The 117,350-nt window shown below is 38.3% G+C and overlaps 2 protein-coding genes and 1 pseudogene across 6 annotated transcripts; 2 read left to right on the top strand and 1 right to left on the bottom strand.

The window, feature by feature from the left end:
* Positions 1-4,361: 4,361 nt before the first annotated feature.
* Positions 4,362-79,017, top strand: LOC117426594 (insulin-like growth factor 2 mRNA-binding protein 2). 5 transcript variants are annotated; one of them, XM_034044328.3, is made up of 16 exons: positions 4,362-4,805; positions 6,012-6,072; positions 59,922-59,970; positions 62,471-62,522; positions 65,564-65,627; positions 66,362-66,652; positions 67,282-67,416; positions 68,529-68,651; positions 69,151-69,286; positions 69,851-69,985; positions 72,790-72,858; positions 74,364-74,480; positions 75,168-75,242; positions 75,952-76,083; positions 76,429-76,542; positions 76,972-79,017. In XM_034044328.3, the coding sequence occupies exons 1-16, from the start codon at positions 4,631-4,633 to the stop codon at positions 77,065-77,067; spliced, it is 1,824 nt and encodes a 607-aa protein (XP_033900219.3). In that variant the 5' UTR covers positions 4,362-4,630; the 3' UTR covers positions 77,068-79,017. The 5 variants fall into 5 exon arrangements, with proteins under 5 accessions (XP_033900219.3, XP_033900217.3, XP_033900221.3 ...); XM_034044326.3 differs by having other exon boundaries at positions 74,361-74,480; XM_034044330.3 differs by lacking the exon at positions 72,790-72,858 and having other exon boundaries at positions 4,364-4,805.
* An 8,345-nt stretch (positions 79,018-87,362) lies between these two features.
* LOC117426195 (transmembrane protein 41A-B-like) lies at positions 87,363-98,825 on the bottom strand. Its single transcript, XM_034043572.3, has 5 exons — positions 98,442-98,825; positions 90,578-90,731; positions 89,471-89,632; positions 88,934-89,072; positions 87,363-88,052 (listed from the first exon to the last, which is right to left on the bottom strand). Exons 1-5 carry the CDS (start codon positions 98,603-98,605, stop codon positions 87,832-87,834), a joined length of 840 nt encoding a protein of 279 aa, XP_033899463.3. The 5' UTR covers positions 98,606-98,825; the 3' UTR covers positions 87,363-87,831.
* A 7,752-nt stretch (positions 98,826-106,577) lies between these two features.
* LOC117426722 (peroxisomal bifunctional enzyme-like) overlaps positions 106,578-117,350 on the top strand; it is a 13,998-nt pseudogene continuing 3,225 nt past the window's right edge.

Raw genomic sequence — 117,350 nt, 5'->3', positions numbered from 1 at the left:
TTCTCTTCATTGTGAATATCCAGATGACTTTTTACACTTAACTTTAGTGTTTCAAAGCTGTTTTCAAAATGGCTGCTCTAGTGCACCAATACTGTAAGGATTATTGCCCCTATTGTCAAACTAACACTGCAATAACGATCCATGATGTGGTACGGAACAGAAAAGCACAGCACTTGGTATGGAACAGAAACGGTAATAGGACACTGGGACAGGAATATAAATGGTATTTATCTTTTTTCAATGAAATGGGCCCGATATATTCTAAACAAATGACATTATTGTAAGTACATGGAATTACAATAAATAAGATGAAGGGTTATTACAATGGTCTGTATTGTTACTGTAGCTGCTGAGAATTCAGATTGCCTGCCAGGTTCTGTATTCCCTAGAAAGTGAGTTGAGATTCTTCTGTGGGGATTAAGACAGTAAGTAGAGTACAATGTTTTGTACTAGCTGTCTTTATTCAGATTAGCTCAGAACATCCTAATAACATGCCATTAGAATTCTCTGTGCTGGCACTTAACCTTATTTGTATGTGCCCCTGAGAATTAATTATTGTAATTAAATAATTAAGTTACTTCTAGGCATGGTTTCTGCCTTCCAATGCATGTCAATTGGAATTACAATTTGTACAACTGTCAAATCAAATACTTGTTATGTACATACAGGGTTTGGACAAAAAAAGGAAAAATACATGTCACATGTAGCACACACTTATTACACTGTTCCTCACATACCTGCAGATATGTATTAGATGATAAATGGAATCTGCCAGTCACTGCAATTGTAATAAAATGATACGGTACAGTTCGGATAAACAAAATTCATAAAGGGTCCATTGACGGAACTGCAACGGCAGCATGTCGGTCAGCTCGAGTGACTAATTCTCAAACCCCAGAATCGGTCCAACTAATAGGTGAAGCAGCACTTTACTGACTTGTTTATTAAGAAACAGGACATTAAAACAAAAAAGACAATAGTAATTGTAATCCAATCAAGTACTAAGTACTTGTGCATCTTGAATTTCTCTTTGAAGGTATTTCCCTAATATTAAACAATTAACAATAAAGTGTTATGTGATTGGAAAAACCATTTGATCAGTTACTCATTCTTCTTGATTGCCAAAGCTTTCATATTTATTTGCAGATAACTTGTTTTTTTTTTTTCACTTTTAAACTGCAGCTTCCTGGTACAGAATCACTTCCTGTGCTATATCTGAGATGTTTTTAAACAATGAACTTTGACTACAGAAGTTTAATTTGTGAAAAGCATGATATTAACATTACATTAGTAAGAAAAACGTAAAACTTTTGAATGAATGCAGCTCATTTGATTTGCTCAACCTATACCCACTAGCAGATTAGTTTTTGCTGACTTAAATAAATGGGAGTTTGTTTAGTTGTTCTGCTTCAAAATGAAACTTGAAATAAGCAGCAATTAAGTTAAATAAAAAAGGAAAGAATAATACAATAAATAAAACCCTGACTTTAATTTTAAAACAACTGCAGACCATGGTTCCCAAGCACAAGAACAGATGAGAGACTGGTAAAAAAAAATAATAAATAAATAAAACACACACACACAGCTGCAGAATTTGGCAAGAACCTTGCGTAGAAGGACTGAAGATTTTCTCTCAAACGCTAAAGAAACTGGCTTCATGGAAATGTAAATGTTGCTTATTAAGCAATAATACTCCTTTCTGTCAGTAAAAAGCTGAAACTGAAGGTTGTCTGTAATATCTGGTTATTCAGATTATGTGGATGGGATTATTGTGATCATATCTCAATAAAGATGTGGAATGTGCATATTTTTGCTGGGGGTAAGTAGTTTCTTAAAAAGTTATCCTGACATTAACATAGGCAGCATTATTTACTTACATATTATGTATGTTATATGCTAATTTTGTTATATGCTATTTAAGTAGGTATTTATGTCCTGTCCAGGTTATAAGATGTTTTTCATGTCCTGCCCCATTTAGAATAATGTACAAACTCAGAATCTATGATTGTCACTGGTCTATAACCAAGCATTTCAACTAAATTAGATAACACTTGACCAAAGTTATCAAACAGGTTTATATGAATAATAATAATATATATTATTATTATTAGGCCTTGGGGGACATAAAGTGAACAAAGTAAAATATAAAACTGGTGCCATGGGGCTCAAATTCAAGCTCATATTGTGATACATCTTGACAATATTTGCAGTAATAATGAAACCAACAGTACCAATGGTGGATCACTGGAGGAAGAATAATGGCTGTGTCTTGCATTATGTGATGTGCTGCTGCTGTAGTCACATTGAGTACCTCTAGACATGCCATGACAGTGCCCCCTATGATGCCAGCTATTCAATCACCATGGTCTACTGTTGTTACCAAGCAAGTTTCATTGTTCAGTGATCCATTTTTTTTTTGGGGGGGGGAAGTTATTAATTCATACCAAGGTATGTTGAACTGGGTTTAACTGGGTTGAGCCCCATCATTCCCAGAAAATTGATACATTTTAGGGGATTCAGGAGTCAACAGCAACTTAGTTTATTCACCATGTTGTATTTGAAGGATTGATCTTAATTTTAACATGATTGTATTTTTAACTGAATGGACCACTGTGACTTCAGCAAAATGTGAATTTCTGTACGAAAAATATTACATGCCAACTGTTTCTGATGATTCATAAGTGTATTCAATACTGCATTTAATACTTTGTAGTCACCAAGGTCCAAAGATGCTGTAGCAAGATCAAACTGGGTATCCAGGATATACAGTATTAATATCTGGGAGTTTTCAGATTGAATGTAGAAATCGGCAAAATCAGCATAAACAGGCTGCTAGTTTGACTGCAGACAGAATAAATATTTAGAAGTGCTGCACCTTCATTCAATCAATGCACCGATCACATTTTTGGTATAACCTGGCAATTGAGAAGAATGGTTCTCTTAATGTGTGAGGTTCCACCTAACATGTGTGAGTGTTGTCAAACAGGGCTTGTTCACATATTTAATGCTAATTTGCACTTCCTTTTCTTCATGACAAACGTAAACTACTGCATTTTTTAACTATCAGCACTGCACGGGTGATAATATATGTCATGCTGTAAATATAGTGCAATAAAAGTAAACAGTACAGTAAAAAGAATTACGATGTTAACGAAATACATAAGCCTACTGCGCAATAATCCTGCCCAGATCCGAGAAAACAGTTCTAGTAACAATTTATCTAATCTGTGTCCCCTTTACAGAAGTTTGTCTTACGTGTGCGTGTCTTTGTTTTCATTCACTATCTACGTAGAAACGTGTCCCTTTGTTGTGTGCACAAAGCGTCCAGTAGCATTGCAACAGAGCTGTTGCTTTCCTGCAACCTGAGTCTGTCATTTAGCTACAGTACCATGTGAAGGGGGCGGAGTTTATTGCATGTTGGGTATAGTATTACCCCACCCCAACATTTTTTGGACATTACGATTGGCTAGATAAAGCCTCAATCATTTCTTAAACCCAACCCCCTCAACTTTCAATCAATGTGGAATCCGTATTCCAGGCGATTGATAGACAAGTGGGACAAGACATAACCAGCGAAAAAGAAATACACATTAGAACATAAGAGCATAAGAAAGTTTACAAATGAGAAGAGGCCATTCGGCCCATCTTGCTTGTTTGGTTGTTAGTAGCTGATTGATCCCAGAATCTCATCAAGCAGCTTCTTGAAGGATCCAGTGTGTCAGCTTCAACAGGTTTAGCAAGCAGCAACGCCTTACGTACCCCCCGTTTACCGTTTTGAAGACTTGATTATCTTGTTGTTATTAATGTGGATTGATACTTCTTACCTGTGACATTCACGGCAACGTTCTATGGGTTGTCTTCTGGGTTCTGGAGCGGCTTCTGACTGCAGAGCCCAGGCTTTTTTGGGGGGTGGGGGGAAATCTTAACGTTTTAGAACGCCAGTTATCTCCCTTTTTTATTGAGACGATTAAAAAAAAAAAAAAAAAAAAAAAAAAAAAGACTGCGTCCGTACGCAAAATAAATACTGATTGACGCAACGGTTGTTTTTCAATGGTGATTCCTTTAAACTAGTCAATTTCCTTTTCGTAATATATACTATCTGTAACGTTAATATCATCCCGCTGGTGTGCACGCATGTTTTTGTGTGTAGTAACTACGAAACAAAATCTAAAAGCCAATTTCCTCTGGCTGCACTGCAGTGGTACCGACAGTTCTATTTAAGGCTTGGATCAAGGATCTTGTTGCCACTTCCATCCCACCCCCCTGATTAATTTACCCCGGGTCACCGCCGGGATCTTGGTGCCACTTGGTATCTCGATGCCAGATCATTCGGAATACTGGTGCCGTAGTCCCCAAACACGTCCGGGTAGCAACATATTTTCCTGATATTTTTAAGGCAGATTTTATTTAGAGGCGGCGCTTACATACTCAGTACAGCGTCGCATCGACTCTTCTACCCCAGTCAGAGTGTTTTGCCAAGAACACAGTTGGAACTGGGGGGTCGAGTGGATTTGGGGGGTGATTGCTGCTTTTTTTGCTGTTTTTTTTCTCTTTTTATTCTTTTCCTTTTTATTATTTTTTTGTTGGATTATTCCAGTTTTGTTACCATTTCGGAATTTTCTTTTGGATCATGAACAAACTATACATCGGGAACCTGAGCCCTTCAGTGACTGCCGAGGACCTGAAGACACTCTTCGGAGAGAGGAAGCTCCCTCTAGCCGGTCAGGTCCTGCTCAAGTCCGGTTATGCTTTCGTGGATTTCCCCGACCAAAACTGGGCCATTAAAGCAATTGAATCTTTATCTGGTAAGTGCATCTTAACTTCAGAAACAACCGCGCCACTGATTATCCTATACCGTCCATTAAAATGAATCCATTCAATAAATACCCAGAAATAACGGAGAGCTAGGAGTTCAGGACAAGATATGTTCCTGTTCGGGACGGCTTTAGAATGTGCATCACCCCAGTACCCGAGGTCAGCCGGACTACTTTACGTTCTAAAACAAACAAAACGGACACATTTAATAACCATGCACATACCCAAAGACCTTCATACAAAAAACAAATAAATCCACACATACTCCAATTAACACGTTAAATCAAATAAAGTCCCGCTGCCTTCATACGAGCGCTACATAGCAATCACCCATAGAAATACATGGAATGGTGTAGATGCTCGGGTAGGCATAATTATTTTTCAGGTATTTTTTGTCTTGATTTTATTGAAAGGCCACAAGGAAGGTAGCCGGAAAGTAGGTGCCAAGTACATGTTCCTCAAGTGCCCGGGCATGTTTTTACGAGGTGTCCTATATGTAGGTGCTGGGGGTCCGGAGCAAAGTGCTAATAAACAGGTAGCTGGGTGGACGAGGTGAGACTTCATTTCAGAGCGGCGCCAGGCCACTTTTGCATTAACACAGCGAAAGGGAAAATAGATTTTAACCCGTGAACCGCGCCGAATGCACACACACAGCCTTATCTAGAGACAGGGGAAGAGACGAAGAGGCGGTAGAGGAGGGCCGAGGCTTGTTCGGATCGTTATCTTTTCCATCTCTCTTATATTTTTTCTTCTAAAAATCTATCCCTCTCACAAGCTAAGTGGGAGGTGGGAGCAGAAAGCATGGCTGCCCCGTCCTTCATTGTGAGTTTTAAAATATGAGCTCATCACACCCCTTTGGCGCCGCTTTTGTAATTTTGTAATATATATATATATATATATATATATATATATATATATATATATATATATATATTCAACTGGCTACCGATCCACATGGGCTTCAACTTCCCCAGGTATTTTGTCAGACTTAGAAAAAAAAACTTTTAGAAGTTGTATCGTTTTTCAGCTCGAGTTTTAACTTACTGTTTCGAGGTGCAGATATATGTGAAATGGAACAATTTTGCTGAAAAACAATCAGCTAAATTAATATACCCTCTTTCCTATTTTCCTACATTATTAGCCAACTCATTTTTTTTTTTTTTTTTAGTATTGTTCTTTCTCCCCCCCACACACAGGCAAAGTCGAATTACATGGAAAGGTGATTGAGGTAGACTACTCTGTCCCGAAGAAGCTAAGGTATGATGCTATTTAGTGTTGTTATTAAAAACAATAATAATAATAATAATAATAATAATAATAAAACTACACAACATACTTCAAATGGCTACTACGAATTATTGTTGCTACATAGAGAGGGGGCTGCAAATGCTTTTTGTTGGTCTGATGAATAATTATTTAATTATGTAACCCTGCCTTTGTTTACCTAGGTCGTATGCCCTTAAGGATTATTGTACGTTTTGAAGACGTTGTATTTCAATCGTTTTAGAACCCTCTGTTCGTGTAAGAGTTTGTATTGTTAAACGGTTGAGACTGAAAAAAGGAAATCATTCTTAAAACGAAAATAGCTCAATGAAATGCTTCCTGTTGTGTATAACGTGATTATGCTTCGTTGTTTGACGTTTATTAAAAGCAATTACAATGTATATTAACTTGTTTTAAAGAAAACAAAATGTTCTTATTTTTCAAATTAATGATTACATTTTAATTCTAGTACGTATCTATCAACTATAGGCTAATACAAGTGCTATTCTGCAAACTGTCTGAAAAACGTTAATTAACAAGTGGACTGCTTCCGCTGTGTACTTGTTATTGATTTGGATAAGGAGATTGATGTTAAATACAGTACGATATGTCTATGATAAGATCTGGTTTCAAATATTTACGTAAGGACTGATATATAGGCTAGTGTCATTTTGTAAAAAACATTTCTTCGATAAAAAAATAAAAATAAAATAATACATTAGTGTACATATTTCAGCATATTCAAATATAATGACTCGTATGCTGTTCAACAGAAAACATGTATTGCTTATAGTCATGGAAAACATACGTTTTCAGAAATTATTTTTAAATTCAGTTTGTCCTTGAGAGGGAATAAAACTGTAGGACCACTTAAATAAATAACAATAATTACACACAATTCTTATATATAAGTTATTAATCGTTATAGTAACTTTGGTATTGAAAATTAAGACGTTAAACATTTTAATGAGGACAATGCTAACAGGTGTGTTTAGGTCAATAGGACGTTTGAAATACGAGTATTTAACAGACGGCGATACTTCTCAAAGAACGGTGAAGTTGTATTGTGAGAGGCGTTACATGTAGAGGCTGAACAGTTCAAAGATTTCTAGAAAAATCTGTCCATCCATCTTTCAGTTAATAAAAAATCTGGTGAACAACTCTCATGTATGTGATGTTATAGAAGTGTGTTTTTATTGACAACACCCAGTAAACAGTAGTGTCTGAGGTACACATTGGTGTATTTATTGACAACACCCAGTAAACAGTAGTGTCTGAGGTACACATTGGTGTATTTATTGACAACACCCAGTAAACAGTAGTGTCTGAGGTACACATTGGTGTATTTATTGACAACACCCAGTAAACAGTAGTGTCTGAGGTACACATTGGTGTATTTATTTGTAATTTTTTAAGCAGCAGAAATATTCAGAGATGTTTAATAAAATAAAGTTAAAAGGCCTGGCATTTACAGGAAATGATAACATTTATTTAGATTAATTGAAATACAAGTTCTATCAGAAAGTTATATACAGTAATAGCTTTGTTTACAGTTGTATATACAGTGCATTTAATCTGTAGTAGGTATTGTTTAAAGTACATCTTATAGTTTTGTTTGTCAATTGTCAATGATATTGTAGCCTTACACTATTATTGCTTGAAAACAGATATTTCAGTAAATTGGAAAACCCATTGACCGTTGGAGATGTGTTAAAAGTTTGTATTTAATTAAAAAAATAAAAATACTCCTAATGTTAGTGGCAGTTTTGTGAAGTCTTGGTATGTGTGTGTGTGTGTTTTAAATAAAGCCAACTTTACAAAAAGATTAGCAACATTAACAAAGCTGTTTGTTATAATGGTTGTTATTGGTTAAATCAGTTCATGGCCCCATTGTAGGCATAGCTTTCTGTAAAAAGCCCTGCAGTAATACTACATATATGTGAGCTTACTGGTGTTCATTTTAAATTCTCTTCCAGGTGGAATGCACTATTTTTGACAAGTAACCACAGTCAGAACTCATAGGGTGTTTTTTCTTATTTAAGTGTGTTTTGTTCTGTAGGCTGAATACTCCCAGTATGTGGCAATGCTGTGTTTTAAACACACTGTGTTACAAATGATATAAAACTTAGATTTTCCATTTTCAAAACAAAAGTTGAAAAATCTTGTTAAGGGGACAGTGAAAGGATTGACAGCAAGGTTTGGGAGGTAATGGGGCAATACACTATCCTTTGAGTTCAAAATGTCTTAATTGTCTTCACCTCAGCAGCTCAGCCAGTTTAAATGGTTTGAGGGTACATTGAAGGGAGGTTGGTTATATACCTTGAGAAGGAAGCGTGGCAGCTGGAATGGCACAGACAGCACTGGCCTGGTCCAGGTGACGATGGAATTCCTCACAGTCTGAGTCTGAGCTCAGGTCATTGCTCATGCATGATCCATAGTCTTAGCAGCTCAGATCATTTTCTCTTCTAACCATTTGTTTCGGTGCTCTTAATTGATGAGTAGATATTTGTGATAATACAGCAGTTACCATTTTGTGTGATGTGTTCATGTTGAAAAAAATATACAGGTAGAACCAATATAAATATTTTAATTGGTCTGTTCCAGTAAATACAGTTCTGTTTTTTTGTTTTGTTTTGTTTTGTTTTGAAAATCAAGAGAATTACCTTTGATTTATGATTTTGTAATATATAAATATATCAAAAATATTGTATTTGGTATATTACATATTAACCTGCCGTGTGTCTGACTGTAAAACCTATAATTTGTGCCCCTTTGGAAAAGCTGTTTAATGTGATAATGTGTGTGTGTGCAATACAATTTATAAAATGTAATATTTACATTTTTTGAGGGGATAAAATTGGTTTCTTTAAAAAATATAATTATTATTATTATATTATATGTTATTGTTTACAAACTTATTTCTGTGTTGATTTTTCCAGCAAGTAGCATTTCAAAAATACACCCATCAACAGATAGTCTGAATGAACTGGGCTTAATGCACAAGGCTGCCAAACTATTAGTTGAGCAACACCAGTAGTTATTTCTTACTTTAACCACAGATTATCCCTACATTAATGTTGGACATATTGTGGCAATGCTGATATTGACTGCCTTAAATTGCTATTATTATTATTATTATTATTATTATTATTATTATTATTATTATTATTATTATTATTATTATTTTTATTTTTATTTTTATTTTTATTTATTTATTTATTTATTTATTTATTTATTTTTTTTACCATTTGAACACAGCATGTAATTTAAATAAAAACCATTAAGTACTATTGTACATTTACTAATCTCAGTAACTGCATTTTTGGGCAGAACCCGCCCCCCGCCCCCAATCAGTTTTAGCCTTTATCTTAGCTAATATTTTAGAAGCCTGTTCAACATTTCTGCAAATAACTTTCTCAAATAACTCATAGGAATTTAAAATGTGCTAATGATAATTGTAAAAAAAAATAGTAAGATAGGACATTTTAGGTACAGTAAATCTCAGCATTCCCACAGCATCCACCATTTTTAAATACGAGATACTTCCATCCTACACATTTGTGGCTAATATCTGGCTTTAATTAAGACTTAATTCACGGCCATATTATCAAAGCTTTTTTTACCCCAGTGAGCAACTTGTTGTATTTGTGTGAAAGGAAAATAAAGCTGGCAAAGCTACAACACTGGCGATAAACAACTCTGAAGGTTAATTAAAGGACTCCACCTAAGTTGTTTCTTAATTCTGTAACATTGCTGTTTTCCTTGTACCAACTACACACTTGTGTAAACATCTGGAATAAACAACCGCGCTGCTTTGTACATCTGGTGTAGTGCTAATATTTTGCAGCCTATTGTAGATCTGTGTGAACCACTTACCCACTCTGTTTCTGCTTTTCTGTTAATAACGTTGGCAATCCCATATACTAAAGGATGTTAAGCTTTATTTCCTCCTTGACACTCCTCACGTTTCTTTCTGTACATTTTTCCCAGATTAATGTCTCCCTTTATTGGTTACTCTAGTCCTTAGCTAAACTAATGAATGAGAAAGCATTCCTGGGTGACTGCTAGATGACTTTTTTCTGCCTGGAATGTGGCAGTAGTGCATTCAAAGAAGACCACCACCACACAAATATGCAGCAATGCCCGAAATACATTTCAGGGTGCATCTATATTCTATTAAGGTAAACCCTCTGTCTGGGTTAATTGAAATTGCAAGGCTTATATCTGTGTTAACTTTGACAGGAATTAGACTCTGTAAACCTCACTGTAAACTTCACAGGGACATTGACAAAGCTCTTAGCCGAGTGTTAAGTTTGCAGCATTTATGATGTAAACTCTGAATTTTGATTCATTAACCTGAAAGGAAGGAACTTAAAAGCCTTTTTTTTTCAGACAAAGTAGGTTTTTACAACATGCCCATGGAAGATTAAAAAAAAAAAAAAAATAATCTAGTTTAATTTCATTGTTACAAGAAAAACTTGTTTGTGCTGAAGTCAGTGGCTTAATTGATTTATTGGTCTGCAGAGGTTTAAGGAAAAGCAAGACTCTTTGTAAACCCACCCATTTTGTATGTTTATGGAACACTGTTTTTAAAAGGCATTCCTTTCTTTTTATTTTCTCATTGACTTCATGAGTCACCTTAATGCCTTAATATACTAACAGGACTCTTGTTTTTTTACACTATTTCTATGGTGTATATTTTTGTAATCGCTTTAGCATTCACGTGGTAGTCTTCACTGAATGAAATAATAAAGTGATGGAAATTCAGTTGTTAAAAAGAAAAGGACTGTCGCATACTGTATTCTTTTGAACAGCAGGGAATTCCTGATTTTTAAGCAAGGTGACTTAAGCATTTTGGAAATATAGAACAGTGCTTGTATCTTTAATTTTCAAATGTTCATTAAAATATTGAGATATTTGTTCATTAAGGGGTATAATAGAGAGCTTATCTCATGGGGGTAAAACAAACCCTGTACCTCACCCAGTTACCTTGCGGTACCTCCCACAGACTCTTGTGTACCATACAGTGTGTTCTATTTATTTCAGACCTCAGTGAACACATTGCAAATGGAATCTGGTGACTTTTCTTTGCTTCTGAAAATGCATTTCTAAATCAAACAATTGTCCCAGCACTAATATAAAACAATGATAAACTAGAAAAGAAAAACTCACACCATGTCATACATTCTTCCTGTTATTAAAGACTATACTGATTCCATAGCTCTTGTCTGTCAGCAACATATCGGCAGTACAGTCTACGGTTAAGCTATTTAAAAAATGTGTTGAAGCTTTAAGTGCACTTTTACACTCTGCAAGGTATGGTCAGACCCTGCTTAGTGCACCTGGTTCAAGCTGCTTAATCATTCATTCTTCCAATATCAAGTTAATGGAACTTGATTTGCCCTTGACCCCCCCCCCCATTTGTTTGCCAATGAGAAAAATGATGTTATGTTATAAACCTTGCAAAACAACAAGGGAGTTCAGGCAGGTGCAGCTACATTATATTCATGTTTTCTGTTGTTTTTGGTAGTTTTCTTTTTCTTACCCTTGCAGATAAAATTTTACGACTGTAAGTCGCCCTGGATAAGGGTGTCTGCTAAGAAATAATAATAATAATAATAATAATAATAATAATAATAATAATAATAATAATAATAAAATAGGGGTACATTTAATTATGGTACCCAATATTTTCTCAGTGATTGTGAAATCATTTGTCTTTCATTTATAAGGCCTCGGAGATTGACTGTTCCTTGTGTGACTTGCGGTCTGGTGATGAAGTTTGCATTGTGTAAAATATGTACAACATTTGAGGAGGAAGACCATGGTTGTCTGAAGGCATTTCAAACTGTAGCAGTCCTTGTACGATCATGTAAAAAAAAAATATATGTATATTAAAAAGCCACAAAAGAGACTGGAACTAGAAACAAAAAATAAATTAATAGAAATTGTAGTAATTTTACCTCAACTGGAGGTTCTGTTTTCATTAATTAATAGATTTAATTATATTACCAGGAGATCATTCTTTTAAAAGAAACATGATTTGACATGGATGCAATTCAAAATAGATAGACTGTAATTCATTTTTCTTTAATATTTACTACATGTAACTAGTACATAATTCTGCAACAGGAATGATAAGCAATCTCTAGAACTACATACCTCAACTTTATTATAGTTATTTTCTCTATAATCAAATGTAGTGCTACAGGTAAGTGTATTCAAGTACAGTGCAATCAATACGCCTGTATTTCAAAGTATGTGTGTGTATATATATATATATATATATATATATATATATATATATATATATATATATATATATATATATATATATATATATTCATTTAAATAAACTGTTTTACAGGAAGCTACAAAAATAGCAATTTTCTCCAAGACAGAAATTGTAAAACAAATTATGTACCAAATGAAAAAGGATAATATTACATGAAGCTGTTGATATTTTATGAACGGCAGTGCTGTTTTTATTTTTATTTTTTAACAACATTTAGTAATCTAATTTTGAAACAATAACTCTTCTAGAAATCTTCTGTGTCAGTACATGCATTACCTGCCTGCATTACATATAATGCTCATTGCTTCAATACTGGCAGATAAAGAACACATTTCCTTGATTCCCAGTTATGTCATTGTAGTAGTAAATTGTACTTTACTGTGTAAAGATCCTAAAAAACCTGGAACCAAACAATGAAATAATATAACTCAAAGTATATCAAGCACTCCGGTTGTTTGGTTTTCCCACATTAATATAAATATTAAATACAAATTAGGAGAGATATGTTACTTTCTTAAGTTTTATGAGTATGTTCTGCTCTTCAGATTCACGCATTGAAAAAGCTCAGGATTGTTGGATACCTCTTATTCCTTTGTACCAGAGCTGTGTTTAAGAAGGGGTCGATTCCAACTGAATTGTTTGCAAAGTTAAAAAAAAAATGAAAACTTACTAGCAAACATGAACCACGGTTAGTTATTTTACACTTCAGATAGGGGTGTATTCACACTTTCAAATCGTTTACTCCAGTCTTTAAAGAAACCTTTTTTTTTTGACAGGAGGGAATTCAATTACAAAATGAGAAATAAACAACTTGAGATGTATTATTGTTTGTTTGGTTCAACAATTGTAAAAAAAAAAAAAAAAAAATAACAGGTGTTTTTGTCCCTTTAAATTTGATTTAAAGCTTTATCGTGCTGAACAGTTAGGATGGGCTTTAGTTTAGCAAATCACTATCAAAATGTATGTTCTGAATTTTGATTTTAAAAGATTTTAAATGTGTTTGTGATAATTAATTAATTCCGTCAATATTTCTGGACCTTTTCGGTTAAGAAATAATCGAGCTTTATAAGTTGTTAAAAATAAATGCGGTTTTAGCTAAACTATTCTCTTTTAGTTATTTTGTGTTTAGATATCTGTCTGTTCACATGCGGCACAAACTCTACTTTTCAAAGCTGTTTCTATTAAAAAGTATGTACAATTTAGACAATAATAATGCATTGTTTAATGAACTCTGTAATTCTTTTTAATTGCAATTTAGTAATTTAGTTGAGTTACAATTTAGTAATCATTTTTAGTAATTTAAATGCATCAGTGAAAGCATACACACACACAAAAATAAATAAAAAAAACGAAATTCTACTGGTATTATTTTTATATTTAGGGGTAGAAATAATTGTCTACTGTGTGTTGAAATTTCATTCACAAATCTGTCAGTGTGTAACACATTCAGGTTTTCTCAAAAGAGCTAAATCAGAATATTAGTTTTCTTAAAACAGGTTTTTCAGTTTGGATTTCATTGCTTTCAGAAACTGGTTGTACATTGTGAATTTCAGTTCAACTATAGTTTTCGCAAAAAAAAAAAAAAAAGTGGTTGAACATTTTAACATGTTTTATGTGTTTTCTTAACAAATTGTTTAGGTGAAATAAAAGCTGCCCTACTATGAGACAAACAATTAATTCAGTATTGTATGTATTATACTAATAATTTAACAAAAAAAAATAGAAGATATGTGTAATACTTTCTGTCAGATGAAAATGTTATTGAATAATTGTATAATTGCATCCAAAGCAAACCTTTTTTTTAAAAAAAATTTTAAAAATTTTTTTTATAAAAAATGGACAAAAACACATTTATTTAATCATAAATAAATTGGATAGTTTAAGAAATAACAGTTTTATATAATGTTTAATATAACATAATTAATATCTTTATTAAAACAGCAATATAATCCATTTGTCATTCTGGAACAAAATTCAGTGGCACCAGATACATTCAGATAATGTATAACCCTACATTTCAATATCCATAGTTGTTAAATTCTAGTTCCTTATTGATTTTTAACTACCTAGTTAACAGGTAGACATTCTCTTGTCCAATGCAATTTAAAATAGCTCATATTATTCAATATTAATTAAATTAGTTAAATGTGTCAGAATTATATTGTCATTTTGGTTGTGTATTTTAAATGATTTATGTTGGTAATGTTGGTCAAGTGATTTATCAGGAATTGAAGTTAGGTACTATTTAATAAATCTAGATATTAACAGCTATATAAATCTATGGAAAAAGCAAGTCTTCAAGATGAATTTTTTTTCATGTAAAAGATTGGTTTCAATGAAATAAACTGTAAAGCTTTCTTTTTTTTTGTTTGCCACAGTTTTTAATGAAAAGGAAATATGAGTTCAGTGAAGCCTTACAATGGTTCTGGTTGTATTACAATATTCCAAAATAAGCCACCATTTTGGTTACATGTTGCTCTGTGAAGTATCTGCCTTATAATTTCCTAAAGGCGGTTGGCCATCGAACTTTGTACTCTTCAACTGCTTGTCATTGTGTCTGTTACTTTGTGATCTTGCACGCAACAACTGCCTTTTAAGTTCTCCCTCCATATTTCTTTAAACAAACTTTTTTTAAGAAGAGCCAACACTGAAAAACTGGAAAAAAGCCTTTTAAACTGATAACAAAAAATACATTATAGATTTCTTTGCTTACATTTGCTACCAATTAAACTTTGAAGCTGAGGTTTAATCTTTACAGGCTTTTTCTTTGACGTGCCAAACTTCTTATTCTTGAGTTACATTGGTGCTGTGTTTATTGATCTCACTGAACAACACTGCAGAAGGCAAACTGTTAAGTTTTACAGGACAGGTCAATGTAAAGATAAAGGGACATTCAGAATAGAAAATAGGATGCACTTTTTTACACAGAGAATTGTGAGGGCCTGGTACCAACTCCCCAGTAATGTTGTTGAAGCTGACACCCTGGGATCCTTCAAGAAGCTGCTTGATGAGATTCTGGGATCAATACGCTACTAACAACCAAACGAGCAAGATGGGCCGAATGGCCTCCTCTCGTTTGTAAACTTTCTTTTGTTTCTTATGTTTCTAAAGATGAGAAGATATGATTTTTGTGCCGAATTTGGAGCTATGAGTCATGGTAGTGTAAACAGATTTTTTGATGCTGTTTATTGTTTATTGCAGCAAAAAAGGTAAATTTTATTCTTGTAAAATCGAGGTTAGGAGCTGTTTAAGATGTTTGTAATGTATGTTTTGTGGTTCAAGAAGACAAGGGGATACAAAGTTAGCTAGACTGGTTGGAGACTGTATTTATAAGCGTGCAAGAGCCAGGATGTTGGTGCTCTGTAATCAGTGCAGATTCTGTAGTGTGATTTATTATTTGACAAAGTTGTGTGGTTTCACAATTTTGATTCCATGGGAAAAAAACAAAAAACAAAAAAAACATGATTATCGATTATTGTATATAAACTTTGAAAGAAAATGGTAATTATGGTACTGCCTCAGCTGCCAAAATTGTAATAAATACCAACATTTGTGAGCAGGATAAGAGACCTGGGGAAATAATTTAACAAATGTTGTTTTATAGACAAAGCAGTTTTTTTTCTTTTTTTTTAATAGAGGTAGTTAAGTTATAGCACAATTTATTGTTAGAAGCAAAAATTGAGCAAGTAGCTTAAAAGCACACACACTGAATTAATATTTGAGAACTTGTAATAACAAGTACAAACTTTTTAGGAGACACACATTTCCAAATGAAATACAGCACAGCCTGATCCTGTAATACATCTTTTAAATGAAGAATCATAATAAAGCAGGGAAATGTACCTATCCAGACAGCATGTTGTTTTTAAAGTGCTGACAACAAGTTTGAACAGTAATGTAAAAAATAGACACAAGCATGCACAGCAGACAGAAAACGTGTTGGCGTGCTATTCTCCCCCCCAATATTACAAAAAAGAATTCTCCACACCCATTATATATATATATATATATATATATATATATATATATATATATATATATATATATATATATATATTGTTTAGGAACATCTCTGGAGAAAGAGCTGATGTACAAAATTCATCTAAACAGTTTTTATATGGTTTTATACCTCTTGAGTTGCTTGATACTTATTAGCTAAAAATTTGTATCTAATAAAAGAGAACAGGAACCACTTACTAGCTCACCATGAGAATTAATATTATTTATTTTCCATTAACACTGAAAATAAAAATACCAATGAATGTAACCTTCGATTTGTAAAACAGATTCAATGAATTTGCATAAAACACTTGTGTTACTAATAGGATGATTACAGGCTATTAGGTTAATTATTGAACTCATTTGTTTTGTCATCACTGACCCTGATTGCGTGCATCTCAGGTCGTAGGTTATTTGTACTGACATCACTTATTAGATTATTATTATTATTATTATTATTATTATTATTATTATTATTATTATTATTATTTAGCAGACGCTTTTACCCAATATCCAAAAATGCATAGAAAATGCTGGGATCAAATGGTTAGAGAATCATTAAGTTTCTTTTAAATACAGTGTAATAAAATAGATGTGTGTAAATGAATTCAGTAATCATTATTGTCAAATGTTAATACAAGGCTCTGCAGTGTCCAAGGGAACTTAGTACACAATAGCTGCAATGCATGTATCACATTTTAATAGTTGGTAAGAACTGGAAAGCAATTCAATAAAATAGATTCAAATAATAAAACAAAAGGTAGCGATAAAGAAATATTGTTTCACAAATGATGCTTTTGAATATACTTGAATATAGCCATTGTCAACCAAGCTTGAAATATTATTGTTGCTACTGTAGGTAAGCATTTAAATACAACTAAAGAAACACATCTACAACTTTGTCATATTGAATATTTAAACTGCTTTATAAAGCTGCATAACTATTGATCATATTCTGGAGTGTTGAAATAAGTTACTGATAGTGACTAATATTTTTCAGCTATGTTTTTTATTAATTTTTTTAATTAATTTATAAAACTTGGCCTAATTGACGAGACTAGCTGGTCTGTATAAATTAATTTCTGTATAAATCAGTTCATCTCTGTATAAACTCTACATTTCAAGGGTTATAAAATAAAAAGGTATGATTGTTTAGTTGAAAGTGACACTTTCAATGTGGTCGAATAATTAATTGGACAGCAGTAACATTTTATTGTGTATTAAAATCAAATCACATATAGACACACTACAGAAACATCGAACACTTCTGTTCTTCTCTGCATTATTTTGCTCCAGTGTTGCATTGCATAGTTGATGAAAAACTGTTTCAAATGTTAAACTTTCATTTTGATAGTCTGATACAGTAGTCCCAGTCTTCTGACTGACTGCGCTCCAAAACTGAACTCAAAAGTTAATCTCCAATAAGTGCAGGGAGTGGAGTGTGGACCATATTTTTGTATACTGTAATTATTTTTATATGCAGCCATGCAAAATGTAATGCAAACTATCTCACGAGCTAAGTAAGTCATAGAGCTCAATTAAGATTAAATAACATAAACATCAAGCATATTTTAGGTGCTTCCAATACCAGATCAAATAGTCAGTCGAATAGCTAGTATCGTTTTTGGATAAGCCACAGGTTTTACAAAAAGCATTTGATAGCATTTACCTGGATTGCATCCACCACTTACTGAATATGTGGTTATCCCTCGATTACCCCTAACAATAAGCCAGTGATGCAGTTTATTTTTTGTTACATTTAAGCGTGTTACAATATAAAATGTTATCAGAATGTTTTGTAAAAAATGAGATCCTGTTTTTACATGTCTTCATGTTTGTGTTTTGCTCTGAAGCTGGCATTCATAAGCTGGTAGCTTACCTGTTCAGGTCACTTCACAGCGTGACAAAGTAGTGAAAAAGGACAATGTAAACACACTGGACCATCAACATTTTTTTAAAATCACTAAAAGTAAACTATAGAAGAAGGGAAAACCCATCAAGAAATCATATATTAAGATTAAATGGAACCTTCTTTATTAATGCTGCTGCTGCTAATCATAATAATGAGGCATCTGCTACTGATATCAGAAATTGGAATCATAATACCAGTGGAACCCTAGGAAAGGATGTACAGTTCATAGGTCCTGGTGTAAGGAACAGGATCCAGTAGCCACAAGTGCACTTGCTTGGAAGCAGGCTCTAACTGTGCTTAATGCTTGCATCCCAGGTTCTCAAACAAGCAAGGTATTTGCCTGCTTTTAAACTCATGAAAACTAAAAGTGGTTTTAGTTTCAGGTGATAAATTATTCTGGCAGTGTAGGTGCCAGGTATTTGGAAGAGCACCTGTGGATACTGAGTAAGTATTTTGGTTGCTCTGCAATAAGGCAGTGCTGAAGCTGCTCCAAGGACTACGGAGAGCTGTAGCATTGTGTGGGGAAGGTATTTGCAGGGCTGAAGTGATACACTGTTTGACATTCAAAGCTTTAATGCCCCATAGAGTTTTATACGTTTTAGAAGCCAGTGGTGAAAATATGAGTGCTGTAGGCAATTACATTTGTGTGTGTGTTATTATCAAATGTCTCTTTTGATAATAACTGTTTGGCTTCAAGGATGACAAAGTGGCAGCAAGGTTTTATAGGGCAAGAAAGCTTGTTTTGTCCTACAGCTGATACTGTATTCTGATAAAGTGGTGTGTATGTACAGAGGGCTAAGCTATAGTACAATGTATAATGTAGTTAGGCAGCAAACAGACGTATTGTAGTGAACTGTGAAAATGATTGACGGGCACTGTGCCTTAAAAGCCAGCAAGCAATAGATAAACTGGCTGATGAATATGATTTTTCTAGAGATGCAGTGGCAGTTTTTTTTATCCATCCTGTTTTTGTTTTTTTATATGTGTAACAGGGTTGCTCACATTACGTTAAATTGTAGTATATTCACTTTTTATTTAATGTTGTCTTTGATTTGATCACTTTGTTTAAAGCACGTTTATATTGGCACATTTCTTTTTTGTATATTTGCACTGGTTACACTAACACCTTTAATGCTCCCCTGTTCGTAGCTCCCATAAGTGTAAAGTGATTGATTTGAAGAAGCTGAGCACCTGGTATAAATGTTCCTGATTTCATCCATTTGACAGATTGATTTGTCCATTGTGAAGTGAACCCGGGTTTGTTTGGAGTGGAGGCTGAACGCGCAGCCAGCAGGAGTAAAGGAATTGGACCCTGATTCGGCTGGTGGTAGGAAGACAAATAGGAAAGAAAGAGCTGCCGAATTTAAAGGCGTATCTCCCTGCCTGCGCTTTTGGTCTCCATTCTGTCGTGTGTGTGTTTTTAAAGTAGTATTTTAAAAAGGGGTTTTAGAGGAGTGCTGGAAACGGGCTGTATTGGTTTTATTGTTGTTTTGTTGTGAGCCCTGTCTCTGTGCAGGTATTGAGCCACACTGCCCTTTAGTTTTAAATTGTAATTTTGTATTTAGTTATTGTTTTAATTAATGGGCAGTGCAAACCCTTGCCATGACTGTGTATTCTAGATCTGTCCTGTTTGTTAAGTATAGTTTACCACCTGTATTTAATAAAACGATGGTCTAGTTTCCTTCTGGTATTCTGCCTGGCTGATCCCACCCAATCAGAAAGAACCAGCTCCCCTCCCTGGTGCTACAGTTTGGCGTAGTCGGCAGGATCGGGTGTTGTGGATCAGCTGGGCAAAATATGCAGAGGGAAACGAGGCAATGAGGACATATTTAGAAACATTTCTGTCTCTGTGTTCTAGTGGCTCACCGGTGGGGCGTCTTGTGGTGGCTGGGGCATGCAGTATCCACCCCCCTGCACAGCAAGAAGCAGCCGGGACCCTGAGAAGAGGACGCCTTCAGGGCGACGGCTAGGCTGGCTTGGGGACTGGTCCTTAAATGGAAAAGAGAGGGGTGGCTTGCGTAGGCGAAGATGCCTCAAGGGGTAGCCGTTTCCCGGTACCTCACGTCGGCCTGAGACAGCCGGGTGGTCAGCTCAGTTGGTTAAGGAGGGCTTGCGGGTCTGGGAGGGCACTGGTGCAGAGGTCAAAGTGGGGTGGTGAAATCTTAAAGATCCCACCCCCACCAGTTGTCTTCCCAGTAGGAGCATGCTGCCCAAGGAGAGCTTGGCCACCAGACTGCAGTGGAGGGGTCCGGCTGCAGGACCAGGGAGGGGGTGGGAGCACTGTGCTCCCATTGCTGTGAGCGTTGTGCTATGTGGGCTGCTGGTTTATGCGGACAGAAAGCACAGTCATGGCAATGTCTTTCTTTTAGTTTAGGTTTTATTTTGTCTTGTCAGAGGAGTGTTTTATTGCAGCAGTAGTTCCAGGAACAGACGGATGCCGAGACAAGAGCGCCGGGGAAACTGGGAGAGACCCGGACGAGGCTGCGAGAGCTGGAGGCACCTGAGGACCCCTCCTGTGTTTTAGTTGTATTGTTGTTTTACTGAGCACCTCTGGCAGACTGTTTTAACGGTATGAGTGGGTTTGATTGTTTGTATTTATGGGTTGAATGAGGATGGAATTGGGGACTTTTTATAGTAAATTGGAAGGTGGGGTGGGCCTATCTCCCTGCCTGCGCTTTTGGTCTCCATTCTGTCGTGTGTGTGTTTTTAAAGTAGTATTTTAAAAAGGGGTTTTAGAGGAGTGCTGGAGACGGGCTGTATTGGTTTTATTGCAGTTTTTTGTGAGCCCCGGCTCCGTGCAGGTATTGAGCCGCATTGCCCTTTAGTTTTAAATTGTAATTGTGTATTTAGTTATTGTTTTAATTAACGGGCAGTGCAACCCCCTTGCTGTGACTGTGTATTCTAGATCTGCCCTGTTTGTTAAATATAGTCTACCACCTGTATTTAATAAAACGATGTTGCCCGACATAGTAGTGTGGTCTAGTTTATTTTCCTTCTAGTATTCTGCCTGGCTGATCCCACCCCGATCAGAAAGAACCAGTGCCCCTCCCGGGTGTTACATAGGTAAACACTGCTAGTGTTGAGAACTTCATAATCCCACAAAATGGGACAGAACCAAAGCAAAAGTCCCCTCTGAACAAGAACCTTTGAAACGTCTAAGAGGTCTGTATCCTAGAAATGAACCGGGAGAAAAAGACAAAAATCAACCCCCACTAGGCTGAAGTTTTTACAGTACAATGCCTTAAAAAACAGTGGTGCCAATAAATACTCAGACAGACATGCAAAGTCTAAATATCAGTTATCTTAACTACTGTCATCTTGCTTAGATTCAGTTTCTGTTTTAGTCGTCACATCCTGGTGACTTTTTAAAATTCGTTTCCTCTCTCAGTGCAGCTGATAAAGCATTAGTCAGCCCCCTGCTTCTGTTCACCCGGTGGATGGTAGAAATACCACATTGGTTCTATATTTTTCTTACTTCTGTATTTCATACATTTGGTAGAGGTAGTGTTGCAGGGGGACATGGTTAATGGTTACACTGCTGTACCTGTTGAACATTGACCGTATAAGGCCACATGGGATATAAACTTATTCAATCATTGCTGATGATCATTTCCAAATGATGTGGTTTCACTACTTGTCCAGCCGTGTTGTATTTAACTACATTGTAGTCCATTCCATGCCTCCCATCATGTTGGGCTGTCTATAGGGCATTCTCTGCTTCCAATTCTAGAGAGGAGGGATTGAGCACTGAGCTTCATCATCTTTGCAACCAGAGTTCATGCTGTGTGCTGGAGCTCTGTGATTAAATGCTGTAGTAACTCTATTCGGCACAGTCATACACACCAGGAATCAGTTGGATAAGTATTCTCCTCAAGTAATAACTGGGGTTAGAAACTGCTTCCTGGGGTAAGATTAGCTGCTTCATTACTGGGTTATATTGACTGCACATTTCCAAAATAATATAGCTTATTTTCCTTTAACCCCAGCTGGGCGAAGCATGTGCTATAGTGAATGTACAATGTGAAGCAAATGAGCAGTCGAAAACAAGATTCATAGAAAGAATTGTACCTCTCTGTTTCATGTGCTGTAGACTGTTAGGAAATACTACTTTTACTTTAAAGCAGTATTTGAAAGGTTTTGGAGGATAAATTTACACATCATTTATACATACTGTGTATGACATTATATACTTTCCGTAATTAGGGTTTAGTACTCAAAATAATTATTTGTATTTAAATCATAAATATTGATTACTCAAAATCTGAAGTGTATATACACATTAATACATCACTTAGCAGCAATTGATTCTATTAATTTGCAAAGTAATTGGCAGAATGGGCTGGCTACAACCTGGAAACACTGACAGAATGGCTGTTTCTTTGTTTATGACTTGTCCTTCATACATATGAATAGTTTGCCTATTGCAGTGTGTTCTTCATGCCAGCATATTTACAAAAGGAAACTCAGTAAGATACACGTTTTACTCTGCCTGTCACTCGACTAGCGCTTGCGTACTCAGAAGTTGTAGTGCTTGTGTATTTGAATATGTTTTTATTTGAAATTCACGCACCTAGTAAAAAGTGCAGCACTTAATCATAGACCTGCATGTGTGCATGTAACTGTATTTACAAAGGTATAATGCCATTAGAACAGTATAGTCTTTGTCTACAAGCTGTGTTCTGGTTCTTAAACCAAAGCATACCTGACACAACCTAGGAAGTCTTTGCCTTTTTCCTTTCATTCCACTTTTGTTATAATCTTTTCTCTCTCTATGACATCTGCTTATCCGGCAAAGAAACCGACAAACAACACGCTATCATCAGACAGTGAGGGCGGTTGAATGCTTTGTGGGTCAAGCCAGGGAGTTGCCATAGAAACCGATATATAGCTGAACCGAAGAGGGAAATATAAATAAAAACAGAAGATACTGTATGTTGGAAATATGAGCTAAAAACACACCTATGAGGGATTTAAAATGTTACACTACTAAATGTAAAACTCTTACCAATGTGTCAAGTTGGGAAACATAATGTAAATAAGTATAGTACAATAAAAGTACTAGTCTATATAGATTATAAGTTTGAAGTTTTAACTGAGGTAATGACACACTGATATGTCTGTTTATTGGACATACTGTTTCCCGTTATTGACAATTGGTTGCTTTGGTTGCTAGGAAACAGTGGAAATTGGATCTGTTGTCACTCTTCACTCTCCAGATTCAATGTGTTTTTTCTACAGCTCTGCATCACCCTATAGAATTAATTAATTTTGCTTCATAAAGTCGAATGAAACCTGCTGAATAATGTTACGGTAACATATTGAATTACATACCACATGTAGTTTTCCATATACTTAAAAAAAACTGACAAAAATTGAAAAAAGTGACATTACGAAATCTAGCATGAAATACTGTACTACTTTATGACTTTTATGATATCATTTTGTAGTTTCTTTGATTACATGATGTTAAATTAAATATCTAAATTATGTTATATATATATATATATATATATATATATTTTTTTTTTTTTAATTGATTGATTTTTTTTTTATCATGTCTCAATCCTAAAATTCTAGGTGATGCAAAACATTTGGCCATTGCTGTTGATTTCTTGTTGAGGTAACCAGTTATGATGTATTAGTGTCATTGGTGAAAGGTTGTACAAGATACCAGCAAGATGAAAACAGATTGCTGACAGAAATTCATTTTCACTACAGACTGTAAGCCAAGCCCTACATTTTTTTTCAATAATCATAATCTGGAAACTAGGACACGAGAGTATTGGGGCAATGTCTTTCAAAATACTTAATTTCGAAGCAAAATCAAACTGGGTATTACATTTGATACTCATATTGTGACTATTGCTAAATATACCCTCTTGTGAAATATCCAGACACTATAGATTAAAGTTCAGAAACACATCCTTCTATTATGAGCACCAAAAGGAGTACAATTTACAGAGGTCAAGGGTAACACTTAAAAAAAAATATCCTTTTGTGTTTATATTGAAGATTCCAACCTTTTCCTCAAACTTTACCTGCACAGTGACAATACCTCCGATATTGTAAAATGCTTATTCACGGATACATTTCTTTTGCATTTGTTTTAGCAAATAAGACAATTTTTCATACTGCTTTCAGTATCTGAACTATTAAAGCAGAAACCATTCTTGCAGTAGCTCCTCTGGCCTCAGGCACTACTGGTATTTATTTTACAGTTTAAATAACTAAAATCTATAGCAAGTGTATGTTCCTAGATGATACTCAAAGGTATTTATAGATCAGGAACACTGTCAGCTGCTGTTAATTATTACTTACTTAAATATTGGCAGATTACAGTTATAGGCTATATAATTCAAATATGATCCTTTGTGTACTTGTCATTGCACAGTGAACCAGAATCCTTTAAGTGTATTTCTGTCTTTAAAAATATGTAAAAAGCCAGGGAATTAAACAATTACTACCCACCAGCACTTAGATCAGTAATAGACCCCACTGCGTTGTTTGTTTTAATGTTTTAGAAGCATAAATGTAAGACCTATAGCTGGTTCTCCAGTTTAGTCCAGTAGTGCCCTGTGACTTATTAAAAATAGTTTTTACATGCATTTAAGAAGGGTGTTGTCTCACAGTAGGCTCTATGCTGAAAGAATTGTCTCTGTAGAAGTTTCTTGTCAAATATTATTATTATACCAAAATCATTTACATTTTTTGTATGCTTTCGTAAGCTAAATTCGAGGCTGCAGGTAGTATTAATAATTTGTGCCTTCGACTGGTCAAGGTGTTAAGCACTTTTTGTTTTCATACTTCAGTGTGATATGTTATTTTATATAACTGAAGTAGATTTGTTTATTAAATGAACAATCCTTTATCACACATTTGAAAATAAGAATGTGGGTATAGCTACTTGCATGAGCAGTCCTGTTCATACAAACAAATACTCTGTGGAGGAGCTGCTGTAAGTCCATAGCTTTCTGGTCAGATACACAGGAAATAACTATTTAAAATAAGAAAAACATTTAAAAAAAATAATATTAAGAAGATTTAAAAAGTTATTGCTCTGAATAGGTATGGTAATACTCTCAGAAGGATTTGACACATCAGTTCTCTGCCTACCATTTAATTTACAATGCAATGAAAACTCAAAATGACATTTAGTGGCACTGATGAATTTAACTGTGTAAATTGATGGGACAAATGTTATTAAAATGTACACAGTTATGTATAATATAGTACAGAGCAGGGGTAGATAGGTGAATGAAAAGGATAGAGGGTAATGGACGTGTACTCTAGACGCTTGTGCATGGGTCTCTAGTCTTAATGCTTGAGGCTTCAATGTGTTTCAGATAGCCGTCAGTGTGCTAATCCTGTGGATGTTCTTCCTGTGAATTGTTCATTGTGAGCTCAGAGTGACAATGCTGGACGTCTCCTCCGCGATTTCACACTGACACTATCTCTTTGTAACAAAGTACAGTAGCTGACTCTGCTTATTATTTTACCCCTACCCCAGCGTATGTATTTGTGTGTAAATAAAGAAATATCAATCCCTAAATAGTTAGATTTATTTACAATTTGTGACAAGGCTATACAAATTGGTAAAGAGTGGGTGATAAACAGAAATCATACTACTGCTGTAACCAAAATTATATTAGCCTCTAAAATTCAACTTACTAATATTTGTTTGAGCATTCTACAACCAAGGAGCAAAAATACATTTTAGTTAGCTGGAAAGTGACACAAGCATTAATATAAATGAAAATTCTATAACCTTTCTGTTAAAGAAAATATCTATCACAGATATGCTAAGAGTGCAAACTGTGCAAAATGTTGGGATGAGACTTCTTCTTGTGCGAACAAAACTAAATACATGTAATGAATCTCCACAGTGTGTTAAACAATCAAATGAGTGCCATGATAAGCTCTTATTAAACTGCAATTCTGTTTTTTGATGCTGGCCTTAATAAAATGAAAGACATGTTCAAGGGGGTTTTAGGCCCCTTAAGAAAATAAGCTGCTTTTTTTTTTTTTTTTTTAAAGAACTGTCATTTAGCATTTAATAACGATGGCAGGCACAACCATTACATTTGATCAGTGTGGATAATTATTTAAAAACAAATATGTCTGAAAAGCTATTTAGAGATAATTGGATTTGGAAAATAATTTCTGTTGTGTGTTACAGTGACCTGTTATGTTTTTGTAATTGTTGTCAACTAGTTGAAAGTAAGTTAATAATTTACTGTTTTTATTTTCTTTTATTTACAATTTCTCTCCTAGAATTATGTTTTATTTGACCAATTATACATTTTTGAACTATATTGTGTAATATTTGCGCAGGTAATAGTGACTTATATTTCTTACAATAACTGACACCTGATCCTGGAGTAGTGGTTAGGGCTCTGGACTCTTGACTGGAGGGTCGTGGGTTCAGTCCCAGGTGGGGGACGCTGCTGCTGTATCTTTGAGCAAAATACTTTACCTAGATTGCTCTAATAAAAACCCAGCTGTATAAATGGGTAATTGTATGTAAAAAATAATGTAATTGTATGTAAAAATAATGTTATATCTTGTAACAGTTGTAAGTCGTCCTGGATAAGGGCATCTGCTGAGAAAGAAATAAATAATATATTGAAGCTATTTTATACAGGCTGTTATTAGTAATATCATTAACTTAAATACCACTTTATCATTTGAAATCTAAATTTAACTTAAAAAACCTCAAGATAAACATATCAATTACTTATTTAAAAAAAAAAAAATACAAAAGTTGAATTTTTTACTGTGCTTTGGTAAAAAATAAAATAATGTAGCCTACCCTGTCTTTCAGTGCACTTTGTAATTTCTAAAGTCCATAGTGCAATGTGTATTTAGTAAAACAAAATACACAGAAATTGTGTGCCCCACATAAGTGCAGTATTCACAGAAGAGCAGTACAAATATATAACCTTTGGACATTGCAATAGGAATCAAGGTTTGTTTAAAAATTATATAAGTGAGTATGTCTGTTTTTTTTTTTTTGTGTTATTATTTAGCCCTCCTAATCTGCCATTTGCAGTACAGTACACTACTGTAAGTTATGTTTTTAAAGAAAATGGCTTTTATAAAACCTGTTTCATGATTCGAAAAGTCTTAGAAATAATTTCACGGTTGTAATTTGATAACCCGCACAATTTCATTATACAGAATACCCCCTGGGCCTAGTTAGTTTGAATAATAGACATTTTAATGTACTTGAAATGATTACTATGAATTACTATGAATTTGTGTTTAATTTTTTATATGCCCCACAATCATGAGTTTATAAGACACCCAAGTCATTTTCAAAGAAACAAAAATGTATTGACAATTTTCTATCAAAGGATAAAGCACACGACAAGCTGGTGAATTAGCCTGCGGTGCCACATTGCATTGATTTCAATTTGACATTAAGAGCGTCATTCCTTGATTTTTCTTTTCATTTCTTCTGTGGTGTGGGAGCGTTGTATCATCTAGCCAGCTAGATATTGCTGTGATGTAAAACTGTGTTCTCTGAGCAGCTCTGGCAGAGTGTGTTGTTCACACACCAGCAAAAGAAGATAAACTAACATGTGTGCTGCTAAATCATTCTTATTAAAGAAGGTAACTCATTTTTAAATGGAATCGTTTTCATAATTAAGAATTGTAGTACCCTTTTACTGTCCTGTAGTCAGGCAGTAGGTAATGTGCACAAACAGATAGAAAGAACTGACTTACTGTATCATGCTTACATTTTAACCTGTATAGTTATTTGTTAAAATACATTTTGAATACAGTCAGATCCTTCTATTAGAATTTTAAAATGGGTAACAATACGCAGAGTTGCCACTATTAGGAATGTGTCTCTATGTCTTTAAATATAGAATTAGTAATTCATAGTGTTGATTAATAAACGGATTGAAATTATAGAGCTTTTTTAAAACTGTTCAAAAGATGAATCTCAATGCCATTAATTCTGTTCACTACTCTGCAATGCAGCTGACAACTTTGATTGTAAAAACTATTGAAAAAGATTTAATAAAAGCTCCCTGCTGGATAGCATGGTAGAAGTAGAGCACAGGTAAGCCAGGTAGTGTTATCGAATTATCGATTATATTGGTTTAGTTTTGATTATTTATTGTAGTGAACATGTTTAATTGATAATCGTATTAACAGTGCTAATCTAAGCTAAAAAGGACAGAACAGTGCTACTGTGATATTGTGTTCCTTGCTGTGTGGTATGACTCCCTGTGGGAGAGAACAGTGGAATGACTTTATTTTGAAAAGTGGACGAGTCAAAAGCAGATCGATAACAAAAGAAATGAGTGTGTGAAAAAGAAATAACTACAAACCAAAGTTGCAATTAATGGCATTCAAACATGATTGAAGATAATTGTGATTATTGTGGATATTTTTAACAGGCAAAAAAAATCATTACAGTACAACCTGAAACCCAGACACAGTAAATCACAGATAATGGTAAACCGATAATCGGTAGCCTATCGGCATGGCACCGATAGAAGGAATTGTGCTATTTTAGACGATTACGTACGCCGATATTCATGCTTGAATTTCTTCCAGCGCAGAATTTAATGTTTGGTCATGCACGCTTACTAATGATGCAAAAACATTGAGACAGTCATTTTCTCAGTGCTGTGTAACATGCGATCATCCTGCAGTAAATACGTCTCAAAAGAGTGTTTGAATTTTTTTTAAATATCTGAAGACAACAGTAGGATAGCGAGTTGTGTGCAGCAGAACAGACTTGATGCTACATTAAATCCAACTGTGAGTAGAATATTATTCTGATGCTTTAAAAAAAAAATAGTCTGAATCGTAAATAACATTGATGATTTAAGTTATTATTATTATTAGACAATACTTCAAAATTACATTTTGTAATTGTTGTTTATCTGGCTTAATCTACACTGGTTTCGAATGTATTTGGCGGCATTTTGAAGCAGGAATTGATTATTGTGTCGTTTTTTGTTAAGTAACAAATTTAAGTTTGACTACATTTCTTTTCTACTACAATATAGGTCAAAGTTATAATACGCAATGTTTGACAGTAGGTGGCTTAAAAGTTAAATTATATATTTTTTCTGCAGAAATGTTTTTACTAGTACAAATGCAAAATGTTATTTCTGTGTGACTACATGTTGTAAAACAAATGTATACATTGCTGTCAAGCACACAATATAATACTATGTTATTCTTTGTATTCATTTTCTGAAGTCAATGCAACAAGTAAACAATACCTGTTCGTTTTTGTCATAAATACAACCAGTAAACAATACCTGTTAATTTAACATCTATAATTATAAAACAGTTTAAATATAGGCCCTGTGTCTTGTTCTAGTAGTTTAGAATAGCTTACCTGTCCTATCAATTATTATCGGTATCCGTATTGGTATCGGCCGATATAGGTAGATAACCATTGGCTATCATTATCGGCCAAGAAAATCTTTGTCGGTGCAGCCCTAGTAAACGCATAGTAAAATCATGGTAAAGTGATAGTAAACTGCAAAAATACTGTAATGAACATTTATTTGGCTAAATTGATAAAGCCCACAATGTCTGCGGCTTAACTGTAATAAAGTAACTTTTAAAACAACACGCTTCAGAATCCCACGATTAGTAGTAAACCATGTAAATATTTTTTGCAAATAGTATTTTGTATTAAAGAAAGTTACTGTATAACTCAGAACCAACAAGTAGCTTGTACAACAGTACTATTCTCTATACCTTTGGGAACCACTTGAACAATTTGAATGAAACTCCTGTGGCCATTTGTAACCCAATTGTGTTTCTTTTGCTGTAGGTGTTGCTGATCATTTTGAGTTGACGCAGGTGTTGTTTATATACTAGGTTAGGGATTAGTGGTTGTTTATTTTAACTTGCTGCCAGGTTACTAACACAGGATCACATAGGTTCATTGTTTGATACAAAGCAGACATATCTGTTACACAAACATCCTTCTTGGTACCTGGCCTAGCTGTGGTGCAACTGGCCTATTCTGTCAGACCTGTATCTGTATCAGGGGTGGAATTCTCAACAAAAAAAGTGCAGGTAATCATATGCATAGCTGGGTGTGAGTGCTAATGAATAAATACTTTAAAAAGGTATACATATTGGTACACAATACATTTATAAAGATAAAATAAGCCTTAAAAAATGATCAATTATAACCAATTCACTATAAACAAAGAAGCTGAAAATACTGAAATTTTTGTATCCCCAGCTTGTATCACTCAGCCATGTAATGTAATATAACACTTAAGTTAAACCTTAAATGACAAGCATTAGGAAATATTACACTATGCAGTAACTGCTGTAGAGGGAGTTTTGTTTCAAGATATCCTAAAAAAGGGATGCTGTTATAAACAATTGTATAAAAAAACAACTGTACTATGAAAAAATGATACAAAAAGGTTGAAGTCAAACAACACATAATAGGGGCTTAGAAAAGAGAGCATTGTACAAAGAAAAAACACCTCATCGTTTTGGTTTTCGTTTATTACAGTCCTGATAACAGAAAATACTAGGATCACAACAAAACAAAACGTTGATCACTATGCTTAACTTGTACCTTTCAAGTTGGGCCTGTGTTTGTAAAGCGTGAAGCACACCTCCATCTGTAACCCGATTCTGACTCGCTTACCAGATCTGAAGCTGCACTTTGATCCTGTTTTTTATGCTATTGTTAATCCCTACTGAATTTTAGAAAATTCTGTGCAAATTCTGGCAACGTGGTAAATCGGTGCAAGGCAAAACGCGTTATGATAATTATTTATAATATTTATCAACTATCATGAGGCTTCCATGCAAGTTTTTTTTTTAACTCGAGACATTTACACAAGAAAAATGTCTTGTGAAAAATGCTTTTTTGGGTTTCTGTTCCATTTTGGGTTTCCTTATTTCCCAGCTGACTTATTTCCTGTGACACTGGTACCCAGTACCAGCATCAAAATAAGTCCCGGTACTGAGTACCGGTGAATACCGGCAGAATTTCACCCCTGATCTGTATTATTACCAGTTTAGATTTTTCTTCCCTTTAATTCAAATCTCAACCCTTACTGCTTAGCCACACTTGAAGCCATTCAAAACAACACTGCGTTAAATAGCCCTTATGCCAAATTCCTACAGACATGTTGCAGGTAGAGTAGGCATTACAACTTCACTGTCTAAAGGGGATAACCAGTCTTTCAGGTCCTGTTCAGACAAGCTGTAGTGAGTTGGCAGGTAGGAGTTAGGGAGGACACAGCTCTTGTATTGTACAAGAGCCACTCTTCCGTTCTGGTTGCCTGCTATAGCACCAGTTTGTGTGCCACAGTGTACTGTAGATCTGTATATAAATATAAGTACAAGAACAAGAAAGACGGCACACTCAAAACGTGTGATAGCGCTGCTACAACAAATGTTCAATAAGGCCACCTTTCTTTTAACAAAAGGCTGAATGTACCCCAAGCGACTTAATACTAGCCTTATTTGTTTCATGAAAATGTGAACGGATTTTGATTGTAGTCCATGGCATGTATGTCTGCATCCTTAAATTTCCTTGAATAGTGAATACTTTCTACTCTAGCCATTCTAGTTTATTCTGCATTCTGCACAATTTCTACTGATAACACAAAACACGCTTAACAACCTATCGACTAATAGTTTTATTTTATATTCTATTTAGTACTACTATCTGCTGGTAAAATCACAAAAAATGAATTAGCTAAACTACATTCTGCAGGTATTTATTTGATATTAAAATATTATATTCGAATTCCACAATCAGTTTACATTTGAATTTGATTTGAGAATGTTGAAGTTGAATTTTATTTTTTTTGTCTGTAAGTTACAGACGTCTGGGGTTACTTGTTTTTTTTTTTTTTTTACTTCAGTAATAATCGTTGTCACCAGTCTGAGTTGAGTATCTGTGTCAAATGAAAGAAATTGTTGTGATTCCAACACAGGGTCTATAAAAAGGTTCTGTACTACAAAGGAGATATATCTTTTTAACAAGCATCTGTTTTAGGAATCAGACCCTCCTAAATAAGTTTGAGTTTCTGCCTTAACCCTGGGTGCGGCAGAGCGCTTTGGTCTCCAATTTCCCCTGAAAAGGAGGTTTGTAACATTACCATGTATAACTGTCATCATGAGAAGAGAAACACCAGCATGTGTCATAACAATACATAATATCATTGTCCAAGAATTCGTCAGGAAATGTTTTGAATTGACATCACTGTTTTATAGAATGACATGTAATCAAAGTGAATTCCCTAAAACCTTTTCAATTAGGAAAGTGACATCTATTCTGTTGGTTTTGAGCATTTTATCTGGGCTGTGAAGTGATAAAGTGAATTTAAAATGCCTTTTTAGTTAAGGTCTAAACCCTCACTCGACCCTGTCTCTTGTGAGCCCTGGTTGGAATCAAAAACACCAGTTGAACCAAAACTATGGTCTTAAACCTTACAGTAAGATTTAGATTTGCATATTAACTATAGTGAATCATCTTTAATAAATCTCCAGTCGAGAAGTTTCTCATTAAAATGAGTCATTTGTCTTGGATGCTGAAGCTGCCAACCAAGCACTTACTTTGAACACATCGTGACTGAAACAGACTTACAGCAAAACTAACACCAGCGATAAGAAGCCCACACTGGGCTAGCCCTCACATCCATTGGTTAGATAATGTATAAAAGCTGCATCTCCCTGTCACAAGTCTCAGTTACGATGGGCAGTACAAGACTGGATAATGGTTACGTTTTAATGGTGTCCTGGGATAACCCAATGCTAACAATAATCTTCACGTCTTAAGAGGCATTGAATTATACACCTTTTCCAGCAAAAACATTAGTAAGTGACAAAATATCAAGTAAGAATATAATTAAAAAGGTAACCCCATAGAGTATGCTACACAGGCACATGCACAACAACTGCACCCGCCAATCAGAAGTAGAGCCAATCAGGGACTGAATATCTTAGAACAATCAACAGTATCTAATAGCTCTAAAGCAACGCTTTTATTGATTGCCCAGATTCTAGCCTTCAGTTCTTCAGTGTAACTACAGTAGAAGGGACTGCTCTCACCAGCTTGTTTGTGGACCAGAACAGCATGCATATCTTTTTTCTTTAATTTGAAATTAATCCGTTGACGCTAAGCCTTTCTCGCAGTCGATCAAAATTGCACTGCAATAGTAAACAAGGCTTGTGTTGCTAGGATGCACCTGTCCTTTGATTGGCTCCCAGTGTATTCAAATTAGGACCGAGATTACTGGGGCGGAAGAGAGATGACGGCCGCCAAGATTCAAATCTGCTCGTCAACACTGCCCCTGAATGTAAGAATAACTGTATGAAGATTTTTGTAAAGATAAAGGATAGCGATTAAAAAAAAAAAAAAAAATATATATATATATATATATATATATATATATATATATATATACTGTATGTAATGTATTTCTTTTTTTACAGTTTATTTTATATAAAGAACATATTTTTGTTGTATTAGGTGCCTTACCAATATTCCTAAAATACTGCAGTGTCTCATGAGAATTTTTTTCTTTTGCCCTGTATGTAATGTGAAACGTAATATGTCTGAGCAATGAATAGTTTGTATTAATATTTTAAAAGCCCAAGCCAAACTTCACCTAAGAAACATGCAACAATCCATTTCAAAATAAAAATCTTCAAAATACTTGCAGTGGACAAAAAAAGTAGAAGGATATTAATCGTTTATTTCTTCATTTTAACTCAGTTGTATCAACTATTGGGCCATTTAATGCAGTATATTACAAGTTATAGAGGTACCTTATTCTTTCTCCTTTACTGTACATATTATATATTGTTAAGAATATAGATAAAATGTGCAAACTACTGAAGCTGTTTTAAACCTGCTAACTTTATGTGATTAGACAAACCTGAAGTATTCATTACAGGCTTTATTTTTAACAATGTAAGACAAGTGACACACTGGAAGACAATAACATCTCCCAAATCACTGGTACTAAATGACTGATAAATTTAAGGCAGAATAGATGACCCCATCTTTAGATGAAGATTCCCAGAAGCCTGTTGCATGGAGATAGCAGTGAAGTCGTCCTGTGTGTTTTTTTTTTCTGCGTGGGCACCACTGTGTTCTCTGTGAAAACCACAATCCCTGCCAGCTGCTGGTAATGCCAACACAGGCAGCTGTGCCAACTGTGCCTCAAATGTGCTGCTATGTTTTTCCCCCCGTCTGTAAAAACCAACTGTTGAAATTGCAAAGCTGGGTGGTTGCAGGGAGTGATGTGACGCGATTAACAACAGCTTTGCTGACTCTTTGACGGGGCCCTTCGCCATGGATAGGAACAATGTACAGTGTTCGCTGACTGACTGTTATAGCTAAATATATTGCGGAGAGTCGGTGCAGGACTGCAGTTTCAATGCAGTGAAACTGCAGTAAAGTACATTTTGTTGCTGTTTGTTCCTGTCAGACTGTTCCTCTGAAGCGTCAGCGTCACAGACACGCCTTCGAAGCTGCTGGTGTTTACAGCCTTTTCCCTCTAGCTATGAGTGTAAACAAAGTGTTTGTTCTTGTTTTGGAAAATGTACTTCCTTGATCTTTTTGTTTTGATGAGAGAGAGAGAGAGAGAGAGAGAGAGAGAGAGAGAGAGAGAGAGAGAGAGAGAGAGAGAGAGAGGATTCCAGAGGTTTTTGCCTGCAGGAGGATGGAGAGAGAGAGAGATTGTCAGTAAACGTCTGTTTTCTACCCTCACTGTCATGTTGTCTTGCAACACCTTTGCTTTAAGAAACGTTTGGCTTAAAACTCATGTGACTGTTTATTTCTGTTTTACACTGTTTTGAAGTCTGACTGCAGATATGCAATTAGGAAGAAGACAACTTCTGAATAATAGCTACAAAAAGTGTGATATTTTACAGTCAATCCCTTTTATCATCAAAGGGACTGAATAACAATGGTGACAATAAGCAGATCTGGTCTTTAACCATACTGTATATTTACAATGAACCACTAAAAATGAAAACAGAAGAAAACGGTATACAGATTGCAATGTTCCTTATACTATATTGTGCTACTTTTTATGTCAGAACATTTCAATACTGTGCAACTTACTTACCTGTAAACTTTCTAATCGTACGCTTTTATTTTCCAAAGTGATATTGACATTATTATTATTATTATTATTATTATTATTATTATTATTATTATTATTATTATTATTATTATTATTATTATTTATTTCTTAGCAGACGCCCTTATCCAGGGTGACTTACAATCGTAAGCAAATACATTTCAAGTATCACAGTACAAGTAATAATACAATTAAGAGCAAGATAAATACAATGACTTTGGTTCAAGCAAGTACAAGTGTGACAAAATACAATTCAATAATACAGCAGATAACAGTGTCAGTGATAGTTACATCAGGATATGATTAAATACAAAATACTACAGATTAAACACTTGGCAGATTACAGTACTCTGAAGTACAGGATTAAATGCAGTAAAATAGGGGGCAGATAAGAGCAAGTAAAGCGCATTTAAGGAAGGGTGATAAGTGTCCCAGGGGAAAAACACAGTTGTTCTACAGGTGCTGTCTGAAGAGGTGAGTCTTAAGGAGGCGCCGGAATGTGGTCAGGGACTGGGCAGTCCTGACATCTGTAGGAAGGTCATTCCACCACTGCGGAGCGAGGGTGGAGAAGGAGCGGGCTCTGGAGGCAGGGGAGCGTAGAGGAGGTAAAGCCAGTCTTCTAGTGCAGGCGGAGCGGAGAGGTCGAGTGGGGGTGTAGGGAGAGATGAGGGTCTGGAGGTAGCTGGGTGCAGTTGAGTGTGATAGTAGAGCGTGGCATTAACAGGTGATATTAAACAGCCATGCTACAAACAGAAAACAAAATAATAAAGTTTAATCCTCTGTTTGACCAAAAAGTTTTCTGAACTGCTGTCTATATTTAAAAACAAGCTTTAAAAAATACAGCCCTTAACAAAACACTCCTTAAAATGGGCAGCAGTGTGGAGTAGTGGTTAGGGCTCTAGACTCTTGACCGGAGGGTCGTGGGTTCAATCCCAGGTGGGTGACACTGCTGCTGTACCCTTGAGCAAGGTACTTTACCTAGATTGCTCCAGTAAAAACCCAACTGTATAAATGGGTAATTGTATGTAAAAAAGAATGTGGTATCTTGTAACAATTGTAAGTCGCCCTGGATAAGGGCGTTGGCTAAGAAATAAATAATAATAAAACAGTCCTTAAGATTTTGTGGATAATAATATATGACAGTGGAGAAATACACTGTTGCTGTTGTGTAGAAATGCACCTCTTTACCCCCATGCGTTACTTTGCAAAACAAACCAGAGAAACACAGTGTACAGTGGTGTATGCTTTATTAGTGTCAGATGTCTGTTAATACATGACTTATAAAACCTTGTGGTGGGGAGTTTTTGTTCACTAGGATTGAATGTAATGCCTTAGCAACAACACAACCAAATACAGTACATTGTCCTTACCAGGCTATTCTCTGAAGATATCTAACTATAGTTTCATTATACATTTTCCTTTTAATTTCCGCTTTCCTTTGAGGTGAAATTCCTGGCTGATCAAATCATTTTATTTTTCTCACAGCAGAACCAGCCCTCACAGTGCAGAAAGAAATGAAACTGAAAGTGGAGCACTCAAAATACCACCACACGTGATTCCCTCATTGAGTGCCTTTCTGTGTCCGCTACCTAAAATTATGGAGACAGGGTGGTGATAACCACCCCAGAAGTGGTATATATCATCGGAACCGCACGGCCCGAAGTGGTTTATACCGCTTATAACACGGCTACCTGTCATTTGTGGGAAGAAAAATAATTAAAACACAATTAAGACAAAACATCCATAGTGTAATATAGTTTTCATCCCTTTAGTTGTCGGACACCCTCGCGTCCAAATCACGCCAGATTAAGTTGACGATTGAACCAGACTTTACGCACTAATCCGACCGCGGTGTCAGGGGACAGTGCCTCAGTTACCCGCACACTTCAAATCCAGGCCAGTAATTCTGGGGGTGGTGTCTGGCCTTGTCTTTACCTGCTTTTCTAAGAATTTTTCTGACTGCAGTGTGGAGTAGTGGTTAGGGCTCTGGACTCTTGACCAGAAGTTCAGGGGTTCAATCCCAGGTGGGGGGCACTGCTGCTGTACCCTTGAGCAAGGTACTTTACCTAGACTGCTCCAGTAAAAACCCAACTGTATAACTGGGTAATTGTATGTAAAAAAATAATGTGATATCTTGTAACCATTGTAAGTAGCCCTGGATAAGGGCGTCTGCTAAGAAATAAATAACAATTACTGCTGGTTTTAAACTCGCTGTCAGCAGAGATGTTAAAACTTCTACTTTTAAAATATGTATTTAGTCCAGCTCAGTGTTATAAAACTGGAGACTGAATACTGGTCCCCAGTTGAACTTCTTGCACTGACATAACATTCCCTTAATGTTGTTGATATTTTTTGGACTATATTGTACTTAAAGATATTTTTTTTCTTTAAGTACATTAACCAGCCCATGCTGTAGTTTTTTTTGTACGTGTTTTTTTCAGTCTTTTTTTTCTTCTGTTTCATTTAGCTGTTAATCTACTGTTATGTGTCTGCTCTTGCTGGTGCACTTTTTTTTTTTTTCAGATGGACTGCTGTCTTCACTCAGAAAGCTGGTGTTGTACCAGTTATGTGGAGTTTCATCCCCAAATACATTAAAGGAAATAGGTCAAATGCCACTCATTTTTGGCTGTGGTTTCGTAACTAATAAAAAATAAAATGGCAGTTTGTCATGTAATTTAGAATGTAGTGGTGTGTAGTGATTTATTCAGTGTGAAGCGGCTCATTAGTATGATGCAGTTTAACCAATCATAAGCTGTTATTTTTCCAAGCCGTGTTATATATATATATATATATATATATATATATATATATATATATACAGTGCCTTGAAAAAGTCTTCACACCCTTGAACATTTTTTCACATGATCTACACAACATCATCTACACTTTCAACATGAAAGAACAATTATAGAAATATTCAAAAAGTAATTAAAAATAAAAAACAAAAAGTGCATAAGTGATTGCATGATTGCATAAGTATTCACACCCCTTGAGTCAATACTTGGTGCAAGCCCCTTTTGCAGCAATAACAGCCATGAGCCATTTTGGCTAAGTGTCTACCAACTTAGCACAGCGGGATGGTGCAGTTTTTGCCCATTCTTCTTGGCAGAATAACTCAAGCTCTTTCAAGTTGCCTGGGGATCGTCTGTGGACTGCAGTCTTCAAGTTTTGCCACAGATTTTCTGTAGGATTCAGGTCTGGGCTTTAACTAGGCCACTCGAGGACATTCACTTTCTTCTTGCTGAGCCACTCCATTGTTGCTTTTGCTTTGTGCTTAGGATCATTGTCCTGCTGAAAGGTGAATCTTCTCCCCAGTCCCAGGTCTCTGGCAGACTGGAACAGGTTTTCCTCCAGGATCTGCCTGTACTTTGCACCATCCATCTTTCCCTCGATCTTCACAAGCCTCCCTGTCCCCGCTGCTGCAAAGCATCCCCAAAACATAATGCTGCCACCACCATGCTTTACTGTAGGGATGGTGTTAGCAGGGTGATGTGCCGTGTTTGGTTTACGCCACACATATCGCTTAGCATTGAGACCAAAAAGTTCCACTTTGGTCTCATCAGACCACAAAACCTTCTCCCACATGCGTGCATTGTCCCCTAAGTGTTTCTTTGCAAAAGCTATGCGGCACATCATACAGCTTTTTTTCAGCAGTGGCTTCCTTCTTGCCACCCTCCCATACAGGCCATGTTTGTGGAGTACTCTTGAAATTGTTTAACAGTCAACATTTTCCCCAATCTCAGCCAGAGACCTCTGTAGTTCTTTTAAAGTAATCTTAGGCCTAACAGTGACCTCCCTGAGCAGTTTCCTTAAGCCACGGCTACTGACTTTGGAGGGACGGCCTGATCGAGACAGTGACTTGGTGGTGCCAAACTGTTTCCACTTTACAATGATGGACCTGACAGTGCCCCAAGGGATATTCAAAGACATTGAAAGTTTCTTACAGCCTTCCCCCAATCTGTACCTTTCAATAACTTTATCCCAGAGTTGTTTTGGCAGCTCTTTGTTCGGCATGTTTTGCCATTTGCTTCAAATTCACTTCATACAACAGAAACAGCTTGACTCTTCATTCAGGAGTATTCGAATCAGTTGAACTACTGTGATTGGACACATGTGGGCTCTATTTAACTTATTATGTGCCTTGTTAAGGCAATTTGTTGTACTCGTGCTAATTTGGGTTTGCTATGACAAAGGGTGTGAAGACTTATGCAATCAAGACTTTTTGGTATTACTTTTTGAATATTTCTATAATTGTTCTTTCACGTTGAAAGTGTAGATGATGTTGTGTAGATCAGTGAAACAAACTCCTACTTTAATGCATTTTGAATTGTATTTTTTAGGCAGCAGAATGTGAAAAATGTTCAAGGGTGTGAAGGCACTGTATATACTTAAGAGACCTGAGGATATATCGTATTCCTTCGAATTTAAGACTTTTTTAACCATTTTTTGCTTCTCAAAAATAACCTGCGTCTTAAATTCAAGTACAGTATAGCGATGCCTGTATTAAAATCGCCAACAAAAGACGTGACTACCCGAGTACACAAACAGCAACGTGACACTGCTGAGAAAAGACAACAGGCGTCTGCCCGAATACACAAGCAGCAACATGACTTCCTGCTGAGAAAAGATGAACCAAAACGTTACAGCCCGGTCTCAAATCATCCATGACATACATGCAGCCATTTTCAAAGAAGCGTCATTAGCTTCATGAGGAATTCAAAGAGAAGCTTTTACAATTTCAGCGTTTCTAACAAACACTAAAAATGCTGATCAGACCCCCATATTTTTCGACATGCCAAGCAAGACCACAGTTCACAAATTGGGAGAAAAACAGGTGTAAGTAACTGTGTTTCCATTCTACCAAATGCTTGTACCATTGAGCTACCTCAATGGTACAAGCAGCGGAAATAACAACAAAAAAATCTTTCCGGGTGACACACAAGCCTGACAGCCTCTGGCAAGTCTCTCTTAACTATCGTCTTAGAGCCGCCTGTGAGCTCCTCAATAAACGGTTCACCTGAGGATAGGGGCTTGGTGAAGATAATGCCTCTTCTGCACATAGGTCACATGATCGAATGGTAAGCTGGGGGTATGGGGGCGGAGTTAAAGAGTGCTAATGCCAATAATCTCTTATGGAAGATTGGCCTTCAGTACTTCTTCCCCTTTGTCCTACATTTAAAGCACTTTCTACAACTGGTTTTGTGATCTAAGGCGCTAAAGATTTGTAATGTGGCCTCAGGTAGTAAAGAAGCAGGTGGAGGCAACAAGAGTTGAAAGGGGATTTCTCTGAAGTCAGGAAGACAGTGAAAATCCTGGCCTGCTCTAAGCCAATGAGCCTCAACATCAGAGCAGCAGAACTTACTGGGAATTACAGACATCCTGAAGAGGGAAGAGTCACATTTAAAAAAAAACCCAAAACAATTGTGGACCTTGTTGGAATCAAAACCTGGGATGGATTGTCCCTCAAGGTTTGATGCTTAGGATGTCTTTAGCTTGATTAGCATGTTTTTTGTAAAGGAAGTGCTCTGTAAGGTAGTGTTCAGTGCATTAGTCTAGTTCAGAAGGTTGTGAGTTCATGTCTCACTGTTGCTAATCATTTTTTTATTTGTTGTTTTCATTATATATATATATATATATATATATATATATATATATATATATATATATATATATATAATAGGAGTGTAATTGCATTTGATATAAACATCAATTCTGTAACTGTGTGTTCTTAGGAAATCTCTGTGTTATTTCCATGAATTTCATGTAAATTTGTCTTTGCTAGGGTTTCAAAGATAAATATCGAGGCTGTAGAAAGAGAAATATTGATATTTTATTGGCCTTAAATTAGGAGAAAGGGAAGGGGTTAGTGTTATTTAATGTAAGATGTGGGAATTAATTTACTCATGCTCAGTCAAACATGTGCACAGCCTTTTTAAAACCCATATAATCAGTGTTAAGAGTAGAAGGCACTGTATGAGGTGGGGGCAGTCTAATGGTGCAGTTTTGCTCATTGGAATATCACTGATCACAGCTTCATATCCTAGGGTGACAGTGATGTTGTTTGTGGTTACTGTGGTACATTATATCACATATCCAGCCCTTTAGGCCCTGGAATGCAGGATTGTTTAATAATCTCAACTTTTTGATTTCCGAACTCTCAAATGGGGTGACTTCTGTAATTCCTTAATAACCACTTCAAAGTGGAACACTGCCACGTGCAATATATAACGGGCCACGGTGAAAATGTCTGTGCTTTACCGTCTTTGACAAATCTACGGTTTTCAATGGAATCCTACAATTTATCAAGTAGAAGATGTACAGTAATAATGAAGTCATGGACATTTACCTAGAAAGGAAAACTATATATTGTAATGTTATAATACTAGTAAAGCAGTTGTTTATTTAACAATAAAATAAAAGTTAACTTAGCATCAGAGTAGAAGCATAGAGAAATGGTGTCTGTCATGTTTGCAAAAGTAATACTTTCTCTGGCATCTACAAAGATATTCAGCCCCTTTAGTTTTCAGTGAATTCTCTTTCCTGGAAATGAATTGCAGCAAACCAATGCCTGACCCGAGGCACACATAGTTTGACAAAGTTATACAACCCTGAGGAAAAAAATACTTTACACTCAAATTGAACTGCTCTTTGTAAGTCTTAAAAAAAAATCTTAGGCGAGCATTGACAGTGCATTTCTATTGAACTGGTACAGTGACTCAGAGATAAATTAGGACACCCCTGCTGCTTGTGGTGGGACATTTACCAGTTTTACTCCGCTGTGACTGCTTTCTTTCTGACTGTTTCTTCAAAAATAGAGAGCATTTTTTTAATACGCAAGATATCCCACAAGTGCAGTGGCACCCCAGATGTTATCAATTTACTACCAATGATGGGATACTTTACTCATTTAAATCATATTTGAAGACTGGACGGTTATCTATTAATATTAATAAGCAAGTGATTCGAGTGCGATAAAAAAAGCACAACTCCAAATACTTTTTGAAGCCACTGTATATAAGCAATGTAAATGTGAATACATCATACTGCACAGTTTTTTTTTATCTTGTTGAGTCCATCATCACCATCAAGCAGTGAAGCACAAATGAGTACAGTCAAAGCAGCCATTTGCCACAGTCATGATCAATATTCTATTCAATAATGATTTCTGGGCGATTCGTAGGTAAAATGTAATGGGGAATAATAATGTTTTGTGCCTTTTGATTCCCTATTTCCCTGTTTGGAGCCTTCCTCCCACTCATTCTGTAACAAGTATCAACTGCAAGCTGCTGCAGCTCAAGAAACACCAGGACAAGTGATATTTTTAACATGCCACTGTATTAAATCATCTTAAATATGCCAAGAACTATTTTTATTTACAGTATGGGATACAACTAGGTTTGATAAACACTGTTTTGTTCCATCACCTAAGGATGCAAGCTAGATTTCCACCCAGATGATCTGTATAAATCACAGAGATGAGTGCCGTATCCTTAGTTACAGATCTAAAGCTGAATAATACAAATACGGAAACACACTGAGATACATCTTAGGTGTGCTTTCTGAAAGAAACATATAGCATAGCAAACATGCCTTTCCAGTTTAAAACATGCTATCTGGTACTGCAGAAGGTTAAAGAGATCTCTGTTTGCATACCTTACACTCGTATGGTCTTGGGTGCTCTTGGTCATTTCACCTGCAGAGGGAAAGGATTATTGGCATGATTAGCCGCTAGCCTGTCAATTAAAAACAGGATACTCTGTTTATCTGTGCAAGTGAATCAATCACCAGAATGCCAGACAGCTGACTCACAGAGAGAGGGTTATTCTATACAAGTTGCAGGGTTCTAGAAAACCATTAAACAGCTCTTATTATTGTGCTACTACTCATGCAAGCTTTTTTGTGTTAGAACAGAGTCAGTCAAGCCAAAAGATTCACACAATTTTATTGATGTCCATGAAACAAATGGTGATGATATTTCAACTTAAAGCAGCAGTGTCAAACAGTCTTGTGCAGTCTTTTACTTATACACCTCTTCACATTACTGACTGACCTACTCGTCAGTGTGTCACTCTGGGAGTCAAGCTTAGCTTTTGTGACCGAAAGTAGAAAATATTCACCAGACTATTTGCACAATGCTACTGTAGAGAAATAGATTTCTTGTGTGTTTGGTATTATTATTATTATTTATTTCTTAGCATTTGCCCTTATCCAGGGCGACTTACAATCGATCCCACTGCTCTTGTCAAAATTACCATGGTACCACACATGAACAGCCATTTTGTCTTCAGCCTGTCTGTCAATTCTGCACAACCTAGCATCAGGTTCTATATATGTTTTTATGTGTTAACACTATATGTTACATCCTGAACCACCATACGTCCCAAACCACCATTGATCCTAATGCTAAAATATGGAAGCAATGGACATTTAGCCATCTAATGCTGCCATTGGACAGCATGGTATACAAAGTCCAAAGAAAATGACCACTTTGGATATTGGTTGGCTAAGCAGACTTTTTCTCCAAACAGAATCAAATATTTAGCCATCCAGTGCTGATATTGGTCAAAGTTTAGCTCCATGTACAACATTGGGATTGCAGGCATCATCCAATTTGCTGGTACAAATTGGCTTCACTAACAAAATGCCCCCCTGGTTGACTGATTAATCATTATTACATTGCTTCACTGTTGATTAATTAATTAACATTAAATCAATACTGAACAGTACAATAAAAGTAACTGCCATCGTTTTTTCATTTGACTCAGTCCTAAAGACACAATACTGTTGTACTTTTTATTTTGAAGAATTTATCTCACTCCGTGCCACCTGTTTCAGATCATTGGATAAAATACATATTTTAAGATAATTACTAATTAGATCTCATCCACATTTATTCATGAATAATAGGAATATGAACACTGATCCTACTATGGCAGGGTCCAAGCCATACACTTTAGGAATTGTCTTTATGTTTGGTACCCAGCTGTATTATATGATTCTCTTTTACATGTGATACTGTGTCTAGTTATTTTGACTTACTTCCCTCTTCTAGAACTGGGAGTTTCAAATCCATTGGCTTAGTTTAAAACAAGCCAGATTGTGCTTTTGTAGGACAAAAACGTGCCGCTTATTAAGAAACTGTTACTGGATGTTGTGCATACCAGAACGAAGAAAGTAATGTTCCTCTTGTATTTTTTAATGTTCCATTTTCCTGCAGGCAAAAACCTCTGGAATCCTCTCTCTCTCTCTATCTCTCTCTCTCTCTCTCTCTCTCTCTCTCTCTCTCTCTCTCTCTCTCTCTCTCTCTCTCTCTCTCTCTCTCTCTCTCTCTCTCTCTCTCTCATGTTCTTGACTACTTCTCTACTTCCTCTCTTTCCTGTATAACGTTCTAATTGGTTGTGTCTGGTCTTTGCTGATTGGTTGGCTCAGTTCCGCTCTGATTGGCTGCTTGCAGGGCATGTTGTGGGTTGACTCAGTGCAGCTGCCAGTCCTGTATTGTTCTCCACTGAATACAGAGAGATCAGCCCAGTGCTACAGTTGCGCTGGTTAGCAGTATCCCGAGCAAGTCAGACACGAGGTTCTTTTGTCTGCCACCACCCCCCTCCCCTCCGTCGAGCTGGACCGCATTTAATTAGACAGAGGTAATTTGTTCATTAAGCAAACAGACTGGGCTGAGCCCTGTCAACTAAAGCCTGTATTCCAGTAAGTACAGGCTGCATACTGGAGTAAACACAGTGTTGTAGTGTACTCGCAATGCCAGTATAAAAGAAAGACTTTTTATTCTAGTTACAGGATACGACTCATACTTCTGACTGCATCATTTGTTTTTTAAGTGGAACTCCCAGTAAATCATACTAACAAAAAGTGATAGAACAATAAAAAAAGAATTGGGAATGAATTATTTTAACATCACGGAGACCTGTGTCCAGCACACAAACAGTTATTTAGTTCAATGTCCTTTTTCAACCTAGCCGTAATCAAACTTTATTTTACAGATTATGTTTGTAAAGAAAAGCCTAAGTAGGCTGTGCCAAAATGTATTGCTTTTTTTATAGCCCCATGTAGATAGATTCCTTCACACTGCTGTTTATCAATCCATTAAGCTGAGCTACAGTACAAGATCACTGGAGTTGTGTTTTCAGGTGGTGGTGGTTTGCAAACGTTGCCATTCCAGGAACAGCTAGAGAGTCTAAATGGACACATTGGTCAATGTAGCCACTCCTTTTAAGGACCAACTATCATGTTGCTTGTGATTCACTGCTTTCTCATGCTTGTAGCTGAATAGTTGCACTCTCACACAGCTTATATGGGTCAAGTTGTTCAACTCACATCTCACACGACCACATAAAATCACAAACGGGTCATTTGTACTGGACACCAGTAATGAAATCATTTTCTAATTGAGCTTACTGTACCCTCTCAAATGTTACGGCCTGTCAGTGCATTTACCTTTAACAAGGAAAGTAGCACTGTAGCCAGACAAATATAGAAGAGGTATGGAGACCCGTAAGAGACTTGTGAGGATGTCGTTTTACTAACCACAGGTAAGAAACTGTTGGTCACACTTTTACTTCATCTAGAGCGTACAGATCCAATTGTGATAAAAGTTATGGCATTCAGAATCTGGGAGTATACTGAAGAACCTGTTGACCTGTCTGTTCCATGTACAAAGGGTGGACTAGGTCATGGCAATTTACTGCTTTTTTTTTTTTTGGTTCTAATTTAGTATTTATTATGCAATAATGAAAATGTCTTATACTGATTCACAAGGTACATTGCACTGTATCAAACCATATTCCAGATTCATTTTATCAGTTTAACAGAACCTGCAGTGATGCCTTAATTGAAATTAGTGATATTATTCTTTGAAAAAAGAACAACTGGTGCTGTTTATGGTCAAAATTGATCCAGCCAGCTGTGGCTATAAGCTGCTTTCACCATGTGACATTGCTGTTGCTATGGTATTAGAGTGCAACGCCGAGGGCTCATTGACTGGAGGGGAATGTTTGTCCCTGTAGTTAGGATGAGGCATTAACCACTAACAATGCATTGAGTTTAACAAATAACATATCAATAAAACAATGTATCATCAGGAGGTAAAATTAAACTAACCTTTTTAGGTGGTGCCATTGTATTCATTAATTTCAGTAGTTTAGAAAATGATAGGTAAGATACTGTGGTTGAATTGAAGGTAATTACATCCTACAATAAAGGCCAAGTTAACCTCATTTTAATCTCAGAACATGGTATGGTATGAGGAGCAAAATCTGAAACACTTTTTCAGTAAATTTGGGAAACTGTAGTCAAAACATGAAACCCTACTTCTTCGTTTGAGCTTCCTGCTTCCTGTAAACAACTGCTATCATCGTAGTAACAGAAAATGAAACAAATCGAAGTATTATATTTTCTACCTGCTAGCATGCAGTCCCACATTGCCACCTATTGACTGAAATATACTGGCTGCTCTGCATTAATAATGAATTGGTATTACCCGCAATATTGGGCTTTTGCTCTCAAAATGTAGAGTTAGCACTCATTTATGCAACCCCTCCCATCACAGGTTCCCCTGACGATAAATGAGAGCGACGGTTTTATGAAACGTCCATTAGATTACAGTGCTGATACGAGCAGTACTATCAGCTACCACTTGCTTTTGCTTTATCAAATGCAATATCAGCAACGATACAGTACTGTAACTTTTAACTTTGCTCAATTAACAAAATACAAATACATCTTTTGAATGGCTTTTCAACTGGTAATATCTACATAATAAAGCAACAAACAAAAATATCTTTTAACCCAGGTGCACGTCTTGAGGCGGGTATATGAGAGTTAATAACAAACAATATGGTGCTAGCGTAATAAAAAAATACAGGCCGAATCTAAAACGCGTGTGACGATTATATGTAGTGTTTTATAATAGAATCAATCTGTTACAGTGCTGACTGACGGATTCACGAGAGGCAGGTAAACGGGGTGGTGACTGTATAGATAGTTACAGTACAACACTAGAGAAGGTCTTTTAGTCTAATATCTACGTAAATGAACAGTTTGTGGCTTTTTCAGTTAACCCAGTGGCTAACAATTCAGCTAAGGAGACATGTAAGACGTCAGCATTGTCAGGGCAGCAGTGTGAAACTGCTCAGTAACTCAAGAGGTTCCTTTGGTTTTATTTGAATTTGCTCTGGGACTCCAGGGTATTGGCCAATCCAATCTGTAAAAGAAACACAGATCAGCTCTTCACAGATCACTGCGTACCGTACAGAGCTAGACTGAATTAAGATTTGGTGGGTCAGATCTGAGAAAATCCTGTAATTCTCTTGTCATGAATGAGGGATTTTTACACTATCCCATTGATGGGATTATCCACACAGCTCTGTGATTGAAAAACAGGTTCTGTTTACAAGATAAAAGTTTCCAGGCTGCAACATGTATCCTAGTAGTAGTTTTCTATTGGGCTGAATCTTGTTGTTGTGAAAGAGGCTGCACTAGGTGGCTAACAGGAAGAGAGACACAAGTATTTTTATACAAAGCTGAAACTATTTCAAAATATCTGAACGTGGTACTGAAGAGGCCTGAAGAAATGGAAGAGCTAATTAAAACTGCAGGGTGTCTGTAATTTTAAAGGAATCCAATATTTAGATGCTGAATACCAGGAGAAAATGAATATCTGAAATGATAAGCCTGAGGAATAAACCTACAACCAACAGAGCATCTGAAGACAATGCTGTGCTTTAGTATGATGAACCAGCAAAGAAACAGATTCTCTGTTGCCCCAATTTATACACCGAAGTATGTGGTGACACCTTACATGAAGTGTCCCTAACCGTACTGTTATTACACTGTAATAACCGGCGTTGTGTGTGCGTGCAAAACAAGAGCTGTGGAACTCATTCCCCACATGTGGTAGAAATGCACATTTTGATGACATTTTGCTATTTTTTTCATGTGGTGGATACCCAATAGACAAATTACATTCTTGTCATTCAAAGCATGTTTTTAGCGCTTTACAACCAAAAAGAATGAATTGAGTAAGAGGTTGAGTAACCCCCATTGGTCCACTTGAGCTGGACAGACCAACACAGAGTTGTGCAATATAATTAGTACCTAAAAAGCCATGACAAAAGGAAGGAGCAAATGTAATAAATAATATACCTGCTGAAAACGCTGCACCTGCTGAATGCACTGGTATTACTGTGTGGGCAATGCTGTTCAATTGCTCATTACTGCATTGAGTCCACAATGAGATGCAGTGGCTGAAGCATGCAGGAATTCATTCTGCTGATTTCATTTAGCAGTTTTGATTAGACAGCAGAAGGCTCATCATTTTTTCTCTTTTCTGTTCTGTTTTGTAACAAACTTTGATGTACTTCATATCGACCAGCACGGCTTACCCACTTCTGTTTTATAAATATTTGTATACAAAGTATTGAGAATTACACCACAGCCACCACATCATTAACGTACCTCAATGATAAGGGCTCAATGATAAGGGCCTATTCCAGGGCTCAGTTTTATTGACCTTGGTTATTCTATCTATGTCTTGAAGTCTGGCCTGGCTGGCAATGGCAGACTTCAATAAGCAAGGTATTAGGGAACATTGGGCTAACAGGCTGTGGTCTCAGCTGAAGGTTACCTGTCAGCTTGCACGGTGCTCCGTATAAACGTTTTATCTGAAAGCTCGCCATTGCACGTGTTGCGTATTATCTTGGCTCCCCGTTCCTGGGAAAACCCCTTCATTGAAAATTTGAAACTTGGCAGGCGGACCTCTCTCTCTCTCTCTCTCTCTCTCTCTCTCCTCTCTCTCTCTCTCTCTCTCTCTCTCTCTCTCTCTCTCTCTCTCTCTCTCTCTCTCTCAATTCAATTCAATTCAATGGTTCTTTATTGGCATGACTTACAATAGCAGGTGTTGCCAAAGCAATTATACAATACATACATGTATATATACATACAATAGTATTGTTAATGATAAAATAAATACATAAATTATAATCAAAATAGTGGCAAGCAGCTACGTATTGGACAGCCAGTGGGGCTGTATGTCCCTCCCCTAGGAGTACAACCAGTCTTTCTGAGTCTGCCATGTTTGGAAAAAGTGGATGGTCATTTACTATTTTATTAAAGAATACTTCCCAAGAATATTTCTCACAGTGTAGGAGAAAGTGCATCTCTGTCTCGACCTGTCCTGTCTCACAGTGACCACAGAGCCTGTTCTCTCTCTCTCTCTCTCTCTCTCTCTCTCTCTCTCTCTCTCTCTCTCTCTCTCTCTCTCTCTCTCTCTCTCTCTCTCTCTCTCTCTCTCCCTCTCTCTCTCTCTGCCTCCGTCCAAGTCCTGTAAGAGTCTTGGCCACTCCGCAAGCTACCTCAGGGTTTCAAAAACGTTATTTAGTAACTGATTCCAGACGCTATGTTTGCTGGGAATATGGTCTGTTGTAAATGTGTCTGAGTCACACTGTTGTTGTGGTCGCCTCCCTTAAACCGCACAGTGTTTAGGGTCATTAAAGCTCTGCTGAACTGAAATGGTTTACTGTGGACATTTTCTTCTAATGTTGTCCTATCTGGAAACAGTTAATGCAGCCTCATTCTTAACCACTAGGGGTCACATTTACAAAGTGTGTCACATGACAGTACAATGTAGTGCACAAACTCTGCCCCCAAACATCAGTACTAGTCTTTGGCTTGTTAAGTTCCCTCTGGGAAAGTTATCAGATGATAAACTGAACCTGCAATTCCTATAGGTAATTCTTATTGCAATTAACCACATTTTGTTTGAAGTTTGTGTTAATGTGCTTTCACCTCAGTTCAGGAGCTGCCCTTCAATTCTAGTGTCTGCAATATATATGTAACATAGACTATAGATAATCAAAGTAAGAGCCAGCGCAATTTCCTTTTGTTTTGCTGGCAATACAGGGCTGTGCACTTAGGGTTGCCAGCTGTCCGGTTTTGGACCGGACATCCTGGTTTTAAGTGAATTTGTACCGTGTACGGTCAGATCCTTGTTTACTCACTGTTCATTGCCGTTTGGGTATTTCCACTGTCGCTGAGCCAGTCCACTGTGCAAACATATATATATATATATATATTTTCATTCTCGGTCCGCTAAGTTTGAGAACTACACTGAAATGTGTTCTGCGTTATGTTGCCATTCACTGCTGAGCGGGATCCGATTACTGAGCATATATTATTTAAAAAAAATCACACACAGCAACCTCCCCTCCCCCCGGATCACTTAGCTTGCATTTTTGTATTCTCAGGTTTTGTGATCAGCATGAGCCCCCCCCCCCCCCCCCCACCCCCACTTTGCTCGCATTGCTGGTTTTGTCCGGTTTTGGAAAAATGGAAAGTTGGCAGCCCTGTGTGCACCAGAGGGTGTTGGCGCTTACTAATCTAAGGACACTTGCCGGATCTGCCCTACATTACAGATGGCTGTGGTGGGCAACTTAGAATGATTGGAAAAATCATAAAAAACCTGGCTCTGTGTTGATGCCCTGCTGTACATGTTGCCAGTGCAGCCTCAGTCAGTGCCAGTCAGTGAGCTCAAGGACTGTTATTGGGAAGGACTCCTGTGTCTCGTTTAGATCATTTGAATGTTTGTTTTGGTTTCCCTCCTGTAATTACTCCCATTGTAATACAGCTTAATCTGGCCTTATGGTGCCACTAAAGTGCTGCTTTACAACAAGTCTCTAATTAAAGATACACAAGATACATATTTCAATCAGCCAGCAGCGGCACGTGTGTGTGCGTCCGTGCTATCGGGGGGGGGGGGGGTTGTGGGGGTGCGTCCGTGCTGTCAGGTGGGGGTGTGTGCATCCGTGCTGTCAGGGGGGTGTGCGTCCGTGCTGTCGTGGGTGTATGAGTCCGTGCTGTCAGGGGGGTGTATGAGTCCGTGCTGTCGGGGGTGTATGAGTCCGTGCTGTCAGGGGGGTGTATGAGTCCGTGCTGTCAGGGAGGTGTATGAGTCCGTGCTGTCGGGGGTGTATGAGTCCGTGCTGTCAGGGGGGTGTATGAGTCCGTTCAGTCAGGGGGGTGTATGAGTCCGTGCTGTCAGGGGGGTGTATGTGTCCGTGCTGTCGGGGGTGTATGTGTCCGTGTTGTCTCGGGGTGTGTGTGTCCGTGCTGTCGGGGGGGGGTGTATGAGTCCGTGCAGTCAGGGGGGTGTATGAGTCCGTGCAGTCAGGGGGGTGTATGAGTCCGTGTTGTCAGGGGGGTGTATGAGTCCGTGCTGTCAGGGGGGTGTATGAGTCCGTGTTGTCAGGGGGGTGTATGAGTCCGTGCAGTCAGGGGGGTGTATGAGTCCGTGCTGTCAGGGGGGTGTATGAGTCCGTGCTGTCAGGGGGGTGTATGAGTCTGTGCTGTCGGGGGTGTATGAGTCCGTGCTGTCAGGGGGGTGTATGAGTCCGTGCAGTCAGGGGGTGTATGAGTCCGTGCTGTCAGGGGGGTGTATGAGTCCATGCTGTCGGGGGTGTATGAGTCCGTGCTGTCAGGGGGGTGTATGTGTCCGTGCTGTCAGGTGGGTGTATGTGTCCGTGCTGTCAGGGGGGTGTATGTGTCCGTGCAGTCAGGGGCTGTATGAGTCCGTGCTGTCAGGGGGGTGTATGAGTCCGTGCTGTCAGGGGGGTATGTGTGTCCGTACTGTCGGGGGGGTGTATGAGTTCGTGCTGTCAGGGGGGTGTATGTGTCCGTGCTGTCGGGGGTGTATGTGTCCGTGTTGTCTCAGGGTGTATGAGTCCGTGCTGTCAGGGGGGTATGTGTGTCCGTGCTGTCGGGGGGGTGTATGAGTCCGTGCTGTCGGGGGGGTGTATGAGTTCGTGCTGTCAGGGGGGTGTATGTGTCCGTGCTGTCGGGGGTGTATGTGTCCGTGTTGTCTCAGGGTGTGTGTGTCTGTGCTGTCGGAGGGGTGTATGAGTCCGTGCTGTCAGGGGGGTATGTGTGTCCGTGCTGTCGGGGGGGTGTATGAGTTCGTGCTGTCAGGGGGGTGTATGTGTCCGTGCTGTCGGGGGTGTATGTGTCCGTGTTGTCTCAGGGTGTGTGTGTCCGTGCTGTCGGGGGTGTATGAGTCTGTGTTGTCAGGGGGTGTATGAGTCCGTGCTGTCAGGGGGGTGTATGAGTCCGTGCTGTCAGGGGGGTGTATGAGTCCGTGCTGTCAGGGGGGTATGTGTGTCCGTGCTGTCGGGGGGGTGTATGAGTTCTTGCTGTCAGGGGGGTGTATGTGTCCGTGCTGTCGGGGGTGTATGTGTCCGTGTTGTCTCAGGGTGTGTGTGTCTGTGCTGTCGGGGGGGTGTATTGAGTCTGTGCTGTCAGGGGGGTGTATGAGTCCGTGCAGTCGGGGGTGTATGTGTCCGTGCTGTCAGGGGGTGTATGAGTCCGTGCTGTCAGGGGGGTGTATGTGTCCGTGCTGTCGGGGGTGTATGTGTCCGTGTTGTCTCAGGGTGTGTGTGTCTGTGCTGTCGGGGGGGTGTATTGAGTCTGTGCTGTCTCGGGGGGTGTATGAGTCCGTGCTGTCGGGGGGGGGTGTATGAGTCCGTGCAGTCGGGGGTGTATGTGTCCGTGCTGTCAGGGGGTGTATGAGTCCGTGCTGTCAGGGGGGTGTATGAGTCCGTGCAGTCAGGGGGGTGTATGAGTCCGTGCAGTCAGGGGGGTGTATGAGTCCGTGCAGTCAGGGGGTGTATGAGTCCGTGCAGTCAGGGGGGTGTATGAGTCCGTGCTGTCGGGGGGGTGTATGAGTCCGTGCTGTCAGGGGGTTGTATGAGTCCGTGCTGTCAGGGGGGTGTATGAGTCCGTGCTGTCAGGGGGGTGTATGCGTCCGTGCTGTCAGGGGGGTGTATGTGTCCGTGTTGTCAGAGGGGTGTATGTGTCTGTGCTGTCAGGGGGGTGTATGTGTCCGTGCAGTCAGGGGGTGTATGAGTCCGTGCAGTCAGGGGGGTGTATGAGTCCGTGATGTCAGGGGGGTGTATGAGTCCGTGTTGTCAGGGGTTGTGTGCGCCCGTGCTGTCAGGGCGGGTGTGCCTCCGTGCTATCGGGGCGGGTGTGCCTCCGTGCTATCGGGATGTGTGTGTCCATGTTGTCAGGGGGTGTGTGCGTCCGTGTTGTCAGGGGGTGTGTGCGTCCGTGCTGTCAGGGGGGTGTATGTGTCCGTGCTGTCAGGGGGGGTGTGCGTCCGTGCTGTCAGGGGGTGTGTGTGTCCGTGCTGTCAGGGGGTGTGTGTGTCCGTGCTGTCGGGGGGGGGGAGTGGGGTGTGTGTGTGCGTCCGTGCTGTCGGGGGGGGTGTGCATCCGTGCTGTCTCGGGGTGTGTGCGTCTGTGCTGTCAGAGGTTGTGTGTGTTTCTGTGCTGTCCGGGGTGTGTGTGTGTCCGTGCTGTCAGGGGGGTGTGTTTGTCCATGCTGTCAGGTGGGGTACGTGCCTCCGTGCTATCGGGGCGGGTGTGCCTCCGTGCTATCGGGATGTGTGTGTCCATGTTGTCAGGGGGTGTGTGCGTCCGTGTTGTCAGGGGGTGTGTGCGTCCGTGCTGTCAGGGGGGTGTATGTGTCCGTGCTGTCAGGGGGGGTGTGCGTCCGTGCTGTCAGGGGGTGTGTGTGTCCGTGCTGTCAGGGGGTGTGTGTGTCCGTGCTGTCGGGGGGGGGGAGTGGGGTGTGTGTGTGCGTCCGTGCTGTCGGGGGGGGTGTGCATCCGTGCTGTCTCGGGGTGTGTGCGTCTGTGCTGTCAGAGGTTGTGTGTGTCTGTGCTGTCCGGGGTGTGTGTGTGTCCGTGCTGTCAGGGGGGTGTGTTTGTCCATGCTGTCAGGTGGGGTACGTGTGTCTGTGCTGTCAGGGGGGTGTGTGCGTCCGTGCTGTCAGGTGGGGTACGTGTGTCTGTGCTGTCAGGGGGGGTGTGCGTCCATGCTGTCAGGTGGGGTACGTGTGTCTGTGCTGTCGGGGGGTGTGCGTCCATGCTGTCAGGTGGGGTACGTGTGTCCGTGCTGTCGGGGAGGTGTGTGCGTCCATGCTGTCAGGTGGGGTACGTGTGTCTGTGCTGTCAGGGGGGGTGTGCGTCCGTGCTGTCGGGGCTGTGTGCGTCCGTGCTGTCGGGGGGGGTGTGCGTCCATGCTGTCAGGTGGGGTACGTGTGTCCGTGCTGTCGGGGGTGTGTGCGTCCGTGCTGTCGGGGCTGTGTGCGTCCGTGCTGTCAGGTGGGGTACGTGTGTCTGTGCTGTCAGGGGGGGTGTGCGTCCGTGCTGTCGGGGCTGTGTGCGTCCGTGCTGTCAGCCCGGGCATTACAGCATAACGAAGAGACTGGTGAACAACCTGGCTGGAAAACTAAAAGTTTCCTTGATTTTGAGCAAATAAAAGTTGTGCTTTGTATTGTTTATCAAAATGAAAACCTTACATGTTTTCTTCATGAATGAATGTTAATACCCTGAAGTCTGCATTTAGTTTAAAAGATGAATGGTTGCTTAATATATGCTTGGTTAGCATGTGCTAATTGAGGAACAACCATTTATCCCCCCAGATCAATTTGGCTATTGTCAATCTGTTTGTATTTTACAGTTGTATTTATTAAAAATATTACATTAATTCATTTCCACATTCAAGGTGTGTAGGTTAGAGCAGGGTTTCCCAAACTGTGGGCCATGATGACACAGTCCAGAGTGGGCAAGCGGGAGCAGCAACATTTTATCTATTTTTTATATAATAACGAAAAGCAGCAATAAAATACTAATGAAGAAAACAATACGATTCAAATAAAACAATTTAGATTAAATATATTTACTCTGTATGGCTTGTTTTAAAAAATAGCTTTTGAAGCTATCGTCTTAAATTGACGTTTGTATTCTGCAGTTAAATCTTGATATAGCAAATAAAAAATAATAAAAAGAAAACTGCACCAAATTGAGTTCTGTGGTTATTGCAGTAAGTAGTTGCCTTGGTTACCAGTGGCAGTGGAAATGCTGCCATGGCCTAGCCAACTCTGTTATGTTGCCGGAGGAGTTCTTTGAGTTTGAATCCGTAATCAATAAGTTCAGCAAATTTGAGGTAATGACTTTTTACAACTGACAGATGCAGTTGTCATTAAGATACATACAATATAATACTAGAAAGCAGCCCTTCAGAAAAAAAAAAACATTTTCTAGTGGGGTTTTGCTGTAACACAACTGGCAGCTGTTTTCTCTTCTCTGTTATGTAACAACTGAAGGGGAGCGACTTGTTCCAGCTGTTTCTAATTTTAGAATAGGACAAATAAGAGAAGCATATAAACATTTCAAATATTTAAGAGAGGATTTCTGGTGAGAATCAGAGTGTTTTCTATTGGAGAGATGCAATTTTTGTTTATATATTGTAGAAGTAAGTTTCTTTAGAAAAGGCTCCAGCTCCCTCAAACACTATACTATCTGTATAGTTTAGGACTGGTTATGGTTTTAGTATTTTTTCCTCTGCTCTCACTATGGCATTTACGTGGTATGGGTATGCAAAATGCATCAGAGTAAGGTTTTTATATGGGCAGTCAATGCAATCGGTGTAATGTTAAAAGATGTATGATTGTTCATCATGTGACGGAAGACATTTCAAGAATAAGTAAGATAGCTTCAAATGTCATTTTAATTGCTTTATTACTTTGCTCTTATTATTTTTTTCATGTTTGCAATCATCATGAATGGTTCTGTTTGTACAATATCCTAAGAGAGGTTTTGATTTTAAGCAGTGATAACCAAGGAGTTATTCTGGATTTTTCAAATGTACCCCAGGGTTAAAATGAACCTACAGCTTTGACAAAAGTATTTCAATTTAATAACCTGTATATCTCAAATGAAATGGTAAAAACAAGTTTCTGGTGTGTTCCCTGCGGGGATAACAGACATGACTCAAATATGCTGGCTATTCACTTGGCAAATTAATTTCTCAAAAAAATATTAATAATAATAACATGTTCTAACCTTTCAACTTATTCCAGCAGCCCCAAAACTAATAAGAATAAAATAAAGGGAAACATAAGTTCTTAAAGTCTCAGTAATATCTGTTTGGGACCAATATTGAAGCCTTTATAATACACTTCTGTGAGTGGTGTTCCATTACTGGATCACGTTGGGTGGGAACGTACAGGAATGCAAAGGGTCTGACTTTGATTAGATCTTGACGCAGAAGCAGTTTATCGCTAGGTTTTGAGCGAAGCTTTTGGACTGAGGACCCTCCCTTTCTGAAAAAGTTTTAAATTATGAATAACCATAGATTTGTAATTGGGGTTTGTACAGTAATTTTGCTTGCACACTGTATGCTTAACCACACTTTCCTCAGATTATTACCTGGGTAAACCTTTAAAAGGTTTTACTTTTTAAAAACACACACTCCTGAATAAGCATGTATGATTATGGAGTGTAGTCTCTCTGATCATTTAAGTGAACATTTGTTCCGCTTCTCAGAGAGTTTCAGATTTTTCTCTTTGGGCACTTGCATGTTTTGTATTTTTAAGATATGTTAAAACATGAATCATACCCTAAACTGCTCTGCATGATGCTCTATCCTTCAGAAAAAAATTGGCCACCCTGAGATTTTGAAAGGCAGAAATAGTTTGCATTTGGCAGAGTTTCACAAACCAGCAGCAGACTGTTTGGTTACATTCAAGAATCATTAGGTAACATTTAATTCACCCCTGATATTTAAACAGCTTTATTTCTTTATTTTTTACTTTAACTGTTGGATATTAATTATGTTTTAAAGGAAAATAAGAAAGGCATCCCCTCCAAAACCCCATAAATAATAGAAGGAAAAAAACAAACTGCTGTTATTGCTTTGAGGATCTAACATGTAAATCACAAATAATGCAGCAGTCACTTTGGCACGCGGACAATCCCAGGAAGTGGGCCAGTGACAGGCGATCCAAGCAGTCACCACAAGCACGAAGAAAATGAGAACTAAGTGGAATGGAGCATTCGGCACAGTTACATTTTCCGAGCGCTTGTGTTGTTGCTAGAACTTGGAGCGATAGTAACTGGATGGGAGGGGCTCCACTTGTTATAAATTTGGCAGACTCAATCTATTCCTATTATACTAAAACATTATTTTTAGGGATGCGCTGTTTGTGTCCATCCGTCCGTCTGTCTGTCACACTTATGGTGAACAGGATAACAGCTTTGATTTTTTCTTCACCAAACTTGCCATACACCTATAGATGTTTCAGATTGCATTTGGCTAAAATCCAATAAACTACATTTTATACAAATATTTGTAACCATTGTGCGATTATTATGTTATTATGAAAACCCTCTGTATGTGTATGCCCTGGTGGTAATTTTCTTACCCTCACCATGTATTTACACCTTGAAGGATGTGACCCGACACTGTAGATGGGTGAAATTCACATCTACAGTTTTATGGAGGTGCCACCAAATACTCTGTCTAATGTGAAAAAACTCCTCTGCAAAAACAGCTCCATTAAACTCCTTACTCTGATAAAGGGGATGAAATGTTTATCTTGAGTTTCTTGATAGTTTTACCTTTATGATTACTTATTTTGCTTAGTTTCAGAATTCTCCTCAAAATGTGCCAGTCATCTGCCACAAGGTAGTGTATTTATCTGAAATCAATTAAGGGACAGTAGGTAGCTATGGGGTTTTCCGGATGTCCAAGAGAAAACCTCGCTAACGATTTATAAAGAGCTTGTGGCCAGTTGCAAAAGCAAGTTAAGGATCCACCTAACATGTTTAAGTCAATACCTTAGGGAGATAAGGGAGAATGTATCTTTAATTGTTATCTTTAATTGTTTTGCTTAAACATATTACTTCAGGTGTTTTCTGCTACAATCCCCTGGTCAGTATGGGCCTATGCGTGGCCTTATAAATATGTTCAGCAGAGAGGTGGTTAAAAACAGTGAAATAGGAAGGGAAATGGCTGTAGGCTTAATTCCTCATGAGGCAGCAATTCACCAGAGAATGGGTGGAATGTAACAATCCCACTTCTGTGTGACTACGCCTTCTCAACAGTGTTTTTTACAATTAGAAAGGCTCATTCACATTCTGCTGCCATTCAGCATTTCACAGAAAATTCCGATTTGCAGTCTTCTACACATTCATAATGAAGAAACACACACGCGCACACGCACACGCGCACACACACGCGCACACGCACACACACACACACACCAGCACACACACAGATACACAGACACACACACACACACACACACACACACCAGCACACACACACACCAGCACACACACACACACACACACACACACACACACACACACACACCAGCACACACACACACACACACACACACACACACACACACACACAGATACACACACACCAGCGCACACACACACACACCAGCACACACACACACACACACACACCAGCACACACACACACACACACCCCAACACACAACGGAGTGAGGAAGTAAAGTTCATTGAGAGTCGCAGGGAGAGAAGTCTCTGCTCGGGACAGGTCTTGTAAAACCGATTCCTTATTCTGTGCAGTCTTCTCATTAACCTTTTAAGGTGTAATAACCAAAGAACACCCTTTCTGAAGTATTTGGCTTCCCAGTTCCATTCACTTCCTGCTTAACTCCTGATACTTATCTGTAGCACAACTTTAAATGAAAATATACCTACAAAACAAACATAGCTGCAGCAAAACAAAAAGTGAAATGTTGTGTATTTTACCTTTAAAAGGGTTAGGAATGTACAGCTGGCCAAAAGTTTTGCATCACCCTATAGAGTTAATGATTTTGCTTCATAAAGTCGAATTAAACCTGCCGAATAATGCTATTATGGCTTCCGGTAGCCTTTTGCGGTATCATTTTGTAGTTTCTTTGATTACATAATGTTAAATAAAGTATCTAAATTATATTGAAAAGTAGAGCCCGTACTTTTACAACACAACTGAAAACTTGAAGAGACAATCCCCAATACTGGCAAAGCACGCAGCGTTTTAGGCAGGTGATCTCGACTGCGACCCTTCTAATATAATCCTCCGCACTCCATTTCAGACGTTTCCAGCATGTCCACCTAGTGGTTCTATCTGTGTATTGAAAGAGATGGCAAACTGTCACACAGAATGCAGAACACACATACAGTCATTCTAGAAGTGCTTTTTTTAAACCTATGAAAAATAAATATATTCCGCATTTGGTTATATTTCAGAAATAGTTACAATGTATTTTTTGGCACCTGTATATAAGATACATTCACAAAATGGCCATATTATGTTTAGAATATTGAGAAAAAGACATCAGTCGTCCAAAAAAAATGAATACTTTTTTCAAAAATCTATTTTTGAAAATTATATGAAAATATGATTATAATATTTTTCATATGGGTCAAAATATTCTGGATATTTCATGCCCATGGCATGTATTTTGAAATTTGAATGTGAAAATAATTATTTTGGCATCCATTTTGAATCCTGTTGAACAAAAAATGCATTTTGAATCTTAAAAATGTTGATTTGAAACGGTATAGAATGGTGGTGAAGTTTTTCACCAGATAGATGCATTGCAAGTTGTTGATACTGTGTTGTAGCTCTCTTAACCGTCTTATTTCTTTTTGCAGGAGTCGAAAGATTCAAATCCGGAACATTCCCCCTCACCTGCAGTGGGAGGTAAGCTCACTTTCATACAGTGCTTAGCCCTGGCTGCTCTCTGGTCAGTGTACATGCAGAGGTGTAGAGTATAGTGTTAAGACGTATTTCCAGTTAGTATGCTGGCCACCACGGGTTTGCTCTATGCTAGTGATTCCTAAATTAGACATCTCGATGAGCTCAATTAGGAATTCCCTGCAGTACCGTGACACAGGCATTGTCTTGTGGAAGTATTATATTGTTGAGTCAGGGGGTTGTTGTCAACAGCTGTTTGTTATTAAAACGGAACACAGATTTAAGGGTGTGTAGCTTAAATATTGTGAAAGAATCCAACTTGTACTGTACTTTTAGCATTATTGCAGGCAAAAAAGTGAGAAAATACAAACCTAATATTTTATTTAAAAAAAAAATGTACAGGGAATTATCAGTGTTTATTAGGACAATAACAAGTGATTGCAAATGATTATGAGAAATATATTGGGGGTCTAATGAAAACCTGCTGAATAGTAGTATGTTAACATATTGAATTACATACCGCTTTGTAGTTTATTAAGTATACTTAATGAAAAATTCATATATATATTTTTTTTAATTATGTCTCGGTCCTAAAATTCTAGGTGATGCTAAACATTTGGCCATAGCTGTACAGTTAAAGTATACTGCAGGTTGTACTTGCTCCAATCTGTGCAGATTGGATCAGCTGGCACCTTGAATCTCGTGAAGGGGGCATGTTATCAGTACACAGAACAGGGTACTTCATTGAATACCTTTTAGGAATTCTTAGAGAGACAGCCAGCAAGCTCTGGAAATAAAGTCAAACATTCCCAGGTGGTATTTGCAGAAAACTGTGACCTAGTTTTTATGTTCTCATCCTTTTCCATTTGGTAGAACAAGTCACAGCGTTTCAGGCTGCTGTGTGGAATGCTGTGGCTTTATTGACTGTAATGGGAGTCACGCATAAAAACAGACCAGAAAACACAGCGTCTGACAGCTTTTTAGTGTGATTCATAAACCTGCTGTCAGTATAAATAGGGGGATGGTATTATATGACTGTCTGATTTTTGATAAACTCCATAAGATTATAAGACTAATGTATGAACTAGAGGAAGCCATTCCTAGTAGCGGATTAATCTGACTTGACTCTTATTATATCAGCAGAGATGACAGTAGAGATAACCCAGTCCCAGAATGGACTACAGATATCAACCCTGAAGCATAACCAGTCCCCTTTATAGATTCATGTTCATGTAACAGACATTGTGGATAATGCCAATGTTCCTATTTGAAGAAATACTATAGTTCAGCCAACATCCTGTAACCCTTTATATTGCCTTATATTTTTGTAAACTGTGGATATTTTCGATAGTTTGAAAATGTCATCCATAGATTATAGAGACCGACTACAGAATATTTTTTTGTTTGAAAATAACTGGAAACTGTTACATCCAGAATGGTATGTGTTACATATCCAAAGCCAAATGGTTTGTGGTGGCAGGATGACTCTTACAATTACATGCAACACAATGGCTACAGAGCTGGGGAGTTTTATTGTTTCCTGACCCTAATGAGTTATTAAAGATCTGCAAGGATTTCAGAAAAAATATCGTCTGTCGTCTTTGATCACTGAATACTTTTTTGTTTGTATAATAACTTAGATCACTATTCTCATGCACATTATTTGCTGTACGTTTCCTAACATGATGGATTTCTGCCCAAGAAGTCATGCAGCAAAAGAAATAAGAAAATAGCTTCAGTGCTGAACCATGATTGTGCAATAAAAGGACTCAAACTAAAAAGTAACAAACAAAACACTACCCTTATTAGAGCTCACACAAATCAAACCACAATAATAGAGAAAGCCACCTGAAAAGATCCTCTGGATCCGGTGTACCGACAGCACAGCAGCTCACTGCCAGCTCTGAGGACCATGTTTTTTGAATGCTGATAAAAGCCATTTACTATCATCACATTATATTATGAATTTGTTGAAGTGCATGCAAATGAGCAGATGGGATTTTGTCACTGTACTGTCACCATCACGATGCTGAAACCTAAATGCACTTCAGATTCACTATTGTTTTTATATATTATGTAGCTATATGGTCCAATATTTATGGGGAAAAAATCCACTGTCAGATAAAACTTTATTATTATTATTATTATTATTATTATTATTATTATTATTATTATTATTATTATTAAGGGCTGAAAGGTTTATTTATTTATTGTTGCTGATTTCAGACCTACACTTGTTTCTTAGATACCTGGTCAGGTGGATGTGTTTTAGTGCTTTTAAACACTGACTGAATCCACAATGTCAAATATCAAAATAATTTTAAAGACACAGACTTGACAATTAGAAGTACAACATTTCACATTTGATGTGTTTGGCGAAGCTTTCTAAAATTAAAGAAAAAACAATAATCATAGCTGTAATAAAAAATGTTCTTTTAAAGTCTGCCTTTAAGTAACCTGCAAAGAGAGTGTTGGCTAACTGGCTGTGTTTTCTTTGTTGTTGTAGGTTTTGGATGGCCTTTTAGCGGAGTACGGCACAGTGGAAAATGTGGAACAAGGTAAAGAAAGGGCTGAACCTTTCAGCAAAATCTCACTGATTCCACATAGTCAGACCTTTTCACTTTTATAAAGGCTGTCAAAAAAGGTATTGCTGTTTAAAAATGTATATATTGTTCCTAAAACTACATAATGAGGTGTGTGCTAAACAAAATAAATTGCTTTTTTTTCAGTTACTCTAAAGACTTGAGCACTAATATAATAAAAACTTTGCTTTCAAAATGTGGCATTACAGCTGGAATCCGATGAAATAAAGAAAAGAAAGTGTTTACATTGCAAAATGCTAAAATAAAATGACCACGGTAATTTATTTTTTATTTATTTATTTCTTAGCAGACGCCCTTATCCAGGGCGACTTAGTTATTACAAAATATCACATTACAAAATATCACAATACAAAATATCACATTACAGGTAATAGCAGTTATAAAATACAATCAATTCAAATAAGAGAAAATACAATACAGTAAATAATTACATTTGAGAATGATTACGATAATAGATGTAAGGAGCTGACATTTTTGAGAGATAAATGGCAAAGTAATACAGCTTTGGTGCTGCTTAGAAAGGGCTTCTGATCTTGGAGTTAAACCCAATTAAAGCCTGATTTCTACTCTGAATGAAATTTTAAAGTTAAAGTTAAATCTGATTTCCCTCGAAATTCTCTCCAGAAGTGTTCTGTAGTTATGACCCTGACAATCCTCTTCATTAATGTGGTGCATCTATTAATAATCAAGTGCATTCAATTGAAGACCAGTGAAAATGTAATGATATTTTGCTTAGAGCATGATAAAATAGAACCTGATTGAACCTCAGTATGTGTTCATTTCAACTCCCCTATCTTACTGGTACACTTCGTACATGTTCATCACACAACACAGAGGCAGAGGGGATTTCCAAGCACATTAGTCAGATTAAATTCTCAACTCACAGCAGATTAGTTACTTTAGGCTGTCTGCTCTTGTTGTTGGAGATAAACAAATGTGCCAGTTTCTTATTTCATTTCCCCTCCTCGCTCTGAGAGCACACCGTTGCCAAATAATGCTGTTCTATTTAGGGAAAGCATTCTTATTTTAAGACTGTTTTTCCTATAAGAAGAACAAATAAGAATAATTTCCTCAAATAATATTAAAACTAAAACGAAATAACTAATTTCTTACCTGGCTCCAAAGCCTAGGAAATTCTTTATTTTTTCATTTTTATATTAGGAAATGATTCTTACATTTTTCTAATTATTGGAAAAACCGTCAAGACAAATACATGTTTCTTAATATGAAGCAGGGAGTACCCTACTGACATGAATGGTGTGATACCCTCTTTGTAAGTCTAAAACCAGCCTGACTGTGCAGTCCAGCACCAGCTCCTGTAATAAGTCCTAAACCAGTATTCAACACCATTTTGATTTTTGCAGCTGTTGAACAGCAAATAAAATGTCTAAACTTCCACACAGCGAGTTATCTCTTGTTAGAAAATTGCGCTTATCAAAAAAGCTGAAAGTTTACCAAAACCCACGCAAAAAGATCAAAGTGAAAAATGCATAATTGCGAAGCAGACCGTTTCAGATATGCTCAAAAGAAATGATGCTTACTTAAGCAGCATGGAGAAAACCTGAATACCAGCAGAAAGCGTCTGAATCCGGCATGCTGGTACGAACAAGTGAACTCCTTTGTGTGGAAATGGTTTAAACAGGCTTGTGTCAGTAACAGGTAAAGATTGTGTTGAGACATGGATGTGTTTGAAGTTTTCTGATGCATTATTATGTTTATTATAGTGCATGTACAGTAATATTATTATTTATTATTATTTTTATTTTTTAGTGTTCAAATAGATTTAACCTTTTTTTAGGTGTCTGTTTATATGCGGAAACCAGGTCTCAAGGGGAGCAGAAGCTGGTATCCTTACAAACTACCTTGGGGAAACAAAGCGAGCCATCTGCTTATGATAAAGCAGCATACAGAAGGCTAAACTATGGGAGAATGTAGTAAATAGACTCCTATGAGTTAGAACACTGAAGTGGGATACTGCACCTTTAAAGAGCAGTCTTTTTTTTTTTCTTTTTTTTTAATAGTAAAACAGTGGAAATGTATTTTTTCAAGGAATTTGTTGTCTCTAGCAAGCTGGAAAATCCCCAACCTTCCCGAGTGATTCAGTCCCTAATTATTCACTGCATGGTGAACGTTTCAAACATGTTTACACACATTGTGCTTCACAAGCTAAAAAATGTTCAGTTATACTGAGATTAAGAAATGTTGCACTTTCTAAACGTACTGAATTAGACATCAAACGGAAGATATTTAATATACCCTTTTCCAACCCATACAGCCGCTCCTAGTTGCCTACTAAGAACACTGTGTCCATCACTATAAACTGATCTGCAACAACAAAGGATCTGGCTGTCCTATAAAGCAGGTCTAGGTACTGTGGCAGTCTGGGAATATCTAGACCCGGCAGTTTGTATATGCGAGTACAGTATGTAATGAACACACTTAATTCAAATTGAAGAGGCTCTTAAGAGGCAATGAGTGGGCCTTTCTGCTTGGAAACAAAGTTAGACTCTTCATCACAACTTTGAATAGAAATGGTAATATTTCTGTAGGATGCACACAAGGGCTATCGCACTAGGGTTCGTAGTCTGATTGGCAGAATATTTGGGCAGAGCAAATGCTTTCATAACATAACGGTGATGTCACACTGCAGCAGGACAGCATTATGGGATTTGAAGGTTCAGTTCACCAGTGAGCTCCACAATCTTATCACGAGTGTAAACCTATTGCTCATATGTGCTGAAAAGCACCTTTTTACAAGATTTGTTTGTTCTTGTTTTGATTCACATGTAGGAGCATGATCTTATATTTGTGCATAGGTGTATAGTAAAATTGGATTATGATTGGAAATTAGGGTTACAGTATAAAGACAAAGGGTTTTAATTTCTTACATTGCTATGTTTGTTCCACTGACCCCAAATAATGGGTAGTAGGTTAGCGATGTTATTAATGTTTCTTTATGATTATACCTGGGTTCTTGTCTTCTTGTTTTCTCACAGTAAACACAGACACTGAAACCGCAGTAGTGAATGTCACATATGCAAACAAGGAGCAAGCAAAAATGTAAGTTTTATGAGAAAAGAGTTCCTCGTTTCATTTTAAACTCAAATTCTATTGCAGTCGGATATTAAAATGCGAGTACATGCTTGATACAACTTTGCCAGTTAGGCTTTGTATAAATACACCAGATGAATACAAAGTCAATTGGCCACTAGGTTCAACACCCAAACACAAGGCAAAGCAATACTAATTTAAAGATATTTTCAAAAGTATTATTGAGAAGCATCATGAAACCTGCTAATTGTCCAACAAGTTTAAAGTCCACTTACTGTTACAGCTTTCAATTTAGTATTGGTAGTTGATCAACTGCATTAAAAGGGGCTGGATGCTGAGAGCACACACATTTCATGATAATCATATATATATCGGCACAATTCTCCAATTAGGATCTTTTGGGCTCGTGTTTAATAGCAAATCATAAAGATAAGATAAAATGAGACAGTTATACATGAGCCCTCCACTGTAGCTCCTTATTGGAGAACTGTGCTGGTCAGGCTGGTAACATGATGGATTGTTACCTCAGCATTGTTAACCTCTGCCCAGTGCAGCTGAACAAACAATACATTCAAAGTTATCCTATTCATTGGGAAAGCCTCAAACTTATTGCACTGTTAACAGGTTTCATGACATTTTATTAGCCATAAATATATTACAAAAAAAAAAAAACATTCCTCTAAAAGGCTTGAGTGCTCATGGCGGAGTGAACCTCTGTCTGTAACCTGCTCTTCCATCCACAGGGCGATCGAGAAGCTGACGGGGCACCAGCTTGAAGAGTACTCCTTCCGAGTCTCCTACATCCTGGATGTGGACGCTGCCCCACCATCCCCGGCTCCGCGCTCTCGCAGAGGTGGGCGGCAGTCACGTGACCAGGGCACCCCCCAGCCCAGCTTCTCTGGGAGCCCTGCTGCCTCACGGTACAAGCAGCACGACTTCCCGCTGCGCATGCTCGTCCCCACGCAGTTCGTGGGAGCCATCATTGGCAAAGAGGGACTCACCATCAAGAATGTCACCAAGCAGACCCAATCCAAGTAAGTGAGAGCGGCCCAGGGGACCCCTTTAGAAAGGTTTACCACGATAAATTTGCACTGTAATTTAGAAGCTTTCCCGTGCTTTTCCTATGGCTATACTATGCATTACAGTAGTTTACCATGGTTTTCCATTTGTTGTATATTATTATTATTTATTTCTTAGCAGACGCCCTTATCCAGGGCGACTTACAATTGTTACACGATACTTTACAATGCTTACCTATGCTTTATTACACTTTGCTGTGCTTTTAACTATGGTTAACGTTTAAATAATGGTCTAACTGGGAGACCAAATGGTAAGGAAGGGCAGAAAACTCAGGGTAAAAGGACTGGGACACGTTGGGTGAGCCACAGATGGATTTTATTGGAGTATTTTACAGCGCTGAAAAATCAGTTTGTACTGTTGAACAAGAAGTGGTCTGTAGTCAATACTAGTGCTTTCTGACTCTGCCCTTCAGTAAACAAAATGGCGGGCCAGCCACAGCATCACAGCTATCTCTGGAAGAATCATTTAAAATAAGACAGATGTTGACTACAGTTGTTGCCTCATAGTGGAATACCAGGGCAGATTTGGGGCTTGCTGCTCTAGTTCTCCTGGCATTGTTAGTTTGACTTGGTCTGTGTTCCAGAGTGGATATCCATCGGAAGGAGAACGCAGGAGCGGCAGAGAAACCCATCTCCATCCACTCCACTGCTGAGGGCTGCTCCTCCGCCTGCTGCATGATACTGGAGATCATGCAGAAGGAGGCCGATGAGACCAAGGTGTGAGTATCTCACAGGCACTGAAGCAACAGGCTGTGCTTCATTCATCGGTTTTAAATACACCACCACGAAAAACAAGATCATGTAATTCACATCTAACAACAGGCTGAATTCAAACGCACAGTGATTAAAGTAGCTTCAGATTGCATTTTCAGTGTCATTTTCTGCCCCCTTACCTTTTTTAAGATATTTGCAATCATTCTAAGTGGTTGCATTAAAATTGTTTTATTCCTGTCAGCAGAAAATGTGCATTTGACTATAATAATTGCTTTAACGGCTTGTTTTTTCAGCCAGTGAAACCGGGCACAGTCAAAGCACTTGACAAGCCTCGCGATGTGTTTTGACACTGTATATTTGTATATTTGCATCAGGTTGACACTATATTTAGTTCATTGTAGTCTGTGGTTTGTTGATTCTGAATTAAACAAATAATTCCTCAGGGAAGCAGACAGTTAGAAAGTGAAGCACAATACAGGGCTTTGACGGTGGGTATCTCCCTGGCACGAGATCGCAACAGAAACCTTGCATCCCTCACCCTTCCAAGGTTAAAATGCAAATGGGGTGTTGTTAGCTGTCTGCATCTGTCTTCTGCACCCCATTAACCTTTTCAGTGTCATTGACAAGAGGTCTCTTCATAAAAAGAGTGTTAAACATGTTAAACAAAATAGAAGCAGTTTGGAAATCTCATTTAATTAAAGTAGGTTTCATGGAGGCAGGTTTAAAGCACAGATGCACAGGGTAACTGCAGATGCTCATCTGAGAATTGTTTTAAAGAAAATACCTACATTTACTAGAACCTTTATAATGTATAAAACACATTGTAATTTGTTAAATGCATATGTGTAAGCGATCTGAATTTGATGACACAGTTTCTGAAACAAACAAAACACGCAGTTGCTACAGATTTCCGATTTCCCGACTGAGTCTGTATGTTATCATTGCGCTGGAGTGATGGTGAGTAAAACTCTTTAATGAAGATTTTTCTAGCCTTTTAATGCACAGAGATTTCAATGTGGTATCCTGACAAGGATTGAGCCTGTGTCCCCCAGGGCTTGTTCTGGTTGTAGCAGCTGTGTATATTAATTGAGTTTTGTGTTTTTATGCTCCCAATTAGAGCTGACGAGATTCCACTTAAAATCCTCGCTCACAACAGTTTAGTCGGGAGGTTGATTGGTAAGGAGGGCAGAAACCTCAAGAAAATTGAACAAGATACTGGGACCAAGATAACTATCTCTTCGTGAGTATTATCTCTAAACACAAAGCATCTATCCACAGACTTTTATTAGTAGTAGCAGGCCTTAAATAAATACAGTCACTTTCTATCACTCTGCTATATATAATCTATAAATCACACCAGCATTTCCTGCATAAGTGGACTTATTTGTGAACTCAGATTTTCAAACACACTTCTGATAAAAAATAAACTCTCTAAATATTCTTCTATTTTAAACCTATTTAAGTTCAATTCCAGGGCTTTATATACTTTTCAACTCGCATGACAGCAACTTAAAACAACACACAAATAAACTTTTAAATAATAGACACATATGTAGAATGCAATTTAGCAATGAATTAGAGATGGAAGACATATCTCTTACTGTAAATACGTTCTGAAGAGGTGGGGTCATCCAGGGTTCCAGCATTTAAAAGTGAGTCTCTCTCTCTCTCTCTCTCTCTCTCTCTCTCTCTCTCTCTCTCTCTCTCTCTCTCTCTCTCTCTCTCTCTCTCTCTCTCAGTTTACAAGACTTAACCATTTATAATCCTGAGAGGACCATTACTGTGAAAGGCAGTATTGAGGCCTGCTGCAAGGCTGAAGTTGAAATAATGAAGAAACTCAGAGAAGGCTATGAAAACGACATTGTTGCTATTAATGTAAGTGGAGCAAAAACACCTGTGTTCGGTAGCACACACTTTTGTGTAAAAGGGATAACTCTCTCGTGTCTGAGCTATGAAGCATTTACTGCGTCCCGTTTATAAGTCCCTCTTCATTGAAAGGGGAACACTTCACTCTGTGGAATAAAGCAATTCTTTCAAAACAGCGTGATTTTAACTGCAGTAAAATAAAACTTTAAAAAAATCACTGTAGAAAGAATGATCAGACTGTGTCTCAGCCAAACCAGTTCAGAGTGGTGTATAACAGTCAATTAGTTTATTATGCTGACAATATTTTATAGGAAATCCCAGCAGCTCATACTTACACCACTGACTATAAATAAAACAACCGTCTGAGCTGCAGTACAAACACTTAATACCATGAGCAACAGTGACACTAGCTGGTAGGAATAGGGTATTGCAGTCAGTCCCTGTTTCTTGTGTCTTCACCACTGTGTGTGTTCCCCTCTGTTGACATTGTTTTAATGACCTGCCTGCACCTGTTTGAATCAGTTTGTATGTCCTGTCTGCCCCTCACTGATTGCAGCTCTCATTCTCGTACAGCAACAAACCAACTTGATCCCAGGGTTGAACATGAATGCACTTGGCATCTTCTCGACAGGACTGTCGGTACTTCCGTCTGCGTCTGGACCCCGCGGAGCAGGCACGGCCACCGCTACTGGCTACAGCCCCTTCCTAGTGAGTGTCTGGCACCCCCTGCTGGGTGTGTGTGTGTATTACCCTCATCTCTTCAGACATCAGAGTGTTGAATAAAGGTCATAGGATATTGAAACTATATTGCTTTCAGGCAACATTCTGTTTTGATGTTTAGTTTTTATGAAGATGATTTCTGGCTGCTCTGGTAAGGGGTAGCTGTAAAAGTGTCAGAAACCAATGTCCAAGGTATGTATTTCTGTCCAAACAATACTTTAAAATGTAAAATAATAGTCTGTTGCCTGAAGACAAGAGTTTGTAAATATAGGGTGAAAGGAATGAAATATCGAGAAGAATGTCTGGTAAGAAGTTTTTCTATACAATTTAATAGAATCAGCTGAATGTAAGCTAGTATATTTTCGTTAGCTTTAGGTTATTGGGCATACATACCCATTTAATAACATGGTACAAACATTTACAAGTTTCTTTTGGGGGGGTAAAACACTACTAATTTTCAATCTAATTAATAGCTAAAAGTAATTTTAAGCACAGATTACATCAGGCTTTGTTTAGAAATCGAGGCCCTGTTGTCATGGGAACGTGACGTACTACTTTGTAGCATTTGTCTGTCAGCAGTACACAATCTAGTCTTGGAACTTTGAAGTACCTGAGATGATCCAAAGGCGACTGTCCTGGTTTCACTGTAAAATGTTTGGACTCACATGTAAGTCTAAAAAGTGAGCGTCTTAAATACCTGAGGTGACCTACAGACGAGAATATACAGGGCAAGAAATAAATAACTGGATTAAAATGTAAAGTACGATGATCAGTCATGAAGCTTTTATACACACATACAATTTACATAAATTATATGAACCAAACACACACACACACACACAATTATTATCAATTTAATTATATAAATATCCTTATATTAATATCCTTAAATTATAAAATATCCTTACCTTGAGTGTCTTTTGTTTCGAAAGAAGAGGATTAAAAAAAATAATAATAAATAAAAATACTCTTATCTGTCTACCTCTAGTGGTCAAAACATTCGGCAGAATTTTCTGTTTACATACAGAACCAATCAGAGGACATAAACTGGGCTGTTGTCTGGACTGTCATTGCTAAGGAGGCAGTGTGGTCCAGTGGTTAAAGTCCAGGTTCAAATCCCACCTGTACCACTGACTGACTCACTGTCTGACCCTGAGCAAATCACTTAACCTCCTTGTGCTCCAGATGTTAAATCAAAGTCCTATTGTAAGTGATTCTGCATATAATGCACAGTTCACAGCCTACCTCAGCAAAGCGCTTTGTGATGGTGGTCCACTATGAAAGGCGCTATATAAAAATAAAGATATTATTATACAGTAGTATTATGTTGATTAGAGAGAAGAAAAAAAACAACGAGGAAAGACAGGCCTCCTGCGCTTTACCTTGAGTGCACATCACATGCTAAATATTTGACACTTTTTTCAGATCTGCATTTTTTCTTTTTATCAACATAAGGTTAAATGACGAATGTGGTCAAAAATCTTGTTTTTGAGAGCGGGTTAACCATAACCATTCCTATATATATATATATATATATATATATATATATATATATATATATATATATATATTTTAAATAATATAAATAATACACCCCCCTCCAGTAAAATTATTTAAAAAAAAACTTACCTTGAAAAATGTCTGTTAATAATAAATCTATATACAAATACATGAATAATACCAAAATACTGTATCTATCTGTATCTGTCTTCTGTGTGTGTAATTGTCGCCAAACTTCTGCGACTTCGCTCGAGCACTTTTTACACTGGCGTCTTGTGCGCGTGGATCTTTTTTTTTAGGTTGAATACTTTGTAATTAATTACATTTACTATAGCCAGGGTTTATTTCATTATAGATAAAATATTATTGTATACTGTTATATAATAATAACAACAGCACATACATAATTCTCATATATAACAAAAATAAACATAATTTAAAATGAATTAATTTTTCCGATGCCGTTTGTACATAATTTCTATTTGCGACAGCAGTCTTTTAAAAACACCACCACACCAGACTTATCCATAAAATAATAACTACACCTTCTAGCAAAGTTGTGAAAAAGTTGCTGAAAAGTTATATCTGATATAAACAAACCACAACCTATCATCAACGTTGTCTAAATGTTGCTAACAAGTTGCGACTGACAAACCAAATACACCTTCCAACAACATTGTTACAACGTTGTTGCAAAGTTACGTTTAACACAATCAATTCACACCTTCCAGCAACGTTGCAAAGTTATATCTGACATAACCAAACCACAACGTATCAGCAACGTTGTGAGCTAGCTGGGTGGAAAAGTGACTGTCACGATACACTCCAGCATGTGATTTCTTTAGTGCAACAACATTAATTTGAAGAAAAAAAACAACATTCTATCACTATGGCAACCGTGGAGACTACTGCAGAAGAGAACAAAGTAAAAAGATATATTCAGGTATCCGAGAATAAAAAGAAAATGGTGTATCATAGCGAAGATTTGTTTAAGTGCAGTGAAATGTTTACTTAACAACAAATTATCGCGTAGGAGTAAGTACTGTCAAATCTTAGCATGATTTATCCAAATTTGAAAATGCATTTTTAAAAAGAAGAGACCCTCTTTCAAAATTGGAAACTATTTACTCTGTACCCATGCACATGTGCAACGCAAATACATCATCTCGAGTATACTTGGTTGACAGGTGAACCAATCAGAGCTGTGGGCGGGGTTGTTGTTGTTGTGCATGTTGAGCAGCATGTCCGTTCTGATAACGAATGTCCTGACTGTGGTTTCTCTGCTGCTGTAGACTCACTCATCGTATCTGAGTGGTTTGTACGGGATCCCTCCAGCCAACGCTGTTACCCACCAGCACGCAGTAAGTGCACACTGTGCTGCCTGTGCTCACCTGTGCTGCTCACTGCTTGTGCCTCTCAGCATTCCCTGCTCTGCTCTCTACATCGCACCTCCCATCCCTGCCAGGGATAAAAGAGCACTTCTGGGAATGATTTCTAATGCCTGACTGATGCAGCCAGTCATGCGCGAGCACACACACACACACACACACACACACACACACGCACGCACGCACACTGGAATACCTTAGCACATGTTTGGGGCTAAACTGAATACTTCGCCTTTAAAAGATTTTCTTACAACTTTTAGAATGAAAGAATAAAAACTTGAGTGCTTGAAACAAATGGACTGTGTTGGTAAACTGCTTGGAAACCACCTTTTAGAGTAAATATTACATGTTGGTTGTTTTTTTTTTATGTCATTGTTAACATGAGCAGATGCACAGTGCATCTTTAAAAACAAACACATGAAGAAACCCCCCCAGAAAGAAACAATCTGAAAATGAATGGACGACAAAAAAAGATATAATAATAGGAATTATTTTCTGGTATTTGTGACCATTTTTACTGCTTTGCCACTACATTGTACAAGCAAAAGAATCATTTTTTTAAACGTTATTAGGCAAAAAACTACTGATTTGTGGATTTTGCCAGTTCTTCCACTCGTTCAAATGCAATAAGCACACACTCTTATGCAAACAGTATAAAAACTGCAGTTTTAGTCACAGCAGGATAGGCAGCGTGTCTAATTTGATACAGGACTGTTAGCAGGTAGGTTAGTAGGCACTTGTTGTCAGTAGCTTAAGTATCCCAGGACTTCACAAATTACTGAGCTTTATAGGGAATAGTCACAAACGTGATGGCGAATGTTTGAAGGTTTTATTATTATTATTATTTATTTCTTAGCATACACCCTTATCCAGGGCGACTTACAATTGTTACAAGATATCACATTATTTTTACATACCCAGTTATACAATTGGGTTTTTACTGGAGCAATCTAGGTAAAGTACCTTGCTCAAGGGTACAGCAGCAGTGTCCCCCACCTGGGATTGAACCCACGACCCTCCAGTCAAGAGTCCAGAGCCCCTAACCACTACTCCACACTGCTGCCCTATTAGTCACTGAGGAGGTAACGGTAACCTCACTGCTCAAACTAGCCACACCTGCAACTACATCAGCACATACCTCAGCCTGCCATTGTAATGCTGCTGCTGCTTGCTTTTTCATTTCCTCAGTATTCATTTTCAGTTATATTGTAGCAATTGAATATGTGGTCTCCATTTTGGTAGACTTCAATTTGAAACTGTTTTGAATGGCTTCTAGCAGGACAGGCCCCAAGCCAACTCTGTACCATAGACAACAATCTTAGAATAACACAGGACTCAAGCCAAGGGCAGCTGAATTCATATATTAGCTTAATGTCCTTTAATGTGTGTGTGTGTGTGTGTGTGTGTGTGTGTGTGTGTGTGGGGGGGGGGGGGGGGGGGGTGTGTGAATATGAAGCTGTCATTGCTTCTCTTAGCAGGCTCCAGAACAGGAAGTGGTCTACCTGTTTATTCCAACCCAGGCAGTAGGAGCCCTCATTGGAAAGAAAGGACAGCACATCAAACAGCTGGCCAGGTTCGCTGGGGCCTCCATCAAGGTAAGGGCCCGTTAAGGGGAACACAGCGCTCTGTGGAGTCAGCACTCCCTCATACACAGACATTGCTGAACCGCTGAGCAATGTCTTGGTTTCAGTCTGGACTTTAAGAAATTTTGGTGATTGTAATAAATAAGGTTCCAAACCATTGGATTCTATATCCATAGCGATATATGCACTGAATATGAATCAGTTCCTGCATTGTCATTGTGAAACTGTTTCTAGAGGGAGCCGTGTTGCCACAAAATGAAGTTGATGCTATAACCAGAGTATACTGAAGTCTTTTTACCTTGGAAGAATAGGAAACCCTTTACTGGTTGTGTTACTGTATATAGAATCACTTTAATGTTCAAAATGCAACCAAGAAATGAAGTCCTGGAAGGCTCAAAGAAACTTGTGTAAATGTTTTGGGAAGACATTTTGAGGAAACACATTCCTCCTACAGGCCAGAAAATAGAGAAAAAGCTTTATTACATTATTTTGAGAGGCTGTGATAGTGTGCGAAATAGTTAATTATTAATAATTAAAAATACATTTTAATTATTAATAATTTTTAGCAGCTGTTCACAGCTTTCTGTCACTTCTTATAAAGTTGCTGAATTTAGGCCTCCAAGAGCGCAGTTCAAATGTGTTAATTCAACACGTGTTTATATGTAAACGAAGTAGAGATTTGGATGTTGTGTTTTTCAGATTGCCCCAGCGGAAGGGCCCGAAGCCAGCGAGAGAATGGTCATCATCACTGGGCCCCCTGAGGCACAGTTCAAGGTGGGTGAGGAGGTTGGGGGCGGGGGTGGTACTGTGTCCATTACAGGCTTGTTTCCAATTACTTATGTGATTTCATATCTTGTGATACACCATGAATACAAACTACAGTACCTTTAGTTTTTCTGTCACTCTTAAGACATTTTAACCACCAAATTAGTGCAGTCAATTATAACAAGTGTTAGAAGGATTGTTTAACAATAGTGAGAAGTACCCAATTTGCCTTGCTTTTTAAAATCAAGATTAAACAGTGTTCTAACACTGTTTCTAAAAAATAACAAAATAGTTTTGGCCTTGGTGGTCACTGCCTGGCACTGCGGCATGGTTGTGGCTTCCATTTTTCCCATAATGCCATTCCATTAGCACTTTCATTCTAGTTATAAGCGGAATACAAATAGCACTGTCTTGTAACTCTGGCTCCTTGCTTTAACGTTATAAAGGGGGACCACTGTATTATTCTGTACATCCAATGGACCTTTAGAAGTTGTAATTCTGCATAATGTAGTCTTCCACTTCTACCTTGGAAAGTCTGTGGGTGGATTTATTCGGGTGACCTTGTACTTTGTATTAATAGTGGAGACTGTTGTGCTTTATGTCTATATAATTATTTGTCAGGGAAAATTTGCAGGGCAAAAGAATAAAACTTACAGTAACAAGAATCCTTAAAGCAGCAAGTAATGTACATGCCTCTCTCCTCCCCCAACCCACACAGGCTCAAGGCCGAATATTTGGGAAGCTGAAGGAGGAGAATTTCTTCAGTCCGAAAGAGGAGGTGAAGCTGGAGGCCCACATCAAGGTGCCCTCGTCTGCAGCGGGGAGAGTGATCGGCAAGGGAGGAAAAACAGTACGTTCAGTGACTGGAGCACCCAGGGAAACAGGGGGGCACCGGCTGTATCGTGGCCACGAGATAAAATAGCTATCTTGTGCGCCTGACTTGGCCTACGAGATAGTAAGAAGTACGCACAAGATATATATTTTTTCTCTCATGTCCTGTCCCGGGCTCCGTACAAATTTCCCCCTCCACAGTAATTGTATTACATGGGGTGATCTGCACACAGTGGTCCAGTGTGGCCTACACAGTTATAATGCTTACTATTTAAATAGTAAATGCTACTATCCTTGTGAATGGCTTGGAGTTCTGTTTTTAAGCAGACCCATATTTTCTGTCTAACCGGTTGCCCTCCTGCAGGTGAATGAGCTGCAGAACCTCACCAGCGCTGAGGTGATTGTGCCGCGGGACCAAACTCCAGATGAAAACGATGAAGTCTTTGTAAAGATCATTGGGCATTTCTTTGCCAGTCAGGTAGGCTTCTTTCCACAGTTTTGGGTGAATGCTTCACCACTAGGAGGATAGCATTTCTGTCAAGCTGCAATCAAGTATGAAAATTAAAATTATTTTACTTGCCAGACCAGATCCATGCATTGTTAAAGGAATGCTAAACAAGACCTTACCTCTTATTAGCACTAGCAATGTGATCAGTGGTCCCTCTTTTCTTGGCTTTTCATTATTTGCTTGCTTTTCATAATTCAGATGCTGCTTTCTGCTACTTGATCACTTTTGAATTATTCAGGTCGTGTTATCCTAGCTGCAACCTCACTATCTGTAGCCTTGTTCATGACCAATACAGCAAGTCATACTTCTGGTATATTAAATGGAATCTAACATCCGTGAACCAGTTTTTCTCAGAACAGTTCAAACAGGTAATCTTCAGCCTGTGTTTTGTGTCTGCAGACTGCACAGCGGAAGATCAGGGAGATTGTACAGCAGGTCAGACAGCAAGAACAAAAACACCAGCAGGGAACTCCCACGCCGCACCACTCCAAGTGAACCACCAGGGCGGTGCCAGCGAGCAACAGCCAATGAATGTAGCCCTTCCAACAGAGGAGACAGACAGACAAGACCAGCAGAATGGGGAATAAAACCAAAGAACATGACTGGGGAAATGTTGTGTCAGCCAACAGGCTGGAGCTCTGCATGTACTGCCAGTGCAGAGGGGGAGAGGATTTTGTTAACAATAAAAAAAAAGAAGAAAGAAAAAAAATCTTGCTGAGAGGGCATCTGCAGTCTTACCAGTTTAAACAAAACAAAAGCAAGATTTCTGTCACTCTATTTAACGGTATCCCTTTAGTTGGACTAACATAGGCCTAACTTAAACAAACAGAAGCCGTATTAACAAATTTGTACATTTTACAATAAAAAAGGGGTTTGATGTTCAGATTGCAACATTTCTAAGTGTCGTTTAGCCCTAGCAGTATTAATATATATTTTAGAAATAATATATAAAAGAATAACAAAGGTTATTTTTTTTTTCCTAGACGAAACAGGCTTTCTAGAGATGAGAAAGATAGTAGCAATTGAGAGTTCAGTCCGCAGGTTGAACATATCTTTTTCTTGGAATTTGGAGTTCACGGTTTTAACAAAAATAAGGAGCAAGACTCTACTGTAGGAATCATAGCAGAATATTAGGATGACTCTTTGTTTCTTAGCCTGTGTGTGTGTGCCAACAGAAGGGGTGATGTCCCTTTCCTAGATCACTGTCTTTCATTTCTCTCTTTGCTACACTGTCCTGAACTGGCTTTTGCATACTGTCATTTTTTTTCTCCAGCTGAGCAGCAGCAAGCAGCGTCTTATTGTTTTGACTTCCGCTTCCAGACTGGGTCACAAAAGTAAAAACAATGGTACCTACCCTAACCTAAAACACTGTCTGGGGGAATAAGTTTGAAAGCAGTGTCTGAAATGGCTATTGAGGAGAGAGAAATATCAATAAGAAACTAATAGTAACTATTAGTAACATTGGGGCAGTTTTTAATCCGACCAATGCTGATTTACACTAAGTGGCTTTGAATTGCAGGGAGATTTCTATAAAGGCCTGGCGATCGTGACTGTAGAATATTCAGCCTTTTCCATCTCCAGTATTTTCTGAACAGATCCCGAGCAGTTCATAGCTTGGTCACGGTGACTGAATGGACCATGCTTTAGTATCAGCACTGTAACGTGTTGCCTTAAACCATTTCTCTCTCTCCAGAAGCTGTCAGTTTAGCTAGAGCTTCCAAACGTTTTAAGGTATACACAGTTATATATATATATATATATATATATATATATATATAATGCAGCATTTATATACTTTTTCCTATTTTATGGTGCGAAAAATAAAAAAAAATATTTTATCCTTTTTTGTTTTAAACATTTTGTCACACTGCCATGTGAAATTGAAGGGAAGTGCTTTATTTTTTTAAAAAACGATATCAACACTCTTTAATAATGAGAACAGTAAAGAATAAAAAGATTGTTGGCCCATTAGATGAACAGTACTCATTTAAGATATGATCTACCTCAGGCGTTAAGGTACCTCAGTGCGTTTCTTTCATTTTCCCTTTATACAGATTTTGTATGCCTTGTAAAACTGAGTGTTTTGAGCATTTAAAAAAAAATAATAATAATAATAAAAAAATTGAAAGAAAAATAATTAGTTGAAACTTTTACCAAGCTTCCTGCCTTGAGAATGAGTCTAGAGTATTTGAGCTAGATTGTTAAATTATTCTGCTCCTCATGGCTGCAAGACTACCACCTTTTTTTGATAAACTTTGAAACATATTTATATAAAAAAAAGAAAAAAGTTTTGAGGGGGTACATGCCTATAGTGTTTCTGAGTTGAAGGAAATAATGTGTACTGAATTCATGAAAACATGCCATTGTACCAACAGACTGCACTGCCACGTTCCTTTACTGCAAACAGTGTTCTGTGAAAAAAAGAAATACATCTAGCTAACAAAACTGATCGTGACCCAGTCTGTTTTTACCTGGTAGCACAGTATGGTTTTGCTGTGTGCACATCAAACCAGCAAATGGATAACCCTAACCCTCCACACTTTGACCACATTCCCGCTGATGCACTTTTTGAAACACACTATGACATACACATGTACTAATGGCTTCAATTTCATGTGTTTAAAAAATATATATATATCATAAAACCAATGTCCTATTAACCAGACTCCACTTTTGAAATGGTTGACTGCAGACACACAATACTATTTACGCACAACTAAAAGTATCTGCATTCTGCCTAGGTTTTGAAAAAAAGAAAATAGCTCATTGAAGTGGGAAGTCCACACAGGGACTGGAAACCACCCCTGCTGGTTTGTGGGGCATTAGTTGACCATTTAACCCAGACTGACCCAGCTCAGACTGCCTGCTTACCAAATACCTTTGTATCCCTGAAGAGATTTATCATCCAGTCTTCAAATATACATGCAAATATAGTGAGCATCTCCCAAAACAGTGGTACTCTTGAGGCATATTTCATCTGGGAATCAAAGAAAGATACCGAGTCACACTTTATTACAATTCAAGCTAATATAGTGTACAATATATAAATATATATTTTAATTACAGCATGAAACTAGTTCAAAATATTGCAAAAGAAAGCAGCTATATATTCAAGGAGAATCAGATTATGTAAAAAGCTTTCATGGATAGAATCACATAAAAAACTGGCTTCATAAAGGTACAAATGTATAAATAATACAGTACTATGTCAAGATCATTGTACAAGCAGCCTTAACAGGAGATCTGCAATATATCGTTTGGTTCACCTGGCCAAAAACATCAAGGAATCACGCTGATGACATTTGCTACTGGAGGAAATCCCTCACATGACTTTGCCATGATAGGACCTCAAAATGTTATCCATGTTCTAGAATAACTAATAACATATGGGGGGGGGGGGGGGGGGGGGGGTAAATAAGCAAAATATAGTAATCAAGATAGTAATACATATTCTCTCAACAGTGCACTGAGCAGCAGTATAGAGATTGACAGAAATGGATATGAAATGGGGTGATTTTATAGTGGCTTAACTAACCCCATATTGATTCCTGGTCTTTGAACGATGTTTCAAAGATATTCTGTATAATGAGTACTGTAATAGGTATTAAGAAAAAAATACTGGTTTTAAAATGTTTGCTTTATTGTCATTGAGCCTTGGCCCTTCCTTCAACAGTGCTGACCGATATCATCCACGGGTGAGAGGTTTGCGGGGTAGCGGTTTTCAGGAATAAATGTTTTATTTTTATTTTTGGCTGATATAAAGTGCACTTTTATTTCGACCAAACATCTCAACTGTAAAATAACCAGATTACAAAATGAAACCATGGCATAATCTTGGACCCACAGAGGCGGAAGTGTTTAAATCAACAGCAAGCCTGTCAATTGTGTTTCTGCTTCTGTGTGAATTAAGATTTAATTTTGGAACGAAGCACCGAAAACGTGCATGGTATCGGTACCGTCTACTTGTAGTAGACTCCTCTGATTTGTAAATAACGCTTGCTTCTTTAAGTTCCACTTTCAAAGTCTCTTCTTCAGGGGTATGTAGACATTTAGAAACACGTGTTACTGACTGAAAAAGGTTTATATGGATTACAGTGGGGCAATCTCCATGGAAAAATAAAAATAAGTCTCACCTTTTTTCTCACTCTATTTTGGTAGTGGTTTCGGGCTGTGTGTGTTTCCATGTAGTTTTCTTTTAGACTGAGCAATTCTCATTCCAAATGCAAATAAACTAATTCATATTAAAATACGCGAGGCTACGTTTGTGCATGAATTTCGCCTTGCGCGACTTATACGTACAGCTTTCTCAAACCTGGTTTCCATGAATTTTTTTAGGTTGTCTTAAAACACAGCCTGCCTCATTTGGTACCCAAAAAACAATAAATAAATAAATAAATAATAATACAAAAATATGTCGTTCCTGTGTCTGCAGCTCTGCAGATTCTGCTGACAAATAATAATAATAATAATAATAATAATAATAATAATAATAATAATAATAATAATAATAATAATTAATACATTACATAAGAAAGTGCTGTGTACTATCCTTGTATTATTTGCTAAACATTTTTTGACTGCATATATATTTACTACAAACCTATTATACACGTACATATTCGAAAGATAAGGACAACACAATTGCAGATAACCTGCTGCTATTACGACAATAGAGTCTGCAGTTTGCATTTCCCATTTTGTATTTGAAACTGCCAATATGCTCATTTTCTAAACTGGAGCTAATTCAGACATCGAATCAGGTAAAATATGGATCAGCTAATACTGAATAATTTAACATTAATGTAAATCGAGGGTGGTGGTAGTAAAACAGTAAGGGAAGCAAATGAATATGCAAAGAGAGGCCTCCATTAAACTTAATCCGGCCCTGGCTGGAAGTACTGTACTGGAAAAGAAATCGAGTTCGCTAATGATTGTAGCAATAATCATAACATTGTCCAAGGATTGTGGCAAATTTAGAAACCTTGTGAAAGCACAAAAAAATTGCATAATTATTATTATTATTTTGACTGGCGCTAGCACTTTACATACAACTATATACAAACAAACATCTGGACACTTAGTAAACACGGTCTGGTTTTATATTACGCCATTGATTTACTGTTAAGGATTAAGAGTGTATGCGCTGTAATGTAATGCTAAGATCTTAAGTACGGCGTGTTTATTTATTTATTTGATTTTTTTCTGTGTTTTGATCTATTTTCAAGTTTTGTGTATTTTTTTTTCTTTTCTTTTTCGTGGCTTTCGCTTTGTGTATACTGTATGCAATTAGTTCGGTTACATTCCAAACTGCTGGGCGTTTTTTCTGTCACATTACTCGACAGACAGTACTTGCACATTTAGTTGTACTGTACGTTCTTTCCTTTGCTGTCTTCCACAACAAAATCCTTATGGCCACGTGCACATTGTTATGGCGATTTAAGGCATTTTTTTACATTGCCGCAATTTATTCTGTTTTAAATTCTCACTAATGCAGCTTTAAATCCCGCGAACGAGCCTTTTACTTTAGTTGTAATCTCGCTTCAAATATTACAAACGGAGTCTCCAATATAAATGTAGAATTTGCTGCCAGTCAGTAGTTGGGTGGAGAATTTAGAACCAGTCAGTGATAAATAAAAGTCAGGAAGGCGGGACATTGACCAGTTGCACTGGGAAAAGTGTTTTTTTTTTTTTTTTTTAATATTAAAAGGGTGAAGTCTACGTGAATTGAGTAACCATTTCCAGTGCTTTTATTTTTGTATCGGTTAAAATCGACAACCAGAAGCCCAAATCTTAAGGTATGTCAGTATTTTTTTGTGATCATGCGACCCCCTTTTGCGTCGGGAGCCCCAGTTTGAGAAACGCTGCTGTAGAACAACACATTGTAGGATTACTGGAAGTAATGGAACCCCAGCTGCATTACCGAACCCGAGGCAGGTGTGCTGCTCAATACTGCAAGTGTAACTGAAGACAACCTTTGTCTTGGGTTTTCATAACCTCTGTAATTAGGCCCACATTGTTACTCCACCTATCCAAAGCCCCCAGGAGCCAGTAAGGACACTGGTGTCAACACAGCCAGGGCATAGAAGACTTCCTGCAAGACCTAGCAAGAGACACGATTAACAAGATTGGACCAGGCACCACGCGAACGGATATGGAAACAATGGAACAAAACTGTCTCCAGTCAGGAACGTGCTTACTGTTATGGCAGATGCTAGATACAGTAATTTGAAAATGGTCCCACGTGTATTCCCTTGTGAATCAGAGAAATACCAGCTGCATTTATCCTTTAGTTACAGTACAGAACATTTCATGTTTCTTGTTCACAATTTTTTAAAGCACTGATGACATACCTAGAATATTCTCTTAACTTTTGCCAAGTTTCATTACAATTGGGTAAGCGGTTCTCTATAAGCATATACAAATGTCACATACTTATGTATGGACTGACGGACACCTCTGTATACCTCCAGATTCCGATAATTCACAGAAGTGCTAAAAGTGGTTCACGAGTAAAAAAATGTTAGTGGGATTTAGGTTATGAACACCTACATAATATCCCTTATCATAAACTATTATACACAGGGCAGCCTCAGCCAGGCCCTCCTTTCCACAGCATGTCTCAACCCCTCCCTCTGTAGGAAGGGAGTTCAGCCTTGACAGATACACACACCATCCAAACTGCTTGCTGCTGACTTCTGGGCCCCTCCTAGAAGGACTGGATTCCGCAGCATTAAGACTTTGCCAACACAGCTGTTTGTTAATCTGTTTCAGTTTGCTAACTATAGCTGGGACTTCATTTTCACTCCCGTTTTAAACCTGCATTTGCCTGCCTGTCGTCTTCTATTGCCACTTGGGTATTAGAAATTTGCAATGACGATTAAATGAAACCCATGCTGTGCAAAGAGGCTGTCAATGTGTGGGATGGTTGTGAAGGCCAATCTCAATCGGGTAGGATTCAAGAAATGGTTAAAAGTGTTTTGAGCACAATGTGACAACTCGAATCCACAGAAATACACTGCAGACTTTATTGTATATCAGTAGTACACTGTTGAACAGCTGGGGGCTAGGGATGTAAACAGCCATTAAAATGTAATTTTACTCTTTAATAAAACAGAAGATTGGAAAGTTAAATATTGCTCCGGCAATCTGTGATGTTTAAACAAATACCGTAAAGCTTTGAGTCCCTGTCCCCTTGATATGATATTTGCAAACAGTGGTTCCTTTTCTGAAAATTCACATTTTCTTTGACTGGAGTTCTGTCTGCTGTTTTACTGGCCTGCCATATACACATAGGCTAGATTAGCTAAAGTGTAAAAATAAATATATATTGAGACATTGCACAACCTAAAATCTGAGCAACAATATTCAACCCAAAAAAGAAACAAAATAGATATCTCACACAGAATGTTTTAAATTACAATTTTATTGTTTAAAAAAGCAGGGCTATAATTGTAAACAAACTCAGTAAGACACTTACAATCCATTAGACCTACATTATTTTCTGAGGGAACAGAAGTATGGAACAAAATTTAAAAAAAAAAAAAAAAAAAAAGCTTCATAAAACAAACCCAACAACAGAGAAGATTTAAGAATTTCTAGTAAGATAATAAATAAACAACAATAACTAAAATCCCAGCAAAAAAGCCATTTCCAAACAACATGAACAATTTGAGGGATCAGCCAGCATACAGAATAAGAAAACAAGAGAAGGCAAACCAAATTGGCCTAGTGTTTTGCACAGATTTCTTTGGGCTGGTAAAACCTGGGTTATATTAACCTGAATACTTTAATTCCATGGATTTGTATAAAACTATCTATACTGGGGTGGGTTTAACGGGACTATAGCAATAATGGAGAATAGAGCAGTATGGTTTCCACAAGATGTGATCCACTATCGCCTACAGGGAAGGCTGTTTTCATTCATTTAGTTTTCAATCCCTATGCGATTACCATTTGCTGATTGCTTGTTCTCAGTGCAATAACGAGTTGTCTTATCCAGCACGACGGCTCTATTAACACATGCAATTTCTACACAAGTCCGCAGAGAAATCCTTCTTCTCCAGGTTTGCCTGGTTACATATCAAGAGGACCAATAGCTTACAAAATCGCTTCTGTAAGCTTGAGGTAGCACTATTACAAGCAGTGCAGGGCTTAAGGCACTTAAAGTTCAGCCCCTTGCTGTGACTCTGTTCGGTCTCTGACTCCCATCACTGAACTGTGGTTTACATTATATCGCTAGTCAGCTATTTATGTAGTGATGATTCAGTATAAAAAATTACTCTGCCAGTCAGAGCTGTCATCTCATCCATGGAAACAGTTTGATGGAAGAAACCATTTGACAAAAAATCTGGTACTAACCATTTTAAATGTATTTTAATTTGAGACGATTAATAAGCAGCTAATATATATACAGTTGACCATGTCTCTTGAGAAAGAAGTGCATATTCTTTTGCAATATCTCTTGTCTACCCAAAGTACACACATGAAGACACTCTTACTGGGGTCCACAGTAAAAGACCCCTAGTGTCAACTGTGCATGTGGCTTTACAAGATGTATATCAACTCGCAACTTCCAACAAAATGCCATTTACTTCTTTTATTTAATACCATTAAACATCACAAAGCAAGACAGGTGAAAAAACATTTTCCTCCAAAACATAAAAGAACACTCAACGTGTAACTTTTCTAGACAATTTCGAGATTCAGCAGCTAGAAATCTAGAGCAAACACCAAATTCAAAAGAATAAATACGCCCCCTTAACCAGGGATGGGAATAAAGCTCCCATCGCACACCAGTTTGAGACATTCCAGAGATTAGTGTCAGACACAACATAGAGTGTAGGTAACAAGCTGAGGCACACTCCCTGTAAAATGGAGGCAAATAACACACAATTTTCAGAATCAGTGTTTCACATAAAACCGCAGTGTTGGCAGCTCAGAAAAGCAATGAAAACCACAAACAAAGTCTGAAGGACAACAGAAACAGGTGGATAAAGACTGACCTATATTTACACTTTACTCCTTTAATAGCACCTATACATCCAAGTTTGGCAGAGTGGATCGTGCATCTACTGTTTAAAAATGAATAAGAGAGAGTAGGCCTCACCGAGACCTGCTGTTTATTTTCACAATACTTCGAGGCAATTTATATGAATATGAAGACTGTCCAATAGCAAAAGTACAAAAAATAGCAGAATGAGTCTTCTTTTTTTTTTTATAACAGTGCAAAACCAGCATGACATCCTCTGTGTCCCTATATTCCATTTTAGGTCACTTGGAAGGAAAGTGGTAAAACAGCAATTGGTTACCGAGGAGTCGAGTTGCTTCTTGGAGTTTGAGAAGAACTCAAACTCCCGGAAGCCTCAAGCTTAGGATCGATTTGTCTTTCCAATGACTCACATGTTCCTGTGTTCCTTACTTTGAATTAGAACATGGGAACAGAGCAGAAGTGCAGCGTTGAAACATCTGGAAGGAGCGATCTGTAAATTTAGTTTATTAACAGCTTTGAAAAAAACACCAATAAAAAAAAAAAATTACAACACTGTGTATGTCCTTCACATGGCACATGGCAGTACATTAGGTATAATTTACTGGAATTATTTTGTTAGCACGATGTACTTTAATGGCATTTTAAACTTTTACCCTGTCAAAAAGGATGATAAAACTGATTGGCTCTGCTTCTTATTGACTGTACAGAGAACTCTGAGATGGAGGAGGTTTAGAAGCACACATGTTTAACCTGTTGAGATTCAGTTGTTCACAGTAATGCCAGTTATTTTTCATAGGTCTGCTTGATCACAGTAAGTTTCCTAAATTTATTTAAAAAAAAATCGCTAATTTTGCATTTATTTAAACGCTAAATATACATGCCACAAAATTAGCAATTTGCATAATTACAACATTGAGTTTATATACTTTGTATAAGCAAACGTGTGCTGTTGTAAACATGTCCATTGTGGGACATCTGCAAAATGAAGCTGCTGCAGACATGTCCTGCTTCAGAGTAGAATTTGTTCTACTGATTTAGTAAATACAGTTATCAGGATTTGACAGCGTTGCTTCTGACACTGAAGACGAAACAGAAGGCGCTGTTTGATATCCTGTCAGAAATCGATCACTTTATCTGACTGTATCAAAGTGTTTTGTTTGAAATATCAATAACTTAAACAAACTAAACACAAAAAAGAAATATAACCCTATTATTTCTGTGCCACACCAAGAGCCATATTGTTAATTTACCATAAACAGCAAAAAGTTTATAGGCTGTACTGTAGCTACTACAACACGGTGCTCCAGTCTCACCCCTCCTATCCATCAGTGGAGTTTGAGGCACTCCCAAGGGGTGAAGCAGATCAGACCAGGAGCCTTTTCTTAAAACAGACACAACACAGCGCAGTGGTTCCACCTGTCATATCCCAAGCTGTAGCAGTGGACTGGAGAGAACACTGCACTGATGCTTCCATAATAAATACCAAGTCGAGCCAGAACCCTTTTCCTACCATTCTGCTATTTTACAGACTTTTTAAAAATAAACCCCCCCCCCCCCCAAAAAAAAACCAACACTCTTCTCATCAGCAGATATTGTTAAAAGCTTTAAATATGTAATCTCTTTTACCAAAAAAAAGTGTTATAAAAAATACATTCCTTTGTCCAAATTATTGCACGAGAAAGCTCTTACGAGATTCTAAACCTGAATAAATATGAGAACAATACCATATTGATTGAGTGAGCTGCACATTAAGTTCACACATATATATATATATATATATATATATATATATATATATATATATATATTTTATTTTATTTTTTTTAAACTTTGGCATGAATTAAGTGCTCAAACGTGATGGTCTGGCAGCAGGTAGCCACATAAATATATCCTCACATATGGACACACACACACACACACACACACACACACACACACATACACACACACACACACACACACACACACACACACACACACACACACACACACACACACCAGCACACACACACAATCCCCTCACCAATGTGTCCAAATTCTGAGTTTCCAAGGCTATTTAATCCTATTCTCAAGTCACACAGCAAACCCATGTGGCAATTGTGTCAGGAATTGAGTCTATCAAAAACTCCCCAAACATCTAGCAAATCAGTACTGAATCTACAGAGCCACACAATCCTAACCAGTTAAAAACCAACACATGCTTGCTATAAAATTCATTAAGAGAAAAATAAAACACTTAAGATCTTAAAGTTTGTTGGAGTGAACGGCGGTCAACTGAGCTTCTTGTCGAGTTGGTGCCCGTTCTTGTCGAGCTCGTCCAGCTTCAGCGCCCCCTTGCTGTAGTGCTTGATCAGAGCCCCCGGGACGAGAGCCACCAGGGCGATGGCCAGGAGCTGCAGCAGGGTGCTCCAGGAGAAGAGGTCATCCAGAGAGGAGATCTCAGAGAGAATGACGCCAGTGCGTACGCAGATGAAGTTGTATGGGATCAGACCTGCAGGAGGAAGCCAGGCGGCAATCAGACTAGAGGAGGGTCCACAATGTCTGGACACTTTACTAGGACCTGCAATGGACCTCATGTCAGGTTGGGCCACCGTATGTCCTGCTTACACCAGAAGTAGTGTCTCAAGGGTATTAATCCGTTCAGTCATTAGTATTTCAGATTCTACTGGCCTCTCTCATCTTTCTGTTCGTTTTGCCATTGTTGATAGACTCTGCTGATTGACGTCTAGGTCTAGGAGCAGCCTACCAACATAACTGTCCTTTCTACAGTGGCCCCTCAAAGAGTACCCACTATGACCCACTTCTGAAGATCTTTTTCAAGACAGTTTTCAATTGTGCTTCTCCCACTATTTTGTACATTTTCTTAATGAATATGTTTAAAACAAAAAAATCAAATACAACACTACCTGCTGAATCTTTTATACAGGTAAAATGCGAGACTACAAATAAACAGTAATTATATTCTGCAAATCATTCATCAGTGAATTTACAGCAACACCAAAATGTTTGTTTACTATAGTTTTGCCTAGTCTAAAAAAAAAAACTGCCCTATTTTGAAGCAGGTGCTGGGAATGGAAATAAGACTCCCACTGCATGGCAGTTTAACCCCTTCCAGGTTTTAATGCGAACTTGATTAGCCACAGTGTATAGGTAACAAGCTCAGGTATGTCATCTTAAACTCAAGGTGAAACCAGAAGTGGATCAAACTGCAATGTAATGGGAGTCTTACTTCCAACTCTGAGGTGCAAAAACAAATGTCTTTCTGAAAATGTTCCTTTGCGCTTGCATCAAAATAGTCATGATTCAATCAGTGCAATCACATTGCGATAAAGTATCCTCCAACAGACAGTGCTGTATTTCTGGAGGTCTTACCAATGAGAACGGAGAAGAAGAAAATGGAGATGGGGATATTGAGGATGGGAGCCGTGACATTCAGGAACCAGTTTGGAGTCATGGGGAAGAACCTCAGGAACAACAGGAAGAAAAATAAACTGTTCCGGTTCTCCTCCGTCTGCCGGCACAACAAAACAGACAAGCGGTTATGTACGTTGATATTTGTATAAAGAAAATAAAGAGTACAAGTGTGACAGACCAACAGACAGCCTCCCACTACCCCCAGATTATGATATAGTCAATACATTGAATAGAATGTCGGCAATCACAACAGGACAGGCGGTTCTCTCAATGTATCGTGCGTAAAAACATTTGGACGCCTCCACTATATCCCTTTTTTCCAGGGATAAGCCTCATCAACAGGGGATAGTAAAGACAGAAATGACTCCCTTCATTGTGAAGCAAGCGCACAATGTACGTCCCGACGCGGTCACACTGGCCTGAGAGCCCTGCTGTGTGGGGGGCTTTATTTGTAGTGCCCTGCCTGTGGACCAGCGCCCAGAAATCTGCACATACCTTCCTTTGCAGCAGGGAGACCTTGTCAGGGAACATCCTCACGATGTGCTGCTTGCCAAAGGTTCTGGAAAGCAAGTAGCAGTAGGTCGAGCCCACCGTGGTCAAGACACAGGCGAGGAAGAGGCCCTGCCAGGGTCCGAATAAGGCCCCTGCGAGCATGTTCTGAAAGAGAAGACAGACCACAATTAAAACAGAACTACGGGCTTCCGAGTGGCGCATCCAGTACAGGCGCTCCACGTGCAGTGCAGGATGCGCTCTATAGTCTGGACATCCCGAGTTTGAGTCCAGGCTATTCCACAGCCGACCGAGGACGGGAGCTCCCAGGGGCGGCGCACAATTGGCCGAGCGTCGCCCGGGGGGGAGGGAGGGTTAGGTCGGCCAGGGTGTCCTCGGCTCACCGCACACCAGCGACCCCTGAAGTATGGCCGGGTGCCTGCGGGCTTGCCTGTAAGCTGCCCGAGAGCTGCGTTGTCCTCCGACGCTGTAGCTCTTGGGTGGCTGCATGGTGAGTCCGCAGTGTGAAAAAAAGCGGTCGGCTGACGGCACACGCTTCGGAGGACAGCGTGTGTTCGTCTTCGCCCTCCAGAGTCAGCGCAGGGGTGGAAGCGGTGAGCTGAGCCTAAAAATAATTGGCCATTTCCAAATTGGAGAAAAAATAATAAAAAATAATTGGCAACGACTAAATTTATAAAAAAACAAAAACAAAAAAAAACAGAACAACTAGCTTACAGGATGTGCTCAGCATGCCTGCTTTGCCTTTAAGGAAGTCTGTTACCATTTCACTTCCTGGGTCATTTCATATCGGCAGTGTTTCAGGGTGAAAGCACGTCAGGCTGCAAAGCAGGTTACTCAATAGGAGATGAGCTGGTTTGTTAATGGCAGGAAAGAAAGCCTTGAAGGGTTGGGGATAATTTCACTTTCTAGGTGAAATGACCAAAGACGTGCAAGACTAGCTGACATGTTGCAAACAGAGATTTCATAACCTGGTGTAGTACCAGATATAATTTATGTAAATGAAAACCCATGCTTGCTGTAACATGCTTCTTTTAAAACTGCACTTCTGAGAAATGCATGACCGGTAGGATTACTTCTAGCTTCAATACTAACCAGAAAGGAAGAGCCAGGGATGGCAAAGGACTGCTTGTAGAGGTATGCGCTGCAGAAGAGCAGCAGCACGTAAGCAGTGTGCTCCGTCTTGTAGAACTTTAGCAACTCAGCCAGCTCCTGCAGCTCCTCCAGGTCAGAGGGGAACGTCAGAGTCCTGGGAAGGACAGAAGAGCACGGGCAAAACAATCACCAGGGAGCTCCTCAAAGATACCTGCTGCAAGGTGGTCATGAAGCACTGCTGGTGAAACAACCTCCCAGCAGACCAATGAAAGCTAGCAGGTGGAGAACCCACACTGTGGGCAACAAGTTTCTACCATCAGGGTTAGGGCCCATTCCTCTTTTTCAATTCCAGTTCCATTTCCAATTCCTTTATTTATTTACTTTTTTTTTTTTTTTTTTTAATTCTCTCAATTTAGGATATTCAATTATTATTTAAGCTTGGTTCACCACTACCCCGGAAGTGGCGAAGACGAACACACGCTGTCCTCCGAAGTGTGTGCTGTCAGCCGACCGCTTCTTTTCACACTGCAGACTCACCATGCAGCCACCTCAGAGGACAACGCAGCTACGGGCAGCTTACAGGCAAACCCGGGCAGCACTCGGCCAATTGTGCGCCGCCCCCAGGGATCTCCTGTCCACGGTCGGCAGTGGAATAGCCTGGACTCGAACTGGCGACATCCTGGCTATGCTACGCGGAGTGCCTTTACCGGATGCGCCACTCGGGAGCCCTTCTAATTCCTTTTTAAATTCAGTTTCAGAGACATACTGTAATTGTTCCGATTGTTCAACTGCTTTCATCTGAAGCCAATTTAATTGACTAACAGCGACCAGTTTAAATAATTTGTTGCCACTGTGAGAAGCTCATTTTAAATGAATACGGCTAATTGCAATTTTGATCAAGGATGTGTTGGAATTGATTAAAAGGGAATTGGAAATTGACAAACAGGAATTGACCCCAACCCTGTGTACCACAGCCACGACAGGGCCATTCCAGGTCAAGTGGCGGTTTTGATCTACCCTTACATCAATGACACAGAGCTGCATGAAACGACTACATAGATAACTAAAATGTGGATGATTGAGATCACCACAGCAAGCAAGCACTGACACCCATGTGAGGGCCAATGGTGTTAAGAAAAGTCAACAGCTTGCGGACAGCAGCAATCACCGCTGATTCAACTTAGAAATCAAATCGACACCGCCTACTTGCTGTGGAGAGCTTAATCCGAATAGTCAAACAATCAGCCCCCTTTAATTCATTACTTGTTGATATAAGCCCTTGGAACAAGCTTTAAAATAATGCAAATGTTATTTGTCCAGGTCATTCCCTACATGCTGAGAAATTAGGTTTTTCCCCTCACCATGTGGGGTGTGAGTTACATATTTAATTCTAGACAGATCTCTATCAAACACTTTCAATATGGAAGCATTTTTTTCCCCCCACAGTGCCAGTTGGCCCCATCTCTTGTTGCATCTGTAGTTGTGTGACACTGTATATCTAGGATGTGCTTGTATCCGCTCACAGAATGCTGCCACGTCAACGCTCAATGGTCGCTCCGCATGCCTCAGACCTGCTCTAACGAAGGACATCTGATCACCTCCCAAGTGGCGTGACTAAGCACAGCAGTCTTTAATTACAGGATGGCTACAAATATTTGCTTTCATGTTTATACATGTTACATTTACAGTAAACAGTTAGTCTGAATTTAGGTTGTGTAACTAGTGCAGGGGTATCCAATCATGGCCCTGGAGGGCCATTCCACTCTAGGTTTAACAGGTAAGTTGATATAAATAATTACTTCAGGGTCTAGACAGAGGTTTAATTGGTCAAATGAAACAATTTAGAACAGGGTTGGAACAAAGCGCAGGAGTGGAGGAGCCAACTTTGACCACACCTGGTCTAGTGTTACTTTTTCATTTTTTAGATGTGGGGTAAAGCCACTGGCTAAAGTGAGGCATGTTTCAGGCAGGCGTGACTGGATTCGGACCCAGGTCTTCACATGTGACAGCTATTAGAAAGGCTGCTCTTAAACAGATACACCCCCATCCAGGTTTTGTTTTCATCTATTAGAGCAAAAAATACAAGGGGTATTCAAAATGGTAACCATGTGGTCATTCCCAGTGAAATCACACCTAATTCATGATTAGCACAACCAGCATGAGTAAATCATGGAACCAAGGACTGTTTCATGGTCACTCATGTTTTAACATGATCAGTATGATCATGTTCTCAAAATGGAAATTGGTTGTGGTGCCATTTACCAAGTTTAGTCTGGTTAATGATGAGGAATGAAGGTTGACCATGCTGTTTTACTTGCCTTCTCACATTTCTCTTCCTGTTTTATGGTGTTTTGATAATTCTGAGGGGTTTGGGGTTCTGTTGCTCCCATATTAAGTTATTATCATATTTCTTTCATCCACTTTTAACTGGTTCTGAGCTGGTCTAGAGAATCAAATTATGTGACAATATGCCCTTTCAACTCTGCAAGCCCCACCTGTAATATCTGGTAATTGCCTCTGGGTATTTTTGCTTAAATACCCACTACGGTTGCTTATTATTGCTTACATTTTCTCTTGCAAGCTTTTAGGAAACATGGCAACGTTTCCTGTCATATTAAAGATGACACACATTTCAGGTCCCAGGTTCCTCTTCCTTCCCCCTGTGACTGAAACTCATTTGAAAAGCAACTCCATGATTCTGAGAAATCACATCAGACTCGTACTGTATTCATATTTGCATTTACCTTTTCTATATAAAGTATAATTTAATAGGACGATCCAATTAAACTAGGTTGGGGAAAACATGAATGGAACTTGAATTCAGCCATGCAGCAAATCCAGTGGATACAAAGAGTGTTCTTCTAATTTAGAGGTAGGACACTAAGGGGTTGATCTGATTAACCAACTGTATCCCCTGCATGGATAAGCCACTCCTAGATGTGAGGAGAGCAGTTTACAGCACTGGGGAGTTCCCCTGGATTTCACCAACCACCTATTTTTAGTGGTGATTTTATTGATGCTAGCCAGAGTGTGAAAAAAAATCAAATTGTGGCTTAATCAACAGGGTATAGGTAAGGCCCTGTGTAAATCGTGATTTCACGGGCTGCGTGGAAAACGTGAAATTAGCGCAAAACCAATATTCAACAATATTCTTAAATACAAATACATTTCATAACTATTTGTATTTCATACAAAAGAAATCACATTAACGAAACTGTACAGCTCTGCTGTGTGCCTGCGTGTACTATTCCCCATGCACATAGTAGTGCTGTGCAGTGATTGGCATGTGACTATATGCAATCTAGACGGGAAATTAAAATACTGCACATTGTAAACAAGAAAATGGATGTGTCTAAAAAGGCTAAAAATGCATCACTGTGGAACAATCCAGCAGGTGTTTTACACAGCAGTGGAGGTAAGCTCTTCTGTACGTCCTGCAACTTTACTGTAGATAACTACAGAGAATCGACTGTTGACAGACATTTAGACTGAAATACGATATTCACCGAAAGAGAAAGGCAGAAATCCAGAGCTGTACTGCGACTGCTTTACTTACAAAGAAACAAAAAACGGTGACTTCCATATTCCAAAAGTCAACTGAAAACCATGAAGCACGAAACACATTACATTTTGACCTGACAGAGGCATTTGTTTGTGCAAATATCCCTCTTGAAAAATTGGACAACCAAAAGTTACGTAAATTCTTCAGACTTAGTGTAGTAAATGGTGGAGTGATTCCTTCATCAGCCCAGCTGAGACACGAATATTTACCTGAAGTTGCCGAGTATCACAAGCAGGAGATTATGGAATTGGTAAAACAGTCTGGTTGCTTGTCTGTGGTCACTGACGAGTTGACTGATGCCCAAGATCAGTATGGGTTACACATTGTATTTGTTTCACAAGCTATTGTAAAGTGCTTGAATAACTCTGATGTTGATTTTGATGATGTCAATGCATTTAACTCTATATTTGATGTTTAAAAAATAGTAATCATCTGTACACAATTTATAAAATAGTTCCGTGCACATTCCGCGAAATATGACACTTTACCTGTGACGCAGCTGTGAATTTTAAAGAAAATTTACTGGGCCTTAGGTATAGGTCGATGTGATTGACCCTTTAGTCAATGGGCCAAATGTTTTTGCAGATGCTTTATCAGGGAATGGTTTTGTGGGTATTCAGGAAAGAGTATGTCGAGAGGATACATAAAATAATCTATGAGGTGGAGCTTGGCTATTGTGATGTCACACTGCTGTAAACTAGCCATTGAAATATGAACAATAAATACGCTTTGGAACACCCACATGTGTAGTATATATTCAAAAGAAAAATGTGTGTAGTCGTAAGAAAAAGGGGGATTTAAAATAAGAAAAATGGAAAGAGAAGGGAAGTAGCAATACTAAAAGCAACTTTATAAAAGGTTTGAAACATGTTCCTGCTAGATGTCTTTCTCAAGCTGACCTTGTCGAAACATTTAAGAATTGTAGAAAACAGAAAGTACTGATTAGTGGAGAAACCTCAAAATGGAGCGAGGTAACCAGTGGAGTACCACAGGGATCAGTATTAGGTCCTCTGCTATTCCTAATCTACATTAATGACTTAGATTCTGGTATAGTAAGCAAACTTGTTAAATATGCAGATGACACAAAAATAGGAGGAGTGGCAAACACTGTTGCAGCAGCAAAGGTCATTCAAAATGATCTAGACAGCATTCAGAACTGGGCAGACACATGGCAAATGACATTTAATAGAGAAAAGTGTAAGGTACTGTATGCAGGCAATAAAATGTGCATTATAAATATCTTATGGGAGATACTGAAATTGAAGAAGGAATCTATGAAAAAGACCTAGGAGTTCATGTTGAAAAAGACCTAGGAGTTCATGTTGACTCAGAAATGTCTTCATCTAGAAAACGTGGGGAAGCTATAAAAAAGGCCAACAAGATGCTCAGATATATAATGAAAAGTGTTGAATTTTAATCAAGGGAAGTAATGTTAAAACTGTACAATGCATTAGTAAGACCTCATTTAGAATATTGTGTCCAGTTCTGGTCACCTCGCTACAATAAGGATATTGCTGCTCTAGAAAGAGTACAAAGAAGAGCGACCAGAGTTATTCTGGGTTTAAAAGGCATGTCAATGCAGACAGGCTTAAAGAACTTGAACAAAGATGACTAAGCGGCGATCTGATTCAAGTATTCAAAATTCTAAAAGGTATTGACAATGTCGACCCAAGGGACTTTTTCGACCTGAAAAAAGAAACAAGGACCAGGGGTCACAAATGGAGAGTAGATAAAGGGGCATTCAGAACAGAAAATAGGAGGCACTTTTTAACACAGAGAATTGTGAGGGTCTGGAACAAACTATCCTGTAATGTTGTTGAAGCTGACACCCTGGGATCCTTCAAGAAGCTGCTTGATGAGATTCTGGGATCAATAAGCTACTAACAACCAAACGAGCAAGATGGGCCGAATGGCCTCCTCTCATTTGTAAACGTTCTTATGTTCTTGTGTATTAAGTTTCTTTGAGTATTACTGTATATTCTACTATTGAGTGTTTTGTGGTTACAGATGAGGTTGAAATAGTAAATTCTGAAAATGGGGGGTAAGGAGAAAGGACGGCTCCAAAAATGAAATCAAGCCAACCTTCCAGTGATAAAATAAAGCTGGCTAGGCCAGTGTGCAGTATGCTCTTACTGTATCCATTTCACTGCTAAGAATGCCTCACCCCCAAAGTCTCCTTATGGAACTGGGGATGTCAGCACATTCTATTCCACACCCATGGTGTATACTCATAGCTTCTCACAGCTTTTGGTTCACATATTAAAGATGACGTGGAGTAACTTATCAAGCGTGGCTCTCTCATCCCAACAGGTGTAAGACTTGTGGAAAAGCCCTGGAGTCTTACACAGTGTAGTTTAGCAGTCAAGTGTTGGGTCTAAGGTTTCTTTTGCGCTATTAATAGAAGCTGAATGCAAGGATTACTTTAAAATAAAAAATAAAAAAGTCCAGATGACATTACTTCTTACTCATTTAAACAATTGGGGTTGGCTTGTTTGTATGCAAACATAAAAAAAACATATAATGTATACCACATTTAAAAAAAACATAATTCAAACTGTTTATTAACATATTACTTCACAAAAAAACGAAAAATAAAACGATGAGCTTTTCCTCCTCCACTTACATTACTACACGCTCACATCACATAGAACATCCGGACACTGCTCTCACATTGTTTTCTATGGAGGTCAGTTGTTCTGTTATTGCTGAATAAAGCACGGCTGACAGAGGACACTAATTGATAACACCCATTCTGAAACCACTGATCAGTGATAAAAACGCTTTGTATGGACACTCGTCAAATAACGTTTGAATAAATTTCAATGATTGCTCCAAGGGCTTTTCAACACTAATAATGATAAATTGGCATTAATAAGGGGCAACTCCATTTTGGTCCACTTGAGTAGGACTGTCAGTCCTGAAATATTTATAATTAAAAATACCCATTCTAGGTGTTTATACAAGCTTGATTAGCCACAGTAGGTGTGTCCTTGCATCCAAAAGGAGTGGAAACTAGCCTGAAGAGTGTGCGACTCCCTTTCTAATAGAGTGACATTTTAAACTAATCTTGGACTACAAGATCAGAGAAAACCAAGCATACAAGCAATCATACCTCAGCTCAATACAGTCCTCTCCAAACTCACTCAAATTACCCAGAGCTCAAAGCACATTTTACACATGCTCAGAAACACTGCCTGACAACCACGCTTGGCTTCAAGTGGAAAGCGCAGATTAACAAATCCTATTATTTCGATACAATACACATCTCTGGTGTGTAATTTACGGCTGTATATCTTATATGCAAACAGTCATCATTTGCCATGCTGCACACATATTGTAGGAGGGAGTCTAATACTTGCTGCACAGGCAGTGAATCTGAAGTAAAATTTATTAGAAACCAAGTCAAGTACAGTAGGTGTTTCTGAATATATAGGCAGTAAAGAACCTGTTCGGGAGATATAGCCTGCATCATCGTAACCAATCGCAAGCCAGAATTCTACAAGTACTGTAGATCTTGTAACAAATACACATGCTAAGTATAATAAAGTTAAGTACACAAACATCTTGGTCAATGCCTTCTTGAATGCAGTGGACTAAAATAACTACACTGGAGGCGTCATTGGCCATAATGTTTGTACACTTTACATTTTTCTCAGAAACCTCTTCCCAAGACATAGCCTCAATCAGCCAAATCAATCACACAAATCAGAACTCATTAACACCAAGTTTCATTACAATTGGATCACCAATTTGCTATATCTAAAAATGTGAGTGTGCTAGGCATTAGAGAAGGATGGTATGTATGAAAGAATGCCTCCACTAATACTATTATATACCGACCATACTGTACTTCTTCACTATGAAATTATGTGGGTTTAATCCCATCACTGAAATACGCATCATGGCAGATTAAATGTATAGATCCTGCGGTTGGACGTGCTACCCAAGAGGGTTATAACACAGCATATGTTAGTTATTTCCCTAAACATATTTCAAAATAGCCTTTTTTTCGGTGGAACTTGAATTCACTCCAAAATTGCCCAACGTTTAGAAAATGCCAAGACGCTAGCTATTTGTTATTGTGCAACATAACTTTTATTTTGTGTTACAGAACAACAAATGACCCAATATTAGTATAAGTGATGATAACTAACGCACTATCATGTGTTTGGAATAAAAGGGAGTGAGAAAGCACAAATGTCTCCGTACGTGTGATTGCTGTGACCCGTCTCTCTGCATACTTGTCCCTACAGCCGCTACCCCGCTCAAAAAAGCCCCTATCCAGGCTGACTCACAGCCTACCTGCCTTCCTCCGATCCCGGGTCAGGGTACAAGTCTTCGTCTGACTTTTGGAGCTCATCCTCTGGGAGCTGTCGCTTCGGTCCAGGGGGAAGGTTTGTAGAGAGGAGGTAAAGGTAGAAAGTAGCCGCGGCAACCAGGAACACTAAACCTGAGATAGAGCGCATTGTCCAGGGCAATTCTATTTACTTTCTTTCTGCTGCTAGCTCCTGGCTGTATGGGTATGACAGAGACCAGCGTGTTGATCCCAGCGGCAGCGAGTGCGCTGCTCTGAGCAGGAGACGGACCTGCAATCTTGCAGCATTGGGTATCGAGGGAACAGGAGAAGCGTAGGACTGATTCAGATCACGTGCATCCTTCAAACAGCTGGTGCAGTTACAGATGCCAAAGCAAATACATTTAAGATGATGTGCGCTCAATAGGTGAAAGCTTTGTGTTTTTGCAACAGGCTTAAGCTACCATCTCGTATATAATCGTCGTATATAATATATTCATGATGAGCACAGGGTTGCAGTTAGCTGTTTCCATAAAAAAGACGAGTACATTTCTAGCGAACTTGCAAAATTTCGCACAAACTATGCGAATCTTACCGTACAATATACATACACCCTCCAAATTAAAAAGAATTACCATTGCGCAACACTTCATATTTTTTTTTGAAGCTGTACTGTTTCCCTCATGTGTGGTCACAGTGGCCAGAGATCATGCCAAGAAACGGTGTAAAAAGATGACGAAAATATTAAACATGTCTGCAGCAGAAAATATGTTTGAAAGAGAAGCGAAAGAAAGGGTCGGGTATAGTGACTTTACTAATGGGCGTCTCAATTGACCACCTTCATCTGCCATCAGTATGACTTTGTTAATGAATGCTGTAAATTCACCCATTCATTTGATTAACAGTACCTGCTGCTAATAACTGTTAATGGACTGTGGGGGGTAGATAAAAGGGGACTGACAATGGTTGAGGAGAGTTGCAGGACGGGTGCTGTATGTGCTATGTGTGTAGTGAAATAACTGATGTCTGAACTTTATGAAACCACGCAATATTGCGTTTGAAGTGGACTGTGAAGTTGTGAGATTGTAGTGCAAGGAAGTCTAGAAAGAGAATATGTGCTGGAGTTGAAATCGCGGAACGCGCCGACTGTGATTTGATGAACTCTAATGCTGCTTTATGTTATGTACACCGGATTAGTAACGTTGAACTTCCTTATCACTCTACCTTCAGTATCCTTGAACAACCGTTTTGCAATATCTTGTATACTACAGGATAACCCTACACTACGTGTTTCAGATGGAGGCTTTACTGTTTGATTGTTGATTTGCCACGTTTGATTTTTGCCTTTATTGATTTAATTGAATTATTTTTTTTGATGAGTTTTGTTCTCACATTTTTTTTCTTTTATGCACTAGTCTCTTTAATCACCCCAGTGAAAACGCCTACTCTAGGGAAGTCTGGCTGAGCTCGAGTGCCCCCCTACTGACTGTAATTGTGATAACATTTCTGATGGAATTTAGCCTGTGGTATTTTGCTTATTTACTGGGTTTTTAACTATTTATTGTAATTTTAATAAAAGCTTTGAACTATTACTTCTGCTCCCAGACTGCTGTTAATTTTAGCCACAGGACAATCTATCCAGCTATTGTTAATAGTTGCACGAGCGCACCTAAAACTGTTCCGGACCTTACCGGATAACAAAGGTGGTGGTGTCATGGCAAATTTGGCCCCCCTGCCAAATTTGTCCCCCCCTGAGTCATGTGACATATTAGCGTACGAGTCACGTGACGATTAGGTTTCGCGATGCGAAGAGAGGACATCTCGGCGTTTTACTTACTGAAAGTTACGTTTGCTTTTTTATTGGCATTTAGTCGTATTATATTTATTTTTTTATATTTATCAATGTTTTTTGTATCATAAATGGTTGTATTTAATTTGATTGCTTTTGTTTTACTTACTGAATTACGTTTGCGTGTTTTTTTACATTTATTCGTATTATATTTATTTTTAATATTTAACAATGTTTTTTGTATCATAAAAATGGTTGTATTTTATTTGATTGCTCTTCACGTGATTACATAAGAGCTTTTACAGTAAATATAAAATACATTAAATATTGTTTAATTACATATATGCTAATAAATAATAATAAAGTAGAACAGCTTAAATGATCACAACTGTAACGCAAATGTTATATTAAAATTGTAACTTTTCAAATAAACAAAATGTTTATAACAAACAATAAGTTAGAAGTATAGTCTGGTAATAATTTCTACACATATTTGTGGGTAGTCATGTTGATGTTTAGTCTTGCTATACTTATGGATCACAATCAGGGAGTTGTCATGATTACATACAGTTGCAGACAAAATTATTGACACCCGTAACTAAAGATCATTCAAGACGCTTTTTATTTTTTTATTTGAATTGTTGTGAAATGTGGTTACCATTAAGGTCGCGTATAAGCCTTTTGTGTTTAGATGACTGTATAGTTATTTCATACACTGCTATACCAGATGTTTCTTTAAATCCTTGGATTTTTGCGAGCTGCTCAAACAATTCTTTATGCTATAGTCGTAATTTTCCTGGGACGTCCATTTCTTTCCATCGTTTCAGTTGAATTAGTCTTCAAATACTTCTTGATTATTGTGGATTTTTGTATTACGATTTTTTTTTATCCACAACGCTCTTTATCGATTCCCCTTCTGCTGTAGTAGTTACTGTAACAAGTGCTTTTCTCACATCTAGATCCAACTCCTTTGTTTTGACCATGCTGTGCTAAGTGCACAAACTATTTTTCTTCAGTTTCTGTGCGTGTTTTACAGCTAATGTTTTTTTTTTTTTTTAATAATATTGCTAAATTGATATGTAGTGGTTTCTAATTGATTAATAGTGACTAACTCAATTAAGACTAACCTTAACTTACAGACTTTAATTGAAAATGTGCCAATAAGTTTGTGATCAACAAATATTGTTATTTACTCCAATAAGGCAGTATGATTAATATAGGTTATACAGTAGCTTCAGTGTATATTGTGAGAAATATTTAGGGAATGTCAAAAATTAAAGGAATTAACAGGTCAAAATGTTTAATATTTATCATTATTCATGCATGGTCTTGCACTAAATGTGCAAACAATTTCTCTTAGTTTAACCATATAACTTGTAATAAAAAAATGAAGTAATACACCCTCATTGTATGTGTTGCCACTTCCTACAGTGTTTGTCAAATCATTGGCATCATCCTGGAATGGAGCCTGTCATTTCTCAAAGCAGGTCTGCAGATTGGTTGTTGTTCCTTTGTTATCAGTAATACTGTATATGCATTTGTTAAATATGTATGAAGCCAAATTATATCATATGCTATAAAATAAGAATGTTTCTTCCATAACTTCCAACACTCAAAAGTACAAATTTGGAACTAGAAGCAATGTGATTGTTAACCACTACATATTGTCCCTGACTTTAGTGTGTATAATTCAGGCTCTTAACTAATGAAGCATAGAGGATGTCAGATTTGTGTAAATGCTAGAGTAGAAGTCAATCTAGATCCGAGTTGTCCAGTCTTAGTGCTGGTGAACCCTTAACAGAGCACTGCATGGCGAGCAGAAATCTGAACTCAATAAAATTTAGTGAGTTGTGTATCAGTTGTAGTAGTCAGAACCAGAAAGACATTCACAAAAAAGGCACAACATGTTGAAAAATGTAACAAACTTTATTTTCTGTATTCTTCACAATAAAACATGATCAGTACATGTTCAGGTTGCATATTTCCATTGTAAAAGTGCTATCCAGGACTTAATGCGTAAGCAGTGGTGAAAAAAAAAAAAAAAGCTATACTGTAGGTCAGCTTTGGTAAAAAGCCCACTCACCACGTTGAAATTGAAGCATTACATGTACATGTAAAATGTGAAGTTGTTTATTACTTCAGAATTACATTTACTGTACTTTTATATCATGTTACACCCACCTTATTTGGCACAATCTCACTTAAATACAGTGAATCAACCCCTCCCCCAGCTGGTTCACAATAACTACATTAAACAAGGTGGGTATAAGAACTGACATCCAGTTTACTTTGGATATCTCTGCCCCGGAAATACTCAAGTCAGGCAATAATTCAGTAGCTCAGGAACTAAGACTACCATACCAATTAAAAATGAAAGTGCAAAAGCATCTGCAATATTTCTCCAAATAAAAATGTCTCAATACAGAATCAAGGTCTCCTGAAAAAAAAAGAGTCTTCAAAATAAGTAGTTTGTGTGCTCATGAAAAATAAACACTGAAGACAATGAGCCTTATTAACAATGCCCTACTGTACATATGTAAATAGCTATAAATTATGGTAAAGTTGTTTGACAAGCATTACCAAATTTTAGTGTTAGTATAATATACTAAGCTGGAATGCTTAGTATAAAATGTTCAGAAAAACATATAGTAAAAAACAAAATAATAAATCTGTTTCACCTTTACTTACCATACTTACCCGTGTGTGTAACTCTGCAAATGGAGCACATATACTCCTCCATACTTATGAGGTCATCTGGCTGTAGATCTTCACACTGGCCAGGAACCATTCGCCACACCTCCCGCATTCCACCATCAGCTCGAGTCCAATCCTGTATGGTCTCCTGCATGTGCAGTAGACCTCCACATCACAGAAATGTACCTCTGGGAGGGGAGTTCAGCTCGGGAAAGGAGTAAGAGATCCAGCTACAAAACAAAAAAAAGATGATCACGCATTTGCTTTTGATCAAAACATAACTTACCTGGATCTCCACCCATGCAGAGTGTGAGGCTGTTTGCGATGGTAAACAGTCCACAGTCACTACATCCCTGCTGCTGCTGTACATGTGGCCACACGATCCGAACTGTCTTTCCACTGTACTGCAGCAGTGATACGACCTGGGAACGGAAATCATGTTTATTATTAATTCCCAAAGAGTCATACACATTTAAAGTACCTTCCTCACAGCCTATGTTACTTACCGTGACCCAGTGATTGCCAGACACATTAAGAATCTGTACAAATCCCTGAGCCGGTGAGCTGAAGGAAGTCAGCTGTGTCAGGCTGGTGACAGCATACAAACCTCCAACCTGTGGGTACTGTCTACGTAGCAGAGCCTGGCTGTGGTCCATCACCTCATCATCCAGCCACATGTTTTGTCCCAGCACAATGTTCTGGATGCTTCCAAGGTTCAAATGATGTTTTGTGAGCACGTGCTTACAATCTGTTTAACTGGCTATCAAGAAAGTTTGTTACCAGACTAAGCTCTTAGTTTTCTACATATTACAGACTACATTTAAATTACGTATGTTCTTCCATTCTTTGTGTGACCTCACTATAAAAGTTTAATGATGTAATACTCACCGATCATGTACCATGGAGAAACAACTTTGACAGTCTTCACCCTCTCAAATCTCTGGCATGCTTCACAATTCAGGATCTTAAGGGATACAGTAATGATGAAACAAGTAATACTTAAATCATGAATGGAAAAGCGACAAGAAGCAAAAAAATTAGGTTTTTAAAAAATAAAAAAGTACCCATTGCTCCACGTCCTTTACAATCCCTTTCCAGTAAAATCGTTGATTGATTTTCCCCATCATTCTCTTGATCCCAAAGTGTCCTGCGTGAACTTCATTGAGAATGGCAGTCTTCTCCTCTTCATCAGTCACAACCCTACGGAGACACTCTCCATTCTTCTCAGGGACATACAGGTACCTACCTGACAGATAAAACAAAAGTAAAGATAATACTACAGTAAATACTTCAATGAGTGGAGGTTTTTAAATGAATGTTTTTAAAAAGAATGAGCTAAAAGAATCAGAACCACTGACAATATTGACATGTGGAAAACTGTCTCTGCCCTTTATAATGGTCATTTCTTAGACTCTTAAGTTACATAATTTATATATATATATATATATATATATATATATATTTATATAGTCTTCTTTAATACAAATTCGGTTTTCTGGTACTCACATTTCTGCTATTAGTTAGAGAGATGTTTTAATCTTTTAAACCTTTTCTTTCATATTATATATATATATATATATATATATATATATATATATATATATACACACACACATATATATATATATATATATATATATATATATATATATATATATATATATATATATATATTACACACACACACACACACGTTTATCATTTATTTAAATGTCTATGTACATCTTCAAAAATACAGGACGGCTTCAATAACTTATAATGTATTAATATTAATTTTCGATATTTATTTTATTTTTTTTACCTTTCAAAACGAATGTACTGGCTTTCTTTCTGATACCCCTCTTCTCTTCTTTGGTGGCTTTTTCAGGATACTCACCTGTGCTGAGGTAGCGATATACCGCTCTCAAGTGATCCATATCGATTGATAAATGTAGTTTTCTGAGGGGGGAAAACACAGTATTACAAATTTGTATTGTAAAAAGAGAAATGATTTGATTACAACTGTATGACGGCGCCAACTGTCAGTGTCAAGATCTGTGGAGCAAAAGCAGTGACGCGCATAGCAACAGAACGCTGACATGTCACATGACTCAGGGGGGGACAAATTTGGCAGGGGGGCAAAATTTGCCATGACAGTGGCAGCGGTCACGCTACTCGGACCGCGACGTGGCATTCACACTGACTTAAATGGGTTTGTTACAGGTGTATGTCGGCATTTGTAAACTTGACCAAAAAGACACACAGAATGAGCTCTATCTTGAAACAGTTTGGCAAAAGCTATTCCAATTTACAACAGGTAACGTCTTTAAAGAAATGTCCGCAAAAATTGACTCCTTCCACAGACTTGCACTGTAGTGCATAAACTACTGCCAGAAACAATGAGAAATGTGGCTGTTGCCTTTTCAGCTAAACCCAGATGCCGCCATGTTCAGTTGTTTGGATAATTAACAAAGTGATCCAGTACAGAAAATTGTGTGGTTTAAATCATAGTGCGTCAGTAATCCCAGTATGAGGTATGTTTTTAACATTATAATTAAATGTACATAATAACGGACAAAACATATGATCATGTCCTACTCTGGTCAGTATTTTGTAAGGTGTCCGTCATGTAACATGACTGTGCCGACCCCTGCATAGGATGTCCACCTGGAAGGTTCCTTATTCGGGGTACAGTTGATAAAGCAGCGTGTTCTTTTTCTGTGTTTAACTCGCTTCCACATCTTGCTAAATGAATATAACAAATGGAACGATCACAGTACCAACCATGCAGTAATTGCAGGGCAGTATTGCCAGGTGTGAAATCTTTAACAATAAAACCCAAACGAAAATGCTTTTATTTGATTCAAAATAATTTCAAACTAGTTAATAGACTAGCAAGCACTGGCAAACAGCTCAGTTTTATACGTGCAAAATGTTTTGACATTTTGCTTCTGGACTTTGCGATACCTACACGATGCCTGCATTAATAGGCACTCTGCTGGCACGAGTCTCAGGGTTGAAACCACCACTCCGTTTTCAGTTTCCTTCGCAGTCACCGCACTTTGCCGCTTGAGTAAGAAGGGTAAAGTTTCAAGTCAGCTGGCGTCATCGTCGCCTGTTGCCCGAGCAAGCAACAGCTGAGCCGATGACGTGCGCCCCCAGGTGGCTATTAGTTGTTCTGTACACACAGCCTTTCCTATATATCCTGTGATAGGCTTCTTGTTTACTGGTTGTAGGATAATGTAGTGTAAGCTCTCAACACTAATCTGACCCTGGCTGTGGTATTTGTTTGTGCCCTCAGCTGCACAGTTCAAGAAGCTATCTATGAGACAGTGAAGAGGGCAACTGCTGACCAGGAAATGAAAGCAGGATAAACGTGCTACATAAAGGAAACCAAATAATTGTTAATGCAAAAAGTGGACTTGTAATAATATTGTTAGAGAGGTAAGACATTTTTTTTTTTTTTTAAATTCTTGTTTAATACACCAACAGGGAAATATGTCATAGATGGGTAACATTAATGTTGCACATTGGTATAGATTTAAAAATGAATGTCTGCACCAGGTGGAAATGAATACTTTTGCTCATAGTGAGAGTCTGGGCAGCATGTAAACGTAGCTGCTGTTCAGGGTTAATTTCTAAATGTTGGAATCTGGGGTTCCTGCCCGCAGGTGCTGATATATCCAGGCTTTCTCTGGAGATGTGAGGCCCACTTCTGGTTCCCATGATTGAAGAAAGCGAGAAGCCGGTAGTGGCTGTGATCGAGGGAGTGGCTTTCGGGGGAGGCCTGGGCTGCCATTACCGCGTCGCTCACTCCAGGGTAGGGCTATAAATACAAGGGGCACAGAGCTTCACCACCCAGCTTACATGAACACCTCAACCAGGCTTACCTGAAAAAATATATTCCTGCAGTATAGCGTGCTCTCCTTTTTGTTTTTCACAGTGTAGCCATTTCATTCAGTGTTCAGTTTTAAAAAACCTGGTTTATAATCAGGGTTTGATTTCACTTACACTTTACCACACAATTGATCATACTCTCAACAAATGAAATGTCAGAAGCTTTAGGTATTAATATACTGTACACTCCATTTAAAAAAGGAAATAACTTCGCTTGTTCTTACAAAGAGGTTCCGGATTGCTGTTTAAGTATCCTTGGGGCCCCAGAGTGGCTCACCCAGTGAATTCAAAGTGGACACCTGCAGGGCTGGCCTTTGTCCATCAGGAGCTGGTAGCTTTCCAGCATCCGCTGTCGAGCTCTTGGGCGTAGTCGTTTGTCCTGGCGGTGGGATTGAAAGATGCCCGGTGACCTTAAGTTCTCCTGAGTTTTGGTGGGAAGCTCCTGCATTGAGGGAATATAACTCTATAACTGGGCAGTCTAAATTAGAAAGAAATTGCCATTTGGGACTTGAGAGGGGACACTGTTCATTGTGCGCTAGTATAGTGTTGTCTGAATTCCAGTACTGGTCCATGTGATATTCCCTACCTCCTATTAAAGATGACAAGACAGTGGTGAACCCTGTGGTAGGCTGCTGTGCTGTAGTCAATGGCCAGCTATTCATTACCCTGTGTGTTGCTGCTCTGCGTCTGTTCCAGGTTCGGGTCGGGCTCACTGAAGTGACTCTGGCGCTGCTCCCGTCTGCGGGCAGCACGCAGAGACTGCCCCGGCTCATCGGAGTGCCCGCTGCGCTGGACATCACCACAGGTACCCTTTCGCCAAAGAAATACCGGATAGCAAAGACTTTCTATTGCACTCGTTACCCCTACCCTGCAATAATGAACTAACAATGATGGAGAAACATATCTAATAACCGTCCAATGAAAAGTCTGGTTTTCAAAATGAAAATGCCAAGACTGGTACATTCAGTGTGATTCCCATCTCACCATTGCAGATACCCATTGAAAACAAAACTTATTGAATGATTGCTTTGAGTCAATGTGCGGTACATGATGGCAGAACAGAGGACCGTCATTTCATCATAGTGAAGTACAGGTGAAAATGTAACCTTTTCAAAATGCGATTGAGTATGACTTGGTGAACTGAAGCAGGTATGGGACAGAAAGATCTACTTGGTAGTGAGGCAAAGCATCTATTCATTTTATTTTAAACTTTTGCTCTTCATAATATAACCCTTGAGATACCCCATGTGGTTTACATGGAGGTCCTGGGGGACCGCTGTGTCACACAGTGCAGTTTCCATACATGTTACAAATACATTCATAATCACAATATAAAAGCAGCAAATCAAATATCAACACATTACTATAGGTGCTCTATGCAAATGCTTGCTTCGCACATACCTTTGCCGATATTGTGTATGCAGATGTTGACTGAGGCCAGATAGTTTAATACCTGCTCTTTTTTATGATGATGCTACAAACTACATAGTTAATTTTACTATTAATATTTTATCAGTGTGTTGGTATCATTTTTTCCTTGTGAGAAATACTAGTCCTATTTAGATCTTCCACTGCACACTACTATACACAGCCAATAGATGGCACCAAAACCTTGGCAGTGAAACAGGCACACCAACAGACCCATTGCAGTAGGTGGTCCTTTTATAATTTGGTTATTTTAAAGGCTTTTTGAGTTAGAGCAACTGGACATTGGTACGAATCTGAAATATCAGAGTTAACTTAATAAATGTGTTATTTTGTTTTGATTTACTTTATAGATCAGAATTAATAGAGCTCTCAGACTCATGTCTGATCTCGGATCAAATCAAAGTATTTATGTAGCGCCTTTCATACGGGTGTATCTCAAAGCACTTTACAGGACAAAAATAGTAAAATTTAATAAAGAAAACAAACATGTTGGATGAAAAAAGTTTAAGAAATATAGAAGGGAAACACCAGTAACTCAGTTAAATATAGATATACATACAATGCAGATAAAATACAAAGATACAACAATAAAAACTAAAATGGATATATACATATTATAAAAATGCCAGCTCAAACAAATATGTTTTTAGTCTGCTTTTAAAAACAGATGGTCTCAGCTTCCCTTGCATGTGTTGGCAGCTCATTCCAAAGTTTGGGGGCTCTATAACAAAAAGCCCTTCCTCCCCATTTAACATACTTTATTTTAGGGATTACCAGCAATCCCATATTCACGGATCTAAGGTTACGACTGGGGATATATGGGGTAAGCAGTTCTCCTAAATAGGTTGGTGCCAAATTATTTAGGGCCTTATAAGTTTTAAAATCAAAATTTACAGGAAGCCAATGCAAATACGCCAACACTGGGGTGATATGTTCACTTCTGGTTTTAGTCAAGATTCTAGCAGCAGCATTTTCAACCAGTTGCAAATGAGACAAACATTTTGGGATGCCAGAAAATAATCCATTACAATCAATTATGACAGATACAAAGGCATGTACTAGTCTTTCAGCGTCGGATGTAGAGATTATAGATAACACCTGTTACTCGAGTGTAACCAACACCCCTTGTGGATTCATTAAATACATTGGTTCAGGACTCCCTGCTGTTCATTTTCAGCCTCGTTTCACTTGTTTTGAGATTCAGTGTCACTGGTTCGTTATTGCTTTGGTTTCTGTTTTAAAATGGAGAATGAAAGCCATGCCAGGACGTATTGGAATCACTGCTTAATAATGGACCATGGCGGCAGCGACGTGTCTACAGCCAAATGGCAAGACACTTAACAAATCAGGTCGATTGTCAATCAATAATGCTTACTAAGAGAAACCTTTATTGCTGTTATGATATAGAGTAGCAAAAATGGAGAATGGGATGCAGCAGTGTATGAGGTCATCTGTCAAAGCTTTTAATATACAGTACATTCTTCCAGCACTTTAATTTCAATTGATTTCAGCTATACTGGGAGATATGAAATGCTGTCAGCGTGGGCTGGTGCTCGTTGTACATTAACTGTTTGTCGTTGGGAAGCAAAACTAAATGTTAGAGCCCTGCCCAGGTGAGACAATGTAAATACACAGGGATGCCTGGGTGGCTCACCTGGTAAAGGCATGGCCTCATAGCATGCAGGGTGAGTCATTCAATCCGCAAAGAGCAGGCAGTCGCCTAATGCTGTCTATTTTAAAATAATAATGACATTATGTTTAACACATGCTGCATTTGCATAGGATTACCTGATCAACGTACCATAATGTCAAAAGCAGGCATCAGTGAACACTAGGCAAGGGCCATTCTAAACTAACCAATAACCTGCTATAAACGTTTAGCACCTGGATTATTCTAAAGTGTTTTCCAAGGCATATGCAGTAGTTGCTTGGAGAGTCTTTCTTGATGGACTGTTATATTAGAATACTGTTTGTTTCACCCCTGCTCAGCTTCTCTCACATTTGGAACTTTAACTGGCACAGACGGACCACAAGGGCCCGGAGGGCATGGATTATGATGCATGCGGAGGTCCAGATTATAATGAGCATCTGAAAGATTTGTTTTAAAAGTATCATTCCCCCTATCCGTATGACTTCAAATAACTGTAAGAATGTCTGTTAAAACCTTAGTGAAAAGCATTTTACTAATAAGCTCTGATCCCCCCCCCCCAAGGTGCTTTTCATACCCAGCAGGTTCAGAGAGTTACAATAACCAGAGCACCAATCAAGGTGCAGCAGTTCTGCTAAGCAAACCGGTTCAAGTGTGCCAGGAGTCTGTTCCCAGTGTTAAAGACTGCGCTGTCTAATGGCGTTGCTCCACATTGGTATGCAAAGCATACCCATTCATCTCAAATTGAAACAGACCAATTTTGCTTCCCTTTATGAGTTTCATCAGAAGAAAAATGGGTTCTGATTGGAAGCCCTTAAAGATACAATATTTATAAATGAAGGAATTGAGAGTGCCTTTGCTAATGGCTTCATTTAGAGACCCAGCGCTGTCTTGTGAACTGATATTTATCTGGAAAAAGCAATTCAATTAACTGGCTTTAATTTAACACCAGAAAATACATTATTAACAGTAAGGGTTAAGCCTGTTTGATACTTCCTGACCTTAACAAAAAACATGACCAGTTTGTATAATTTTAATACTAAGCAGTGTGATAAAGGGAGCAGAGAAAGTGTAGTCCTGGGGAGCATGGGACTACACCTCCCAGAAGGCCACAGAGTGAAAAGCCTTAATTGTATTAATCGTTTGCCAGCTGTTGACTATTATAAATTGAAGCCAGCTGCCAAATATAAAAAGGCAGCAGTCAGTCTAGTGGAGACTGTTGTGTGAAAAGCCTGCTTGATTGTGTGCTCAAACGTATCAGAAAAAAGGTACTGTGTGATCCTTTTTGTTTAGAGTTTGTTTTAACACGTAAACAGCTTAGCTGTCCTGTTTTAGTTAGGCCTCAAAGAGCTCGGTTTTTGTTTGTTTATTTTTATTTTGTATTAAAAGTGCGCGTTGGCGCTAAACTCCCAAGTTTTGTGTGCTGGGTCTCATTTTAAAGGGCTAACGAACCTCTGAGTGTCCCTTATTACAGTAGTAAATGTATTTATTTATTTATTTATATAGAGCCTTTCATACTGCAGTACAGTAATCCGTCACGTATCTGCCTGTCACATATCCGCCCTAACCGTTTATCTGCCATGATCAACCTCTTCACCAACGTTCGTTTATTATTGCACAGAGAAGATTAGTTCAGAGATTGTAGATCCCACCAAAGTTTTCGTACACTGTTGTATGTGCTCCATGCGCTACCATTGCTGGTAGTGTCACGTGAGCTGTTCAGTGTGTTGATATGTAAATAAATCCTGTTCGCCTGCAGGGTGTATCAACTTCAAGCTCCGTCTCGATCTCCTGCCTGTCACTCAGCAGCTAATGTACGCATCCACACGGCAGACGGCTACCCTGTCACAAGCATTAATACCCTGTATCTTTCTAAACAAGGGATTTAGGGGAGCTGCCTAATAGCCGAATCTCAAAACAATAATTGTGTGCCTATAATAATTGTTACAGCTCTGGTCCCACCGCAGTCGGATACGGGACGGACAACTGTATCATAATATCGCAAAACACGAGCTAACGAAGTTATTTATAAAATTATCCCATATTGGTGCCTGGGTGCAATACTATTGGTTTGATATGTCTTCTGCTTCAACTCTTATGCTCATGTTGTATTAATGCACCCTTGAATACACCTGGTAGGGAAGAAGCTTGTATCCTTAATAGTTAGGAGTACTGTATACATTACCATCAACAAGAAGCTAAAATACACATTGAGGAGTTATATTTTAGTGTTTCATATGATTGCTTATAGCTGTATGTAACTAACTGTGGCTGACAGGTTGCTGCATATACAGTAATAAGCAGTATATCTGTGTTGTGCCCTAAAAATGGAAGCTGGGGCCCTTTGCTGCTGTTACTGATTGCAATTTCATATTAGAAATTGCAAACGCAGGTAGAACGCAGTAACTAATGAGCTTGTTATAAAAACGACCCTGTTTGTCAACACTTCAAGTAGATGTCAAGGCTCATTAGGAAACTAAATGTGAAGGTCAGGTTGACATTCGTCGAGCTACAGGAAGTTGAATCAGACTTGAGGGGTGAAATCAAACATCTGTCAGATCGGATTGCCTCTAAAACAACTGCCTCTGACTTTAATCAACGGTGCTATCCATTCAGGCAGTGATGTCACGAAGGGCCCGGTGGCTGTGCAGTATATATGGAATACATGCAGCTGTTTTCTGTCATTGTCTAGCATTAGTTATTAGCAGGGGATGCTCATCACGCTAGGGGATATAGTGGAAACAGGGTGTCCCTTAAAGTTTCTCATGGTAAAAGCATAGAACAATGTGTAATAAAGCATAGTGAAAGAATGGTAAAGCATACCTAAGCATTGTAAAGCCCAGAGGGGTATGGGAAAGCATGGTATAACCATATAATGGGAAAAGCATGGGAAAACTGCAAAATTACCATGCAGATTTACAGGGGCAAAGTCAAATTACGGAGTGCACATCTGTTCAATTTTTCTGTGTAAATGAGTTCTGTAGATATTTTGAGAACCACTTGTCTAATGGTGATGAAACTAAGAACATTCTTTAACAGAATCTGAGGGGCTGTGTTTGTCTGTATCTCTTTGTCTGTATCTCGCACTACGTTTTTACATATATCTGGAGAAGCAATTCAGTTTTGATGATCTGTACATACTGTTTCATGTTCCTGATAGCTCTGGTTTTGAGTTTACTGCTGTGCGGGGATGAATGTCAAGCACGGTCATCCTGTGTGGCGTTTTTTTTTTTTTCTTCTCCATTTAATCCCAAGAAGCATAATAATGAGGGGTGTAAGATTTTATTTAATTTCTCATAAGTGTAAAGTTTTTTTAAATTTTTTTTTTAAATAAGCTGCACAATAACATTGTTTGCTTCTTTTAAGGCTGACTGAGTTTGCTTGGTGTGCAGGAATTAATCTGAACTCACCTCTGTCATTCTTTATAATCAACATTAAAATGTGCTGCTTTCAACGTTTCTCATTTGAACGGATCAATAATGTAGGTCTCTTCGTGGGCTGTCAGTTTAGTTAAAGCTTCCACACTTTCGAAGGATAACGTGTGTGTAAAAAAAAAATAAACTGCTGCATTAAATTATATCATTGCTATATTTACATTAAATCTACAAAAAACTGAAGATACATTTTCATATTTTAGAAATACAGAATTGCAGAAAAAAAGTCTAAAAACAGCTGAAGGAGCAATAATGGCAACATTAAGGGGAGTTGCTAGTATCATAATTTATTATAAACCTGGCATAATAACCATTAAAACAGAGAAGTGTTGATACAAAAGATGAGACCTCTTCTGCTGTGGAACCCAAAATAGATTGCTAGTAAAAATAATAAAATCACTAATTGCATGCAGGCTACAAGACATAATAATGTAATAATAGATTTGTGCTTCATTATAAGTCTGAACATTTCAATAGTGTACAGCAACTTATTTTCATGTAAAGCTTCTAAATCCTTTTATTTCCCAAAGTGATATTAAGTGGGATGGAAATCAGTTGCATGACTGATAAATGGGATTGCTGTATACCGTAGCGGGATAACAAACAAAGTGATATTATGAGTCCCCATTGACTCCCATCATGTCTAGCTGGACATTTTAAGCATGTTTTACTGCACTGCTGTGTAGTTTTTAATATCTAGTTCCTTCAGTGAGGTTTAAACTATTGGGGTATTGTCCCAGCTGACTGGGATACACTGGCATGAGCTGTCAAGTGGGCGACGCGGAGCTCTGGCTTTTAAATGAGGGAGGCTGCTGTTCGAATTCCTACCCCTATCTCACTCAACACAGAGATGGGCTTGTTAAATCTCTGTTCGTTGTACTCGTTTGAATTCCGCTGCCTGAAAGAAGCATTGTTCGCTTCTTGTGTTTTTGTCACAATATCTACGTCTGGAAAATGCTCATAAATAATGGAGCCATCTTTCCCAAATGTATATCTTTTAGAATATGGACCTCAAGGAGAGGTAATGCCTGTGGGATTAGAAAATAGTTATGCTTTAACCACTGCTGTACTGATTCTTCTATAGACAATGGGCGCTTGATGGAGCATTAAGAGTTTAGGCGCATTTGGCTACACCCCACAAAGAGCGCTAGTTATGAATGTTTGAAGGCATGCCTTTTTAGATTTGTTTTCATTCAATTTAAAACGCAGACTTTTTCCTCTGTTCTGTAAACCAGCATGATAGCAATAAACCAGAGATACTGTGAAGCCTAGTTGAAAAGTAGCCATCAGTTAAGCCAATTAATGGGCTAAATAAGAACTTTTTAGAAATGTTTCATACATGCTAAGGTTAAAAGTAGTTTTGAAAGTACTTAAATGGTACTGTAAAATCATACACATAGGCACACGTGGTTATGGATGCAGGACTATTTTAGAAAAGAGCTGAAGAGAAAAAAAACAAGTAAATCCAGTAGAATTACATTTACACAGCCTTAATAGAGTCTTCTATCAATGATACTGTTACATCTTACAGTGCTGGTGTACAGTTGTCTGTGTCTGTCCAACAGTCTGTATGTCACACACTTTTACATCTATCTAGAGAAGTGCTTGTCCAATTGAGGTGACATTTTAGATTTTAAATTTTTACCTGAAGTTACCACAGTGGGTTGTGAACTGAAGTGCCTTGGGTTAAGGTACAATGGCCCCCTTCATATTCTTTGGTATCTGAGAAATAACCTGTTACAGCCGTTACAAAACTGAGAGAAACCTAAATCAAGTAGACTAAATGTCTGGAATAATGCCTTCAGCAGTCTAGGGGTGTTTTATGTGTGTCCTACATGCCTCCTTAACCGTGCAAAGGCAAATGCAACACTCCTGTGGGTACCCAGCCAAGGTCGATAACTTTGTGCTGATGGGATTCGAAGCACACTTGCATGACTCGCCCTGCAATCCAGGATACAGTGCTTTTATTTGTGAGCTACTAGCGACCTCCCCTCATTTTATATAGTGATGCTGTCACACACAGCCACTGGCCCCTTTGAGACTTTGATTTACAGCTCTGCTTTCTGATACAATTGTACTATGGAGCTCGTTGATTCAATAAAGCCACTATAGATTTTATTTGGAACACCTTGCTTTAATCTTGTAAGAAAGGACATCAAAGTGAAATGAAAGATTACCAGCCGTTTTAACGAGAACAAGAGAAACATCGATCCATGTTATTTTCCTTATCCTATGTAGCGGTCTCGCCACACTGAGGAACGTGTGGATATGAATTTTATTAAGCTCCATTGGTTTTAATTTTTTTTTTCCAAGTAGTTTCCATGATCAAGAACCTTTTGAAAAGGCAACCTTCCCAGTGGGGGGGGGGGGGGGGGGATGAGCAGGAGCTGATGGCATCTCTCTTCACCTCCAGGCAGGCCTCTGCCATGCTGTACTGCTTCACATAGAGAGCAGCTGTCTGGTAGACCACGCCCAGTGGAGCCAGCTGGGAAAGCGTTAAGGCCTGTACGAGGTTTTATAGGTTGAAAATCTCTGATTTAAAATCTAAAGTGACCAGAAGAGTTGATTTAGTGCATCTTTTATATATGAAACCAAGGTAGTGGAACACTTCACAGCATTATTTATGTAAAGATTTACAAAGTATATAGTGGAATTATAAAAGTATTGACACCCTCTTATGTGTTCAATGCAAAATGCCCCATTTCACGTTGATATTATTACCACATCGGAGATGTGGATATCTATGAACTATACACTAGGGGTGTGCTAATGCTCATATTTTCAGAGTAATTGCCTCCAAGAGGTATTAAATAAATCAAAACACATCTATTTATTAATATGTTGGTTTCAAAACAAGAAAAGCAACCCTTCCCTCACATTTACAATTGAGTACCAATGAACTGCATGGAGTGTTAAAAGCTGATTGGAAGCAAATTTTCCTCTCATCCTGGGTGCTGACATTTTACTGCCATACCGAGGCTGTAAACGGACAATGAAAACGCAACTGACTCATCGCATAAACACGACCTTTCATTTAACCTAACTTGAGCTACCTCTGTGGAAACTGAGACATGTATTTCTTTGTCGAGTTTATTTTTTTAGAACCTGACTCAAAGAGGCTGTTCCACAGGGAGTCGCCGAGGGGACAAACACCCCATTTGAAGAGTAAAGGACTCTATATTCCTTTACTGTTCCTTTTAGCTTTAACATTATTGCTGCCCCCCCCCCCCCCCCATCATTGTGCCGATACTAAAAACGAAATCAAATTTTATCTGGAGAATTTGAATTGGAAGGTATGTGTATTCAATTGAAGTGTTGAAAGCATTATCTGTTAGGAATGAGCTGTTTTATTTGTGTTTCCTTTATAGATTTCCCGTGCTACACACATGTGCAGTGTAGATTGGAGGAGCTACAATTAAGTGCAATTGATAGAAAGAATTGTTGCAGTGTGAAAAGACCATTTCTACCTCGGTTTGTAGTTGTACCAGATTGTCTTTTGATGTGCTTCATGAAAGGGGGTCTGGTTTTCATTTTCAATTGCAGAGCAGTGGGGTTCAATTTTTGTTCTCTTTGTTTCTTTTCTTTTGAAGTGTGTCAGTCTGGGGAAGAGAATACAGATAGTCCTCTGTTGCCACAACATCCATCTTACAGCTACACAACATCATGCTATAGGTGTTTGAAGGGAATGTCCGAAGCTGCCCCACTTCTATTGTACTCGGTGTAAAGGAAAAATCTTTGTGTTTACCCTATAGATCTCCTTCAGGTTCATAGATCTAACAAAGTAATTAAGGAATGCTTAATTAATATACTGTATATTGCCATCATTTCACATTTTCCTATGTGAAACCTGCACTGGTAATTACATTTTTTAATTGTATTTTTTTCAAATCCATTAGTTTTCTTCAAAGCCGTTACTATTCTGCTTAGGTTGCATGAAAGAATGCAAGTTATGACTGTCAACTGTGTTCCTTCATGACAGAAAGGGCAGCATTAACATAAGTGCAAAAGGCATTTCAACAGTTTTTTTGGCTCAGTAATAGCTATGAAA

This window comes from Acipenser ruthenus, chromosome 11, assembly GCF_902713425.1.
Source record: "Acipenser ruthenus chromosome 11, fAciRut3.2 maternal haplotype, whole genome shotgun sequence".
In the NCBI taxonomy this organism is placed as follows: Eukaryota; Metazoa; Chordata; class Actinopteri; order Acipenseriformes; family Acipenseridae; genus Acipenser; species Acipenser ruthenus.
This window is presented reverse-complemented; position numbering and strand designations above follow the sequence as displayed.

Coding starts and splice junctions, on each gene's coding strand:
- LOC117426195 (XM_034043572.3), bottom strand. CDS start 98,605: ATGCGCTCTATCTCAGGTTTAGTGTTCCTGGTTGCCGCGGCTACTTTC. Junction 90,732..98,441: donor CCGGGATCGGAGGAAGGCAG/GTAGGCTGTGAG, acceptor TGTCCTTCCCAG/GACTCTGACGTTCCCCTCTG. Junction 89,633..90,577: donor TCCCTGGCTCTTCCTTTCTG/GTTAGTATTGAA, acceptor CTTCTCTTTCAG/AACATGCTCGCAGGGGCCTT.
- LOC117426594 (XM_034044326.3), top strand. CDS start 4,631: ATGAACAAACTATACATCGGGAACCTGAGCCCTTCAGTGACTGCCGAG. Junction 67,417..68,528: donor GAGGCCGATGAGACCAAGGT/GTGAGTATCTCA, acceptor GCTCCCAATTAG/AGCTGACGAGATTCCACTTA. Junction 69,986..72,789: donor CTGGCTACAGCCCCTTCCTA/GTGAGTGTCTGG, acceptor CTGCTGCTGTAG/ACTCACTCATCGTATCTGAG.